We start from the raw sequence: 127,067 nt of genomic DNA, 5'->3' as shown, positions 1-127,067 counted from the left end.
TGACCATCCGGCACACTACTCTCACTCGTGGTCAGAGTGTGACAAACATCAAGGTCACATTCCACTCCACTCCTTATCCAACTCCACTTCCTCTTCCTTCAACATGTCGGCATTTCCACCATGGCTCCCTCTTCTCCTCATGCTCGACCTCCTCCTTCTCCTCTTTCTCCACTTGGGTACATCTCCACTGCTGCAGCTACTCCCCTTCTAACACCTGTTCCTCCACCCTTGTCTGTCACAGAGACAGGGGTGAGGTTGGAGCTCGGGAGACTTTGCTATGGGAAGGCAGCTGGTCCAGATGGTGTGTGTCCTGTGTTGTATGGATTAACGCAGAGCATATGGAACTATAGTGGTTGTTCAAGACCGGACCTTTTGAAGAGTAACACACTAGTGAGTCCAGCCCGCGAAAGACATGTAATGCATTACAATAATAGTAGTGGAACGTATGTAACAGATGTGACTAATATTAGCGACAGTAGTGGTGGGTGTCAGGCAGGGTCATGGCAGTAGGCGCATCCACGATCAGGCAGGGCCATAGCAGTAGGCGCATCCACGATCAGGCAGGGCCATAGCAGTGGGCGCATCCACGATCCACGACCCGGGCGCGGCCAGGATCCATGGGAGCCTGTAGGACTAGAAAGCACAAGGACTCCGGGGAAGAAGTAAGTCAGTGACATGCAGAGATGGGGCATGTATACAGGCATAATGTATACAGATGGAGAGGAGAGGAGAGGGGAGGAGAGAGAAGCTCAGTGTGTCATTGTCCCCCGGACTAGGCCTATAGCAGCATAACTAAACTAACTATAATCTAACTATAAGCTCTATCGAAAAGGAAGGTCTTAAGTCTACTCTTAAAGGTAGAGAGGGTGTCCGCCTCCCGGACCAAAACAGGAAGACGGTTCCACAGAAGAGGAGCTTGATAGCTGAAGGCTCTGGCTCCCATTCTACTTTTGGAGACTTTAGGAACTACAAGTAATCCTGCGTTCTGGGAGCGTAATGCTCTAGTTGGGTGATAGGGTAGTATGAGCTCCTGGAGATATGATGGTGCCTGACCATTAACAGCTTTGTAAGTTAGGAGAAGGATTTTAAACTCTATTCTTGATTTTACAGGGAGCCAGTGCAGAGAGGCCAATACAGGAGTAATATGATCTCTTTTCTTAGTTCCTGTCAGTACACATGCTGCAGCATTCTGGACCAGCTGGAGACTCTTTAGAGACTTGTTAGGGCAGCCTGATAATAGAGAATTACAATAGTCCAGCCTGGAAGTAACAAATGCATGGACTAGCTTTTCTGCGTCTTTTTGAGACAGGATGGGCCTGATTTTTGCAATGTTACGTAGATGAAAAAATGCAGACCTTGAAATTTGTTTTATGTGGGAGTTGAAGGACATATCTTGATCAAAGATAACTCCCAGATTCCTGACGGTGGTGCTGGAGGCCAAGTTAATGCCATCCAAACTCGCTATATCATTAGATAATGCATCTCTAAGGTGTTTAGGACCAAGTACTATAACTTCGGTTTTATCTGAGTTTAACAGCAGAAAATTGCAGGTCATCCAGGTCTTAATGTCCTTGAGACATGCATGGAGTTTAGTAAGCTGATTAGTTTCATTTGGCTTCATTGATAGGTATAACTGTGTATCATCTGCATAACAATGAAAGTTTATGGAGTGTTTCCGAATTATATTTCCTAGAGGGAGCATATATAAGGTGAATAGTATGGGTCCAAGCACGGAGCCTTGAGGAACACCATGACTAACCTTGGTATACAGGGATGACTCATCATTAACATGTACAAACTGAAATCGATCCGATAAATAGGACTTAAACCAGTTTAATGCGGGTCCTTTAATGCCAATTAAGTGTTCCAGTCTCTGTAGTAGAATGTGATGATCAATGGTATCAAATGCAGCACTAAGATCTAGTAAGACCAGGACAGAGACAAGTCCTTTGTCAGAAGCGATTAGGAGGTCATTTGTAACTTTCACCAGTGCCGTCTCTGTGCTATGATGTGCTCTAAAACCTGATTGAAAATCCTCATATAAACTATTTTTTTGAAGAAAGTCACATAGCTGGTTGGCGACTGCTTTCTCAAGGATCTTGGAGAGGAAAGGGAGGTTGGATATAGGGCTATAGTTGGCTAAAGCTTCTGGATCAAGATTAGGCTTTTTAAGAAGCGGTCTAATTACAGCTAGTTTAAAGGATTGTGGTACGTATCCTGTTAATAGAGACAGGTTGATCATTTCTAGTAGAGATGTGCTAATTAAAGGTAAAGTTTCTTTCAGCAACCTAGTTGGGATGGGGTCTAGGAGACAAGTTGTTGGTCTAGATGAAGAAACCATCGAAGTTAGTTGGTGGAGGTCGATGGGAGAGAAGCAGTCTAAATATAAGTCAGAATTTACAACTGTTTCTGAGGTTCCTGTGTTTAAAGATACAATAGTGCCAGTTGAGGGCAAGCGATGATGGATTTTGTCTCTAATAGTTAAAATTTTATCATTAAAGAAGCTCATGAAGTCATTACTACTGAGCGTTGTAGGAATACATGGTTCAGTAGAGCTGTGACTTTCTGTCAGCCTGGCTACAGTGCTGAAAAGAAACCTGGTGTTGTTTTTGTTTTCCTCTATTAATGACGAGTAATAGCTTGCTCTGGCATTGCGGAGGGCCTTCCTATATATTTTAAGGCTATCTTTCCAGGCTAAGCGGGATTCTTCCAAGTTGGTGGAACGTCATTTCCTTTCAAATTTCCGTGATGTTTGCTTCAATTTGCGGGTATCCGAGTTATACCAGGGTGCTAACCTCCTGTGTTTTATAGGTTTCCTTTTCAGGGGGGCAATAGAGTCCAGTGTTGTTCGCAATGAGCCTGCAGTGCTATCAACAAGATGATCGATTTGTGAGGAACTGAGGTTAGCGGAGGAGTCCTCTATTATATTAAGACATGGCATTGAATTTAGTGCCAGCGGTATAATTTCCTTAAATTTAGCTACAGCACTATCAGATAGACATCTAGTGAAGGAGTTTTTGCCTAATGGTGTGTAGTCCAGTAATAGAACTTCAAAAGTTATTAAGTGATGGTCTGATAAAAGAGGATTCTGTGGAGAAACTGTTAGATTTTCAATCTCGATACCATAAGCTAGAACAAGGTCAAGGGTGTGGTCAAAACAGTGAGTGAAGCCAATAGAGTCTAATAATGAGATAAATGCAGTACTAAGGCTATCATTAATGACATCCACATGAATATTAAAATCACCTACAATAATTACTTTATCTGATTTGAGGACTAGACTTGATAAAAACTCAGAGAATTCAGATAAAAATTCTGAGTAAGGACCAGGTGCTCGATACACTACAACAAATAGAACTGGCTGTAAAGTTTTCCACGTTGGATGTGAAAGACTCAGAACAAGGCTTTCAAATGAGTTATAATTTAATTTAGGTTTAGGAATGATTGACAGACTTAAGTCATAAATAGCTGCAACACCACCTCCTCGGCCGGAGCCTCGAGGAATGTGAGTATTAATGTGACTGGGTGGAGTGGATTCATTCAGGCTGACATATTCTTCAGGATGCAGCCAAGTTTCAGTAAGACAGAATAAATCAATATTACAGTCTGAAATTAAGTCATTTACTAGTACAGCTTTCGATGACAGGGATCTGATATTTAGGAGTCCGCATTTAATTCTCTTGTCTTGTTTTGAGATTGCAGAGTTGCTGTTAATTTTTATTAGATTTTCATGCACAACTCCTCTTCTGTGGACTTTTGATTTGATTAATTTAATTAATTTAGGTGGTCGGTGGGCAGACACAGTCTCAATGAAGTTTTGGGTGTGCAACTGATCTAATGGAAGCTCAGAGAAGCGTGTAAGACTGCAGCTCTGCCTCCTGGTCTCAACTCTGGGTTGTCAGGCTGGTTGTTGGCTAATGAAATGGGTTAAATTTCTAGAGATGAGAGCCGCTCCGTCCAAAGTGGGATGGATGCCGTCTCTCCTAATGAGACCAGGTTTTCCCCAGAAAGTCCGCCAATTATCAACAAAGCCCACATCGTTTGCTGGACACCACCTCGACAGCCAGCGGTTGAATGATGACATGCGGCTGAACATGTCATCACTGGTTAGGTTTGGCAGGGGCCCAGAGAAAACTACAGAGTCCGACATATGTCCTTATAATTACGGTTTTGAACGGGCTCCACATGATTGCAAGGTTCCTGGACTGGGATACCTGGCTCAAGTCCGGATTCTGTAGGAAATATATATACACATTTCCTTACAATAACGGCTTTGAAACTTGTATTTAGGGCCTCTGACTTCTGTACCACAGCCCCCCAAGCAGCCTCCAGCAAGCCTCCACAGTCCTAGGCTGTGCTCTGGGTCCACTGACTCTCCCTCTAAGCCTAACCCTCCAGGGACCTTACTCTCCATCAGAACCTGTTAACCCACTCTTAAGCACCCCTCCCTGGGCTACACACCAATAGCTGCACCCGCCAAAGATTCGTGCCCCTGGTAGTCCATAGTCCAAAGTTTTCCAGGTACCAGGGGTACGAAACTTTAAATGGAGTACCAGGGGCACGAAGCTTAAAATGGAGTACCAGGGGCACAAAACTTTTGCCGGTGCGACTAATGGTGTGTAGCCACGGGGGAGTGCTCAAGTGTGGGTGCACAGGTTTGGCTGGTGGGCAAGGTACCTGGAGGGGGCTGGTTAGGATGAAGGGTGCCAAGAACCCAGCCTAGTCCTCTGGGCCTTACCGGAGGCTTCGTAGGGGTTGTTGGTGGGGAGCCAGAGTCCATGAATATAAGTTTGGAAGCTGGAATTATAAGCAGAGAACCAGAGGAAGGGAACAGAGTCCATGACTACAAGTTTGGAAGCCGGATGAGGAGCAGAGAACCAGAGGGAGGGGGTGGATGTGGAGCCATTTGGCAGCCAGAGAGTGCTCCAGTCTAGGGCTAAACCTCCAGGGACTGAGGGGGTGGATGTGGAGCCACTTGGCCCCAAGAGAGAGCTCCAGTCCCGGGCTAAACCTCCAGGGACTGAGGGGGTGGATGTGGAGCCACTTGGTCCCGAGAGAGAGCTCCAGTCCTGGGCTAAACCTCCAGGGACTGAGGTGGTGGATGTGGAGCCACTTGGCCCCCAGAGAGGGCTCCAGTCCCGGGCTAAACTACCAGGGACTGAGGGGGTGGATTTGGAGCCACTTGCCCCCCAGAAAGGGGAGGCTTCGAAACTTGTATTTATGGACTCCCTGCTGGCTCTTTGGCACCACCTGGTGGCCACTCAGTGAACTTCACCCATTCCTGGCGTCTAACTTGGGCCATATTTGCAAGATCTCGATATATGGGACTCACCCGTTCAAGTAAAGGGGGAAAGTCCCTAAATCCAAAGATTGCGATGGACTCGCAAAATGTCGCACTCGCAAACGTGTATGGGAGACCAGAAAATACATTTTTGGGGCCGGATTTGCAAGCTTAAGATTACAGCCTTACGCGGCCAAACTCCTAACCTTCTTTAGTATGTGCGCCATTGCCACTCAGTAAGCAGCGCCTCACAAACAAACTTATTGTGAGTGGCTCACTTTGAATATGGTCCCAATTCAGGACCCACTTCAAACATAGACAGGCTATGCCCTCTCTCCCAATCTCTGCCAACGCACTCTTTCCACCCTCACTCATGGATACAGCATTTAAGTTATGGTTTAGGAATGGTTTGAAATGGATGAAGGATCTTTTTAAGGATGGTGTGTTCATATCATTCGAGCAGCTGGTAAATGAGTATAATATACCCAGTTCGCATTATTTCAGGTATCAGCAGGTGCGTGTCTTTGTTCAGAAACATTTTCCTTCCTTTCCGTTACTCTCACCAAATGACTGGATAGATGCATGGTTGGAGGGGGATCTAAATCAAAGAGGAGGAGTGAGCAGATTATATGAGGATATCCAGATGATCGCCTCGCCGTCACTTAGTCATGTTAGGGCAGGGTGGGAGGAGGAACTGGGATTTGAAGTGTCGGACGTCTCCTGGCAAAGCGCAATTAAGAGAATACATTCAACTTCGATTTGTATCAGACATGGTTTGCTTCAGTTTAAGGTGCTCCACAGGCTTCATCTATCTAGGAGTAGGCTTGCCAGGATATATCCAGAGGTCGATCCGACTTGCTCCCGATGCTGTCAGGCTCCGGCTACCCTCTATCATATGTTCTGGGCTTGCCCAAGTTGATACAGTTTTGGTCTTTAATTTTTGATACTTTTTCTTACATCTGTGACAGAGAGATAAGCCCTGCTCCTGAAATCGCAATATTTGGTGTGACCCCTGCTGGGATGGTGATATCTGGTGCACAATCAGACGCCATTGCGTTTTCATCTCTATTGGCCAGACGTCTTATTTTGTGTAATTGGAAGTCAGATATGCCTCCCACACACAGGCGCTGGGTTGAGGATGTAATGGCACACACGATCAGGGGTTCAACCCAGAGATTTTATAAGGTCTGGCAGACATTTCTGAATTATTTTAACTTAGAATTACCTGCTGGAAACACTGGGACATAATTGATCAGTTTGTCAGTTTTTGTTTTTTTGTGTGTGTTATTATTGTCACTTTATCATTGTATATGTTGGGGTTGCTGTTTGGGGACTTGTTCATTGTTTTATAAGTGTTTACAATTCAAAACCCAATAAAAATATTTGAATAATAATAACTTTTGAGGTTCTTTCTTCTTCACTGTCACAGAATTACATCCAGTATTTACCTAAAAAAAGGTTCAGTTAAACCTCTCTTTTAAAACATTGTTTAATCTATTGAAGCTCACAGGTACTCAAGCTCTTATTTAGGCAGAGGTGTTAATGTTGCCTACAAAAAAGCATGTACACGTAGATGCTGCACTGACTGCTTCGGCTCATTACTGCAATGGATATAAGTAAATGGCAGAGCTGAGTTTTTATGATTAAAAAGCACTATAACATTTGAATTTCTCAACTAATTTCAATGAGCCATTTTTATATTCAACGGTTTATTACTACTCTTTTTTTACGACTCTCAAAACCAGTTGAGAAATTACAATGCTATTTCGCTTTTCACCAAGAAAAAACACAGTTCCCTTGTTTATTTGTATTCGTGTACAGGCGAGTCTTGCAAGGTCAAATATGGCGGCGACGTTGAGGTACAATCCAGCAGCCAATGCAGTGTCTATGTTTCTTTATCTATGGTTGAGGAGGTGGGCGTAGTAATCTTTTACTTTACCTATACTTAAAGTAAATTAAATATCACACTAAAAATAATCTGATAGAAGGAAATATCTTTCACTGCAAATGTTACTGATGAATTTAAGCATAATCGGGATAATGTAATTAAAATATTTTCAGTGAAAGTTACAGTTGCAGTAAACTATACCAGGTTGTGACTGTCTTATTATTCTACCTGATCATCAACAGTGCTACAGCACCACCAAACTCAGGGTTGAAAAGATGGTAGGAATCTTTTGTTTATTTGCAACGCTTTTCATCTACTGATGTTGTGTAAAAATTCTCCTTTGCAGGAAGGTCTCACATCACCATTTCCAGAATATGCGCCGTCCTCTGCTGATGGCTGTTTGCATCTCTTGCGTGTTGGTGGGATGTTATCCCCTTCATTAGTTGCAACATTTCCTTCTGCTGAAATACATAATTTAGTCTGACATGTTCTTCAGTTGTGCTGTAACAATGCTGACAATAAAAAGTGCCAAAACATTTCAGTGCCATAAAAGATTAAAGTTTTAAAATTCTATATTTGTGTTAATTTGCAAATGCATTTAAAAATTGTAAGGAAATGTACTATAAAAAAAGACATGAAGACTTGAACACTTGAATACGAATAAGACAAAAACAAATTGTACAACGACCTACTTTAAAACTAAATACACATACCATCAACAGAAGGTGAATGGTTCCCTTCCTCTCTGCACCCATCTTCATCATCACTACCCAGAACTTTGTCTGCAGGAGACATACTAGGGCTGGGCGATATGGCCTTTTACTAATATCCCGATATTCTTAGGCCATGTATACACGATATATATATATATATATATATATATATATCTTGATATTTTGCCTTAGCCTTGAATTAACACCTTGATACATACAATCATGCCAGTATGATGATTCTACGTGTCTACATTAAAACATTCTTGTTCATACTGCATTAATATATGCTGATTTTAAACATTCATGCCAAAAGGGTGAAATCACAACTAAACAAATTTATCAAAACTGTATTTATTAAATAGTTATTAAGCAGTGGCACAAACATCATGTCATTTCAAAACAAATTAAAACTGCCTGTGAGCCCAGATGTGTACTCACCCTTTGCCTTTGGAAATTTCCTACCTAAATGGGGTACATGTCACACAAAACACAACAGTGGAATATTCAGTGACTTCCTGTGTCCAGTGGGTGGCGCTATAGATATGACACAGTATGGATGCAGAGACGTATTCAGGGTGAGCTCCTCTACATGTGTGAGCAGTTTGATGCAGATGGGCAAGTGTATGTTGAAGTTATAAGGACTTCCTGCTTATTGGTGAAGGATCACAACTGACCGCACCGCCATGCCCATCAGGTGTAACACAGGCTGTTGCAGGTATGAGGATGCTACTGAGTGAATGTGAAGTCTGTGGTGTTAAATCTGTAGGACGAGTTACTTAAAGTACGAGGCATAGAAATTGGGTTCACACAGAATGGGAAAAGCCATAAGGGGGTCATCGAAATTGAACGCACCGCCACCACGCCCACCAGGAATAACTTAGGCAAAGGCTTTTGACAAACCATCATCTTCAAGGTACGAGGATGCTACTGAGTGAATATGAAGTCTGTGGTGTGAAATCTGTAGGATCAGTTAGTTAAGCTACGACGCATAAAAATGGGTTTTAAATGGGAGAAAATGGCGACGTTCTGAACTTTGGACCAAAATAGCAGACTTCCCGTTGGACTGAGGGTATGTGTCCAAGAGGGCTTTTTGCGCGTCTGGTAATGATACATATGTATACCGAATTTTGTTCATGTACATGCAGGTAGGAGGCGGGGCTTCAAGTTAGAAATATTCCAGGGGGCGCTATAGAGCCATCTTTTCACTTAAAACAGTATTGATGCATAGACATAATCATGGCCAGCCCCTCTATATGTGTGACCAATTTGGTGAAGATGGGAAATTGTATGTGGAAGTTATAAGGACTTCCTTCGCGATGGCGAAGGATCGAAATTGACCGCACTGCCACGCCCACCAAGCACAACGCAGGCTGTTGAAGGTCCAAGGATGCTACTGAGTGAATGTGAAGTCTGTGGTGTTAAATCTGTAGGACGAGTTAGTGACAGTACGAGGCATAGACATATTGGGTCTGTACATAATGGGAAAAGCCATAAGGGGGCTCATCAAAATTAACCGCACCGCCACGCCCACCAGGGATATCGGAGGCGAAAGCTTTTGACAGGGTGTCATCATCAAGGTCTGAAGATAATATGTAGTGAGTGTGAAGTCTGTGGCGTGAAATCTGTTGGGCAAGTTAAATAAAGTATGAGGCATAGAAATGAAACAAAATGAATGGGAAAAGCCATAAGTTGCTTCGGCACTTTCTTCGATATGGCACCGGCCGGAGATGCGCTCGTGCAGAGTTTCAAGCACTCTTTGATTTCTAGCGGGTGGGTTCTCAAATGGTAATATAAGTTCGTTGTACTACCACCTTTTGTGGCGACGCTTTTGCGGCATACTTTACATATTACGGTTATTTGTTCAATGTCCTCCCTCTTGTACCCAAACCACCACCATTTGTTATAGCACCTGCTGCTGCCGCCACCTGAGATCTCTGCTGCTATATGCTGCCGGGCGTATGACGTTGCACGCACGACAGAATGTGATGTACGTAACTAGGTGTGTTGTTTTATCTCCCTGTGCGGATAGATGAGAAAGAGTGAGAGAAACCTGTAGTTCAATGCCCGCGACTAAAAGCAACTGCGTGACAATTGAATGTATACTCGAATATTCACGATATAGTCATTTTCTACATCCCACAGAGAACCAGCCGCGATACATCGAGTATATTCGAGATATCGCCCAGCCCTAAGACATACCAAGCTTATGAATCTGGTCAAACAAAAAGAATGGTAGACAAAGGAAAATGGAAATCAAACATACCATTTGGATCTATTGCGATTTCATCCAAATTCTTGCCATGGAGCTCGACCAATCTTCCTTGCTCAAGTGCCATCAAAACTTTGCTGATCTTCGCGAGTTGCAGCATCTTCTCAGGGAGTCGATAGAACGCACGATGTATTCTGATGTCGTGGCCAAGAAAGTTGGCCAGTTGGTCCATCTCCGTGTCTGTCATGTTCAGGACTGTTGAAAGGGTCGCAGCATGCTTTCGTAGTTTGGTCGATGTCAATGCCTTGGGACACTTTGCACCACATGCATTTGCAAAGCCACAGATGCAGCCCGAACCACGGAAATGTGACATAGCTGCAGGTCTCGCAAACATGTAACAATTGTCTTTAAGAACCCCACAAGCCTCTTTCTGCTGAACAAGGATGTCCAATGCATAGTTGCCTCTGTGATGAATATATTCTAACTGTTTTCTCTCTTTGGATCCCTTTGGAAAGCTAAGAGCTCTTGACACATCCATTTTATCTTGGTGTGCACTTTCAAGATGCCTTGCAATTTTGGCATATGGCTTACTGCAATAGACACAGAAGTGTCTCTTATTGTAGACTCTTTTGCCATTTTTTTGGAAAGCACCAACAACAACACTGACATTGGGGGGTCCTGACTTGAGCAGGGTTCTTCTTCAATAGTGATGACAGATGCAACGTAGTTAATGTCCAAGTCAGGTGTTGTGCTGTCACATATGGTGGGACTCTCCATACTGCAGTCATCGGTTACATCATAAAGAAAGTATTTTCTTTGTTTGGGATCATGGCTTTCATCACTGTCTTCAGAATCCGAGTTGGGATCTGGCACATATTCTTCCTCACTGTCTGACATAGTATCATATTGGGCCAGTTATTCAAAGGTAATCTGATCAGATTTTGGTTATCGGATTGGATCAAATCTCGAAAATGGGTTGTTCAAAAGGGAAAGAAGGATTCTGAAATCAGATTAGATCACAGAATCCAATCCTAGTCGTAATCTGGATCAAACCTTCAGTTTGTGTTGTTCAAAACATTTCAGTAGGATTTGGATAACTTTGATCCCAAAAAACAAGATCATCCTGATCCCAACAGGGGGTAGGATTTCAAGGTGGATTTCAGGAAGAAAATGTAGTAAAACTTCAAAATTGGTCAAATAATACATTTGTATCATTTAAAGTATATACACTTTTATTTATATTTTGCACTTGACTTGTTTAACCGTAACAGTGATAAAGTAGATAAAGTAGACATAGGCTACCAATTAAGCCTCAGTATAGTAAAGTAAAAATAAAATAAAAATGATCTTGTCCCCATGAAACAATCCCCCAACAGATTTCAATAACAAACAAAAATAATATATTACATGTATCTGTCATTCATCACTGTATATTAATTTCAAAGAAACAATCATCAGAGATGATAAAAAATAATTTCTAACAATTGCATCCCTTACTACACGTCCAGTCAGTCCCTCATTCTGGCAGAACGTCAGAGGTTGGTCTGGTTCTTCAACAGGCTCAGGTGCATCATAAACATCATCACAGAGAGGGACATTGCGCCTAGTAGCGATGTTCATGTTTTTCATGTTGGCTCTTCTACCTGTTGTTCTATAGCTGGTAGCCCACATTGTGATATGTTGTCCCATTCAGAGCACTAGTAATCCGGATTTGTTAATCTTGAAAACTGTGTATCTGGATCAGGGTGATCCAGTCCAATGTTGCTCTGAAAAACCGGTATAAGAGTAAAACGGATTACCTGATCCTGAATAGCAAAAAATGGGATTTCCAAATCTGGATCTGGATTTTTATCCAGATTAAATGTTTTGAACAACTGGCCCCCAATTCTACTGTATTGTTTCCTACAATTACTTCAGCTATTGTGTGCTGTCACACATCTTGAAAACAAGAAGCTTAGTGGGGACATTTCACACACCACGTTGTCATCATTTATGGGGACCAGTTGTCTCCAGGTCATCAGAAACCTCACACAAAGTTTGTACTCGTACACCAGAGTAAAAGTGCACTGTGGGGACGTCGTGAATGTCCCTGATTAGAGCAATATTTCTGCCCAAGGAAAATGTCTATTAAAGTTCAGATCCGTCTGACATGTCCCTTAATCATCTGCCTTCTGGGTGCAGTAGATTAAACTGTTTGGCTGGCCTGATTTACAATAGATTTCCCTCATAATGACCTTACTTGTTGCATTTACTTGCTTAAAGATAACAACAGCATTAAAAGAAGACTCACAGAGACTCCAGAAGTTAACAGAAGTTAACATCAACTACAGAGGTTCAGACCTCCATGGGGCCCAAGGCAAAATTCTGCTAAGGGGCCCTCCTAACTGAACTCCAAAAATTTTCAACAGTTGCACCTGACACCTAGTGCTTCCACTCATCCCCCCTTTAAACATATTGCACTGTCGCCACCTGTTGGTCTAACTAAGAATAAATTAGACCAAATCAGAACAAATCAAATCAAACTAAATGTGTGAACAAACAATCATACAGTCTTAAATGTTGGGCATGTAAAAACTGCTTAATGTTAATGTGCTGGTGAGAAACTTAAGCATAGCACCTGTAAGGCTACTATTAATTCAGCGCCATCAAATTGGCTGCACTTGTTTTACTTTCATATACTTAAAATGTAGGTAATTATTTATATTATTATTTATTATATAATTATTATTTATTTAGCACCGTTGTCATAATATTTCACAAGTTTTATTTATTCACCAAGATATCTGCATCTATATTTAGCCTGTGGGCTATCCAAGCAAACACAATTCAATCTTAGTCAATATTTATCCATTACTTTCCATTTTGTATAAGTGCAGTTGTAACTACACTACAACTAAAATTATAGAAGCCAGCAAGACGCACACAGAGACCGGGGTTCACCCAGGGCTCACCGCCCTGTTAATGTAGGTCAAACACGGACTAGTCCCTCCCACTCTCCCACCTGGAGAGGAGAGTTACCTGACAGCTGTTCCTGCAGTTCATTGTCATGCTGTTTCTTCCTCCTTTTTTCATTCTCCGAGGGATAACTCCGCTTCATCGTGGCGTGCTAAACGCTGTCTTGCTGGGCTGATGCGCTGGGAATCTGGGACACGTGCGCGACGGACGGTCACGTCGTCACGTTTTTTCTTCACGGGGCCTCTATCAGTTTGCGGGGCCCTACACAACGTGCGTAGTGTGCATATTGGGTGAACTGGTACTGATCAACTATGAACGTTCCTGTTGATAAGTGTCCTGTGGACAGGAAGCGTCAGTTATCTCCGTCTCTGTCACGACCGCATGGTGGGAGCCCGTGACAGGAGGAACATCCCTTGTGTTTGTGGTCATCTGCAATGATTTGATGGAAGAAATAATCACAAATGTGTTAAGCAATTGGTCAATTTGATGTAAACACTCAATAATATTCAATTAGAGTAATACATTTCCTTAAGGACATAGCTCTAAAGATAAATACATGCCTACACACCAGACTTCAGAGGAAAAAACAATCACCCAATTCTACTGTATTTTTTTCCTACAATTACTTCAGCTATTGTGTGCTGTCACACATCTTGAAAACAAGAAGCTTAGTGGGGAAAATATTACAGAAATGAAAATAGTCTCCTACAGGTCCTATACAAATATTTGTTTTGATTTTGATACATTTCAAAATGTATTTCATTTACATTGCAGGATCACATTAGCAGATGGCTAAATGGCAATCACTGATTGTGCAAGCCTGTATGTCAAATTTAACAATGTATATAACTATAAAGCATTATAGTTTGGTTGAACTAAAAATCTTACCACCATGTTTTCTTCTATGATATATAGATATATATTCTCTGAATTTTATTTCCACTTACATGATTTAGGTTAAACGTCCACTACGTTCTTATTTAATATTCCAAGCAAAACCTGGCTTGCTACACTGTTTAATAACTATAACCAACCAACATTAAAATCATTTGAAATGAACTGCGCCTTGTCTGGAGAGCATAGCTCTAAAAACTTCGCCTGCTTCAATCTGGTTGGATTATCGTCGCCCACATAAGCATGACTTCAGGTCAAATTGTGATCGAGTCAAGTGCATTGTGCGCGAAACCAATCACCCAAATCTCCCGCACCAGGCATGATGGATTCGGCAAATATAGCCGCTATATTCCTACCCTGGTACAGATGAAAAATAAAAATAAATAAAAAAACTGACACCCGAACATACAAACGACCTTAATCTTAACGAGTCAGTCCACCCTGGTACCCGAAAACTTTGATAACTAGCTGAATGTTAACTCTAGCAAGTACTTATTTATGATAAATAAATACATGGCTACACAACGCATCAAACTGTCATGGCATTACGCTTCTGCATATTTCAACAAAATACTTAATAGCCTACTTACTGAACACGCCGCTTGTTATACCCTGTTTCATCGACTTCAGCGGTGGCACGGAGTTGTTGCGGTGGCACAGAGCTGTTACGCTGGCAGTTGTATGATAGTCCATTTCCTGTTAGATTTCACATTAAAAGCCTACCAGCGGAAGCAGGACAGGTGTCGTGCCAAAAAGTGATCGTCTGCCAGAATCTGATTTCCAGCCGCCGGAGCACGCACAGCAGCCCGTTGAGCGGTAGCGTTTAAACATCTGATTTTCTCTGGATTAAACAGTCATAATATGCAGATACACACAACTGTACGTCCGCAATTATAGCAAAGGTATGTGAGTTTAACGTTTGTCGTTACGTAATTATCACAACTGTGGCCAAAAGAAGTGTAGTTTGTAGCGAAATCAGGCCTGACAATTACGTGATAGACATGTCTCTATGTGCTTGGTATGTCTGATGCCTTTGTTTAGCCCTGTCTTATAAATTAGACTGTAATGAATGTGATTTATAGGTGTGGATTATCAATAAAGAAATGATCACTTTTGCAATTATCCTCGTGACTCTGCATTATCTTTTATCTGATCCGGGCCCTACATTTGCTTCCAATGTTTGGATGTGTCTTATGTGTCGTATATCTAATATTCTTGTTTATGCCTACTATTTGGAGACAAGATTATAAAAGACATGTTTTTGGCAAGTGAAAAGGCCCATTTTCTGTTGTAATGGTCCTTTAAAAGAATTCCAAACTGTCTCTTGAGCTCAGATCTTTATATTACGAAGCTCAAGAATGAGATCAAGTCATATTGAGGCAGAAATGACCTTTCAGTAACTGTATTTGGCCTTCAATCAGTTTTTGGCAGGTGAACAAGCACATTTTCTGTTGTAATGGTCCTTTAAAAGAATTTCAAGCTGTCGCTTGAGCTCAGATCTTTATATTATAAAGCTCAAGAATGAGATCAAGTCATATTGAGGCAGAAATAACCTCTCGGTAACTCTACTATGCCTTCAATCAGTTTTTGGCAGCTGAAAACTGTTCGTTATTTTATAGGCTTATTTAACCCCCACGAATCATGTCTTTTATAGTCTTGTCTCCAAATAGTAGGCATAAACAAGAATATTAGATATACAAGACACATCCAAACATGGGAAGCAAATGTAGGGCCCACATCAGATAAAAGATAATGCAGAGTCACGAGGATAATTGCAAAAGTGATCATTTCTTTATTGAAAATCCACACCTATAAATCACATTCGTTACAATCTTATTTCTAAGATAGGGCTAAACAAAGGCATCAGACATACCAAGCACATAGAGACATGTCTATCACGTAATTGTCAGGCCTGAACTACACTTCTTTTGGCCACAGTTGTAACTAGAAAAATGGTATTTCCTGCGAAAATACAGTGTGAATGCTGATTGCTGAAGTCATTTTGCAAAATCGGCTGAATGTGCTGGAAAACACTTGCCTAATGCATAAAACATGCATAAAACTATGAGAATGAATAGTCAAGAATTTGCAGGAAAAGCTGATTTTTTCAAAAGCTGAAAAGGCAGAAAAGCTGAAAAGTAATAAACTGAAAGAGGTTTAAAAGCTGAACATTTTGATAGCTGAACAGTTTCTCTAGCTGAACATCAAGCTTAATATTTTGATAGCTGAACAGTTTTCTAGCTGAACATGAAGCTGAATACTTGAAAAAGCTGAAAAGGCAGAAAGCTGAATATTTGAAAAGGATGAAAAGGTTGAAAAGCTGAAAAGTACAAGGTTGAAAGAGCTTAAAAGGCTGAAGATTTTGATAGTTGAATGGTTTCTATAGCTGAACATAAAGCTGAATATTTCAAAAAGCTGAAAAGGTTGAAAAGCTGAAAGTAATAGGCTGAAAGAGCTTAAAAAGCTGAACAGTTTGACAGCCAAACAGTTTCTGTAGCTACACATATGCTGGAGCAGTAGCAGAACCAAAGTTGAAAATGTCCCCATATGAATGAATGGGAAAACACCTCCCAAACCCCTGCAGGTTTAGAAAAAAGTGTAATGGTTATGGCCAAAATATGTATACAGTGAGTAACAGGAGACATTGCTGAACCCTGTGATGTATTTTTTATTTCTGTAGAGTGAAAAATGAGGGCACAAGAGCGAGAGACAAAACCGGTACCATCTGCTCCACTCCAGAGATTTAGGCTCAAAGTTAACACTGCGGCTTATGGGGGAGTTGCTGGAGTGCTTGTCACTCTAGGGCTTCCACAGCCAAAAGTTTAAGTTGCACATCTGAAATAAGATGATCATATGAAAGCCAACAAGATTTCCTACATTTCTATGTATATATTGTCTATGTGAAGTAAAAGCTGTGGGACCCAAACCAAGCTGAAGAGAGTTTTTTCTAAAGTTTTTGCAGCTGCTCTCCACTCTAGTGATGATGTCACCCACTCTAGCTCACGCAATACAAACACAAGTGAAACACAAGTTCAATAGTTCAAGGTCTTGTGAATATTTTAAAGTTGGAATGGTGTCTCTAGCTTAAAGTATGAGAGAGCAGAAGAGGTTGAAAGTGGATGAGTTTTGAAGAGGTTTCGAAGATTTTCCCATTTGCTTCCATATACATTTTTTTTTTGAAAAAGCTGAATATTTGAAAAAGTTGAAAATAGTTGAAAAATAGGATAGTTGAAAAATATATGTAACGGAGTAGATGTGTCCATATTAAATTATGGCAAAACAGTCGCAACACCGCCACCTACTGGCATAGCGGGGGCGTGGGAACAACACAGAGGAGAGAGGACCTTGCTATGGTAAGACGTGCTCTCGCACGGTCCGAGACAATTATTGATTTTCTGGAGTGTTTCATACTTTATACTTCACTGTGTATGACTTTCGTTATGTTTTATGCCAACTGGGTTGAGCATTGCTGTGATTTGTAGCCCAAAACACGTTGTTTGGGGACTTTGTTAGTGAAGCTAACCTAGCTTGAATGTTGTTTTCATTTCACGTGTTCAGATTCCGATTGTCCCGACCGAGACTGACTCTAACCCATGCCGATGCTATGTTGTCTGCTGTGTTGCAGGTAATGTACTGTATATTTTTATGTTATTTTCAAGAGGGTTTTATTGAAAACTATGCCTGTGTGAACTGTTTTTCTTTACACGTTCAGTTAAATGGCTCATTCATTGGATTTAGTGTGTATGCCACATCTGAACTGTGTATTTATCTCATGATGAATGTTGAATGTGTTCTTCAGTTTAAAGCCATATAATGCATTATGTGGGGGGTTTAATGTATGTTTTATAGACCAAAATACACTATACGATCACTGTAATATATATATTTTTTGTTTCTGTTTTATATAACCAAAATTGGTTATTTTTTTTGTTTGCTGAGCTGAGCACAGAGGAGAGAGGACCTTGCTATGATTCTGATTGTCCCGACCGAGACTGACTCTAACCCATGCCGATGCTATGTTGTCTGCTGTGTTGCAGGAGAATAAACCCCTTGTAATCCACTTGACTGTCGTCTGTCATGTATGAAGCCACGGTAGTGTGGAGCTGCATTAACAGAGAAAAGGGACCTGTCACATATATATATATAAATTTCACTGCACTTTACTGCTTTTTGCACTGTGGTTAGACTGAACTGAATTGCAATGATGATAAAGTTGAATGAGTCTCATCGTATTTTCATTATTAGTCTATATTAGTCTTATGTATAGCACACACCAAACATCTGTTTTTTATAAAAATGTAACATCCAGTGGTCACATATACTTCTCTTCTCTCTTCAGATGCACTTTTAAAATATTTCACAACCACCCCAGTGACACAGCATCAGGTGCTCCTGTCCTCTACCTCAGCACACTAGAGTGACACAGCATCAGGACTAAAGGCTGCACCAATATACCCTGCTGACTGGCCATCTCCTCTACCTGACGAAGTAAGAAAGGAGTTAGTTTACAGAGGACCATTTCAAATAAAAAACAGTTACACATTTCCCAAAAACAAAGATGGGAGAAAGTGTCCACATGACCTTTTTACCAGAGTCTTAGTCAGTGGGGAAAAAATCCGAAGAAACTGGCTGATGTACTCAAAAAAGAATGATAGCTTGCACTGCTTCTGCTGCAAAAGGTTTCCTCCCAAAGAATACAGACTGTTTTTATTTTGTATGTAAATAGAATATTCTGTAATATGTTTGTGCAATACCTTATTTATATTGTATTTTTTAATTTATCACTTGTTTCTTAAGTTTTTATTTGGTGTGATATTTTTGACTTAAAAGAAATAAAATCTTGAATACATACATGTAGTTTCTGTGTGAGTGTATGAAAATTAATTGTAAAATTAACTGCGAAGCAAGGGGGCGCCAGCCAAAATCTTGCCTAGGGCACCAAATTGGTCAGGGCCGGCACTGAAATGGTCAATATGTTTGCAAATTCACATTTGAGTTATTCCAGAAAGTGTTGATGAACATGGATGGCAAGAAACTGTCCCCAAAGGTCCAAACACTTAAAATTAAGATGCGTCAGTGAGCTCACCAGTACAGTGCCGGACAGTTGAGCACATTTTGGCTTGGTGTCCTTTACTATTCACTATTCATGTGGTTTGAGAAGAAAACCCACCAAACAAACACTGGAAATTGATTTTGTATTTTTTGGCATTGTCTATTGCCACTTTTATTATGTATGAACTTGCTGATTCTTCTTAAGATCTGCTGTTGGAGGGATGGAGCATTTGGTGGAGGAAACTGCTCTTGGACCTTGTGGCCATTTTTTTGCATTAAATTGCATACCATTATTTTTGTTACATATGTCAATGGAGAGGAATGAGCAAAACCATTCATATAACAGCTTTCATGAACTGAGTGGTAACAGATAAATCACTGTATTTTGTTCCGCAGTGACAGAAAGTAGCGACGGGGACTTTCATTTCCATGAAAATGTTGTTGCATTTAACACTACTGACTATTCTGATACCTCAGTGAAAGTCTGTTTTGAAACTGAAGGATGATTACAATGGACACATCTCTCCTCCACCTTCGTCTCTTTTCTACAGCCCCTGGAGCTGTGAGCTGCCTCCCAGATTGACTCAGGCTGATGGTCATTTAGGATGTGCACATTTTTTTTTTTTTTTTTTTTTTACATGCTAAACCCTACAGCCCAACAGTTGCATATTTTACCCTGTCTAGCCTTTATTATGCAACTTCCAACACTGGTGCTATTAAGAGTGCCTCCTTGGAATTACGACTAATTTACCCGAGAATAATTTCTAGGTTTACTACTGGCAAAAGGGCGAGTTTTCTTATTTGGTTTGACCTTTTTCAAATAAGTTTTGTGGAGGATAGAGCAACCCCTATAACTGATGGTGGGATATATTTTTTGGTTGAGTCCTTCATGTAATTATGCAGGTTTTCATCCTCATCTGTGGTAATAATACCCTGGGAAGCCTTGTCTTTATGTATGATGTTTGTGCTAGAGTACATAACTGAGCCTTGTGCCTTTTTAGGTATTGTCAGGTATGTTGTACTGGAAAACCTTTTAAATATTTCACAATTGTAAATAATGTTCCTAAAAGTTGTAAGGTGTTTTTATTTTATAGATTTGCATTTTTCACTGTTAAAATATGTCTCAGATAAAGATACAAATCCATTTTTGTTACTGTATTGTGGAAAGCCTTACTACTTTTATTCTACCTAAGTACTGTTAGTTTTACCGTATAATGGAAAATCTTGTGCACTTTGCAATCTGGATATTGTTTTTTAATTTTACCATTGAAGGAAAGAATCGGCAAAGGATCCACAAACTCTTAATAGCTCCCAGCAATATAAATTGAGCAACGTTTCAATCTAACAGATCTTCATCAGGCGCTGTGAAATTTGACTTTGGGTTTGACAATGCCTGACGAAGATCTGTTAGATCGAAACGTTACTCAGTTAAAATTGCTGGGAGCTATTAATGGTGTGTGGATCTTCGGCCTTTTATTACTTTTTTCGTTAATTTTTGATCCAACAAGTTTTTTTGGGATGTGTGCACCCTGTTGGAATTGTTAATGGAACAATTGCATTTAAAGTTTTCATAATTTTGGACTTACTATTGGCATTTCATTGTTTGTGATGCATTTGAATGGAATCTGGCAATAAAGTTTTCAGAACTGTGTTTGTATGTGTAGAATAACTAATTTGGAATACATTACTTTTATGTAGAAGTTCCCCTAAACTTTAACTGAATAAACACATAAGGTTTATGTGTAAGTTTGCATTAATTTAATTTAATCAAATCTCACTAAGTTATTTAATTTATTCACATTAACTCAATGTGATATAAAAACACTGACCTTCACTGATCCGGACTATGCTCAGGATGTTTTATGAGTCTGTGGTGGCCAGTACTATCCTCTATGTCTGTTGTGTGCTGGGGCAGCAGGCTGAGGGTAGCGGACGCCAAAAGACTGAACAGACTGATCCGCAAGGCCAGTGACGTCGTGGGAGTGGAGCTGGACTCTCTGACGGTAGTGTCAGAGAGGAGGATGCTGTCCAAGTTACATGTCATCTTGGACAGTGGCTCCCATCCACTCCATGACGTGGTGGTCAGCCAGAGGAGTACATTCAGCACTAGACTGACCGCCACAGGAAATCATTCCTGCCTGGTGCCATCAAAATGTTCAACTCCTTGCTCTGAGTGTCAGACACTCTGAGAATATAGGAGAACTCTGGACGCTTTGTTTCTCTCTAATGTGCAATAATTAAGACAAACAACGTGCAATAACCCATATATTTTCAACTTTAGCATTATTTATTACACTGTATTTATGGATATATTCTAGTAGAATGTAAATTTCTTGTATTTTTCTTCTGTTTTTCTTGTTCTTGCTTGTATATAGTTTTTATTTTTCTGCATATTTCTGGACTTTGAATGGGAGCAGCTGTAATGCAAGCAGTTTCCCCTCGGGGATCAATAAAGTATTTCTGATTCTGATTCTGATCCAATCATGTTTTTTATCCTTGAGACTCTGATGACTTAGACCATTATCAAATTGTCACAATTACCCTTGTCTCATTGTTCCTAGTATTTCATGTACTTTCCAATCACTCCTGAGTCTTGTGTGAGGGAGTGCGTGTATGCTCGTGCATGTGTGTGTGTGTGTGTGTTTATCCTGGTTGACTTGGCCCTACGTGTTGATTTGAAATGTCCATGGGGTTGTGTGTGTGTTCTTATCAAGTGTGATGTCAGTCGTCCTGTTTCTCACTGTTCTGGAAGGTTTTGGCTTCCCCATGCGGCTATGTGTGTGTTCTTATCAAGTGTGAAGGTCATCTTAGTTAGGCCAAAATTCTCAATATTGTTTGTCTTCTCCAGATGTCCTTTATTATCATACTTAGAATGACATTTAATTTATCTAATCATGTCTACATTCCGAAGTGGAGAGGTGCATTCAGTGGGAGAGACAGGGGGGGAGGTGGGGATACAGCAGCCACAGCAGTAATAACAGTTTTACTAATTGAGATATTAATATGAATAATACTAAGTATAGTAATAATAACAATAACAACAACTACAGCAACAATAATAATAATGATAACGATCGTAGAAGTCAAGCAGGACCACAGCAGCAGGGCCAACCACCGTCCATGGGAACCTGCAAGACGAGAGAGCACAGAGACTCTAGGGAAGCAGACAAGTCAGTAACATGCATTAACATTAGAGTGAGCTAACAGGATATTATGAGGTCTTAAGGATATGGTGGTGCATGGCCATTAAGAGTTTTGTATATGAGGAGGAGGATTTTAAATTCAATTCTAGATTTTACAGGAAGAGAGGCTAATATGGGAGAAATATGTTCTCTAATATGACTTTTTGTCAGAACACTTGCAGCAGAATTCTGGATCAGCTGGAGAGTCTTGACAGACTTATTTGGGCAGCCTGATAAAAGGGAATGACAATAATCCAGCCTGAAGGGAACTGTTAATTCATGTTGCTTTTTGTGTATTTACAGTATACTGCAGTGCTAGCTTTGCTGTTGTACAAAGCCAGTTTCGCTCCAGGATCCTCGCTGGTATTTGTGTGTGTGTTGCTGCTTTTGTAAATTTATTTGATAAACATTCCCTGAATAATATATAACAATATTACAGTATTTACATATGTGAAAATAAATGTTTAACTGCAGATATTCATATATTTAATATTCATATTTTGCTTAGAAATTGTGTGTAACTTAGTATTAGTTACCTTTTACTGTTGATGTTTAATACATTATTACTAGCAGGCATTCAATCAAAGGGGCTCTGGGCTAAGGTTTGTCCATGTGTCCTGGTTTTCATTGGCCTCTTTGTGATCCGATGCAGATGAAAAGTTTAGATATGAATGCAAATTTACTCAGTACTCAATGATGATTTCAAAAGTAATTAAGCACTTTACAATAAAAATACAATAAACACTATACATACTTAAAGTAAGCTTTTAAACATTCCACAAACTGAAAGATATTCCAACATAAACAACCTATCAAAAGATAATATTTAAAAGTCATGAGTTAATTTTCAAAAAATGATAACAAAGCTGAACAAAAGAGATTACTCATGAAACTGAATTTAAATCCCCACTTTCCTTGTTGGCATCTTCTTCTTCCAGTGTACTGTCCTTAAAAAGGTCATCTTTCCCAGGCTTCAGGCCTTTTACCAGAGAAAAGGCTAAGTTAGCAGGAATGTTGTGAAAAAACACTGCTTAATCACAAGCAAGGTTCGTATATCTGCAGTCTAGAGTCTTTCGGTTACCCCTTTTTGAATGCAAAAAACAGATTACAGACCTTGTGGTATGGACAGTTATTTCCAGTTATGTCACACAGAAACAGAAGGTACGTGGTAGTTAGCAGTAGGCTGTAGTTTTTGTGGTGATTTCAAGAGCAGCTTTTTGAGACACAGGCAACAAGAGGTGACGTAACAGTCAGCCTTCGCCACCAGCATTCTTTGATGTCAGCTTGGTGTGAGTAGTGGGCAGAATTTAAACGTGTTAGTGAAAACCAAAGTTTTGGACTAACTGGAATTTTGACCTGATGGTTGCGCTAGATGAAAAGTCAGAGGATAGCCAAACTTATTGGAATTCATCCTATGATGGGCTTGAATCTGTGTAGAAAATTTCATGGTAACCCATCCAATAGTTGTTGAGATATTTCAGTCTGAACCAAAATGATTGACCAACCGACAGTCTGTCATGCCATTGACATTCTTCACATTATTTTTTTCATATTATAGATGGTTGTGAAGTTGTTCCTTCTCTGACTCACAGTCAATCCAGCTGGTCCTGTTTTAGTATGACTCATGTTTAGTTCAGGATAATATTGATTTTAAACTGCACCTAAAGACACGATTAAACGGTTGATCTAGAGACCTGCTACAAAAGTGCCTCCAGGACTCGCTGCGCTTGCCAACAGTCAGTTTTGTTGATAGATTAGATTAGATTAGATAGAAAAGATTTAGTCTCTATTAAGACACGTCACAATAATGAGTATTATTTAATCTAATGGACATCTCTGTTGAACAAATTGTAAGCCATGCTAGCCTAAAAAATTCTAGTAAGGAGTCCTTGTTTAGGAGTGATTTAGGAAACTTCTCATAGCAACTTTGAGCAAGAAAGAGACAGAAACTTTTGTCTTAGTGAGGAGGCATGTTTGACCCTGTTGTTCGTGTGACACATTATTTTAAATGCTGTGATTGGTTCATTAAAAACAAAAAAATAATTCACTCTAAGTGATAATGGGCAGGAAATGGACAGCATCAGAAACAAATCACAAGATTTAGTCTCTATTAAGACACGTTCCAATAATGAATATTATTTAATCTAATGGACATCTCTGTTGAACAAATTGTAAGCCATGCTTTAAAGAAGCCTACAAAATGTTTGAAAACACAGGCCTGCTTGCAGAGTAGCCTCCTCACGTGTTGAAGTTCTTATACTTATTCACTGACATTTATTTACCATGCTGGTAATTTTAGTACGCCTCCTTAATCTATTTGATACTAACAAGCATAAAACTATATTTAAAAGAGGTAACCAGTGAGGAGAGTTATACGAGAAGAGGAGGAGGCTCAAGCACTGTTGTTTAAGCGATTGAATGTTGTTTCAGGAACAGAATCTAAAATAAAAATTGTGAACTACTTTTTGTCATGACTAAGAAGAGATGTTAAGAACTAAAATTAGTCCCATCTTGTCAATGAGAAAAAACATACTTTTTGTGGTAGTTTTTGTTCTCAAAGATCTAAAATGTTAGTGCTGGGCTATCAGACATTCAAACAACTAATAATTTTTTTCCACAGTTGTCTAGTCTACTCTATCGGTCAGAATCAGTACATCCCTGTCATTGATTGACAGGTGCAGTATCCCAGGTGACACTCACAGTTAGTGTTAACAACATGAAAAAATACAATCCAGTAAAGAGAGACTGAGAGACGGCCTGTGGCTACAGCTGAAGTGGAAAGAATACAAACAACCTGAAACAAATAAAGGTGTCCCACCCTGCTGTAAATGCCTCTGGGGTACTTATGACAAATATCCCAGCAAACCATGTTATCTCAGCCTGGCTGGAAGCCAGTTCTTCTCGTGATAGAAAGTTTCCAGTTTGCAGCATCACAAATTATGATGAATTGTTGAAGGTAAACTATGTTGTTTTGGGGAAGATATTTGAAAGATCTTCATTATCTGATTTTTTCTGCCTAAACAAACTAAATAATCAAACTCTCTGTTTTCATGACTGAATAAACTGAATAAACAAACTGAGCTTAAAGGACTACACAATTTATACTGTTTTACTTTGTTTATATGTGGCGGACCCTGCCAACTTTCCAGCTTCAGTGTTCTGGGACCTTATTTTCCTCTAAGAGCAGCTTGTTTATTCACTTATGGGGGACAATAATCTATTATTACCTCATTAATATTGTGAAGATTTAAATTGGCTCATGTTTAGTTCAGGATACTACTGATTTGAAACTGCAACTAAAGACATGATGAAACGGTTAATCTAGAGACCTGCTACAAAAGTGCCTCAAGGACTCGCTGCACTTGCCCTCAGCCAAACAGTCAGTTTTGTTGATAGATTATAACACCAGGCTAACTGGGATGTTCACTGCTAGTAGTGCTCAGGGACTGAGGACGTAACACAGACATGGAGAAGAAAGAGGAAAACAGGGAACAGTGGAGGAATAAAAGGGAATATATTCTGGCAGCAGCAGGCAATGTGGTGGGCCTGGGCAATGTGTGGAGATTCCCCTACCTGTGCTATAAGAATGGAGGAGGTGAGCTGGAACAATATTTTACATGCTTGTACCATTGATGAAAATCATTTATGAGGTCTTTACATGTTAAGGTAATCCATTATCTGTTTATTTATCAAATCCACAGAATATTTAGAAGCATTACAGTTTTTAAAATACGTTTATTGCAATGAATTTATATTTCATGTAGGATTATCAACCGTAATTTGGATAGGATAGGACTCACAGAGCTCCTAACTTAGCCTAAAAAATTCCAGTAAGGAGTCCTTGTTTAGGAGTGATTTAGGAAACTTCTCATAGCAACTTTAAGCAAGAAAGGGACAGGAACTTTTGTCTTAGTGAGGAGGCATGTTTGACCCTGTTGTTCGTGTGACACATTATTTTAAATGCTGTGATTGGTTCATTAAAAACAAAAAAATAATTCACTCTAAGTGTTAATGGGCAGGAAATGGACAGCATCAGAAACAAATCACAAGATTTAGTCTCTATTAAGACACGTTCCAATAATGAATATTATTTAATCTAATGGACATCTCTGTTGAACAAATTGTAAGCCATGCTTTAAAGAAGCCTACAAAATGTTTGAAAACACAGGCCTGCTTGCAGAGTAGCCTCCTCACGTGTTGAAGTTCTTATACTTATTCACTGACATTTATTTACCATGCTGGTAATTTTAGTACGCCTCCTTAATCTATTTGATACTAACAAGCATAAAACTATATTTAAAAGAGGTAACCAGTGAGGAGAGTTATACGAGAAGAGGAGGAGGCTCAAGCACTGTTGTTTAAGCGATTGAATGTTGTTTCAGGAACAGAATCTAAAATAAAAATTGTGAACTACTTTTTGTCATGACTAAGAAGAGATGTTAAGAACTAAAATTAGTCCCATCTTGTCAATGAGAAAAAACATACTTCTTGTGGTAGTTTTTGTTCTCAAAGATCTAAAATGTTAGTGCTGGGCTATCAGACATTCAAACAACTAATAATTTTTTTCCACAGTTGTCTAGTCTACTCTATCGGTCAGAATCAGTACATCCCTGTCATTGATTGACAGGTGCAGTATCCCAGGTGACACTCACAGTTAGTGTTAACAACATGAAAAAATACAATCCAGTAAAGAGAGACTGAGAGACGGCCTGTGGCTACAGCTGAAGTGGAAAGAATACAAACAACCTGAAACAAATAAAGGTGTCCCACCCTGCTGTAAATGCCTCTGGGGTACTTATGACAAATATCCCAGCAAACCATGTTATCTCAGCCTGGCTGGAAGCCAGTTCTTCTCGTGATAGAAAGTTTCCAGTTTGCAGCATCAAAAATTATGATGAATTGTTGAAAGTAAACTATGTTGTTTTGGGGAAGATATTTGAAAGATCTTCATTATCTGATTTTTTCTGCCTAAACAAACTAAATAATCAAACTCTCTGTTTTCATGACTGAATAAACTGAATAAACAAACTGAGCTTAAAGGACTACACAATTTATACTGTTTTACTTTGTTTATATGTGGCGGACCCTGCCAACTTTCTAGCTTCAAACAGTGTTCTGGGACCTTATTTTCCTCTAAGAGCAGCTTGTTTATTAACTTATGGGGGACAATAATCAATTATTACCTCATTAATATTGTAAATATTAAAATTCTCTGTTTGGAGGGGCGCTGTGGAGCATGAGTAGGGAGTAGACGCCGCGCGTCCTGACCAGCTCCTGCATATTTTGTTAAAATACGTTTGCAAACTACTCTTTTGCTCTCGATACAGCCCAAGTTTTGTCAGGAACGTCCGCAAGATGACAGGGAATGGCAGTACGCGCCAGGAACGATCAAAGTAGAGCATGACACGGGAGTGGATTTTCACTCCCGTCCCATCCCACTCCCAGAGAAAAAATCCCATCCCATCCCAATCCCGGGCCGGAGTAAAAAAAAAAATCCCATCCCGTCCCACTCCTGTAGAATGACTCCCGCTCCCATCCCGCTCCCACTCAAAATTACTCCCACTCCCATCCCAATCCGTTTTTTTTTTTTGGTTTGTTTGTTTTTTTATAATTAATAAGTTAGTCATTAGGAAAGTCAATGGATTTTGTGTTTTTGTTAGAGTAATGTTTTTGTTTTTGTCCATTTATGTCCATCTTAGTTGAATGATGAACCCAAACATGTTGCAAAAATGTTGCATTTTTATTTGGTTTTCTTTAAAGCAACATTTAAGTACAGTATGTTTACCCTGACTGCACTATGCAAGTCAAGGTCCTCAATCAGCTTTCATATAAAAAAGGCAAAATATGTAAAAGGCATGTCTTCAAAAATGTACATACCTCAAAGTTCTTAAGATTACACAAATAATGAATAAAAAAATTACTGACATATCAGTCTCTCCAGAAACTTAGGCTTAGTGCATATAAAAAGGCATTACCTTTAAATTTCAAATTCCACACACACTCACAATACCTTACAATTTGGTGTAAACAAATAAAAAGTGCATGTAGGTTTAAAGTAACCTTTCTTGTTGAGGGAATATAGGATGACAACAGCAGAACTGGCAGATGTTGTTGTGTGTCTCCCAACCATGGATGTATTATTAGTGGATACAGGACCGGAAAATGGCCGCCGTTGATTTCAACGGAGTTGCTCGCCTGGCGTATAACGCATGGATGTATCCATGGTATAACGCCGAAGAAGTTTTCTGACTTCCGGGTTTACTTCCGCGTTATGGGGCCCATAGAGCATGCGCAGTTGAGTCACCCCCATGATGCTCTGGGGCCTCCCATCATGCCCTGGGGCAATGAGAACGAGCAAATTGCGTTCTGGACAAGCGCTGCGCGTGCATGAGTGCTTGTGAATGAGTTTGAGCGGTAACGACAGATCTACACAATCAAATGATGGATTTATAGGCACATCAACCGATGATGTTCTCAAAGTCATGGTTATAGACTACACGTGGTTAATTTGTGTTGTTTTATTTTTTCTAAGTAAGGATAAAACGTTGTTCTCCGCTGTTTTCCTAACCCTCCTCCCGGTCGTATGCATTTATTTTCAGCGAAGTCAATTGGTGGATCGATGGATTATCATATACATGTTGTGTTGTGTGTATTTGTGTAGTCTGATCTGTCATAAACAACAGATTACATGTTACGGGGCGCGTTGTCGCGGACTCACGGTGCCACAGAAATGGGGGCTTTTTCTTTTTTTTTTCACCGAGACGAGAGAGCTGAGCCTGTGGCCAGAGCGACTGTCTGTTTAGTGTTTCATACTGTACACAGTGACTCAACTAAATGCACACACTTATGGTACTATAGTCTACACATGTGAGACACAGTAATGATGGCACATGTCCCACCAAATACTAACAAAGTGATACAGCATGTCCAGTCTCCCTCTATTCAGGATCCTGACTATCTCCCTTTCAGGTGGAGCTGGTGTGATGTGTAAACAATGTTGTGTGTGAATCCAATAAAGTGCAGATATCTCTACCGAAGTGCAAGTGCCATTATTCATATTAAGTTGATTGTGCATATATGTATAAACAATAATTGTAAAATATTTTCAAGGCTCAAACAAATCTGTCCCAAGTAAAAATTGTTTAATTTGTGATCACAGTCTGCAAAACTGAGAAAAATAGTTTGTAAGAGCCACTGAGAGTATAACATGTGTAACTGCATGTTGACTGTTGTTTCTTACTTTCTTTAAATAGAGAATGCTTTGACATTACGTAAGTAAAAAGTGCATTTCTTAATTAATTTTATCTTATATTTTTCTATTTTATTCAGCTTCATTATTTATTGCGTTGTAGTTTATACTTGCATCATCATCAGTATGCTCTGCTGCAGACTGCATGACTCCAGGCCGTCAGACTGAGACGGTTCAAACCGTAATAAAAGGTCGTTATGACAGGATGAAAAGGATACTGAACATCAGTCATCTGACCCTGGTGACACACATCACCGACACTATCACATGCATGGTAAATAACTTTTCGACTTTTCCACAGCAGTGGCACTGGCAGTAAGTGAAAATGCGGTCATTAAACGGGTAATTTAACGTCAAAATACCTTTAGAACTGCATTTAAAATACATGACATTAAAATATCAAACTTGTATCACAACTCTGTCTCGAAAAAGACTCACCCTGGAGTCATTTAATTCACTTTTCCGACCACGTTTAGCCTGTTCAGAGCTGTCATTCAGCCAACAGGCATCCTCACTCCCGGAGACACAGCACGGCCGCGCTTGGGAGTGCACGCACACAGCTGTGACGTCACCATGGAAAATGAGACTTTGGGGGGGCTTTTCTGGCCTTTAGAAAACTTTTTGACGGTTTAAAAGTCCATGACTTAAAAATATGGAATACAAAGATTAGCAGTTAACAGTGGTGACAGCTGGAGGTGTCCTGAGGACAGTTTTACAGGCTTCCAGGGACGGACTGGCCATTGGGCAATGTGGGCAAATGGAAAAAAGCAAACAAACTAACAAAACGGCCTGTTAACTCTGACAAATAATAGGCATACTAAACTAAATAAAAATAATGACGTTTTTTATTTTTCCTGTAAAGGACAACTCGGCGAACCGAGCCGGCGGCGCGGAGCGAGGGTGTGTCGGTCTGATGGTGTTGGTGTCTGATAACTGTACAGATCCTTCACTCAACAAAATAAAGATAAATGTCCCACAAAGCAACGTTACATTACCATACAACAGTAACGTAGTAACTGGTCGTGTCTTTGGCAACTTATATGAGGAAAATAATACCGCAGTTATTCGTGGAGAAATGTCTGTCAGCCTGTCGGTCCGGCCGACTCTTCATCACATCTCTGCCCGAAAAACGGCGTCTGTCCCCGGCAGAAAACTTTAACTCACCAAGTGTTTGTTGTTGGCTGACGGTCAGCCCTCCCGACTGAGACTTAATTAACTTCGTCAACTCCCCGAGTGAAATGGTCAGACAGCGTCCTGTTTACAGATGGCGATTATGTAATTATGTAAATTATAGAAAAACGTAACTTTGTCACTTTCCAGGATGTTTGGTGGGTCAGGATCTCAATCACAACACATTATAACAGCATCATAAGATTATAAACAGACAGCTGGTACATGTTTAGATTAACAGGAGGACACGGGGAAACACCTTGGAAAAAACACATACGTCATCATCATCACGTGTACCGTCACGCCTCCGCATCACTACAGACAATGGTGCTAACATTGTTGCTGCAAATTATGAATCTTGGCTGGCCACAAGCTCCATCTTTATTTACTTTGGATATTTAAAATGTCTTCTTCACGTTCCAATGTTAAATATTCTTTAGAAATTAAGGTTTATTGATCTTTGAAAGGGTGTACTTGCATTATTATGCCATTATCATTATATTAGTTGAAAAATGGTCTCAAAGCGACAATATTATCGTTTATCGCAATAATTTCTAGGACAATTTATCGTCCAGCAAAATTTGTTATCGTGACAGGCCTAGTTGCTACTTCCTCCTCCAGCAGCTGAAGTTTTTTTCACATGCGTACCACAAAATACAGTTGGCCTACAAATTTTTGTTGACCTTGTCCTGCACACAAGTGGCATGTGAAGGACTTCTCGACACAGTTCATTAAGAGCCGTCTCAGGAGCAGAATGCAAGAGGAAAATTTGGAAGCCTTCATGTTGATGGCAACAGAGAAGGAGATCCTCATTAGACTGGACTCAGATGATGTGATTGATAGAGTGGCAGAGAGAAGCAAATTATTGCGCAACCTGCTAATGTAACTACATAAAGGTAAAACATTTATTTTTCATGTTCTGGTTAAGCTATACTATTATGTTCTGTGGCAGTGTAATGTTTATGTTTCTGTTGGTTGCAGATGACCTGAGAAGACAAACGTGGCCTCTCTCTGTCAAAATTGCCAGGGCCTCTTTTTGGTGCCAGTCCGCCACTGCAGGCTTCTCTTTTACTATATCGGCTTATGGGAAAAATGCTTTCTGGGCCCCATGGGATTTTTTGTTGCAATACCGCGAGTGGCCACTGGAAAAAATCGGCGTGCCTGCTGAGAGGCTTCGTCATATCCAGGTTATATTATAGATCCATGCTCCCAACCCCGAGTCCCGCGCATTTAACTTCCGGTAGTGGCCGGCCCGGTCGGAAGTCAAAGCACTATTGGATGTGTAGTTCTTTTGACTTCCTAACGCAAGTCAAAATAGTTTTGGCTCACTTAAAGATGACTACAAAAATGGACATGTCTGTCCTTTTGGTTGTTTAACACGGCTGAAAATCATCATATATTAATGGCGTTCCCGCTCCTGCTTGCTCCCGTTGATTTTTATTCCCATCCCGCCCCAATCACGGGATTAATAAAACTTTGACTCCCATCCCGCGGGAATCCCACGGGAATCACGTGACCCGCGGGAATTCCCGAAAAATGTCATGTTCTAACACACACCTAACCCCTACCTTGGACTCTTTGGTATGAATTGTATAAAAAACATGAACAGAAAGTCAACTTAACCATTCAACTGCACTGCAACAGTTGCCATATTTTTTAACCGTTTAAAAATGGCAACTATGATACTACAAACACATACTGTACAATTACGTTTAAAATGTTCATCTGCAATTTAACCAACATTAAGCTAGCTAACGTTAGTAACAACTTTACATACCGCGACATGCTTTTTCAGGTTGGAAGACGAGTTTTTGTCGGCCGTGATATAATTTGTTCGCGATAAGCACAACAAACATTTAAACTGAAACGAATCAAACATGGGTTTGAGATAAGGCCACGGGTGCTCGGTGGGAGTTTCCCCCGTGTTTCTCCAGTTTCTTCCTCCATTTCTTCGTATGGCATGACGTAGTACAGGTACGGCAATACGACTAAGACAAACCATACGCAAATCAGCAGAAACAGTTTATTTTCTCTGAATTTTGCACACAAAAAAAAAAAATCATCAGCTGACGTAAGCTCAAAAGTAGCGAGTAACGAGAGCATCAATAGAAATGTAGTGGAGTAAAAAGTACAATATTTGTCCTTCAAATGTAGTGGAGTGAAAGTAAAAGTATCCCCAAAAAATAATACTTAAGTAAAGTACAGATACTCAAAAACTGTACTTAAGTACAGTACTCAAGTAAATTTACTTCGTTACTGTCCACCACTGGCTAGATATAGCCCACCGCTCGCTGGCTCCCAAGCCCAAACCAGGAGCCCCTTCGCGCCGGTGATTGTCAAGGTCCATCACTTTCAGGTTAAACAGAGGATCCTCTGGCTTGCAAGGGAGAGAGCTCCGCTGATCTTCCGCGGACATCAGGTGCGCATCTTCCCGGATTTCACCATGGACGTCGCTAAACAGAGGTCTGCATTCACCAGCGTCAAGCAGAAACTCCGAGCTGCTGAGGTCAGATATGGCCTCGTTTCCCACACGGCTGCAGCTCACATTCAACAACGAGAAGCACATATTCAACTACCCGGAGTCCGCCGAAAAATACTACGAGGAAAAGATTGCCCCAGCCCGGCCACCGGAGACGAGTCCTGTCCCAAATGGTTAAGTTTTTTCCGGGTCTCCTTATCTCTCCACTCAGGGTCTATGTACCCGGTCGGCCAGGCAGAAATCCGTGGACTTAACGTTTGGGACTGAGTCCTCTGCGCGCATTACACCGCAGCCTTCTGCTTCAGGGTGAGTCACATCCTTAAACGTTGCAGGCTTTGCAAATTGAACTGTTTGACAAACTGGCTCCACAAACTGTTTGCTATGCCGTATAATGTTCGGGACTGTGGCGGCTGTATATGTTAAACAGCGGCCTAAATTTGTGCTTTAAGTGTTATGTAGTGGGCCACAGTTTGTTTGTTGTTTTCTTTCTTTCTTTTTTTTTTTTAATAAGCCTGACTCGACAATTTAAACTGCTTGAAACCTGTCATCCCAAACTGTTTGAGGTGCCACCAAGGTGACCTGTCGGGGATATTTTTTCACTAACAAGTCAGACACTTTTAGGCTGCTGTAGAGATTTAAATCTCAGAGGGCACTGGTCATCTTAAATTGCTCTGGGAGGCTGACCTGGGGGTAACAATCTCAGATGGTGAATGGGGTGATGTGTGGCTGAGCTCATCTGGCTGTTTGTCCCCCAACAAAGTTAAGGAATTTTAATTCAAAATTACCCATAGGCTCCAGATTACACCAGTGCTACGGAATAGCCTACATTTAATCCTACACGTTCCAAATACTGTAATAAATGCAAAATCTCAGAGGGATCATACTACCATTGCACCTTTTATTAAAAATTTCTGGAGAAAGGTTTGCAAAGAAATTTCTGACATATTTGGTAAAGACCTGGGGCCTCATGTATCAATGTTGCGTACGCACAAAAACGTGGCGTACGTCATTTTCCACGCCAACGTTCAGATGTATCAAAAGTGAAATGACCGTGGAAATGTGCGGTGCCCCACGCCAGCTTCATGGCTGGCGTACGCACGTTTCTACAGCTATTGTTCCTTTGGCGACACTTTGAGGTGATGCTGGGAAACTGTTAATTATGTGAAAACAATTTGTCCTCAGAGTAATGTGCACATCAGAGACACGGACAGTTAACACACACATGTTTGCAATCATATGGATCATAAATCATAAATCATAAAAGCATGCGCAAAGTGGTGAAAAATGGCATTAACAATGGCAGCCTTGGCCTTGTTAGAAGATATCGCAAATGGTAATATCAGACTTGAGAGGGTGTTTAGAGAACGGGAAGATCTGTTGGCAAATCACGACAACTGGCTCATGAGTCACACATGTTGCTATAAAAGCGCCATCACGGTGAATTTGTTTTCGTCAACAGGAAACATTTTCATTCAATTCATGTTCAAATAATATGTGATGCGCAAATGCAGCTCACCAACATCGTGGCAAGGTGGCCTGTTCAACGCATGACTCGTTCATTCTTACCAATAGCATGGTTGGTAACAGGCTGGAGGCTGGCACGGTGCGCGATGGGTGGCTTCTCGTTGAGTAAATCCGTTTAATAGCCCCCGAATGTAAACCAGCACAATGCCCATTTGGGCACGTGCATTCAAATATGTGCATTTGTTTTTCCCTGGGGAAAATAGAGCGGCAGAGCTATCTAACAAGCCCTTTATTGTCTCGTTGTGTTCAGTATTTGTGTCATTAAACGCGTGCGTAAAGTTGGAAATGTCACACTGCAGTAGCCACGGCGCACTTCTGCAGTCATTAATATAAATGTGATCAGTCTCGTCAATCCTTGTAATGAAGTTGTTTTGTCCTTCTGTTTGTTTCCCACTAACAGTAGCACAAACATTATCCCAGCCAGTGGTGGACAGTAACGAAGTAAATTTACTTGAGTACTGTACTTAAGTACAGTTTTTGAGTATCTGTACTTTACTTGAGTATTATTTTGGGGGGATACTTTTACTTTCACTCCACTACATTTGAAGGACAAATATTGTACTTTTACTCCACTACATTTCTATTGATGCTCTCGTTACTCGCTACTTTTGATCTTACGTCAGCTGATGATTTTTTTTTTGCAAAATTCTGAGAAAATAAACTGTTTCTACTGATTCGCGTATGGTTTGTCTTAGTCGTATTGCCGTACCTGTACTACGTCATGAGCACCCGTGGCCTTATCTCAAACCCATGTTTGAGATTTTTGTCACAAAAACTGATTCGTTTCAGTTTAAATGTTGGTTGTGCTTACCGCGGACCAATTATATCACGGACTACAAAGACTCGTCTTCCAACCTGAAAAAGCACGTCGCAAGTAGCTACTAACGTTAGCTAGCTTAATGTTTGTGAAAGAGAGAGAGTGTGTGTGTGTGTGTGTGTGTGTGTGCGCCCACGCGCGTGTGTGTGTGTGTGTGTGTGTGTGTGTGTGTGAGAGAGAGAGAGAGAGAGAGAGAGAGTGGATGTGCGCGCGTTAGTGAGGTGCGGCTGTCTTTGATGTGGGTTATCCGGCTCATTTTTGGCTATGATGTATGATATAAGTAAAGTAAACTAGCCAATAAGTTGTTTATCTGTAAATGTCAATATAAGTTCTTGTAGTGGCTGCATCTACATCTTTTTTATGTAGAGAAAGCATGGATGTCAGATGCAAAAATATACTGAACTGACCGCAGCTGTCTGCAATATATTTCATGTGTTGATGAATGCAGCTGAGTCTGTGTTCTGAGGCTTCTTGCCTTTATTTGTTGATTTTTGAGCTATAAACATTTCTGTAGCAGAATCACATCAGTGTATTGTATAATGACATTAAGCTACTTTCCTTTCCTGTATTTCCTGAGATATTTTTAAAATACTTTTACTTAAGTAATTTTTTTAACAAATACTTTAGTACTTTTACTTAAGTAATATTTTGACTAAGCTACTTTTACTTGTATTGGAGTAATATTTGACAAGGAGTATCTGTACTTTTACTCAAGTAGTGAAGTTGTTTACTCTGTCCACCTCTGATCCCAGCACTATCTAAACTGTAGTGTTTCATTAACTCACTGTCATTCTGTGTTTGGAGAATATTTCTCCTCACCCTTTGTCTTTCCACCATTTTCTCCTCAGCTTAAAAAACACTCAAGTCTCTAAAACAGGGGTCTTCAACTCAAATTAGTTTGGGGCCACTGCTGGTATTTTCATCTTATAGGAGGGCAATTTTCAGAGAGCTCAAGTAATACAAGAATAAATATTTCTAAGTTTAATTTTTATTTACATTAACATAATAATACAAAAATTCAAACAGCAGTTTAAAAAACAAATCATATAGAAATGTATTCAAAAGTTAGTGGTACTCTTGCATGAGGTAATACTAAAAACATTTTCCATCAGTGGGCGGAGGCTAGGGTATATCCCTGGATGGTCGCCAGCTCATCGCAGGGCCCTTCTGACGGCAGAGGCTGCCCCACAGGGTGCTAACTGCACGCCAGGAGCAATGTCGGGGTCAGTATCTTGCTCAAGGATGCTTCGGCCTGTGGCTCAGTTCCGCCCAGGGGAGCCTGGGTTTGAGCCAGCTACCTTCTGGTTGCCAGCCTGCTGCTCTACCCACTGAGCTACAGCCGCCCATATACCCTAGCCTCCGCCCATTAGAAGACTGGGATTGGCTCCAGCAACCCCGCAACCCCCCGAACAGGGGGATATAGCGGGAACATCTCTGCGACCCTCACGGATAAGCGGCAAAAAAAAAGATAATGAGATGAGATGAGATGAGATTTTCCATCAGTGAATAAACAAGCTGTTCTCAGAGGAAAATAAGGTCCCATAACACTGTTTGAAGCTAGAAAGGTGGCAGGGTCCACCATGATTCTGGTTTTTGTGTTTTCGTTTATCCTGTTTTATTTTGAAATTGTGCCCTCATGTGTCGCATGTTGCTTTTCAGTTCCTCCCTCTGTGTTATTTTCCCTCCTTCCAGTGTTTTTCCGTTCCTTCCCTCACCTGTCCCTTTCCCGTCTCATTCCACCTGTACCCCAACCCCTTGTTAGTGTGTCTATATAGTCTTTGTTCTCCCTCATGTCTTTGTCAGTTCGTTCCATGTTCTACCATGATGCCTCCTTGTGTTTCCCACCCGTGTCATTTCCAATGTCTCCCCGTGGTATGTTTTTATGTCTTTTGTTCCTGGCTTTGTGATTCTGCTTTGTTTTGTCTTGTTTTTCCTGAGTCGTAATTTGCCCCTCTCGGTTGATGCTTTGTTTTGGCGTTTGTGTTGCTACTTTGTCTTTTGGGTATTTTTGCTTGTCCTGGTTTTTGGGATTGTACGATTTTTGTATCACTCAGCTTTTGTTAAATAAAGCTGGCCCTTTGTTCCCCCATCCTGCCGCCTGTGTGTTGTCTGCACTTGGGTCCTCACGTTGTTTGCCAAATTGTAACACACCACATACACACTAAAAACAGTTGGGTTAAAAAATAACCCAATTGTAACCCAATTGTTGGTTCGAATAAGGACCAACCCCTTTTTTGGGTTATTTTAACTCAACAAGTTGAGTTATTTTTTTCAACCCAACTTTTGGGTTGAAATATTTAACCCAAAAGTTGGGTTATGCTAACTACAATGTTGGGTTACTCCTAACCCAATAGTTGGGTTACGCAATTTGGCACCTCCACGACCCAATAGTTGGGTTATTCCTAACCCAACATTGTAGTTAGCATAACCCAATTTTTGGGTTAAATATTCAACCCAAAAGTTGGGTTGAAAAAAATAACCCAACCCATTGAGTTAAAATAACCCAAAAAGGGGTTGGTCCTTATTCGAACCAACAATTGGGTTAAATTAAATAGTGTTGGGTTATTTCTTTTAAACAGATCCTAACTTTCCCAAAATAAGTCTGTGTATTCAGTATGCCATATTTAAGAAATTTGTTCCATTTGGTGTTCTGTGGTTCCACGGGGAGCTTAAAACTGGTCTACCAATGACATCACTGATAAAGTGAATGACAGTCATGTCACTGGCAAAGAAGTTTGGAATGATGCACCCACAGAACCCCAAATAAAAGAAAGGCATACAGAATCCACAGACAAAGATAAAAAAAATGGTGAAGCGGTCCTTTAGCTACAACTACTTATCAGAATTGTTTTCATTCCATCAAAAATATACTTGAAATCAAAAAATGAGAATGAGAATTTTAACAAGAATATATATTTATTTTATATAAACAACTGTCAAACATTTTACATAATTTAACTACTGGAAGTAAAAACACAATCAATCTCTAACATTAGAGAAAATTCCTTAACTCTGACTTCATTAACTCTGAATTCCTTAACTCTGACTCTGACTCTTGCACACACATTTGTTAGAACAATGGTGGTAACTCAGTTACTCAAGTCTGCAATTTAGCAGTGCCGTTTTGAAGAATTTGACTGTCTTTGACTCTGATCCCTCTATTTCATATACCACTTGTTGGAGAAACTCCCAGGCAGGAGAACACTCCTTGGTGTAGTTGATGTCGAAGATGTAAAACGCCTTGAAACATACATCAACTGCCCCAAGGAGTGTTGGCTGCAGGAGTGCCTGGCCTGCCAAGACTACAAAAACCTGAGAGGCACATTCTTGAGGTTCTCCCAGGGCCAGGACTGATGGGTAGGGCTTGGCCTGCTGGAGATACTCAACCATATTTGTTCCAACCTAAGACAAACACAAAGAAAGACAGATAAAAGGAAGTGAATGTTGTATTGAAACTGAATTCTCAGCAAGATAACAGATGTTCAGTTTGTGGTATAATATTGGTAAACTATATTGGTAAACTATACAACAAAGTAGTGTTGTTTTTGGCGGCCTGTTTTAATTTTAGTCTAGTCTTTGTTCCAAACTGTCATTTCATTTTATTAGTTTTAGTCAGGTTCATGCTCTTTTTTGTTTAGTCAAGTTTTAGTAGACTAAAACTCTGAGCATTTTAGTCTTATTTTAGTCAGAAAAACGCATGACTATTTTCGTCTAGTTTTAGTTGATGAAAACTGATGACATTTTAGTCTAGTTTTAGTCAATGATTTTAATCTATATATTTATTTTTATATTATTGTTACCTTATAGACTCAAGAATACATCCATTAGACTAAAGACAGATGCTCTGCTTATTTATTTTCGGTTCCCACACACTATATATATTTATTTGTTTATTTCGGGCATGTCAATTAAATCATCATCATCACACTCCATCTTAGTTCAAATAATACAATACACATACACAGAAACTTTGATGAACCAACAAATGGGCACATTACTTTTGTCATGGTCAAAAGGGGTAAAATGCTCACCTGTAAAATTCTCAATGAGATCAGGTAACTGCCACTCTGTTAATTTTTCAGCGACGAAGCTGTCCATTAAAACGACCTGGGGGAACAAACAGAGCAATGTAGAGCTTGGCAATAAAAGTTAACAATCAAAGCCACTGCTTTACCTCTCCCCACAACACACACACAACTTGACTAGCAGGGTAGTTAAGCACACTGGGAACGGCCGCGCCGGCACAGACACGACAATTTTTATGTTGTTTTTACCTGTAAGAGGGCCGCGTAGCTGCGTGTACAAGAAATAAATTAGACAAGCCGTCTCTCTTGTGCTTGTGGAGCAGCTTCAATTGACTTTAATAAGCGCCATTTGCTGCGGGCACCGCGCCCGTTTCCAGTGTACTTTGCGCGCAACTTTACTGTGTTGACTAAGCCGCGACCAGCTAACTGCTAGTGGCCGCGATAACTTCGCTACTAGTCTAACTGTGGTACGGTTGGTCATTTTCAACAAGCCAAAACCAATGCGTGCTATAATAGAAGTTGAGACCAAAAGATGACAGAGAAGTGCGAAACAACACGGAAGCCCAAATGTTGTTTAACGAATTGTGATTAACTAGCAACGGGGACACATGGACACAAAAAAAGTTTACGTGATATCAATACTGTGCAACCGTGTAATGTTATAGCTATAATCTTCGCTAACAACATATCCATACCTTGAATACACGAGGCGAATCGTTTCCGATGGAGTTCGAGTTCACAGGCACGGGAGAGTCAGGAGAAGCACAGGGAGCGCGAGGCGGTGATCCAAATCAGGCGAGGGAGGGAGAAGTTGAGATCGCTGCACCCCAAGTTCCAAACTCCGCCCACTGCACTTCTTCTTCTTCTCATATGATTCCAGGCCAAAGTCACCGATATAAAGCTCCAGCATTGCCCATCGTTTCCAGAGAATTTATTTCAAACGGCAGACAGCCATTGAGCCAATTTCACCATATTGAATCATAATTTATTATTATTATTATTATTATTATTATTATTATTATTACCACCACCACCAACGACTGTGTATGGTCATAGTCACAGCATGCTTAAGTATTTACCTCAAAAAGGTAAAGGACGCATTTTATGTAGGAAGATGTGTGATTATAAAGTATGTTAATGAGATTACTCCATAAAATACTCCCTGTCAAGAAAAAAAATAAAGTTTGACTAAAAAAAAACCACACAAGTCTCAAACCCAAAAATTGGGTTACTCTCTGAAAAACAACCCAAAAATGGTGCATAACCTTGAAAACCCAGAAATTGGGTTAAAATAGTAGCCCTATAACCCAATAAATGGGTTACTCTCTATAAAAATAACCCCAAAATTTAACTCAACACTAATAACCCATAAATTGGGTTACCAAAATAACCCAACATTTTTTAGTGTGTAAGCGAAGTAAAACGGTATACATATTGTTGTCCTTTTAATGTCAATTTGTTCATTCAGTCATGAAAACAAAAAGTTTGTTTAGGCAGAAAAAAAAAAATCAGCCAATGAAGATCTTTCTCCTTGTTAACATTTCTTCACAAACACACTTCACATTTATCTTCATTTTTATTCCGATAAATTAAGATTAATTTCTCAACTCTATCTCATTATCATTTGTCAAGCTGCTGATCAGACTGTTAAAAAATGGCATTTGGAAGAGGGAGTCTTGCTCTGCTTGCCGCTATCCATGTTTCAGAGGTCTGCAAGCTACAACAAAGGCTGAAAACATTTGACGTGCCTTCAGGGAACAGTGATGCAGGTTTTCAGCCATCCTGTTGTAGTTTCATTTGTCCACTGAAACATCTCAAAATTTTCTTTCAGCACTCATGATCCCCTCAGGATGAAATCTTAAGACTACCATTGATTTAACTTGTTTACTACTTTGGTCTGAATACCTTCAAAAATTAATGAAATTCAACTTTAGATACAATTTGTGTTAATTAGCAAATATTAGCATGTGAACATGCTATTGTTATATGGTGAACATGTTAAATACTTAAAAAAAGATACTCAATGTATTGATTTTTGATATCAACTTTTGATTACAAAAGTATTGCACAACAAAAGTCTGACTGATTGGGGATTTTATCTTCAATTATTACATAATTAAAGTTGGGGTTGGTAACTCTAATTTATATTTTTTGCAGAGATGATGGAACTCCTTTCTCTTAGGCCAAGTATTACAACAAAAAGTCCAGCAAGTAGAGCTTGTACACACTACTGTCAAAACACATAGTAAAAATAATGAGAATGTGAAACTATGTAAATTACTCAGAAAGTGACATTTTGCTAACCCCCTAAAAAAGTATAAATGTTAAATATAAAATGACTCTGAACAGAGCAATTCTGATGTAACAGAGGCTATTTCTGGTTCAGGAATATTTGTCACTGTATAAAATGCAACCAAAGTTGTGGTATCATAATAAATTGAAAGTAATTCCAAGGTCCTTGAAATGCTGTATTTACTGCCAGATAAGTAATTCTGCTATTCTTTCTACAGGACAGTCACTGCCAAAACAGTAGAGGATTGAGACAGCACCGACATCAACAGCCTAACCTGTTAGCCAACACTGATCTGTGTTTATAATCAGTCAAGAAACCTCTGGATGTCCTTCCTGTTTAAAGTTGTTTATGCTAATTGTACTGTATATTGTCTCAACGATAAAAGGTATACTATTTTTGTAGTGTTCTTTATTTACATGTGTTCCAAAAAATTCAGTTAAACAAGAGTCTTACCTAATTCAGTTAGTTTTAGTGCATCAGGTAAAATGAAAGAACTGTAATGGGATGGTTGTTTGTGCTGGAAGTGTAAAGAAAAGGTATTTATCATTTTTAAGACTTTATTCAAACAAGTTAGAGATGATGCAAAATAAGGAGTAAATACAGAACGACAAATAAAAAGGTGTCAGGCAGAGTTCCAGCACTTGATGTGATTGCTCCAAACTAGGGATGCAAATTATCGAGTAATTCATTAATCGATAGTTGTTTCATCTTATCGATCGATGATCGATTAATTGATAAGCGGCAATTTTTTCTGAGAAGCTGAATTTCCCTCTGAATAGGTTCTATCTACTGTATACGTAATATATAAAATGCTATCTTCCTTATGATATAAAGAAAAAATGCAAATCATATTCCTTAATCAAAGATTTATTCTTGGCTCACTTGAGGGCAGGGAATAACATTTTGGTAGCATATCAAACATATTCTGAATAGAAAATGAAACTAAATTGGGCATTCTCTCATCTGCGACATTGGAAACATTAATAGCTTCCACGCGGGTGGTTATGGTTGTTCTAGAAGGGATATTGTACCCTGGCTCGATGTACTTTATTACCTCTTGAAATCCCTGTCCGTTAACGACATTTACTGGCAGCATGTCTGTAGTAACCATGTTACATATCCGCTGGGTAATGCCCTCTGCTTTCGTGGAGTCACATACCCTTCGTTCCAACGCTGTGGTGATTGTAGGCTGAGAACCACTCGCTGCATGTAGCACGGCTAACTGTGACATATTTAGGTGGTAATTCAACGAAGTTGTGGAGTTGTTGTACTTTAAAATACTTCCACATATTGTGCATTTGGCGTCTTTGTCGTCATTAACCAACTTAAAGCGGTTCCATACTGCACACCGTTATGCCCTCTTCATCCTGTCAGTGTACCACTTCTCGTTTGTCTTGTTGTTGTCGTCAGAGCCCTGCTTTGCTTGTGTTCCCGCGTATGCGTCAAGTACGTCTGGTGTCAAGCGCGCCCTCACGTGGACTGGCGGGGAATTACGGGTTCAAAACGTAATTAATTGCAATTAATTTATTTTAATCGAGTAATTTCTTATCGACAATTAATCGGTAATCGATTAATTGTTTGCATCCCTACTCCAAACATAGTCCTTGAATTCTGGCCTGTAAAGCAACAGATGAGCAACATAATTAGATATTTTTATGGAACAGAGCTCGACTGTCCTCGGCATACTGTGAACATTTCATACAATCTCAATGGTGAATACTTTAGACATTCCTGGACAAAACTGTACAGCTATCCCAGCTTATATGACTTGATATTTAATTTAAGCTATTCATGCTTTTGACTTGAAGTACCAACCCTTTATCACTTTCCATATTTCTACTTACTGTGTTTGTTGTTATGCACCGAAACATAAATTCAAATTGTAGAAAGCTACTTGGCAAAAAATGTGATTCTGATTAGGGCACTTGTGTGTCCAAGTTACATGCCAGGTAAATATACTGTACAAACACAAATAGTTAAGTTGTAGTTTGATGTTTATTAGAAGAAAGCACCAGTAATATTCTACTTTAGAAACCTGCTCATGTGCAATCCTTTGAGCTTGAAGATCTTCTACTCGACGTATGTCATAATTTCTGAGAACATCTGCTCCCTGACCTGTCGTCCTCCCACGTCCACGGCCTCTGCCTCCACTTCCTCGGACACTGCTGGTTGCCCTCCTGTTGTCCTCTGATGGGATGATGTGCTTTACTCTGGCGTGTCTTCATCATTAGAGTCAACTATGCTCTCATCTTGGAACTCTAACATTAGCTGCTGCTAGCTAACCAGCAATAACTTACAACATCAAAATACACTTTCAAAACCATTTCTGAATGCTAACAAGCTAGCTTGACAGCTATCAGTACTAGCAATGGATGTGTTTGTTGTTTACATTCAATATGATAATATTAGCTGTTTACTTACAGGAGAATGAGGCATGACGTAGCTACTTGTAGTTAGATGTTGTGATGTAAACGATGCACTGATACACTCTGCTCCTCACTGCTCATGAGGACTTGGACTCTGTCGGTGGTATTCGGCAGTTGTCAGGCGGCGTGCGTTCATGGTTTGGGGAGAGTGGCTTTGGAGAGAGGCCTGAGTGCAGGGGGCGGGGTTTACTGGCTGAATACTTTTAAAATCTAGCCTAGGCTTGACGGTTTTCCATCTTACCAACCCCAGCTTCAAATTGATGAATGTATTCCATTTTTCTTTTTTCTTTCTTTTTTTTTAGTCTAGATTGAAATTAATATCTTTGGATTTTGGACCATAGCCTTACTGTGTATTTGTTGTGCTGCTGTGACAATAAGAAAAAAAAAAAAAATTATAGCTGGTGCGCAGTGATGGGTCGGGTCCGGGCTATTTTTGGCAAATTTAGGCAATTCTGAGCAAGAAACAGGAGAATAGGAAGACAAGACAGTTGACAACAATGTTCATTTTGGACCACTTGAGGCTTGAAGCCACAACTTCTTGAACTAAAGACTGTCATTTATCGCTCTGAGCTAAGTGGCAAGTGGCAAGACAACAGTGTCTTCACAAATTGAGTAAGCCATTCACTGTTGTGCAGGCAGATTTGAAACCACTGTAAAAAATTCAGTTATCAAGACAAAAATCTGAAAATACACATATTGCAGCATGGAGATGATTGATTTGCTCCATAAGTGAATAGCTGGTGTTTAGCTATGTCATTATTGCATTGACTCCAATTGTTCACATGAAAGAAAAATTTAAAATGCTGTGAAAAATTCAGTTTTTGAGGCTCAATTTTTGATAAATCAAAGGAGGAGAAAGGAAATAGGTTTAAGAAGTTTTACAGTTTTTGAAAAAAAAACTGAGTGATGTACTTCATAATTTTTTATAGGTTTAAATGTACAAAAGTTTCTTCAATATTGAGGCTATACTTTGATGAAAGTTCTGAAGCTGTAGCAAGTATGGTTGATTTGTTACGAATTTTCAAAGCTTTGATCTTTAGACGCTTTCTGTAGCACCACCATCAGGACTATTGGCTTGGGTTTACAGTTGAGGTAATCTGGCATGAGACTGGACCTTTGTGCAAAATTTGGTTAGCTTTCGTCCATGGTCCAGTCGAAGCTATTTGATTTATTTAATTTAGAGGCTTGCTGCAATGCCACCATCAGGACAATTGTCTTGTGTTTCATGTTGAGGACATCTGACATTTTGATCTGTCGTCATCATCATCATCATCATCATCATCATCATCATCATCATCCTTGCTGGGTAGTGAAACCCACAACCCCTGACACCAAGCACCAGCTCCTAACTCACTGAGCTAATTGGCTGGAAGTGAGACCTGCTGTGTAGCTTCCTTTGTCGACTCAGGGAGTCACTGTCCGGGCAACTGTTGTCAAGGCAGATTTCAAAAATGGTCAAAATGTCAGAAATTCCTTTACCTGAACAAAAATCTGATAATACATAAATTGCATCTTGACAGCATGGAAATGTTGGTGATTTGTTTTTAACTTAAAGTGTTTTGCTTCATAAGAGAAAATTTGATGTTTAAAAATGCCACTCTTACATTGACTTCAGTTGTTCCCATGAGAGCAGAATTCAAAATGTTCTCAAAAATTCAGTTTTTGAGATAAAATTCAGATATTTGCCAAACTCCATCAACCATGACTCCAAAATATTCTCAATTTTTTTCAGGAAGATGGAAAATGTATTTAGCAAGAATTTGATAGTATATGTTTACAGTACTCTTTACAGTCAAACATTTTGATGCACTGTAGGCTTAATTTTTGATAAATCAAAAATCCGAGAAACAAGTTTTGTGGAGGACGGTCTGAAGATGCTCTCTAGCAAGTTTGGTGACAATTGAGCAAAAATTGTGGGAGGAGATAGGTTTTATAAGTTTTACAGGTTTTGAAAAAAACTGAGTGATGGACTTCATAATTTGTAATGAGTGGACTAAAGTTTCAGCAGTATTGGGGCTACAGTTTGGTGAAAGTTTCAAAACTGTAGCATGTACTGTTGATTTTGTAGGTATTTTTAAAGTTTTTAAATTTAAACGCTTATTGTGCCCCCCCCCCCCCCCCAGGAGGAATATTGACATGTCCTTGGAATTAAGTAAATCTGGCATGGGGCCGGACATTTCTGTAAAGTTTGGTGAGTTTTCGCCCTTGGGAAGTATGACTTCCTCGGAAGAAAGAAAGAAAGAAAGAATTCCTAGGAATACAATAGTGTCCTGGCAGCTTAGCTGCCCGGACCCTAAAGAAAGAATTCCTAGGAATACAATAGGTTCCTGGCAGCTTAGCTGCCCGGACCCTTAATATCACTAGATATATGCTGTCCCCCCGCAAGTGGTGGTAAGAATAGTTAATTGATAAAATTCATAAAAAATATTTCACATATTGCCCTGTTTATTTCTGTCTGTGCAGGTGCCTTCCTATTGCCCTACTGCATCTTCGCCTTGCTATGTGGCGTGCCACTCTTCTTGCTGGAGAATGCGATTGGTCAGTGCACGCAGGAAGGCTCCGCTACCTGTTGGACAAAGCTCTGCCCACTGGCACAGGGTAATTACATTATTTCTTCTAAAGTCACTTTTAATGAAAAAATTTCCAAACTCTGTGAGTCTGTGAATTTCAAATACTGTATGTATTCTATATTTGTTGAATTTATTGAGCATTTAAAAGGAACAATTTGTAAGATGTGGCTAGAATTTAATGTGTGAAGACAACAGCCTTAATGATGCAGAGATGTCTACTGGAATTAACATGCTAAACAGCGAGTGCTGACCGTGAGCTGGGAGATACAGTATAGTGCAGCTGTTAGAGTAATAATGAAGAAAATAAACTGTTAAGTTGTGAAATACTCTTACTTCTATTTTCCTTATTGAACAGAAAAATACAACCATACACCTTCTAAATTCAGTTTGTCTTTTACCAAACAACTTAGAAGAACTTACCTTACCGTTATCGCATCCGAAAGCACATTTCATTCATACTTGACATAAACAAAATAAAACTCACCAGCACAGTCTTGATTTCCCCTCTGTATTGTATACCCTGTCTTCCAACTGAACACCGTCAGTCTTGGTGGCTGTGTTCAGTCCCAGTTTGGTGTCCAGCTGTGTTCACTCTCAGAATGCCAAGCTGGGTCCTGTCACTTGTGGTGACATCTCCTGTGCCATGAGCTAATTAGGTAACGGTAGCCAGCTACAGCCAAGGACAGCTAGCAAAGTGCAGCAGTTGTCGGTTAGTCTCTTCTCAAATCCCTGACATATTTTACAAATGACACTTTTAAACTGAAGACATCATGTCATCTAAAAGAGACCAGAACTGAATTAATTTCTGTGGGTTAAGGTAAGCAAGATAAAACTATTATTGTTTTTAACTGAACAGAACTAAACACCCACTAAGTCTTTTTAAAGGATAATTTCCAGGTTTATTGATGTCCTGCAATGTTGTGGCTTATTTACAGTATTTATTGTTTTTATGTTTTTTTAGAATAGACAGATAGATCTTGCAATACAAACAATTCTTGTGAGTTGGATAATGTATAATGTCACCAGCCTTTATTCTTTAAAGTTGAGTTTTCATGTAGAACCCTACTAAACTTGTCCTTAATCTTGTTTTGGTGATAAAATTCTCATGATGTTGGCGGTGTCACATAAGATAAGTTAAGTAAAGATAAGAAAGAGAGACATTATTCTCATTCAGCTATATACAGTGCAGTACACGAAGAACAACAGTGTGTTGCTGCTGGTGCAAAACAAAAAGTCAACTTTAATTTCTGTATATCGCACATTTCATCGAACAGGCGTAGACTCAATGTACTTAAGGGTGAATGATGCAATATTCACAGGGGGCTGAAGCCAACAGGTGACTGTGACCAGTGCAGGTGTGTGTCTTGCTGTCTACACTTGTTTGAACAACTTCTTTTTGGGCTTTTCAACCATCTAGTGCTGTTTTTCCACTAGCACTTTTGGCCACGACGAGTCAAACCGAGGAGAGCCAGGCTGGCAGGTGTAATGGAAAAATGGCACCGGTGTTCAACGATCCTTAAATCTTTTAAGATCTCCAACAAAAAGTATAAACCAGTTCTGTTTTGCTACTGCTATGTTTTTGTCCCTCCTGTGGAGCAATGTCACCTAATGTTAGCCCCACACGAGGTGTACATATGAAGAAAGAATATGTTTATTCCAACCAGAGAGAAATGTTAAGATTAACCATTTACTTGGTAATTTGGTGCTAATATTTTCCTATTTAATGGATTTTCAAGGTCTACATCCACCCCTCTTTAAATCAAAATGGACCATACATTAAAAACAGTTCATATAATTAGGACACCTGTCACAAAGTGTATTAAAGATATTGCAGCAATTTGAATTAAATCACAATAAAGTTCCATGTGATCCACTTTATCACAGGCTCAGAAACACATATCATAGCCAAAAAGAGGGTCCACGTGAAAATTTTCAAGTGCAGCACAGATTGCCTGATAGCAGGAGCGAGAGAAAGACAGATATGTGAGCCGGCCCAGTTACCCATGGCAATAATAACAATACCAATGGCCAACTGATACGTACCCATGTTATTGCAAAGGACGACCCTGTACCTGTCCTCAAAGCTCTCCAGTGGTTGATGTGAGTTAAGACAGTTTAGGCTTTTCTCAACAGCAACCACTCTTTGTTGATATTTAGTCTTCACTGCCAGAAGAGCAGAGAAACCAGCCTTGCAGGTTGTGGCAAAGGCCATCAAAACCTTCAAGGCCAGGACAGGGTATGCTGGCTATGGCTTTGCCTCAGTCCAAAAATCTTTGGCTTTCGTTTGAACCACAACTGCAGTGCTCACTCAGATTACCAGTCAATCAGCTGCTCCTGAAATGACAGCTTTGGGACAGGTAGGGAAACTTCAAATGGGTTTTGAATCCACATCTGAGATGTGTCCATGTTTTATCTGGGGTGACATAAGAATCAGAATCAGAAACAGATTTATTGCCAAGAAGGATTTTACACCAACAAGGAATTTGTCTAGGTGAATAAGGTGCATACATTGAAGACAATAAACAATAAACAAACAGTGACTATAATAAAACATTTTTTTTAAATATTAGAAAAATATGAAAAATAAAAGATGTACAAATTCTGCATTAATGTAATGCAAAGATTTCAAGGGCAATGATGGGTTTGAGTGCCAGAGTGCAAGAGTCAGTGTCAGCGGGGTGGGGGTCCCGGGACGTTAAGGATCCCAACTGCAAAGGGGAATGAACTGTTCATGTGGCGGGAGGTTTTGGTACTGATGGACCGCAGCCTCCTGCCAGAGTGCAATCCTACCTGCACGCCTCAGAGCCCTGGAGCTGTGCAGGTCCTGAAGGGATGGAAGGTTGCAGCCAATTACCTTCTCAGCAGAGCATATGATGCGCTGCAGTCTGCTCTTGCCTTAGCAGTGGCAGCAGCTTACCAGACGGTGATGGAGGAGGTGAAGATGGACTCGATGATGGCAGTGTAGAAGTGCACCATCATCGTCTTTGGCAGGTTGAACTTCTTCAGCTGCCGCAGGAAGATCATCCTCTGTTGAGCTTTTTTGGTGAGGGATCTGATGTTCAGCTCCCATTTTAGGTCCTGGGAGATGATGGTGCCCAGGAAGCGGCAGGACTCCACAGAGTTGACTGGGGAGCCACACAGGATGACAGTGGCGGGTGGGGTTGGGTTCTTCCTGAAGTCCACGATTATCTCCTCTGTCTTTAGAGCATCAAGCTCCAGGTTGTTCTGGCTGCACCAGGTCACCAGATGCTCAATCTTCCACCTGTAGGCAGACTCATCCCCGCCAGAGATGAGCCCAATGAGCATGGTGTCGTGTGCGAACTTGACGGACTGGTGACTGGAGGTGCAACCATTGGTGTATAGCGAGAAGAGCAGGGGAGAAAGAACGCAGCCATGGGGGGATCCGGTGCTGATGGTCTGGGATTCAGAGACATGTTTCCCCAGCTTCACACACTGCTTCCTGTCAGACAGGAAGTCTGTGATCCACCTGCAGGTGGAGTCAGGCACGTGGAGCTGGGAGAGCTTGCCCTGTAGCAGAGCCGGGAGGATAGTGTTGAAGGCAGAGCTGAAGTCCACAAACAGGATCCTGGCATATGTTCCTGGGGAGTCCAGATGCTGGAGGGCGTAGTGCAGGGCCATATTTACTGCATCGTCTACAGACCTGTTGGCTCTGTAGGCAAACTGCAGTGGGTCCAGGAGTGGGTTGGTTAGGGATTTGAGGTGGGACAGCACAAGGCACTCAAACGACTTCATGACCACAGAGGTCAGGACGACAGGTCTGTAGTCATTAAGTCCTGTGGTCCTTGGTTTTTTGGGGACGGGGATGATGGTGGAGACTTTGAAGCTGGGGTTAGGCTGGCACATGACATATCTCCAGTGAGGTGTTGAAGATGTCCGTGAACACTGGAGACAGCTGGTCAGCACAGTGCTTCAGAGTGGATGGAGAGACAGAGTCTGGTCCGGCGGCTTTGGGGGGGTTCTGTCTCTTGAAGTGCTTGTTGATGTCCTTCTCCTGCAGGCAGAGAGTTGTCACTGTGGTTGAGGAGGGGAGGGACCGAGTCCTTAAACCTGTCCCTGTCCCCACTCCTGAACGCGTCCTCCTTTTTTTTTTAGATTTATATTAATTGGGATGAGCAACATATGTACAGAGTAAACAAAGAAAAAAAGAGTACTTTCTACAGAAAGAGAAATAGTTGTTCCTCCATTATTATTATTTTTTTATATATATATATTTCACCCCCCACCGTCACCGATTGCCAAAAAAAAAAGACAAAATATATAATAAAATAAAAAAAATAAAATGAAATAAATAAATAATAATAAAATAAAGCAAAATACACAATAGTACTGCCACGTACATATATATTCATATATATACATACATACTTACAAACGTACACATATACCTACCATAACATAAATTAAGGAGCTTCACATAAAACATTCAGTAATATGTCACACATTTTCCCGACTGGAGATCACACAGATACACAAAATTAGAGTAATTCATAAAGTATAGGGTATAAGTGGTCTTAATCCTGGGGAGGCACTGTAAGTCGGTCAAAATAAGATAAGAGGGGTTGCCAGGTGGAATAGAATTTCTGGGCTGATCCACGAAGAGCAAATTTGATTTTTTCTAAATTAAGGAACATCATCATATCCTCTATCAGGGAAAATGACAAAGGGGGTGCAGAGGACTTCCAAAGAAGTAGTATTCTTCTACGAGCAAGAAGGGAACTGAAAGCAATAATGTTTAACTGCCAAGATTTAAAGTTTTTAGCTGAATCTGGCGTTCCAAAAATGGCTATCCCTGCACCAGGCAGGACCTCCACTCCCGTGATTTCAGAAATTGTTTCAAAATAAAAGGACCTGGGGCCTCATGTATCAATGTTGCGTATGCACAAAAACGTGGCGTACGTCATTTTCCACGCCAACGTTCAGATGTATCAAAAGTGAAATGACCGTGGAAATGTGCGGTGCCCCACGCCAGCTTCATGGCTGGCATACGCACGTTTCTACAGCTATTGTTCCTTTGGCGACACTTTGAGGTGATGCTGGGAAACTGTTAATTATGTGAAAACAATTTGTCCTCAGAGTAATGTGCACATCAGAGACACGGACAGTTAACACACACGTGTTTGCAATCATATGGATCATAAATCATAAAAGCATGCACAAAGTGATGAAAAATGGCATTAACAATGGCAGCCTTGGCCTTGTTAGAAGATATCGCAAATGATAATATCAGACGTGAAAGGGTGTTTAGAGAACTGGAAGATCTGTTGGCAAATGACGACAACTGGCTCATGAGTCACACATGTTGCTATAAAAGCGCCATCACGGTGAATTTGTTTTCGTCAACAGGAAACATTTTCATTCAATTAATGTTCAAATAATATGTGATGCGCAAATGCAGCTCACCAACATCGTGGCAAGGTGGCCTGGTTCAACGCATGACTCGTTCATTCTTACCAATAGCATGGTTGGTAACAGGCTGGAGGCTGGCACGGTGCGCGATGGGTGGCTTCTCGTTGAGTAAATCCGTTTAATAGCCCCCGAATGTAAACCAGCACAATGCCCATTTGGGCACATCCATTCAAATATGTGCATCTGTTTTTCCCTGGTGAAAATAGAGCAGCAGAGCTATCTAACAAGCACTTTATTGTCTCGTTGTGTTCAGTATTTGTGTCATTAAACGCGTGCGTAAAGTTGGAAATGTCACACTGCAGTAACCACGGCGCACTTCTGCAGTCATTAATATAAATGTGATCAGTCTCGTCAATCCTTGTAATGAAGTTGTTTTGTCCTTCTGTTTATTTCCCACTAACGGTAGCACTTATATATAGTATTTCTTTTGAAAAAAGTAATAGTGATTCAATCAAGTGGTGCATGAACAAAGGAAACCAAATCTATTTCACGTTATTGGGCAGAAATCCTCCGCTTCACCTCCACCTTCACGTCCGACCATTTTTAATTTTTAATTTCAGTGAGTGTGCGCTGCTCTGACCCCACAACGTTCACTGCCTCACACACACGCTCCCATTCACGTTTCTTTTTTTCTTTTTTTTTTGGTGTTTATCCCTGGCGAGAGGCTACCAAATAATACAGATCTTCGCGTCTCGACTTTATTTAATAGCGTTTCGAGCTCAGACTCGGTGAAGTTGCGCTTCTTCCCTTTACTCATGGTGTAAATCTGATGGTGCAGAGAGGGGAATCCCCAGTGCAGGCCCTATTTAAATTAATTTGCATATTTAAATGAGGGCGTGGACAGGGAGGAGTTTAGCACTTCTACATGTGCGCTCAATTCCACGTTGATTGGGATGTACAAAGGAAAAGTGCTTGGATCAATGCGTACGCACACTTTGATACATCTGATTTCTTTTGTGCGTGCGACAGTTTCTGGATTTTAGCGTACGCCATGTTTCAGTAGGAAATCCACGCAAGTCTTAGTACATGAGGCCCCAGAAGTTTATCAATTTGAAACATGACCAAAACATGTCAGCTGGGGGTTGTGCACAGCTGTCACATTTATTATCCACTTCAGAATACATTTTTGACAGTTTAGATTTAGAGAGATGGAGTCAGTGCAAAACCTTGAATTGGATTAGACTCAGTCGGGCACAGGAGGAAGAGGAGTTGACACATGCAGTAGCCCTCTCCCACCAGTCCCAATCAAACTCCATACCTAACTCTTTCTCCCAGGCGCATTTAATATTGTTAAGATCCTGTTCTTTAAAGGATAGGATTTGATTATATAAACTTGAGATAAGCCCTTTAAGCCTAGGAGGAGTCTCGAGAAGAGTATCCATACCGGATTTGGGTGGAAACAGTGGAAATTGTGGATTTTGTTTTTTTTTAAATTGGTGTATTTGAAAATATCGAAAAAGGTTTGAGTTAGGCAGGGCAAATTTAGTCGATAGAGTCTCAAAACTAGCAAAGGTGTCTTCGATATAAAGATCACTAAAATATTTGAATCCCCCTCTCTCCCACTGCCCAAAGGTAGCATCTAACTTAGCTGGCAAAAATAGATGATTATTACAAATAGGAACCAACAGGGAGAGGTCTCTGAAATTAAAATGTCGACGGCATTGTGTCCAAATTTTAAGTGTAGAAGCAACAATGGGACTAGAAGTGTGACGAGAAGGAGGTGACGGTAAAGCAGCACAGGCAAGAGCCCGAAGAGAAAATGAACAGGAATCGGCCTCCATCTGACACCAATTTATGTCTGGGTGATGTAGCCAAGAAATAATCTTTTGGATGTTTGCTGCCCAGTAATAAAACATAAAGTTTGGAAGCGCTAAGCCCCCTTTCGGCCTACTTCTCTGGAGAAGGGATTTGCTTATACGTGGAGGGCGGCCTCTCCATATAATGGATGAGATCAAACTGTCAACTGTGCGAAAAAAAGATTTAGGAAGAAAAAGAGGCAAACATATAAAAAGATGAAGGATTTGGGGCAAAACATTCATTTTTATTTTTACACATTGGACTCGTCCGGCTAAAGATAACGGAATGACCCTCCATCTTTGGAGGTCTAAAATAGTAAAATTTTCTTTTTATAACGCCTTAAAAGAGCAATTGATTTTTATACCCAAATACTTGAAACCAGTTTTAGACAAATGAAAAGGAAGTTCTCCTTGGATGATCCTTGATGCCGAGCTAATGAGGGGAAAGCATTCACTCTTTGTGAAATGTAATTTATACCCAGAAAAGTCGCCAAACTTTTGCAGTATATCTAGTATTTCTGGTACACAGGAAACTGGATCAGTAACATATATTAATAGGTCATCCGCATACAAGGATACACAATGTTCATTACCCCAACGATGAATACCCTTAATCAATGGGGATGCTTTTAAAGCTATAGAGAGGGGTTCAATAGCTATTGCAAATAACAGAGGCGACAGGGGACAGCCCTGACAAGTTCCTCGGGAGAGGGGAAAATATAAAGAACGCATAGTATTAGTACAGATACAAGCCTGTGGGGAGGAATAAAGAAGGCGGACCATTGAACTGAATTTTTCCCCAAAACCAAATGTTTTCAAGACGGCAAATAAATAGCTCCATTCCACCCGGTCGAATGCTTTTTCCGCGTCTAATGAGATAACTACCTCCGCGGCATCTGATGGAGACACAGAGTGGATGATATTAAGTAGCCGGCGTATATTGGAAAAAGAATGACGACCCTTCATAAAACCCGTCTGGTCATCCAAAATAATATCCTCCAAAACATTTTTGCCAGTATTTTTACATCTGTATTTAAAAGCAAAATAGGACGGTAAGAGGCACAGTTTGTAGGGTCCTTGCCAGGTTTTAGCAAAAGTGAAATTGATGCTTGGGTCAGCGTTGGAGGCAAAGAGCCTGTAGAAACAGCGTCATCAAACATTTCCAAAAGAAGGGGGGCTAGTTTGCTTGAATTTGTTAAAAAAATTCATTGGAGTATCCATCAGGACCTGAGGATTTGCCATTTTGCATACTTTGGATAGAAATAGTCACTTCCTTCAATGTAAAAGGTTTGTCTAACTCCAGATTTGACTTTGTACTAATAATAGGAGTTTCTAAGTTATTATGAAAATTATTCATGGGTAATATATCACTAGGAGCTTCTGAAGTATATAATATGTTGATATGGCTTTGGACATTTTGGAAGAGAATGGATTCTTAGGACTGGAGTGGTCCAGTTTGGGGTCAATCACACAGTTCCGATCCCCCCCTAGGATTAAATAGTGGGTGTTAATATTGGGAATAACTGAACAGAGCTTAGTTATAAATTCAGCATTATCCCAGTTGGGGGTAAAACATTAACTAATATAACTGGCAAATGGGACAGGGACCCAGTTACTATGACATAACGGCCTTGTGGGTCAGAAATAGTGTTAGTGGGAAAGAAGGGGACTTTTTTATGAATTAAAATGGCAGTACCTCTAGACTTAGTATTAAATTTAGAGTGAAAGATCTGACCCACCCACAATTTACGCAGCCGAATTTGGTCTAAGTCACGTAGGTGCGTTTCTTGCAAAAATGCCATATCTGTCTTTAATCCCTTTAAGTGTGAAAAAACCCTTGTCCGTTTTAGTGGACCATTTAAACCCCTCACATTCCAAGATAACAGCCTGATATTACCGGAGTCAGCCATTTGGGTTAATGTTAATAAAAATGCAAATGCAAGTTAAGAATAAGCCTATCATATGTAAGTGTTTTTCAATATAGAAAGACACGTAAATGTAAAATAAGAAAGACCACTTAGTGTGACTAGTGACTAGTATGCAGGGCATTAGATACAAAGAAGATAAAAAAAACAAGAGAAGTCTCCACCAAAATTAGTTTCAATGTTAAGTTTCCATTCTGTGTATTTAATTTATAGGCAATCGGCAACCCCCCACAACCCTTGAAACCCCTCCTCGCGTCCTCCTTTTGCAACCTTAGCTGTCTGAGTTTGGCTGTGAACCAGGGTTTGTCATTGTTATAACTCACCCTGGTGCGTGATGGGATACAGCAGTCTTCACAGAAGCTGATGTATGACGTCACAGCCTCTGTATACTCATCCAGACTGTTGGTGGCAGTCCAGACATAAGTAGGGCACTGACTTACAGTATACGGGGGTGGCATCAAGTACATGCACCTACATCGGAATAGCAATGATTACCTTTTTCTATAAACACAATGTCTACTTTCCTTACGGACATTACAACTGTTTCTTGCTTCCCTGTATTTCAAATTTGGATTTAAAAGCTAGACTTACCAATCACATAATAACGTGATATGAAGCTTTCATACTTTATTCTTTAAGTCCTCAAAGAGAAATTGTACCTGTAAAATTAGCTACATACAAAAAAGATTTTCAATCTACATTATAAGTCTTGGGCAGAAAATGTGCTACGATGAAATCCCACAGGAGCACATTTGTTAATTACAAACTTAACTTCTTGTGTTCACTTGTTGATTTACACAAGTTTTGAATTATTTTATAAAGGATGTCCTGATACAAGTATTACCTATGACAGAAATACATTCATCAGCATTGAAAAAGGAAGCAAAGCCTTTTGATTAAGAGTTATGTGTATGTATATAGGCTAAATAACTGTATATACAGTATGTTTTATGTTTGTTTGATGAAGGAGTTCAAAAACTTTCATTTCATTCATGCAACCCGGTGCTGTATAAAGACAAATAAATCGTCTTGAACACTGAAGCATTGCTTTGTGTCCACTGCCCATCTCTTTGCACAACAGTGTGTGAACAGCTTTTAATTTAGCAGATTAGCTTGAACGAAGCTCACCATTTCTACCGGTGACTTAAACACACACACACACACACACACACACACACACACACACACACACATACAATATAATTGACAAATGAACTAATAACAAATCTGGTACTTTATTTCCCTCAGCAGAAGTCATGTCAGCTAACAAGGTAGATGGTCCTGTGGCAGCAGGGATTGCTCCAAAGTATTTATATAATGCCCATGAAAAGAAGTATTATCATATTTTTTCTTTTTTAATGCAGGTTGGAAGACATTACATTAAAATGTTAAATGTTGACTAGCAATTAGAAGGTTGCTGGTTCGAATCCCAGCTCCCCAGCTGCATGTCCAAGTGTCATTGAGATACTTAACCCCAAATTGCTCCAGATGAGCAGTTGGCACCTCGCATGGCAGCCTCCACTATCAGTGTATGAATGTGTGTGAATGGGTGAATCTGACAAGTGTTGTAAAGCGCTTTAGCGGTCAGTAGACTGGAAAAGCGCTATAGAAATGCAGGTCCAATTACAATTGAACATAGCCAAAGCAAATGATTTACCTGAAACTATTTGGGACAACTATTATCAAAGTAGAGCTGAAACTGTGTTTTTTTGTGTGTGTTGTCCCACTGCAGGGACAGGCTATTCTGTCATAATGATCCAGCTGTATTCCAGACTGTACAGCATAGTTCTGGCCTGGGCGCTCCTCTACCTCATCTACTGTTTCAGAGGCCCTCTGCCCTGGGCCACCTGCAGCAATCCATGGAACACAGGTCAGTATCAAATCAGGGTGGGGATCAGATTAGTGAAATAAAAGGGCATAGCTACCTTGCTAAAAGGTTTCACAATATGAAACAGACATGCACCCCTTTACATTAATGTCATATCAACATGTTGGTCTCATCTCTGAATACACACCCTGATCACTTTTGTGCTGTGTTGAAAGTGATACAGTAATGTTACAGGTCCAATCTAGAGAGATTGCCATCATGACTTCTGCATAAGTCTTAATGAAATGCTGTCAAATACATGTAAAGGCTGCAGTAGCACAAGGTGACGCATGCAGAGAGAAATGCAATAAATGTAATATTTCAATCTTCATCTCTTTTGCACAAAGACAGTAAAATTAATTCAATGCATGTGTAAGTGTGTGTGGTGTGGTGTGTGTGTGTGTTTGTATGTAAAAAGGATGTAGACAAAGTAACAATAATGTTGAGTTAGTTTGAAAACAGAGAGATTTAAAAACAGCCATTTATTTACATTGAAAATCCAATAACTAGAAAAAGACGTCTCAAGTCTGCAAAATGTCAATGCTGTACCGAGAAAAAGAACAGATTTTCCTTTTTCTTCCTGAATCTATATTGTACGAGTCAAGATTATGTGTGTATGAAAAATTATGTGAAAACATTATTAAGATGTGAAATCCCTAACCTATTGTGGTATGTGGGAATCAAAATCAATCTCCTCTGGTGGGTTATGGGAACAAAGACAGTGTGCAGCAGATCCAACTATTTTTACGTAACCATCTGTTCTTTCCTGTCCTTGCCGTCTTCCTTTTTAAATTAATTGAACTACCAAAAAATTATGTGCTGAGACAGAAAATAAGAACCACCTTATCATCATTCTGATGAGCATTTCAGTGACATGATATGAAGATCGATAAACAATGTGATCATTTGTCTTCCTATCAACAGACAGATGTGTGGAGCTCACCTCTGCAAACAGGACTGCAGTAGACAGTGGCAAACTGACAGCAAACTGGACATCAGACAAGTCTTCAGTCTCTGAGTTCTGGGAGTGAGTCAAAGTTATAATAAGAGGGTGTTACGATCCCAGTTTGTGTTCTCTCCTTCCGCTCCTTCCCTCACCTGTCAGTTTCCCTCGTCTCTCCATCTGTTCCTCGTCCCCTCATTAGTTTTGTCGGTATTTAGTCTTTGTTCCCCCTTCTGTCTTCATCAGTTTGTTTCATTTCCCTCCGTGATGTTCCGTCTTTCTTCATTTCCTGTCCTTGATGTCCCGTTCCTGTTGCCGTGCCCTTCCGATTTCACCTGACCTAGCCTGTGTCCATCTTCGTCCGTCATCCTCTGTCTTGGTCTGTCTTCCCCCGTGTTGCCTCCCAGCATTCTTCCCCAGTGTTTCCTCCAGTGTTCTCCCGTTTGGTATGCTTCTGGTTTTAGTTCCTTGTGGCTTTCATTGATTTGTACTTTGCTTTTCTGTTGCACTTTGTTTAAGCTTTTTAGTTGCTACTTTGTTTTTCGTCCTTGTATCTGGATTACTTGGTTTTTGTATGTTCAGCTTTGGGTAATAAAGCTCGCTTTTTGTTTCCCCCAATCCTGCCTCCTGTGTGTGTCTGCACTTGGGTCCTCACCTCACTAAAAACATTAATACATAACAGAGGGTTATTAGGGCAACAGGAATGGATCAAGTATAGAGTGCATTCTTTTATCTTATTTTGTTGTTGAATTTTCACATGTCTGCATATTTCATGGTAAGTAGGTGGTAATTACCCAGCAGCATACAGGATATGAGATGTGTTTGAAATAACCCCCAAATTACCACAATAATTTCTTCAAAATGTGTTGAACATTACCCCAATATTATTTAGCAATAATATTATGAATCGCTTGTAATTCTTTAATGCATTTCCATGAAACTTCTGCTTAACTTCTGCTGATCTTGCCATTTTTAATTTCAACTACTCTCTGTCTAACGTCCCCTCAGCAGGCAACTAAATGAAGAGAGTTGTTGCCACCTATTTTTCAACTAGTGTTGAGAATTACATCGTTTTTGAAGGAGCCAGCTCATTTGGCTCAGCTCAATGACAGCCGGCACTTTGGATTCCCAAATGGCTCTTCTAGTACCACTTGGCTTCTAAAATTATGCCATTATTTTGCCAATTTTGCACTTAAGCATTTAAGAAATTAAGAAATTAGTTACACAAAGATTCTTTTTTCTCCCATTGTTCATAGAGTCAACTAGTTCATGACCGACACATCACTGTTTCTGATGATCAGTCATTTTTTTAACCATTTAAACTTTCAACAATTCATCAATCAACAATCAGGCTTGCTCTTGCTTTCTCTATTTCTTTGTCTGTCATTCACACATATTTATTTTACACAGGTACTTGTGATTGTGAATAGTATTTTTTTTTTAACTTTTATTAATCTATTTGCTAATGTATTGTTGTCTCAAAATATAAACAGAGTGACACTTAACTTAAGTGGTGTGCAGACATTATTAGTCCTCAATAGGCAATTAAAGAATGAACCTCCACAAATGTGAAATAAGTCACTTGATTCTTGATCACTAAGTTGTATTTGTTGATAATTATCAATTCGTGGAGGCTAAAAAACTGACATTGAGGAGAATTGTTCCAAAGTCGGACTGATCTGCAAAAACTAGTCGGAAATTAAGCTGCAACAACTTACAGTACTTCAATTAACTGGTGCTGCTGAGGGGAAGTCAGACAGAAAATAGTTTGAAATGAAATGTCATTGTCAGCAGAAGTTAAACAAAAAAAAGTTGGAAGTTACCTGGACATGTATAAAAGAAATTAGCAGCTATTTATTAACTTCTTACTGGAAAATAGCAGAATATTATTTTAAATCATTTTCTATACATTTTGAGGTTATTATTGTTGTAATTTGAGGGAAATTACAAGTAAATTTCAACTCCAATTCAATTCACCTAATTTGTGGTCTTGTAAAATGAAATATTACCAGTAACTCTTCATGCATGTAACATCACTGACTGTCTGGTGTGTCAACACAGGAGAGGAGTGCTGTCCATGTCGAGGGGAATAGAGGAGGTTGGTACAGTACAGTGGGAGCTGCTGCTGTGTCTCCTAGCCAGCTGGGTGGCCTGCTACTTCTGCATCTGGAAAGGGGTCCGCTCCACAGGAAAGGTCTGTAAAGCTTGGTGTGAGAATTTAGGGGCCAAACCATAAATTGTAGTTTAAATTTTGCACTTTATTAATCTAACTTGGGGAAATGCAGTTTTTATATTTTATTTTAACTACACATACATGGGCCCAAAATACACACAGATGCATTTAGATGTCAGAGATACACAGCTGCCACATATAATTTAGGAGTGTGGTACCTTGCTCATGGGCACCTCAGCAGTGCTGTGTAGAGGTGACTGGCACCTCTACAGTTTACACTATGTAACATGGAGTTGTACCATCTATATTGCTCATTTTCTTTGATGAATGCGTTTTGGAGGATGTGTAATAAATGGTAAGGTGTTGACCACCTGATTGTGTACAAAATACAGCAAACTCTTCCTGACATCTTTAAAATCCAGTTCACAAGGACGGGAATAATAAATTATAGCTGCAACAATATTTCAATGAATCTATTAGGTGTTATCTACTAAACAAATTTTAGTAATTGATTAAATGGTTTAAGTTTTTTATTTAAGTCAAAATTCTCTGATTCCAGCTTCATCCTCAGTTTCAGTTTATTTAATGTGCACATCATTCAAAGAGTCTCTGTACACTTTACAAGTCAGGAAAAACAGCATAACGCTTTATTACATGTAAAAGAAACATACACATTCATAAGCACTCTCTCACACACAGAGATATACAGGTAATAGTGTCAATGACATGACGTGGTTGAGGGGAGTAATTTAAAAAAAAATCATACGTGTATCCTTAGAGGATAGTCAATGAGGAGAATAGTAGGGGATTTGAGATTCCAGCCGGTGAAGTCAGGAGAGACCATAATGAACAGAAAATAGTTGAGTGTTGAGCCTGGATTAGAAAATGTCGGCAGTTCCACCAAAAATATTTTTTTTATCAAATCAGGGAACAGTTGGATTGCAAAATCCTGCTATTAATGAATTATATGCCTTCAAGGTCATCGACAAATGTCGTTGATATCTTCACTGAGCTGCTTTCTGTTAACTCAACAGGTGTTTTGTTATCACTGGTAATTGTAACATTCACATTGAAAATCCCAAAGACACAGCTACCAGACTTTCCATTTGTTGCAGTAGGACTGGATTTGGAAATTGGATTTGCTTATTAATGGTTGTCAATATTTCTAGAACTGTTGTCAGAGATGTATGCCTTTCTGACTATTTCTGTGTCTTCTTGGAAATGTCGTTTTCTCTTGATGGCCTTACCAGATCATTTTTTTGTAAAAATAATAATAATAATAATAATAATAATAATAATAATAATAATTTTAATGATTAACTCTGCTGTTGGTTGGCCGGCAGGATTTCCACATTTTTTCAAGACACATGAGTCTTGATGAACGGCAGTATCTATGAGTGAGTACAATTTCATGTGGATCCAAATCAAAATCTGGGTCTAGCGGATTTAAATATGTTTTATTTACTTTACTGAGTGCATAGTTCTGGTTGCAACTGTAAGCAAGCTAAAAGCAACATGGAGAAACACCCCAACTGTCAAGAGAATGCAGGAAAGATGCCCATATGCTAAAAACATCATTAACGAGAGGCTTCATATTTGCAAAGCAGTATCTGTTATGATTTATGGTTTTTAGTTAGGTGAGGACCCAAGTGCAGACACACACACACACACACACACACAGGAGGCAGGATTGGGGGAAACAAAAGGCGAGTTTTTCATAAACAAAGTTGAATTGAAAAACCCAAGAGAACAAAAAGCCCAAAACGAGTCACAAGGACAAAAACAAAGTAGCAACTAAAGGCTAAAACAAGGTGCGAACAAAAGCAAAGTACAAACCAAAAGAGAAACCAGAAACCAAAACTAGAAACATACCAAACGGAAGACACGAGGAGACACTGGAGGAAACACTGAGGAAGAAGCTGGTGGAGAACACAGGGTGACATCACGGGGAAACACGGAGGAAGACAGACCAAGATGGACAGGCTAACAAGCTAACACAGAGAAAGTCAGAAACGGGAACGGGACATCACAGAACATCACGGAGTAATACAGAATACAAAACACGGACCAAGATGGAGGGAACCGAAATGAACTGACGAAGACAAAAGGGGGAACAAAGACTAAATACCGACAACACTAATGAGGGTATGAGGAACAGGTGGAGAGAGGAGGGAAACTGACAGGTGAGGGAAGGAGCAGAAAAACACAGAGAGGGAAAAACACAGGAACTGAAAAGCAAGACAAGACACATGAGGGCAACATTTCCAAAATAAAACAGGAGACCAGAGAACACAAACTCGGATCGTAACAGTATCAGCTTTTCTTTCTTTGACTGACAGCATTGCAGGCCTACTCGAATTGTGTGTCAACCGTGGACTTGAAACTTTCTTTAAACATGTATGTTTCTCAAAGAAGTAACCAGCACTAACAGAAGAAAAGAATGACTGCTTCTAGAACCTGATGCAGTGATTGTATATGGCTAGCAATATGCTAAATAACCACTTAAATTTCAGGTGGTGTATTTCACGGCTGTATTTCCCTATGTGATGCTGGTCATCCTGCTGGTTAGAGGATTGACCCTGCCAGGAGCCCTGCAGGGTGTCATCTACTACATGTATCCAGATCCTTCTCGTCTGGCAGACCTTCAGGTCAGACACCTTGGATAAATTGTTTGTGAAGTATGGCCACTTTCAAGTGGTACAGTTCATCATAAAAAAATTGAAAAAAACCCTTCACCTTATATACCACTATAAGTGTCACACCTGCCTTGGGCCAGTTACTACTGGAATTTACCTGGCTAAAACAAAACCCTGTGTGACACACTATGATTTTTCCTCTTTGTTAATTAGGTGTGGCTGGATGCTTGTGCTCAGATATTATTCTCATATGGTGTTGCATCAGGAACCTTAATCACACTGGGCAGCTACAACAAAGTCAAAAACAACTGTTACAGGTAAGCCATGTGATCAGTAGTTCCACTAACATGAGCTAAATCCAAGCTTTTTTTAATAATGCTGTGTCACTGATGGGTGTACCATGCTATTTTAGGTTGGAAAGTCTGTTCGCCTGTGAAGCAAAACTTGCAGGTTGAAAACACCTACTAAATAGCATGTCAGTACATTCTCCCACCCAGTCCTGATCTGTATGCCAAGCTCTCTCTCTCTCTCTCTCTGTGTGTGTGTGTGTGTGTGTGTGTTTGTTTGTGTGCAGGGACAGTCTGTGGTTGTGTGTGCTCAACAGTTGCACCAGCCTTGTTGCAGGCTTCGCAGTCTTCTCATCTCTGGGCTTCATGGCCCATGAACAGGGAATTCCCATCAACACGGTGGTCAAATCAGGTATGATTTGAAGCCCAAAGCTGCTGTCTCTGTTAGACATGAGAATCAAATGTACACTCACATGTTTGGAAAAATCTACGTCACTGAATGAAAACCATTTTTTTTAAAAGACGCCATGACAGGAAAAGTTCATATATCAATCAATGCGCATATGTACACAATACAAATAGGATAACAGTATAAATGTAATACAAAGGTAGGTGAGAGCTTAATGTGTCTTCAAGAACCTAGATGAGATTACTTCTGGGGGAAAAAAAAATGTATCAAAGAAATGCACTGTGGGAAGTAAATCTCATCAAAGATTACAGAACGGGCCACCTCATGACGTTACATTAAGAAGTAAGTCATCCAGACCACTAGGAAGCATGGTCTAATATTTCAAAGGGTACATCTTCACAATAAAATTCACAAAACAGCAGGAATTTCCTAGTGTAGAATTTACAGAACTTAATCTATCTTCTAGAGCTATTCCCTAGACATGTCTACAACAAAATAAACCAAAATCTTTGGCAAGTGGAGAGGACAACAATTGAAATGCCCCCTCACTCCCACAGGTCCTGGGCTGGCGTTCATCGCCTTTCCTCAAGCTGTAGCCATGATGCCCCTTCCTCAACTGTGGGCTGCCTGCTTCTTCATTATGCTCTTTCTGTTGGGACTTGACTCAGTGGTAAGACGAAGAAGACACACAACACAGACCTACTGTTGGTGACTTGCACAGTATTCATTTAATGTATGAAGATATGCTAGTTCGGTGAACACCTATGTAAGACTGCAGATTAAAAAAGCCCATATGTGGAGTATTTAATATAACTAGTGTGGTGCCCGTTTAAAACATGCTCTTCAAAAATAGAACATACAGTATGATGTTATATTACTGATTGAACTATTCAGCATTAAATTAAAAATAAAGCTCCACCTTGAACAGACATTTGCCTGGGCAACACACCCAATAAAGTTACAGAGCACACAAAGCAGCTGTCTGGTCATAAACATTCTGTTTTAACAGCTAAAATATGAACAGTACACTAAAATATGATTCAAAAACATTTGAAGCAACAAATGCAGTATTGTGAGTTGTGTTATTTGTAGACCATAGAAGATAGCTTCTACTGACTTTTCCTCCACTGCCACCATGAAGTTAACGTTTTTGTTTTTTATTGAAATGTCTTACTCAATGTCCGTCAGCTATATGTGGATTCAATTCAGTGAATATAGCCAAGCTGGCCGGAGCATGTTTTGATTTTAGTGATCCTCTGACTTTTCATTTCATGTCATCATTAGGTCAAATGTTCAATACTTTGGTTGTTAGCAGCAAATGAAGTAGCTGTATTCCAAACCATGCCTCCTCAATAGCAGGGGCACTTATACACATCACTGCTGAGGAAGACAGTAGACCATAGCACAGGGGTTACCAACTATATTTGTCGGAGGGCCAGATTTTTAAAACATTATTGTTTCATGTTTATTGTTTAGATATTTTAATTTTATTACAAAACTAAAGGCATTTTTAGCCTTTACCAGTCAGGCTCCCACCACCTATACCACAGTCAACCACCAGTAGTAGTCTAGCCTACTCAATGTTTTATTTGATGTGCCAAGCATTATTAGGGTCCGGGCAGCTAAGCTGCATTACTATTGTATTACTAGGAATTTTTTCATTCTTTCTTCTTCTTCTTCCGAGGAAGTCATACTTCCCATGGGCGAAAACTCACCAAACTTTACAGGAATGTCCGGCCCCATGCCAGATTTACTTAATTCCAAGGACATGTCAATATTCCTCCTGGGGGGGGCACAATAAGCGTTTAAATTTAAAAACTTTAAAAATACCTACAAAATCAACAGTACATGCTACAGTTTTGAAACTTTCACCAAACTGTAGCCCCAATACTGCTGAAACTTTAGTCCACTTAAACTCATTACAAATTATGAAGTCCATCACTCAGTTTTTTTCAAAACCTGTAAAACTTATCTCCTCCCACAATTTTTGCCCAATTGTCACCAAACTTGCTAGAGAGCATCTTCAGACCGTCCTCCACAAAACTTGTTTCTCGGATTTTTGATTTATCAAAAATTAAGCCTACAGTGCATGGAGTTTGGCAAATATCAGAATTTTATCTCAAAAACTGATTTTTTGAGAACATTTTGAATTCTGCTCTCATGGGAACAACTGGAGTCAATGGAAGAGTGGCATTTTTAAACACCAAATTTTCTCTTATGAAGCAAAACACTTTAAGTTAAAAACAAATCACCAACATTTCCATGCTGTCAAGATGCAATTTATGTATTATCAGATTTTTGTTCAGGTAACAGAAATTCTGACATTTTGACCATTTTTGAAATCTGCCATGACAACAGCTGCCCAGACAGTGACTCCCTGAGTCGACAAATGAAGCCACACAGCAGGTCTCACTTCCAGCCAATTAGCTCAGTGAGTTAGGAGCTGGTGCTTGGTGTCAGGGGTTGTGGGTTAAAGACCCAGCAAGGATGATGATGATGACAGATCAAAATATCAGATGTCCTCAACATGAAACACAAGACAATTGTCCTGACGGTGGCATCACAGCAAGCCTCTAAATTAAATAAAAACAAATAGCTTGGACTGGACCATGGATGAAAGCTAACCAAATTTTGCACAAAGGTCCAGTCTCATGCCAGATTACCTCAGCTGTAAACCCAAGCCAATAGTCCTGATGGTGGTGCTACAGCAAGCGTCTAAAGTTCAAAACTTTGAAAAATCATAACAAATCAACCATACTTGCTGCAGCTTCAGAACTCAATATTGAAGAAACTTTTGTACATTTAAACCTATTAAAAATCATGAAGTACATCACTCAGTTTTTTTTCAAAAACTGTAAAACTTCTTAAACCTATTTCCTCTCTCCTCCTTTGATTTATGAAAAATTGAGCCTCAAAAACTGAATTTTTCACAGCATTTTAAATTTCTCTTTCATGTGAACAATTGGAGTCAATGCAGTAATGACATAGCTAAACATCAGTTATTCACTTATGGAGCAAATCAATCATTTTTAAAAACAAATTACCAACATCTCCATGCTGTCTAGATGCAATATGTGTATTTTCAGATTTTTTTCCTAATAACTGAATTTTTTATTACTTTGTTTGTTTTGTGGTGATGTAATTCCAGTCCAAACATAGGTGGCGGTAATGTGCTTTAATGCTGATTGACACCCTCCATTTAAACTGAAGAAGGAGAATCACTTAAAGTTGATCCAGCTGAGAGTAGGAGACAGGATCAGTGATCTAGTTCAGTGAGTGGGAAACATATATATAAAAAAATCACAGCAAAACAAAGATTAAATCAAGAGAGCAGTATTTCAAACCAATCTTTTTGGGGGGCATTTTGCCTATATGGATAATACAGTGAGAGACAGGAAATGTGGAGGCAGAGATTTTTTTTATTTTTACAGTGGTTACAAATATGCCTGCATGACAGTGTATAGCTTACTCACTTTGTGAAGCCTCACATGATCTGTCACTAGCCAGTTAACTAAGTGAGATAGAAGATGGACTTAGGTGTCAAAGGTTGTAAGTTCAAGCCTCAACTAATGCAAAATGAACATTATGATGTCAACTGTCTGTCTTCCTGTTCTACACTTTGTTGCTCAGCCTCAGAGTTGCCTAAATTTGCCAAAAATTTCTCTTTGATCCTCACAATTTTGGAATCCAGTCACAGGCCTGATTGGAAGGTTTGGCTTTATAGGTTTATATATAAATGTAGATATTGTAAGCTTTCTTATTGAGTGGCCAGTAAAATGGTCTGTTTGGAAGACAAAATGGTAGAAAAATGGATTGAGTCTGTACACATTGCAGATGACATGCGAGCAGAATTAAAGTTTGGTGTCTAGGCTCATAATAATGAACCCTCTTTTATATGATTAGGGCTGCAGCTATCCATAATTTTGGTCATTGAGTATTCTACAAATTATTCCAGAAATATTTACTGACTTAACCCTTGACTTTTGCTTCATTTAAAAGCAACAGTAATATACAGTAGAGAAAATAATTATATTAATTAAACAATACTTTATTTGTCCCTGGGGGGCAATTTAAGGCACATGGAGTAGTTGTAGCAGTCCAATTGTTTGAGACTTGCTATCTTTCTTTGTTTTGGGCTGATTTTCAAAAATCCCTCAAGACTAATTGCAGGGGATTGAGATCACCTGTGCGCAGGGCGGGGCGACTGACTCCTGATTGAGGAGTGGAAGCAGCTTGGGGCATTTCCCTCTCAGCCAATCATGGTGTGACGACGCCCGTTTTGTGAAGGCTTAAAAGAGGTGGTGAATGGCACCAGATGGCTCTCACCCTCATTCTGAATCTGTCTGAGAACATCATTCCCCCTTAGAGTGCCAGCCAGAAACTCTGGTCTGTTACATTTACATTTAGGGCATTTAGCAGACGCTTTTGTCCAGAGCGACTTACAATAAGTACATTTGTCACAAGAAAGAAACCACAACATATCACCGTTGATAAAGTAGAAAAGAAAAAATACAAACAATTGTCAAGCCCTCATCTGAGCAAAGTAGCTGCTATTTATCAAGGATAACTCAAGTACCTAAGTGCAATGATTTAAGTGCTAAGGGTAAGAACATAAGAAGTGCATTTTTTTATTTTTTTTTTGTGGGGGAGGGGGTCATGCTTTGCAAGGAGCCATTCCACGTGACCTGAAAGTAGGGCTGGACGATTATGGAAAAAATAATAATCACGATTATTTTGATTGATATTGAAATCACGATTAATAAACACGATTATTCATTCATTTAAAAAAAAGTGTTTATTGGGCCACCAAAACTCAACTTTAAATATAACTTAATACTTATAACAAAATACTCGGCAGTGGACACATTTTTTTGCAACATTTATCATACAAAGCAGGCAGTGCAACTCTGCTGAAGTGCTTGCGGGATGGCAACATGTACCGCTTGTTCAAAGTCTTGACCAGTGTCTTGAACCCTGGGTTGCTAACTGTACTGATGGGGCACACGTCCTTAGCTAGCATGAACGTCACAGCCTCCGTTATCTCTCGCTGTCGCCGGGAGCCGGTGGGATATGGAGCGGCATTGTAAAGAGTGTCCTCAATGGAGGACTGTGTTGCGGTGGCGGTGGCTGAAGTTGACGCTCTTGCACTTTTTGGGTCTTTTGCTCCGTCAATACTTTGGGTCTTTTGCTCCGTCATAGACCACTTTATGGCTGAACTTTAAATGGATAAATACATTTGTCGTGTTGCCCTGGGGTGCGGACACGACGGCGTGACAAACTTTGCAAACAATCTCTTACTGCTCCACGTCCAATGATTTGAAGCCAAAATGTCTCCAAATGACCAAACTTGTCCTACCTTTCTTTTCAACTAAAGGCTCAGGCTGCTTTTCTGCCATGTTGTCAATCGCTCGCTCCACAATTGATCCACAAACTCACTGCTGCAGCTGCAGGCGACACAGGTGCATTCACTGTGCTTTTACAGCGCAGTAATTTGGATACACGCCGCGCGGCGGCACATTAATAGTTTTTCTTCGATTACAGTGTTTTCATGATCGTGAGAAGTCGAAATCGTGATCAAAATTCGATTAATCGTCCAGCCCTACCTGAAAGGTGCCATATGTCAGGTATGATGTGAACCAGGTTAGAGCGGAATCAGCAATGCCAAGTTCGACCAGAGTGGAGAGGAGGATTTGGTGGTTGACTGTGTCAAACGCAGAGGATAAGTTGAGGAGAATGAGGACTGACGAGTGGAATGAGGCTCTGCCGACACAGAGGGACTCAGTCAATGTGAGGAGGGCCGTCTCAGTGGAGTGAGCAGTCCTGGGGGGGTGGCTTCTTGACTGCAGACTGGCAGTTCCATAGCCCCCCTAGTACTAGTTCAGTACTGGTGGAGAATGTTGGGTAACAGAGATTGGCTGGGTTACAGCCTCGAGCAATGGGTCTCCGGTGAAATCTTCTCCATATAGATGTCCTGACTGGGACTGGCTGGGACTCATGGCTGCGATCTGTGGTGGACAGTGAGTTACTTGGACTTCCTCGACAGACTTACGCAGAGAGACTCCCTAAGTCTTCGTTCGGCTGTCCTGAGGTTGCAGCTGACGCTGTAGTGACTAGCCCATACAGTGGAGGAAATAATTATTTGATCCCTCACTGATTTTGTAAGTTTGCCCACTGACAAAGAAATGAACGGTCTATAATTTTAATGGTAGGTTTATTTTTTTATCGACAGTCAGGATGTGCATTTATAGCCAATTTCAGCATCAGACCTACAGAATAGCGCATCCCCTTTTATCAATTTTTGTGAAAATATCTGACAATGGAAACATATGTTTTACTTGCTTCACCTCAATTGAAGTTTCCACTTTCAACCAAGCCCACCTCCAACTGCTCTTACAACCTGAGTCCAGTTTACGGACTGTCAGTGCATCCTTCTCCTCAAACTCCCTCATTCTGAAATCAATGCAGAGTTGATCAAGTTAGCTAAAATAATGTTTAAAGGGGACATATTATGCAAAACTGACTTTTTCCTTGCTTTAGTATGTATATTTGCGTATCCGGAGTGCCTCCCCACCCCCTAAGCATGAGTTTTGACAACTAAGTCAATATTTTGTACCTGGCAGAGTCAGGAATTGAGTCTCTAAACGAGCCGTTTGGATTTCACCCGGATTGTGACGTAACAGTCCGGGTGATTTGCATACTCTTTGCGTATCTCCTCCCACATTACGCCAGCTACCTGAACGAGGATCCGCCATTTTTTTCCCCTCGCTAACTTGTACGCGACAGCCTGACCGCTACCATGTACAACCCGAAAGCCAAGCACTGCTGCTCTGTCATCGGATACACGGATCCTCCTGTTTCGCTACATCGCCTCCCTACCAAAGAGGATATCAGAGCGAAGAGGCTACTTTTTATTTATCAGGGTCCCAGCTTCAGTGAGCAGAAGCGTTATGGTCTGTGCCAGTCACTTCACCCCGGACTGTTTCAGCAACCAGGGTCAGTACAACGCTGGACTGGCAACGAGATTGTCCCTTAAAACATGGATCCATACCCACTGTCAATGATGGAACTGTAAGTATTTAAAAAACAGTGTAGTTTGTGTTACTTTGGCCGTTTAGCACATGAGCTAACGCTAACCGTGGGTGTAAATATGAGGCTGAGCTAACATTACATGTGAAGTTATCAACGCTGGGCTTACTGGCCGTAGGATTCACGATAATGTTAATGATACGAAACGTTTATTTGTCATATCAGCACTCTTTTAAAACATGACGGTGAATTGAGAAAATGAATTAGGATATTGAGATTTTATCGCTTCTAACCGGCCGGGGAACCACTGCTCGGCCATGAACATGGGGAGGAGACGGGGTGAAATGTCTCAGTTGTTCGCGGACAGTGAGCTGCTGCTCTGCGGTGAACAAACGGAGGAGAGGGTGTGACATCGTCTCAGTTGTGTGTGTCAGTTGTTCGCGGACGTTTAGCTGCTGTTCCGCGGTGAACACGCAGAGGAAACGGTATGAACTGGTCTGTTATTCACAGCCAGTGAGCTACGTTCATTCATTAGCATGTTGTGCTAAGGGACAGTGTGTAAGCAAACTTCTAGAAGCGTGTCTTGTCTGAATGCACTGCTGAATGTGTGACAGCCCGAGGAGCTGCTGTAGTTTGGCAGATGTCATGGCTCTGGGAGACTGTACTCTGACTGTTTTTCTGTGTGTTGGTATATATGTAATACGTGTGTAGCGTTAAGCTTGATTTATGCTTCTGCGTCGCGGCGACGGCGTAGCTACGTCGTCGACGCAGACCCCTACGCAGACCCTGCGCCGTAGCCTGACGTGCGCCTCCAAAAAATCCTGACTACGCGTCACGTCGACGCGTCAAGACGCGAACGGCAAGGACTGGGATTGGTCCGCTCAGACCGTCATTCCAGCAGTTGCTTTTCCGGTCAACAGTATAACAACACCGCCAGTTACTTCTGCTGCTTGCATGCTTGTCTCCTATTGCTTGTGAACTCCATGCTTTGTGAGATCCCAGCAGGGCAGGAGGAGTATTGGTGTTGTGCAGCATGTAGCTTGTAAGCCCCACACTGTGACCAGAATGCTACACAGCATATCCGCTCTGACCGCAACTGCAGTGCAAGAGAGCAAGAACCCCCCGAAACCAATCCCCCCCCACCCCCCCTCGCGGCTTGGCGGTGAATTGCAGACCAACGCGTTCCCTCGACGCAGAACTTCGAATGCTCAATGACGGCGTAGGGTCGACGACGTAGCTCCGCCGTCGCCGCGACGCAGAAGCATAAACTAAGCTTAAGCCGTAGCGTTAGCCGTAGCGTTAGCTGTAGGCTACAGCTAACGGTACAGCTAATGCTACAGCCTGTAGCGTTAGCTGCTGGCATGAGAGACCTGGGAGCACCAAAACGTTATCTGCAGTAAAGCAATCACTACTTTGTTTTGGAGCTGGAGACAGGGGCTACCTGCTACATGTCTGCTGTGCTACTATCAGTTATATGCAGGCACGGACACTGAAAAGCTGCGCCGCGCTGTGTATTGCTCGTTGTTGTTGTTTTTTGTTTTTTTTCTCAACTTTATTGAAAGTTGCTGTGTGTCGCTCGTTGCCATGGTCCCGCGGTGCCGTCCTCATGTCTTCCGGTCGGCAGGAAGAAGTGGGCGGCGCACGCAGTAGCTCATTAACATAATGAAAAAAAAGTCAGAATCCGGCCGCTGAGAGCAGGGCTGTGAAACTGGTGTGTAAACAACCCTGCTGTGCTCAATCCTTCGGTTTTTTCGACCAAAGCATGTTACTATCAGTCCATTTAGACATCAAGGACCCATGTCAACAAGCAGAAATTAGCATAATATGTCTCCTTTAAAGGCAGCATGATGAAATTTATAGCTAGGTAAAGAGGAACTAAGCAGGATTTCTCCCGTGGCTATGCTACATTTTTACCTTAATTAAAAAGCTCCAGACTAATTGTGATAATTGTGATAGTTAACTACATGACTTGAGAGTTGTTACAAGTGAGAATGGAGGCTCTCTGCCTTCCACCTAGCGTCTCATGGCTGAAAACCAACCTTGAAACATCAGTGTAGTGTTTCCCCACAGGTTTGTAAGGACACTGTGGCGAGTGGTCGGATCGTCTGACGCGGGGGTGGGGGGCGGCGGCGCCATTGGACCGTATGAGTTTCACTCTTACCGTGCACTGCTCGCGTGTGTGTGTGTGTGTGTGTGTGTGTGTGTGCGCGTGCGAACGCCAATAACAGAGAGAGCGCTATGCGGACGGAGATGAATGTTACTCGGTCGCCGCCCCGGTGTCACAGCTCTCCTCTCCGCGCACCGCGACACTAACGCGCACCGTAACCGGCAAACTTTTGTTTATGACGGTTAAGACTACACAAATACACACGTGTAACATCGTATATGTTATATAACGTTATCAACCGCTCCATGTATTGCTTTTTAGCCAGCTTTGTTGTAAACAAATGCACATGGAGGAGAGGAGCATTACCAAAACAGCAGAAAAGCGACCAGACTTGCATATTGGTTCCTCTTTACTATAGCTAGCTAACAACATGTAATGTTAGCTCAAAATACATCATGACAGGAGGGCTATGCCTTTACAGGCTTATAAGGCTAATGTTCATTGACTAAAAAGACAGTTCATAACCAAGCTAAATATGCCCAAAGCATAGCCAGCCAACAAAAAAAGCAAATGTTTTTTAGCTAATATTAACGTTACCCTAGATGTTTCGACACTCGTACTTCATTCCAACTTTCAGCTGCATCTTCGCATGACTCGATTGATGCGGTGAATCAACAATCATAGATCAGCAGCACACTGGTGTGCCCTCGGGACTGGCTGACAGTTTTTTTTGTTTCCCCCCCAGTTGTACTTCATTGGTTTTGCTCAACGCAGTTCAGTTCACTCATACACCCCCCCCCCCCCCCCAAAAAAAGAAGAATAACTCTTCAGATCTGAACGATTCACACAAGTGACCTATTTGGCCATGAATAAAGCGAGTTCAGAGGTCAGACGTTTCTTGTGGTTGATTACCAGGTTTCCACACTGTAAATTGGTTTAAAAACAAGTTCACTTTACTTAAAAAAAAGTCAGGAAACCGATTGCCTCAAAATCTCCAAGTAAAGTAGCTAATTCATTTTAAGGTGTTAATAGCTGAAAATAACTGTGTTTAGACAACTCAGATAATGGCAGTAAACTTGAGTGAAGTTAACTCAAAATCATTAGTTAGGTTGACTATAAAATGTCAATTTTGACTACTTAAACTTGTGAGTTATGTTAATTAAGCAGTACTCGTAAAAATAAGTTATCCTTACAAGTTTAAGCGTTCATATTACTAGCAAAATATCAGGAAACCAGGTGCCTTGATATGTTCAAGTAAGCTGAACCAAAAGTGATAAGTTATTGAAACAAAGAGACAACAGACAACAGTTTGAATGGAAAACAAAGTTTAATAATTAAACTTTTTTTGTTCAGAACACAAATACATGAAGAAATAGGGTCCAGGCTGAAAACTACTTTACTAAGTTTACCTTAAATACAGGGGTTCTCAAGTGTGGTTACATACTTTGTATGTAATATAAACACTAACCTTTTTTTTGTATTACAAACTTTGTATGTAATATAAAGACTAACTTTTCCATATACTTTTTCAGAAAAAAGTGACACGTGACTTTTTTCTAGGGCGGCCTTCAATCTAATATTGAGTCCCTCAAACGGCCCTCAGTCATGAAAACTTAGAGAATTTCTGCTTAAATATCTCTGCGTATGGTGTGAAACAAACTATAGATACACTTAATTGTCAATTACAGGGCCTAACATTTATCCTAACATCAATAAAGTGAACAGCAAATATAGCTCAACTGTTTCCAATCCACCTATTGCATGACTGCAAAATAAGATCACTATTTCAACTGAATGTGCAACTGTTATCCTGATGTTTAAGACAGCTCCCGCTGAAACCTGCTCAGAGCTTTCTGATTAAAATTTTTAGTGGATGAGTTTAGCACTGCACTAGAGATTGACTTTCAACAGATACTAAGTCAACAGATATATCTTTCAACAGATATCAAGTCTGAGATAACTGGCTAAAGCCCTGATGCTGGTAATCAATGTCACCACAATCATGTCAGCATTAACACAAAAGGAAAAAAGCTAAAAGGAAAGTAAGTGTTCATGTTTCTCCTCATGAACATAAAACCATTTAGTAGTCCGAAAGTGCGATGAGGCTCCCTCCCACAAAAAAGGATCAAACAAAAAAGAAAATCACTTTTCCAATAGGGTAAAGGTATCAACGTGACCCATGTCACGTCACATTCACATCATGAACACGTTCACTCATTGCATCAGAAGATCTTTGAGTGATTGTATTTTTGGTTTTAGGGATTTATGTCCAATTGAGAAAAGCACCCTTTGGATGAAGTCAAAGGTGTACTTCAGTTGTTGAGGGTACTCCAAATTCAGAGCGTAAGTAAGTCCAAAGAGCAAGCACAGGGCATGTGGAAGATTTCCAAGGTCATCCATGACAATTATTCCTTCCAAAATGATTGCAGTACCTGAAGACTCAAGGTGGAGTGAGTCAGGGGAGGCCTGTCTGTCCTCAGGAATGATGGTCAGGATCCCGATGGGGGTGTGAGACATGTCTGGGTCTTCGCAGTCCTAACAACAATAGCAGCAATAACGCCAAAATTACATATCAGATGTCACCTTGAATTTATATGGCAGAAAACACAAAACAGCCACTAAAAGTACAACGTAACACTTCTTCATCACTGTGGCTTCTGGGCAATGTACTCGCTACTACCACAGGAGGCTGATGAGTAAACGTCCAGTGTAGTACGGGAATGTGAAACTCCTACAGTTTGCAGCTGTCACACCTATGGCAGTCCACTGACAGTATAGTGCATGCACTTCCCAAGAGCATCAGCAATAAATAAGTGTTGATGTTGTTGCAAGGGAAAGTTCATAACATTTTTGTGTTTAACTACGTGTTGCACTTCATACGGTCATAAGAGATATCAGTAGAACCCCTCTACTTAAAATCAGCAAAGTGAAAGTACTTAAAATCAGCTAAGTGAAATTCATTGTACTTTTTTTGTTCTTGAAGACATTTGGGTTTCACATGGTGACGCTAGGGAACTGCGACTGAATCCTTTTGAAAGACAGCAGATACCACTAAAAGTGTTCTGATTGGGGATAGGTCATCAGTGCATCACGTAAGAAGTACAGTAGCACTGATTCAGGCTGAGTGGAAGAAAAGTAACTAAAACTAAAGCTATCAAAGTGACATAAGGAGCAGGATTAAATAGAGTGGACATCCTGTGGTGTGGAATTAAAAAATAGTAATAAAGACGACTTACAAAGCATGTCTTGAAGAAGTCTGTGTTCTCATCTCCAAGGATCACAGGAAGGCCACGGAGGACTGCCGTTTGCTTTGCAGTAATATCTGTACTCTGAAAAATCATGTCAAACACACATCACTCCTGTGTTAAAGGACAATCAATTAATAGCTCTGCACACACAACGGGGTTGTGTATTTTGTTCCCCACATAATGAAAAATTAATTTACCTCTGGTCTGACTTGTTGCAGATACTTCTGAAGTTTCTGGCCAACACTTCCCCCCTTGCTCTTGAAAATCTCAAAGAAGCGAGGAGTGTATTTGTCAAGTTCTTTGAAGAAATCTGTATTCATGTTTTTGCTTGACAAGCGACAGAACTCTGCCAGAATCTAAAGGAAAAGTATGACAAATTAATATTTAAGATATAGTGATATTGGACCTACATTAAAGAATAACAAAACATTAGAAATCTGTATCCAATCTTTGGAGGCCAGTGCAATGCTGTTTCTGCCAAGTGTGATTAAGTGTTTTGTTAATATTTGATGAGACACTTTGGAACTAGGATTTACAATGATCATGAAGTCCCCCTCCACTCAAAAATGTTTTTCTTATTGTTCCTAAAGTTGAATGTTTGAGCTTCACTGTGCAGAGTTTGGCAATGAAAGGCGGTTTTCACATTCATCTGCAGAAAATATTGGGATTTCAATGAGGAGTAGATATAATTTTAAGGATTTTATCAAAATAATATAATAATAATAAAAAATTAAAAAATAATAACATTTGAGGAAAAAACTGACAAATTATTATTCAAAATAGGGATTTTATATACACCTTAAAACCTGTTTGGCGGGGATCTTTAAAATCTTAGGACTACTTTTCACTAGCAGGATGCTGAAGCTAATTCTGTAAGTTAATAAAAGATGTGACAAATAATGAATTACATGAGAACTAAAAAACTTAATGCATAAAAGACAGGAAGAGTTTTAAACTACCTGACCCTCTGTAAAGAGTCCACCTTTCCATTGTGCCTTTCACTGGAGGCTCCAAGTTCACCAACTCTCGTCTACTCAAGGCCAAGAGTCCATGTTTTTGGTTATCAGAGCAGCAGTTGGATGCCGTTTCCTCATCTCCTTTACAAGTTCCTTTCGTTTGGACTCTATACTGGTCTCATCTTCACCATCAGGGAAATTGGGTTGAACATTGATTTCAAACAGTTTGGGTCTCTTGATGCTTGTGTGAGGAGCTTGGCCTTTTCTTTTCCTTTCATTTACGGGCACATCTGTACATCCAGCTCAACGCAGTTTGGTCCGGTAGTTGCCCATTTTGAACTTAATACTATTTTTCCATCCGTTACATCCATTGGCAGAGCCTGGTTCAATGAGGCATGGATGTTTTTGAATCAGTGCAGTTGCAACGTCATCGAATTCTTGATCGCTGGGATATGCCTTGATCGAGCAAGTTTTTCAAGTATCTCGTGCTTCATGTCCCTGGATACTTGTAGATATGTCTTGTCTCTCATATACAGAAGATTTCCCTGGCGTAATCTGTACTCAATGTCCACAGGAAAATAAGGAATTTCAAAAGTGTCTGGCCATGAAGGTCGAGTAAGAGATGACCGACTTTCAGGGGAGGAAAAAGAGAGGATCTCTGTGTCATCCGTGCTGGCTGTGCTTGGTGAGGGGGTTGGAACCAGAGCGATTATCTTTAGGGTGGGTTTGTCGGGCAGGTCAGTAATGTCAGTGAGGTTGACGAGGGCATTATTGAAATCAGGATCTTCATACTGGAGGGAGAAATTATACTGAAGCCCCAGCTTCTCCTCAAGCTGTTCAACAAGTGAGTCAAGTGTGTGTGGTTTCCCAGAGAGTGTAATTTTCCTGATGTCATTGTCATGGACTATTATCTTTAGTGTAGTCCTCATCTCCATTGTTGGTTGTGATTCTACAGAGGATAAAAAAATCAGTTCTTTATGACACTTGACAAGTGTCATAAAGTGTCAAAATCTTCAGCATCCAATCAACACAAAATATAGTGTTTAAGGGTAACAAACAGCCCCTGATTCTGGGTCATTCAGATCAGAGAGCATGTTGACTGACATTGATGACGCATGACTGCATAGCTCATAAGAACGCAGATGCTCATTATACCATGATGTCATATGTTTGCACAGAAACAAAACATCACTGTTAATGACAAGGATGTTGTGAATTTGCCTAAAGGTAGGCATGAACAAGCACCAACAGACACACTCATATCTGAACTGTATTTGATGCCATCAACGCTCACAGACGATGCTACAAGGACAGTGTTCTGAGATGCATACCTCTTTTTCAACAAGTTCTGAATATTCTCAGGTAAAGATGAAACCAAAGAAAGTGACACCTTGTCCATTTTGATGGATGGCTTGAAAAATGAGGAGGAGTTCACATGGTATGCCATCATTCTATGATGCCGGACAGGCAGAGTTTGTGGGACGTTTTTTTATGTTGTGAATGACTTGTTTGAAGAATTTATGCTTTCCTACAAAGCGCATTGTCCACATATCTCTGAGCGGCCCATACATCCTCATCAACTGTCGATAATGTTCCACAAAGTGGTGCTTTGGGCGCAATGTGAAGTGAGGAAATACTGTTAAAAGTAAACCTCTGTGCTCTGAGATCTTTGCATCAAGGAAATCAAGAGAATCTTCTGTTAGTCTAAATGATGCTGACAGTTCTAAGATGTCCTTCAAAAGCATTAAAATTTCCCATGTTGGATCATTCTCTGGGACATCAAAACCAATCATGAGTGGGAGAAGTCTTGTGAGTGCCCAGTTTTTGTGGCCGTTACCGCCAATCGTACCTCTAGAGGCAAATGTGGCAGGGATAATCTGAGGCTGACCAGTTCTGTCTGTGAATTTGTAAGGAAAATGTTTGATGACTTTGTTCAAGGACTCAAGGGTGATGTACTTCTTGGAGTTCAATTCATTGATGCACAGAGACATCTCAACAGGGATGATACCTTCCAAGAGGTCATGCATTATGTCAGGTGGAAACCCACTGACAGTGTGGAAATGTCAGATTTGGATTCTCTAAAACATCAGAAACTTGCCTGTCATGATCCTGGCTGGTTCTGCACTCAAATGCTCCTGATCGGACCTCTCTTTGCTGGATGTCACTCCTCTTTACCATGCAAAATCAACAGGGGTGCTGCACCGTGAAACTCTCCTGGAAACCAGCAAAAGAATGAGCACCTAGGTTATCAGCTGACACATAGAGCACAGTTCCTTTCACACACTCGCCTAACTGCTCAACATAGACACCGTGTTTTTCAAGAGTGACCAGGTCTTGAAGAAATGGGTGAAGGACAGCTGCATAGCCATGTTGTTTGATTGCACTTGCTTTGCATAATATTGCTAGCTGGATAGAGTGAAGACGAGAGCGATGTTTTGAGGGAAGATTGGCAAGAACCCAATAAATACCACACAGTTTGTGTTTCTTTTTGGAAGTGCCCAGAGGATTGGCTATCTCAAACTCATCAATGTAAAGGCCAAGCACAATCCTTAAGGTCTCAGTCTTAAAAAAATCATTCCCGCGATAGTGAGTGCCATCTCTGTGTTGTATCCATCAACGGTGCACTCATGTGTAATAATTTTATCTAGAACATCAGCTCTGTTTAATAGTATTTATAACATTTTCAGAATTGGCACATAAAAGAGTGATTGTAAGTATTTTTTGAGCTTGTATTCAACTGGCATGACTGTAGGAAATTCCCTCTGAAAATATGATGGTCTTTTACTGGCTGTGGAGAGTGACTGGCCAGCATCAGTCATTTTCAAGAACAAGTTATTCTCTTTGACAGCATTCACAATCTTTCTCACAACTGAATCGTTACTGACACCATGTTCATTGAGAATTTGCTGAATGGCATTACGCAAAAGGGGCTCTGAGAGAAGAACAAGTTAATTTAGTTGTTGAATTACCTCCTGTACTGCCATGTCAGATGAATGCAAGACTGCCTGCAGTTTAAGAAAGAGTGAGGCTAAATTATGCTCAAGTTGATGCTGTAAATTATCCAAATTTTCGATTTGAGCTTCTGCCTCAATTTTGTCTTGGTCTGTAGGATCACTAGAAAAATCCTCAACTTCTTGCACATCTTGTGACACGCCTGGATCTGAATCATGAGGTGTGCATGGCAATGTCAGGTTTCAACCGCTTCTGACTGGGAAGCGGATGGTCTTTGCATTTATGAGCATTAAATGTTGAGTAGACATTGCTCTCAAAAACGTAGTTTTCATATGGACACTTCACAGTTTCCTTATTTTTTAGATGTTGGTGCAAATGGGGGGAAAAAAACGAGTTCTGTGCAGGGTTCTTCAAAAGTGCAAAGAGGACAATTGAATATCACAGGGATTTCATCAGCCCCACTCGTCTGCCCATCATGTACTTCATGGAAGTGATTTCTTGTTAAATGCACTTTGAGGGCATTAAATTACTTAAATGAACACAGACAATCTGTGTGGAGGCATGGAATTGGAGTAGTTCTTGCGTAGCTTCCATGTTTTAAGCGGTAGTGCTTGAATAGTTGAGCCCTCTTTTCAGAAGAAAACAAGCAGTACTTACACTTCCAATGCATAGCTAGGTGTCTGTCTTCAGAAACCTACAAAAGAAACAATCAATCAGTTAAACTGTAATTAACTCATAGCACAAGCATAAATTAGGGCTGTACAGAATATAATTTTCTGGGCTCAATTTCCCATGATGCTTTTGCTTCCTATTTTGGATGACGATAGGTCACGTGGGCCACAGCTGATAACAGTAGCCAATCCCATCAGCTGTGTGCTATCAGCTGTGCGCAGGTAAACAGAGTTGGCTGAAGCATGACACTCGCCTGGATTACTATTTTTTGAATGAAAAAGTTTCCAAACAGACGAATAAGAGAGGATTGATGACTGATGAGATCTTGAATTTCTAAAGAGTGACACTTTCATCCTGTCCCAGATGGATTTATGGATATTCTCACGTGCATCATGCCTGGTAAGTGTGTCTGCGACTAACTTAGTAGTTATTACTTTACTGTCGCTGACAGGTTGATAAGCGTGAAACATACGTGCTACATATGCGACCAGTATAAAAAGGGACAACAGTAAACTTAAAACATCTCCGCCATGTTAAAGAAAGGGGCCATGGACAACGAGAAACTCATTATTTTTGTTTAAGAGCTGAGGAATGAATTACATGCTTGCCGAGTTGAAGAGTGTTCCTAAAAGATCAGCACAGTTGCTTTTTCAACCGTTAATAAGCACGCTGTGTTTGCTGAAACTCCAGTTATCCCCAAATGTTACAACATCCTTACAGAGTTTTAAATCGAGTAACGTTACGTGAAGGCCTGGTCAGCTTTAGCCTTCACATGACTGCAAAGGACCGACTCGCAGCGACAACGAAAATACGCCACTAAATAAACATTATAATTTCGACTAGAGAGTCCCAGGCATGGCTAAATCATTAAACATAAAGTTAACCTTCAAACCTGGACTTACGGATAAATTATATGGCAAAGATAACGACTATAAGTTTGCTACACAGAAAACCAGTGAAACTTACTGTGACACTACTTAGCTGCAGCAACTGCCTTGTTGTTGACGGTTTACCGCTTCATTCAAAGCACGTCGTCAGTGGGCAACTGCGCATGTGTGTTCGACGAGAGCTGCCGAATGATGCCAAGTTACTGCTGGTTATGCAGATGCTTCTTGCTCACTCATACCTCTAAGTACAGGTTACTTGCAGCTGATGAGTTTGATTACTTGCCTCAGTAGAAAGTTGTCTTTACTAGGTTTAAGGTTACTTATTGTCTGTTTCGGTATTGTCCAGCGTGGGGGGGCGGGGGTGGATGGGGGTTTAGGAGCTGAACAGCCTTGGGAACAAAGGTTGCTCTCCTCCTCTATTCTGCAGCCCGGGCAGCGGAGCCGGCGTCCCGGGGGTATGACACAGTTCTCCTGTCCCTGCTCTCAGGCCCCTCACATCACCACAGCTCAGTGCTGCATGAGCTTGTGGAGTGAGAGACAAGACAAGTCTCTTAAGTGAACAACTATGTAACGATTTGGTTAATGGTGGACACAGAAGCACGCCCATGAACACACACACACACACGCACTGGGAAGGAGCAGGTGAGGGAGAAAGGAGGGGGGAAACGGGTCAGGAAAACACAACAGGGAAACGAAAACGATACAACAAAAGTGACACAGCACACACTGTGACACAACTAATTGGTTTCCTTTTTAGGAAAATCATTTGTATTGTTTAAACTGTAACAGCAGTTCCTGTAGTGTGCACTGAGACAAATCAAATGATGCACCTGAAGTTGCATGCATCTATATTGTTTCAAGAGCAGCATCAGTAATATTTACAACAGCAAAATCACTTTAAACACATCAATATCTCTGAGGAAACAGACCTCAAATGTAAATAATTATATCCCCGATAACAAAATGCTGAGTGAAGTTTAGAATGAATAAAGAGCAGACATCAGTCAGCATCAGGCCTCCACCCTCAGCTCAGGTTATTAACAGCCTACAGGTACTGCTGGTAGAGGGAGGAGGCTGGTTTGTCTCAGCCAGAAGCAATTAAAGGGAAATTAAATGTAATTATGTAGTGATGATTAAGACCCAGCCAGACTCTCCACTCTACATTTTTGAACTTGCTGAAGTTGTTCTGTTTTCTGTCTGCTTGTGTGTGCTAGTTTGCAGGTTTGGAAACTTTAACATCGTCAGTGATTGACATGTTCCCAGTACAGATGCGTAGACCCTGGCGCAGAGAAATCTTCCTCATCTTCTTCTGCTCTTTCTGCTTCCTCATACAGATCTCACTCACCACTCAGGTACTACACACCTGTGAAATCAAAGTCATCAGCTAACATTCAACATATTCTCATACTGAAGGAGCATTTTGTTCTGTGATGTGCAGGGAGGAGTGTACATGTTCCAGCTGTTCGACTACTATGGTAGTAATGGAGCATGTATCTTATTTGTGTCCCTGGTCGAGTGTGTTGCTGTTGGCTGGGCCTTCGGTAAGTGGTGTGAAAATCATGTTGCAATTATTCTGTAATTTACCAGACGTAATTGTACTATCCACTTATCTTTGCCCAGTCCCCAGGGTGTAGATTTCAACACATAATCCTCACAATTCTGTTTAAATTCGATTGTTCTGCACCTAACAATTTATGTCCAGCATTAAAGGCCAGTGGCAATGCAGAAGGTCGTATGCCCATTATGTAAAAGGGTTGAAAAGGCCTACACATCCTCATACCAAAACCGCTGAATAGGTTGTTTGCCAGTGACTCCTAAACGACATAGATCACCATTCCCAAACATGAGAGTTGCAGTGTACCAGCGACAGGTGTACCAGACCTTTGCCGTACAGTCACAGTTAGGTCAGATTTTATCAAGAAGTTGGTTATGTTTAGGACAACATTGTAGTTAAGGTTAAAATAACTACGCTACTTTTGAAGCTTCAGTTACAAACATCCAAACATTACCTAAGTAACTTGTGTTGTGTTATGTTATGTTTGTGACGTAACTTCACTAGGTTAGAGTCAATAAGTGACTACAGGCCAACCCATGAGTCTGAACTATACCATGCTTCACCACCAAGGGTTAGGGTCCAGTCATTTAAATTGTTGCTAACAAACTGTATTTATCATGCAGGGGTTGACCGGATGTGTGATTTGGTTGAAGATATGACAGGACAGAGACCGTGGCTTTTTTTCAAACTGTGCTGGCGTTACATCACCCCTCTGATCTGTATGGTGAGTTACACACTGTTAACTGCTGCAGGAGTCACGCACACAGCAGAAATTGAATTAAAACAATTGGGGTGGAGATTAGGGTTAGTCCACTACCAATAATAAGAAGGTGAAGAGTGTCTCTGCCAGGCCAATCTGTCAGTTGTCTTAAAGGAACTTGGGGCAGGATTTGTGAAAAAATAAACATGCATTTTAAGTTTTTTAATGCTAATGGGTGATGAAGTGTTCAAAACCAAAAAGAATGAGCCCACCCACGTATCTCTCCATTGCCTTGAACAGGCTGTGTGCTGCATAATGTACTGCAAATAGGTGTCCGAATTTCCCGCGCAGTCTTGCGGACGTGACGTCAGATGACGCTGAATGCGCATGCTCGACGGCTTTCGACTTGGATACGCGAAAAAGACAAGCGCAGTGGACCCAAACTAGTGTTTGGGTAGTAATGGATTCTGCTATGGCCAGCAAACGACCCACCACCACAAAGTCCACTAAAAAGCCATACTAAGAAGAAAACAAAGGTTTTATCAGCAGCATGTCGAGTTGAAACGAAATTACGACCAAAGCTGGGCTGGCACCCGGATACACATTGGATACGCGTTCGGCTCATGGAGGCAGCTTCAACTTGAATTGGGACTGAAAACAGATGCTGACATGGCTCATTTCCTAGTAACCAGGTAATAAAACATTCGTGTCATGTTTAGAGCTTGATTTGAAAATCATATGAGATCACCGAAGACTCGCAGTGACCTAACGTGCAAAGTAGCGTTAGCTGTAACTTAGTCCACCGCTGTGTAACACTGAGTAGTTACAGACTGCGCATTTTCCATGGTCCATTAATCTGAAACCGAATAGTTAGAAATATGTCCCTTTATATATGGGACCTATAGCCCAACCTGTTATCCAGGAGGTGACGTTAGCAGCTGGCTGTAGCCACAGGCTAACGGTGTGTTTGTCTGTGTAGTAACATTAGCCGCTTACACACAGCAATCCCATATCAGAGACGATATTTCTGTCCCCCAATATGCCGTCTTTGCTTTTGCCTGTCCCTGTCAGACTGCATCAACCGTAATGGTAAATCGCCACGCTTGTGTGTCGCTACACACAGTGAGCCGGCTGCTTCATGTGTGTAGGGAAGCTTCACTGCTGTGAAGAGTTCATGCGCGCTCCGGCACCAGCTCAGCTGATGGCTGCAGTTACCCTAACGGCCGCAACGGCCGTCGTGTCACTTTTGGGTCTTATTTCTTGATACTGCCCAAAGTCCCTTTAAAGGTGAAAATGACAACGTTTTTATGTAGACACAAATCAAAATAAAAAAGTTTAATATTACATCTACATAGCTTGTAGGAAGGTGCATAATCTCTACATTCCTCCCGTAGATTGTGCTGACGGCAACTGCAGCCAGCTCCCTCTGCTTATTGGAAAAGGTCACCACCATCTCTTTGGTCTTCTCCATGTTTAACTCCAGGGCCGATTTATCACACCACTCCACAAACTCATGCAGTACTGAGCTGTGAGCAGGCACAGGAGAATTGTGTCATCCATGTACTTTACTAGTTACGATTTGGTTAATGGTGGACATAGAAGCAGAGACACGAGGTGTCACGAGACACGAGCCAGGGTTGAATGGTCTCACTGGGTTTCCAGGGTGTGAATGCAATGGAAGGGGGAGACAGAATGCCACATTTTGTGGCTGAATGGTAGGGGTGCAACGGATCAAAAAACTCACGGTTCGGATCGTTTCTCGGATCAGAGTCACGGATCGGATCATTTTTCGGATCAGCAAAAAAAAAAAGACAAGACAAATAAACATAACTTTGTCTTTCGTTTATTATGTAATTCTCTCTCCTCTCCTGTCTCTGTCCCTTCAACCTCTTCATCTCTCTCTCCTGTCTCATCCTCTGTTGAATTTTTAAAATGAAAAGTATACTAAGTATACTACTGAGTCATGATTACTATAATTTGACCTAATACTTTAATGCCATGTTTAGTTACATTATTACTTATCCATCCAAACATCCAAATAATATTATTGATGGATAATTCATACTGTGACTGAACATGGCCTTAAAATATTCTGATTCATTGCATGTCCTTTCATTTTTCAGCCTAGGCTACATTTACAGTAGGTTACAGTTTAGCATCTCTATTGGCTATCTGCTGCATCTGTAGGCTCGTTCACTATTTTTCTCATTCTCTTAGCTTATTACAATTCTCACCTTTCCTCCTCTTTGCCTGATCATCCTCTGCCTTTCTTGCTGCAACAAATGATAACTTGGATTGATGCAGCCTCTTACCACCACGCCGCATCTTTGCTCCGATTCATTTAATTGCCGTTCTAAAAATAGACCTGCAGTCACGTAGCGACCGTGTTTACTTTCGGTGTTAATGAAACGAAACTTAAGGAAAAAAGTACAGAGGACATGACCTCGGTGTCCTCAATGGTGGTTACGACCCTGACCTCTTTCCTTCATCATTATATTTGACAGGGAAGCCAAAATGCTCCCATACAGGGGATTTAAATGACGCGGGGCGTTCAAGCTCCTCCGTTCCTCCGCTCGCCATGACCACGCTGCACTTAACAAGTGTGTGGATTGAACATGCGCACAACTTTTTTTTTTCATAAATCAATCCGCGGATCACGTGTGTGCCGAACCGAAGATATTGATCTGAACGGATCACGGATCAATGATGATCCGTTGCACCACTACTGAATGGTATCAATAATGCTCTGTTCCCAGCGTTTGAGTAGCTCCCCTCAGGATGCCTGCTCTGCTGCCCGGGCTGCAGAGCAGAGGAGGAGAGCAACCTTTCTTCCCACTGCTGTTTAGCTCCTAAACTCCCATCCACCGCTGCCCCCCTGCCCCCCCACACTGGACAATACCGAAACAGACAATAAGTAACCTGTTGATGGTCATTGCATCCAACCCAACCTACCTCAATGCTACCTTGCACCTCATGTAAATAATCATTTTAGCTAACTGCTTGTCTGTTTTGCAGTTAGCAATCCCCTCCCTCCTCTCTATGTCACCATTTACGTGACACAACACATTACAACAACATCCATATGATTATTAACAGTCGACGGACACATGTTTAGATTTACAGGTGGAAACCGTGGGAAACACACACAGATGTCAACATTACGATGTGTACCGTCATGCCTCTTTTGGTTCCGCACTGCTTGGTTCAGTGTGAACAAACAAAGGTGGCGTAAAGGTGAGCCTTCGCTGTGGTGACAAACCGGAATCTCTGTGTGAAAAGGGCTACTGACTCAGCTTTTTAGTGGCACACATGAATTTAAAGTCACATGTGTATAAGTAACAGTAAACATTATGAAAATATTTCACAACATCTTGAATATATTCATAAATTGGCTTGCATGGGGAATTTCTGACTTGGCACCAGAAGGGCAAAAATGTTTCAGCTCACTTAGTTTCACAAGCAAAACTTGAGGCAACAAAAGATGTTATACCACCTCAGAAGCAACACAATGTCAAGCTACAATGAAAGTTGTACTTCCATGAAGCTGGGGGGCTTCACAGTAGCCCCTTTTAGAGAGAAAATGTGCCACATTTGCAGCCAGGTAAAGGCTGCAATCTGCCGCCTTGTCTATGTGAAACGGAGGTGTAATATTCCTCCTTTGCAAAAAAGCCGCCACTGGGGTAGGCGTAAACATATGACATGATGTGAAGCACGAAGTTGGGCGTGAATAGTGACGTAAAACAACTGCTTTTTCTCCTGGCGAAAGCCACGTCGGCTAAGCTCCTTGGCGACCTTTTCGTACAAAATACCATCTTTCACAGTCCCCTTGATCTGGTTGTTAATGATTCTCTAAGCTGTGATGGTTAGCATCTCCCGGATCTCAGCGGTTTTCCAGTTGCTCATCTTGACGTCCACGGATGAAGTGATGAACTGACAGCTGTTTCCTGCTTTTAAAACTCCTGGCTGTGGATCGCACAACAGTCCACACGTCATCGACACCTCCGCCCATGTCACGCAATTGCCGGCACATCAACGCCTTGGATTTACATAGCAATGGAGGTGGCAAAAAGTGTACCCTCTGAGGCGTCATATTGGCGGACCAAAACAGACCCCCAATATGCTGCGCTCTGTCTAAATTCGCGGACCTAGCCACAAAAAGGACAGCCAAATTGGCGGCTTGCTGTCCAGTATAAAAACAGCTAGTATTACAGCCTGTTTGTTCACACAAGTACCAGTTTGTTCCTCTGCATTTTCTTCAAGGCTTGCTTCATCTGCTCATTTCTGGACTACCCGCCTCTAACATCCAGTGGGGGCTACGTGTACCCAGACTGGGCCTACAGACTGGGCTGGGCCATCGCCCTCTCCTCTGTGGTTCCAGTACCCATCTGGATTGTCGTCAAGATCTGTCTCACAGAGGGCACCCTCAGGCAGGTAAGCACACCAAAACATCCTGCTTAATATTTTTACTCTGCTTTACTTTTTTAATACTTCATATTGCCACCAGTAAAAAACAGCATGAATTTGTTTATCATTCATTCATCTAATTATCCTTTTGTCCATCAGCGACTGAAGGTCCTGTGGCATCCTGTTAAACATCCTGTCATTCCCAAGAGTATCGAAGAACAGTCCCTAAATGAAACAGAGATGAATCCATTGTCAATATGAAATGTACGTATGTCAGCCCAAAGACCGTGTTACTGAAGGCACACTGTGGAGTTCTTTGTCATGTTTCCATTCAGTGATGTATATGTAGATTAAGCCTCAGTGTGTTTTACATTTCCTTCCTCCTACTGCTGGCATCTTGCAGTGGGATCCTGGCCTCTTCAAATAGTAGAATATACCAGACTGTTGTGCTGCTAAGCAACAATAAATCGTCTATATATGTATATATGTATTCTACATTCTATATATTCTACAACGCTCATTTTTCTGTGATGAATGAGTGGCACATACTAGCCACACATACTATTTTGTCACAAAAACATTCATGACATTTGGTACTGAACCATGACCCCAAACCGAGATACATACTGAATGGAACAGATGCAAGCCTGGGGTGATATTAGCACTGTAACTTTCTGCTGAATTAACATAAACACAATCATTAGCAATGATGAAAAAGACAGACAGCAGGTATGTTAAATTATTGCCACCTTCCTCCTGTATGCTGAGCAGGGGTGGAAGTAACACATTACATCTATGGAAATTACTGTAATTAAGCCATGTTGAGTTTTGTTTGTTCTTACATTGATTGATTTTGCCTGATTGCTGAAATGGGAGGAGTTGCACACAGGTGCCGCAAATTATAAATAAAGGGACTGCAGCTGATGCATGCCAGTCGAGAAACTCAAGACTTTGTGTCTGATTATTTATTGTTCCTCCGTTATGTAAAACCATCGGTGTTTCAAGTCCTTTTATAATGGCAGTGTCAACAAGCCATTTTTGGTGTACAAGTCTGTAATTGTACTTATGGTAAGTATGCATTACACCACGTAATCTACTCATTTACTTTTAAAATCATGGAGTACTAAGTACAATTAGAAAGAATATCCAAAACTTTCATCTACAGTTGTGTAGCCAATAAGGCTTTCCCATCACAAAGGGGCCAATGAAAAACCTGACATACCGACAAAAAAACAAAACAAGATGACCTGCAGCTGGACCAGGTTTGGGGGGGGGGGTGACCATGACCATTGAGCAGGACAGCACAGGAGTAATTTAGACTGATTACTGTAGACTGAAACAGAAAACCCTTTGATTGACTGCCTGCTATTGATAAAGTGTTAAACATCAATATTTAAATAGTAACTAAAACTCTCTCTTGTAACTGAGTAATACTTAACGACTGAACAAGCCTCTTGGATGAGAGGTGAAATACCTTCAAGAAACTGAAACAAGTCCAGCTGCCTATGATACAGCACCTAGATTTACCATGACCTGGATGACTGAGAACCATCATCCACAATACTGTAATAGGGTGACTGTACTCATACTTGAGTACAGATCTTTTAGTACTCTTTCCAGCACTGAGTCATTTACACTTAGTCTGACAAGCATAATATGATCGGCAATTTTAAATAAGTGATCACCATAATTAGTGGTGAAGTCATCTACAGACAAAAATTACAGCAGTTTAGACAAACGCAGCAACCCTGGAATGAGAATTTGTTATCAACTTTAGTCACGTGTGTTTTTGACCTAATTTTTCAATCAACTCAGTGGCAGTGTGTGGGTAGCTATATGATGATCCATTAGCTAATGTACATACTGTAATGTGCCTGTAAGAAGGTGATGGAAGGGGTGTGCTAGTGGATATCTGTCAGTTTAGCTGTGCATTTTGTTCATTAGTGTTCCCCTCAGCATGTATTGTACTAAGCTTCTCAAAGCGAGGAGACAAATATGATCAATGACAGACAAAGGTATAACAAAATATTCAGACATTAACACAAGACATAACAAACAGGTTATCATATGAATATGGTACACATCTTTTGTTGCTTTTTTGGATGTATAAAAATGTGGTGTTAACGGATATGTGTATTCATGTAGACCTAACTGTTACCTGTGTATTGTACAGGTATGTGCGAGAAGGAGAGAGACATTACGTAAAATGAACCGTACCTCTAGTATCCTCATCAGGATGTAATATTATTATTGTCCAGAATATTATTTTGTCCAATGTAGGGGTGTCGTGGATAACCAGTACCAATAATAACCATGATCGGGCCCAAATGATCACATTTTTCACTGCCTGAACATACCCCAAGACTCACCAAACTTGGAGTATATGTCACATCTGCCGGAAAATTTTATAATCTGTTGTCGTTGTGAATTTCCACCACCAGGTGGCGCTATAATAAAGGAAAGTGCGTTTTGCCTAATAACTCCCATATACTTTGTCGCACTCTGGTGCCAGTTTCATTAGGGCCCCAGCAGATAACCTGCGATGTTCCTATTGTTCAAAAACCATATATCCACGCGTTCCCTGAATTCTGTTGAATCTCCTGATATAGGCCACGCAAATTTGCGGCCTAGGTTTTTTTTCCGCAAATTCGCAAAATTTCCAAAACCTACTTTTTCCAACTCCTCCCAGGCAATTTCAACCGCTTTGCACCAAACTTTGCAAACAGCATCTGTGGACCCTCCTCAGAAAAAGTTATTAAAAGAATTTTGATATTCCAAAGAATACTCAACTTATTAAATAACAACTTCCTGCACATTTCGTTACAAACAGGAAGTCTTGCATATCTCCACATTGCTTTGACCGAATGACATGAAACTCAGGATACTACTTCCCCATGAGCCCCTCAGGCCCTGTGCAAAATCTTTGCAGATGACCACTAGGTGGCGCTCTTTAAATTCAAGTATTTTGTATCTCACATCGGTTGCTCAGATTAACACGAAACTTGGTACAATTATTGTCAATGCCCTCCTGAGGATGTCTGTTGAAGCTTTGACCGATACGTCACTAGGTGGCGCTCTGGTGGCAGTCTAATTTCATTTGGCACTGTGCTAGGGCTGGGCGATATGGCCTCAAATCAATATCACGATATATTGAGCAACTCACCTCGATAACGATAAATGAACGATAAGTACAAAATCCCCCCCCCCCCCCCCGACGCCTAAAAAAAAAAGGTAGTGTCACTTGTAAACAAATAATAAATAATGTAATGAACAAAAATGTTAATAAAACACTGAAAAAAACTATTGCAAATAACACTGCCATGTGACAGGTGACAACTTTAAACTCTTTTAAACAAATAAGAGCACTGATGATTAAGAATAAGAGGGGCTTGAACAGGGCACTTCAGAAAGGAGCAGCAGACTTGATATCCTGACCTGTTTGGTCAGACTAGTGTTGTAGATGTGAATCTGACTCATGGTTGCATGTGATCACTCTACTCTGCACACCAGTGTTTACTCCAGGTTCTTGCTAAGAAACACTAGCATGTTTACCATTTCAGGCTTCAGGCAGGATCTGAGGCATGTAACAATGTTTCCTCCAGAACTGAAAAAGCCACTTTTAAGATTCACCGTAGTTTCGTTTCCAGGTCAAACTCATTTACAATGGAGGTGCACGGGTCAACTTTTCTGTAGCATCAAAATCGCTATTTTTAAAACACTAAGAAGACTCCACACAACATGAAACTCTGCTCGTAGTATCACCAGGGTCCCTACACCTGAACACGAGCATTGAGAACATCGTTTGTGTACACAAAGTTCGCTAAAAAGAAGGTTTTTGAACAACTCACGTTAGCATTAGCAGTAGCAGTCCTGCCAGTCGCGATGCGTCGATCCCCGAGTGCGGCGTAACATGAAGGAGAAAGCTCCATGTTACATCGGGGATCGGGGATCGACGCATCTCGACTGGCAGGACGGCTAAGCTAACGTGAGTTGTTCAAAAACCTTCTTTTTAGCAAACTTTGTGTACACAAACGATGTTCTCAATGCTCGTGTTCATGTGTAGAGACCCTGGTGATGCTACGAGCAGAGTTTCATGTTGTGTCGAGTCTTCTTAGTGTTTTAAAAATAGCGATTTTGATGCTACAGAAACGTTGACCCGTGCACCTCCATTGTAAACGAGTTTGACCTGGAAACGAAACTACGGTGAATCTTAAAAGTGGCTTTTTCGTCGTAATTACACTTTTACACAAAGGTTTGACTCGTGTTCGTTCACAAAATAAGCCGAGGTTGCATTTTGGCAACAGTTACACATGAATATACCGGTAGCCTACCTACACACACACAGCCAAACAAGACAAAAACGACTTTTTTTTTTTTTTTTTTTACACACCGAATATACCGACATGGGCAAAATGACGTCGGTTATCGTCGTAAATTTCGGTATCGGTAAATTTTCGGTTTATCGCCCAGGCCTACACTGTGCCCACACCACAACACTTATGGATATGAACTCCTCCCACCCAATTTCTCTGATTTGCCCCAAACTTTGCACACAGCATCTGTGAACCCTGCTGACAAACGGTTATTAAAACAAATGTGGTAGTCCAAAGGACGCCCAAAATATAAAACAATTTCCTGCAAATTGTGGTCAAACAGACACTCTTGTGTAACCCAGTGAAAAGAAACAGGTTAAAAGGTAATAAAAGGTAATGATATGCTGATCTAGATGTACTATTTTTATGCTGAGAAAGTGAGAGATGACAGGCCAGTCCGAACACAGAGTTCGTCAAGTCCCGCCTCTGTCTGGGCGTGATTGACAGATCATGACGCACCTGTATGATCGGATGTGTGTGGAAGAGAGGAGACATACTCATAGCGAACTGAGCATTATGAGAAGCGAATTATCAAGTTCAGTTGCTAAAACTTATAGTTTATGCACGCCAGTGAATCAATAAAGAAGATAAGTGAACTATCCTGGGACGGTCTGGAGTGGAAAAGTCCGTGTTTTTCCTCGGTAAGATGGCAGTGTTATGCTAATGTTGCTAACCGTGTATGCTAGGTCAAGTAGCCTGCCTGTTATTGAGATGGTCGATGCTAGCGGCCTAGCAGCTAATAGGAAGCAAAATGGTCATGCTAATGCTGCTAATTAGTCAACTAAACCGTGTTATATGAGAAAGGGGTATTGAAATACCATAAAATGTTCATTTGTGTTATACTTTTGAAGAAGTGAATGGTTAAACATTTTACTGTGAGAGATGTAAGTTATGTAAATGTATTTGTATTTTCACTTGAGAGTGGGCATTGCAAATGTCAGCAGAGCCATATGTGGCAGGTATACGGCTTATAATATTTACGGTAGAATACAATAACGTATGCAGGTTGTATAATATTGCTGTGCAATGATTCAGATATTGATTGAGATTTAAAGTTATTGAACTGAAGTGTAATGAAAGGCCTTAAAATGTAATAATTAAGTATTATACAGTATGTTCTGCTTAGTGTTACATTGTTGTTATGCTTTGGAGTAATAGTTGTACAACAATAGATTAGATAAAATGTTAAATTCCTGTTAGTAAAACAAAACAGGTCAGGTCTTATGGACGGAGTGAGAGCTTCTTCAGGAGATCCATTCCAATTGATGGCGAGCTTCCCAGCGTGATTCTGCTTGAAATCCAGAACCGATTCATCGAATACTCCACCTGGTGGTAGGGTGGTGCCAGCCGCCAGGACTGTCACACATTCACATACATTCACTCATAAACCAGGAACATTCATGAGAACACTGGACACTTGAATATTAAGGAATCTTCAGACGGTGGATTTGAAAGACGTTTTACTGTGACAGTGATCACAGGACACACAGACTTTGACTTTTTGACAGACCAGATTTATTATTTAAAAGGGCCCATTTTGTTTCATTGTCATTAATCTGTTCTTCATGGTGTGTGAATTATCACCTGCAAGTTCGTTTTACTAAACATTCTGTTGCAACCTACCTTGTCGTCTGTACTTTCCTGTATGGTTATTGCAGTTCTTTCCCTTAGCTCCTTACGAACCTAGATTATCAGTGTGTTAACCAGGAGTGGGTTACACTTGCATATCTTCATCAAATGCAGTCCCATTAACACTTAAGTTTTTTTAATTGTGTTCCATGCCCCGATGACGGTTTGTGAAAAATGTTGTGCAAATCCGCCAATAGGGAGCGCTTTTATTGCTATATGACGAAAGAACAGCTTTCTTGCCTTCACTTTTGATTCCTCAGCGGAAGTTGTTGCATGAACAAGCCCCGACAGCCACATGGCCCAAACAGCAACGTGAAGCGACAGCAGCACGCTGCGACAGCAGCATGCCCCGATGCACGTGGACTGCGAGGGCCCGTTCATCGTTCTCACACCCAACATTATTCATGAATCTGTCTACAGACGTCCCACCAAGGCTTAGCCAACCAGTCCACTGGTGAGACATGTTGGACTCTCATCTAATTGGCTGGCAGCTTCTCTGGTGAGGGCCATGCAGTCAGAGATCAGTGGACAGAAGTTTACATCCACTTGTAAAGAACAAGTTCATCATGTCAGTCTTCACTTTTAATGATTTCTACAGCTCTCATGTTTCTGTGATGAACGAGTGGAACACAAACTACTTTGTCACAGAAACATTCATGAAATGTGCTTCAAACATGAATTTATCATGGGTCTTCTTAAAATGTGTCCAAATCCGCTAGATCAAAAATATACATACAGTAATTCTAAAGTTTGGTTAATGTCCCTCGGCCATTTTCACCTCAATTAGGTGCTTTTGATATCAATCTACATACCCACTGCTCTTTACAGAATCAGTTAAACTAAATTTGTTGGTTTCTTGGCACAGACTTGTTTCGTCAGCAGTCCACATATTCTAGATGGGGTTCAAGTCAGGAAGGCCGTTCCGAAACTGCATTTCTAGCCTGATTGATCTGTTCATTTACCACTTCTGACGTGTGTGTCGATCATTGTCCTGCTGGAACACCAAGACCAGTTCTTCTGCTGATGGTTTTAGGTTTTCCTGATGAATTTGGAGATAATCTTCCTGCTTCATTATTCCATTTACTTTCTTTAGAGCAGCAGATCCACTGGCAGCAGAACCACCCCACAGCAGAACACTACCAGCACCATGCTGGACAGAAGGTCTGGTGTTCTTGGGGTTAAAGGCCTCATCTTCTCTCTTTCAAACATATTGCGGCTCATTGTGACCAAACAGCTCAGTTTTAGTTTCATGTGACCAGAGTTTTCAAAAGGTTTTTTCTTTGTCCATGTGATCAGCAGCAAACTTCAGTCGAGCTTTAAGGTGCTGCATCTGGATCAAGAGCTTTCTAACACGGCAGCCTCTCAGCTCATGTTGATGTAAAACACACCTGACTGTGGACACTGACACCTGTCTTCCAGCAGCCTCTAATTCATTGCAGACTTGCTTTTCATCACTTGTTTCACTTGACTTGTTTTTGGTTGACTCTAATTTTTTTGTCAGCAGCAGGAGATAGTTTGTGTTTTCTGATCGTGGCAGTGACACAACTGCGCGATGAGCTCTCTACTTACAAACAGTTGTTTGTACAGTTGATCTTGGGACCTGTGACTGCTTTGAAATGGCTCCAAGTGACTTTCCCCGACTTGTTCAAATCAATAATGTGCTCTTTCAGATCAATGCTGAGCTCCTTAGACTTTCCCATTGTAGTGTTTGTGGCTGAGTCTAATGGCTGTGTAAAACAAGTCCTATTAAAATGGGCCCAGAAAAGTCACCAGCTGTTAGCAATCAGAATCACTCAGAAGAAGTTAAGATGATACAAAGAACATATGATTCACACAACTTTTTACATCACCAAAATTGATATTTTGCTTTATGTACATTTTTGATCCAGCAGATTTGGTCACATTTCAAAAGACTCATAATAAAATCATATTTGAGCCAAACTTCCTAAATGTTTCTGTGACGAAGTAGTTTGTGTTCCACTCCATTCATCACTTAAACATGAGAGCTGTAGAAATCGTAGGAAGTGAAGACTGCCATGATATGAAGTGTATTTAAACTTTTGACCACGACTATGTATGAAACACAGTCTTCCCATTTTTCAAAGTTAATGATGGTGTTAACATTTTTCAGAATATGTTTCACTTTTTCACTTTAAAACAGCTTCAGGTTTTCATGAGTTTCAGGTCTTCAAGCAATATTCCGTAACTTTCTAACTAAAATAACGGCTTCAAATTTATTTTGATGTTACAGTAACTTGTAATAGGGTGAATGGTGTCTGTCTAAGCCATTCCGGCCCCTTTAGCTTGTTTCTGTGCTATGTAACTTTAGCTGGTAGCATTACAGTGTGCAACGCTTAAGAGCGGTACATCACACACAGCACCAACTAGCCCAGATTTTGGTGAAACAGGTTCATATTTCATGGACAAAATGTTTTGTTTTTTTCCTTCTGATGTCCTCCGACTGCTCTGCCTCAACTCTCTGTGATTTATGGAGTTTCCTGAAATCTCCTAAGCTTGTGTTAACCAAAGACCTTATTTCAGGCATTTAACCAGAGACCCATTCTGAAAAAATGTGAAAACTTATTTCTGTGTTTTTGGACTCATTCTTGCAGCACTCTAAAACACCTGAAAACAAAGACACATTGTGTTTTCGTTACTTTAGAACAAGCCTAATCTACAGAGGCAGCGGCCATCCATGTTCCACCGCCATGTTTCCACAGCAGTAAACGGGGCTCTAGAGAGAGCCTTGTGCTTTTTTTTTTTTCATGTTTTTAGTGGCCACTGTAGGTGAGGTTGAGACGAGCAGTATTTCATTTGCAATCTGCAACCTCACTGGTGCTTTTCTCTGTGGGCAACTGCACACTAATGTTTAAGTTTCTAAATGCAATCAGTGGTAATATATAATCTTAGAACCCTGAAATAAAACTGTCACATGAAGCTTCTGCATGGAATTTCCACAAACTACACAGAACACATGGGAGCTTCAAAGATTAGATACAAACTCAACTGTTGACTGACCCTGAAACATAGCTCTTCAGTGTCAAGGCCAATGGTGCATTTACTGTTATGCTATTGTAAATTCCACATTTAAGATAATTTGCAATTCATGACAGTAGCAGCTGTAATCAAAATAGGACAATCTATCATTATAAAGTCCTTTTGTATTTATTACAAAATATATTCAAAATATTTGCCATCTGCCAGAACATCAGGGAGACTCACTATTCATTTTAACTACACGACATCTGCAGTACATCATATTACATTACATCTTTAAGCATCAACGTCACATGCTAATGCAGTTTAAAATGCAGATTGGTTTGAAAAGTGTGTGTCTGCATCACCACACAGTGATAACACAACTTTGTCTTGATTAAAAGCAGTCATAATGTGATGGATTACAATACCTGACACATGCAAATGTCTAGTCTTTGCAAGTTTGTTTCCCCACATTCATATCTGTCGTGAATGGCACTGGAATACACTGTGCTTTAAAGTACTTTATTTATGGTAAGTACTGTGAAGTGCAGACGTCAGCTGAGCCGTTAGCGTTGTTTCTTTTGATCAATTAGACAATGTGATCTGAACATGAATGGGTGAATGAATTGTTGCATAGTTCCATTAGCAGGACAGGCACTTTTAGCCTTTTTTAATCACCAGGATTTTGTCCACACCTGTCCTGTTCTGTACTTATAGGAGGTCAACTGAGCCTTTGAGAGAGACTAATTCTAAGTTCTAAACTGTTATTGGATTCACATAATCTTTTTTCTGTATTTTTTTTTTATTAATTCCTTAAGTCTGTCATGGATAATCTTCTGTCTCTGTTCGCAGTCCTGCTGAACTGTGTGAGCTATTTGTAACTATGACACTAAGTGTTCTTGTTAGCTTCACAAACCACCCTGATGAAGAAATCAAATAATTCAGAATCTGTATTAAGCAATTACAAACATGTTTCTGTGCTCACAGTGCTCCGTTTGGCAACAGGGGATCAGAAATGTTTCTCTTGAACCCAACCTGTCCGTTTCCCAAAGACCAACATTTTAAATGTGGACATAAAAGAAGAACAAACACAAAGAAAATGAATTACTCGGACATAATACTCTGATTAGCTTGTATGGATCCTTTTTATATCCAGCATAGAGATTGGTCAAAAGACACTCCTATGTCTTTTCCAAAGCACCTGTAAGATATCTGAGATCTGTTTTCATTGAACAGAATGATTCGTCCCTTTCATTTTGTCCATCTTTTCGGTTTACAGCTCCATCCAGGGACTGAGGGAGGCCGCACTGCTCTCAGGCTCTCAGGAGGCTTTCTTGGTGCAGGCTCCTGGAGTCTCTTGTAAGTTCACCTTGGATCTGCACACAGAACAGTTAGATCAGTTGATAAAAGTGTATCTTTGGCGAATTACCAAAGTCTTTAAATAGTATGTTTTTACAGGAATTTATCAGTTTTTCACGATCAAACATTAAACTTGCAAGACTGGGGTTCAAAGAGTCAGTGCCAACCAGTCCTCACTGCTCTGGCTCACTGACCCGGGGCATTCAGCAAGCCAAGAGCATAGCTGAATAAGTTGATGAAAGTTCTCAGGCATCCAGGTCACAGTCACTTAGTACTGTATCGTAGGCAACTGGACGTGTTGGAGTTAGTTAGAAGTGAAGAAGCCTCTTGAATGAGAGGTGAGACGTTTTCAAGAAACTGATACACGTCCAGGTGCCTCTGATACAGCACTCAGAATAGCTGAATAAGGCTTTAACAGGTTGTTTAACCGTTGTTTGTTTGTATGCTTGGACAGGTTGCACACTACCAGGATGTTCTCCAGCCTTGTACCGTGAGAACAGTAAGTCTTTGTTTGAACCATAAATAAATGCACCTGGATTACAATCGCTGAAGTGACTCTTTAAGTTAAGTTTAAGCACTGGTGCCTAATAATGCCTTCTTACAAGCTAGCTGTTGGGGTTAGGCAAATATGTTAGAGGTATGATGCTAGCTATGCTAGCTTATAAGCACTGAAACAGCAAAAAACAAAAAGTGGTGGAAGTGCTGATGGGATTTGTTGACGATGGTCTCATGATCTGAGTAGCTCATGCATGAGTGTGTCTGCCCTCTTGGAAAGTTGGATACAGAAACACCACTTGGACAATTTATATGATCATGAAAGAATATACTACATAATAAATTAGATGTAATCATAATCGTGATCAAACCCATAAACGTACTTAACACATTTCCGTTATCTGCAGTGGTGCATGTGGTTTGCCCAAGTGGTGTTGCCTTACTGAAGGGAGCCAGGCTTTGAAGCCAATTTTACATAATGGCAAAAACTGTGTAATTACAACGTCACATGATGCACTGGGGCCCAAAAACACTTTTCCACATCAGCTTACATTGTGAAAGAAGCGGCTGTAAAATGATGGATGGGACAGGGTCCCCCCTGATGCTGTATTTCCCTTGTTAGATCCATGGTGCTACTCAGATCAGGGCGCGAAGATCAGTAAATAGCTAACAGACAAAATGAGTCATGTAAATCTGTGCATAACCTGTTGTGTGTCATGTGACTCTTGACCAGGTGGCCAGCAGCCAGAGCAGCCATCAGTGAGAGCTCTCCAGCCAGCACGGTGGCACACACAACCCTGGCTAGCTGCCGGGCATTCTCCCCTGGACAGTCCTGACAGGCTCCCTGCACGCCCAGCATCTGCGCGCGCACACACACACACACACACACACACACGCACACAAAATGACATTGAAAACAAAAACTACGGAAACAATGTTCATGTTGGCATGGCTAGTCTATGTGTGTGTTTACCTGGAGGCAGGCTTGCTGGGGGGGCAGGTTGGTACCTCCTCCTACTGTGCCGAGCTCTATAGAGGGCATGGTGCAGCTGATGTACAGGTCCTCCCCTGTTGGTCCTGATGCCTCCATCAGGGTGATGCAGTTACTGCTACCCACTGACTGGGCTGGATCCTGGAGGACAAACATACACACACAGCCGTAAAATCAACACAGAAATACATTGGAATACCCAGATGTGCAACAGCTCCTGAGAACTACTTTACCTGTCCACAGGCTATGTAGATGGCAGTCACCAAGTTGGCTGCGTGTGCGTTATATCCACCGATGCTACCAGCCATGGCTGAGCCCACCAGGTTCTTGCTGATGTTCACCTCCACCAGAGCTTGTGTCGTCGTCTTCAACACCTACAGCACAGGGACAAGGAGTAAATATAGAGTTAGTATGAGAGTGGTTGATTCTAATGAACAGAGTACAATTTATTAAGGGAACTTATGTGAAACTAAAAAAAAAATGCAATTTAGCAGATTGTGAAATATAATCTAGATTTCCTATTCATCATTTCCTTTTGTGTGATTTTGTAATGTCTTTAAGACAAAGTACTGAACAAGAGTACATTTCTTTTTTATGACTATTTCTCAAATAAAACAAATGGAGTGAAAACATCAAGTGTGAACGGCTCAAGAAAAAGTTTCACACAAGATGAGTTCACAATTTTTGTCTCTCTCTGTGCCTGTTCCTACTGACCTCCCTACATGCCTACAGTGTAAGTCATGAGGCCACATGATCGCAATATGTGCAAAAATATTCCACAGTTTAAAGTTAATGAGGCTTCAGCATTGTGAATTGGTCAAATCAAGTGAGTGAGTTCCAAAGTCAGCTGCAGCGTAGGTGAGAGTAACACAACCAAGATATTTTGTGCTAGAAAGAGTGCAAATTTGGAAGATGCCGTACACTTGAAGGGATCTTTTAAAGCTCAGTATGAACAGCAGAATGATTACAGCAAGCAGAAATCATTCCAATGTTCATTTGTGCATCTGAGTATAGTTTTGAGACAGACATAAAAATGTATCATTTAGGAATTTCATCGATCAATATTACAAATATTTTATCGATATTATATTTTCTGTATATTGCCTCCTGATTGTGCAGAATGTTTCTTTAATATGCATATTAGAAGGTGGGTATAACCATATATATATTTATTTACCTTTTCATCGTCGTTCAAATGTATTTGTACAACTTGTGTGAAGCACTTTCAAATCTGAAAGGTGCTACACAAATATAAGCTACAGTTTGGACCCACCCAGCTGAGTCTTGGTATCTATTTCCTATTGACTACTGCAGGCAACCAACACCCACTGTCATACTCATTGAAAACTGTACTTTGAACTGTATTCAAGGATTTTGAAAGTCTTACAGCTTTCTTAATACTTGGTACCTTGTTCTTAAAACTGCAGTAATACATGCTAGAACCAACACCTGCATTGGCTTATCCAAAGGTGTCCATTTATAAGATTAAAATGTTCTACACTATGGACTGAATTTCTGTTGATGAACACAAAGTCACTGGTTTTAAGGATGGAACAACTGAATAATGAGGCGGTTCTGGCTCAGGACGTAGAGCAGCCGCCCACCAATCAGACGATCGGTGGTTTGATGCAGTCTACATGTCGAAGTGTCCTTGGGCAAGATACTGAACCCCAAATTGCTCCCGGTGGCTATTCCATCAGTGTATGCGTGCCTATGAATGGTTATCGCTTCTGATGAGCAGGTGGAACCTTGCACGGTAACCTCTGTCACCAGTGTGTGAATGTGTGTGTGAACGGGTGAATAATGACTTGTGTTGTAAAGCACTTTGAGTAGACACTAGAAAGGCACTATACAAGTACAGTCCATTTACCATTACCATTTAAGGCCAGTAAAGGCTGTACAAAGTGCCAGCAACAGTAAGCTGCACTCTCACTCTGGCTCCTCCTACCTCTCTGACCACTTTAGCGGGGATGGTGGCCTCACAGACAGCAGACTTGCCCCTGCCTTCGATCCAGTTGATGGCGGCTGGTTTCTTGTCGGTGCAGTAGTTCCCGCTAACAGCCACAACCTGCAGCTCTGGAAAGTGCTGCTGGAGTCTGCTCAGAGCCTGCTCTGTACCCTGCAGGAACAACGTGTTAATTACAAGCGGCTGAAAAATTAAGACAATGAATGAACCCACAGTCAGCGTCATGTGAGTAACATTAGGCAAAATTTGCTTCTCTTTATGTGTGAAAATAGATAGCTTGTTAACCATAGCCAGCTTGGTAGCTTTCAGCTTGGTGGACTTGTTTAACTGACTAGGCTTGTTTCAGTTCCAGCCACGATCTACCTCTCTACCCATTTTTGATTAGCTGGGAGTTAGGCCTTTGTCAGGCACTGCCATGATGGCGACAGCTGGTATTTTTACAGTCGGTGGTTAATCATCATACTTACACTAGGGTTACAGCTGTCATGACACGGTTTACATATTGGGTTACTTTCATATGCATATGAAATGCTTAAACAGTTACCTTAGAGATCATATTCATCCCCATGGCATCACCAGTCTTGGAATGAAAGCGGATGTAGAGATTTCTCCCAGCCAGAGCAACCAGCAGCTTCTGGAGCCGTGCAAACCTGCCAACAGCAACCACACACTCTTTCACACAAAGCCAACATGTGGACACACAACGGACACTGAGTGAATTCTATGTCCTCTGTCTACGTCCAAATCAGGTTCATATTTTACCTGCTGGTGTTGTCAAATGCATCTTTGATGGCCTGAAAACCGTCTGTGCTCTCCAGCCAGGCCTTGACCTCAGAAGCCTGGCAGGCAGAGGGCAGCCTCACTACGGGTCCTCGAGTCATGCTGTCAGCCAGGATACGACTGCTGGCTCCACCTCCAAGCTTCAGCATGCAGGGGGCAGGACCACAAGTCAGGTACCGTGTATATTATCACATTATGTTGTTATCACAGTGTCAAAGTAATACTGAAGATTTTGAATACATAAAAACAGGCCATGATAAAAAAACACCACTTAATAAAAGATAAATGATAAGTCATTTGTCAGAGTCTCTCATGTCCAAGTCTGAGGCTGTGTTGACCCAACTCTCCATGTGGACCACCCTCCTATGACGTTTATCAGCACTATCACAGGGACCACTAGTTTTTGCATTCTGAGAATGAACACTCATAATTCACAATTAGTCCTTGTCAGGGAAACGTCATTTTAGTCACTTGACCAATCAATCTGACAACCGATGCTGTCATTTTTCTTGTGAGCTCAGTTTAAAAATTCCATGTTATCATATTAGCAACATACCCAAAGAGCAAATTATGTCTTTTTAACTGAACATTCAATTCATATATACATTTACAAATTGTAATATTAAAGTAAAACTCGTCGGGCACCCCGGTGTCTGAGTTGTTGGAGAGTGTGCCTCATGTACAGAGGCTGTGTCCTCGCAGCAGTTGCCCCAGAGTTCAAATCCGACCTGTGGCCCTTTGCTGCATGTCATCCTCCCTCTCTCTTCCCCCGTTCCTGTCAACTCTTCAGCTACACTATTGAATAAACTAACTCGCATACCAGTTTCATTCTAATTTAATACTGAAAAAATATACTATATACTAGGGGTGGAACAGATCACAAAACTTACGTTATGGACACCAAGAAAGGTTAGTTTTCACTGTCATATAGTTTTCATATCCATTTTTTGTGGTTGGTTGGTTTGTCAACAGGATAACACAAAAACCGCTGCAGTGATTTCCACAAAATTTGGATGGAGGATGGGTCTCTGCCCAGAATAGACCCTAATAACACCTGGTGCGGAACAGGATAAAGGGACGCATTTTTCCCAACTTTCTTTAACATGCTCGGGAGCCCCACTCCAGCCGGAGTTTCTACCCATTAACATCATTTCTCAAATTAAGAATGGGAAGTGGTTTTTAATTCTCTAATTACCCACCGTACCCACAGCGTAGCCTGACATGCCACCTCCCCAGAAATGTAACTGCACGTCGCAGCGACGTGGGTCGCAAGGAATGTGATTGGTCCACTTACGGTGAGCTCTTTGGCTGTTGCAGTCCCTCCTGACCAGCCGGCTGCTGCTCCTCTTGGATTATACTACTCCTACAGAGCCTGTCTCTCTCTGTCTTAATCGTGATTAATTAATCACAAAGCTTATAATTAATTTTTTTTTTTAATCGTTTGACAGCCCTAGTATACAGATTTATATTCCTGTTTGCATTTCTTTTGTTAAATATGAAGAAAATATGAACAAAAGTGCTGCAAGGTGTTTGACAAGAAATAAAGTACAAATGTATTTCATTTGTTAGTTCAGTGCAAGGTTTCAATAAGCCTAACTAAGGCTTACTAATACTATACTTACTTACTATAAGACTGTTAAAAAATTATACAAACTGCTACAATTTTTGCATTATGTTAAAGGGGACATATTATGCAAAACTGACTTTTTCCTTGCTTTAGTATGTATAGTTGCGTATCCGGAGTGCCTCCCCACCCCCTAAGCATGAGTTTTGACAACTAAGTCAATATTTTGTACCTGGCAGAGTCAGGAATTGAGTCTCTAAACGAGCCGTTTGGATTTCGACCGGATTGTGACGTCACAATCCGGTCTTTTGCATTCTTCCAGCCCTGGCGCTGGCTATCTCCTCCCACATTACGCCAGCTACCTGAACGAGGATCCGCCATTTTTTTCCCCTCGCTAACTTGTACGCGACAGCCTGACCGCTACCATGTACGACCCGAAAGCCAAGCACTGCTGCTCTGTCGTTGGATGCACGGATCCTCATGTTTCGCTACATCCCCTCCCTACCAAAGAGGATATCAGAGCGAAGAGGCTACTTTTTATTTATCAGGGTCTCAGCTTCAGTGAGCAGAAGCGTTATGGTCTGTGCCAGTCACTTCACCCCGGACTGTTTCAGCAACCAGGGTCAGTACAACGCTGGACTGGCAACAAGATTGTCCCTTAAAAGATGGATCCATACCCACTGTCAGTGATGGAACTGTAAGTATTTAAAAAACAGTATAGTTTGTGTTACTTTGGCCGTTTAGCACATGAGCTAACGCTAACCGTGGATGTAAATATGAGGCTGAGCTAACATTACATGTGAAGTTATCAACGTTGGGCTTACTGACCGTAGGATTCACGATAATGTTAATGATACGAAACGTTTATTTGTCATATCAGCACTCTTTTAAAACATGACGGTGAATTGAGAAAATGAATTAGGATATTGAGATTGTATCGCTTCTAACCGGCCGGGGAACCACTGCTCGGCCGTGAACATGGGGAGGAGACGGGGTGAAATGTCTCAGTTGTTCGCGGACAGTGAGCTGCTGCTCCGCGGTGAACAAACAGAGGAGACAGTGTGACATCGTCTCAGTTGTGTGTGTCAGTTGTTCGCGGACGTTTCGCTGCTGTTTCGCGGTGAACATGCAGAGGAAACGGTATGAACTGGTCTCTGTTATTCACGGCCAGTGAGCTACGTTAATTCATTAGCATGTTGTGTTAAAGGACAGTGTGTAAGCAAACTTCTAGAAGCGTGTCTTGTCTGAATGCACTGCTGACTGTGTGACAGCCCGGGGAGCTGCTGTAGATTGGCAGATGTCATGGCTCTGGGAGACTGTCCTCTGACCGTTTTTCTGTGTGTTGGTATACATGTAATACGTGTGTAGCGTTAGCCGTAGCGTTAGCTGTAGCGTTAGCTGTAGGCTACAGCTAACGGTACAGCTAATGCTACAGCCTGTAGCGTTAGCTGCTGGGATGAGAGACCAGACCTGAGAGTATCAAAACATTATCTGCAGTAAAGCAGTCACTACTTTGTTTTGGAGCTGGAGACAAGAGCTACCTGCTACATGTCTGCTGTGCTACTATCAGTTTTATGCAGGCACGGACACAGAAAAGTATAGAAAAAATCACAAAATATTTTTTGTGTGGCATTGTCTGACTTGAGCAGTGCAGTGGACCGGTTTGCGACACCGCAACCGGTTTACATCAAATTAAGTGTGACCTTGCTGCCGTAACTGTGGGAATGTGACTGTGCAAAGCGGTGTAAAGTGTGGATATATGGTGCGAACAAGCACGGAAACAAGTCATAAATGGATCAGTGGCTTAGGACCAGGTCATGTAAAAGAAAAGCAGATGAAAATTCTGACACGACAGGAAAAGTTGTTGAGTCCCAGGAAGCTGGTCCAACGCCAGCGTCGTCGTCAAAGCAGACCCCGCCACCAACTCGTCATTAACGTGAAAAATCCACCGTCAAGGTGAAACGGAGATACCACAGCGACTACATACAGTTCCGGTTTTTTTGGACTGCCGACGAGGAGGATCCTAAACCACACTGCGTGTTGTGCTATGAAACGTTAGCTTACGAGGCTATGAAACCTGCAAAGTTAAAGCGACATCTGGAAACTAAACACAAGGAGTACATGGGGAAACCGACTGGATTTTTTGAAAGGAAACGCGACGAACCTCTTTCATCACGCATATGGTGAAAGAGGCTTCACGGTTTTTTGCACCTGGAGAAAATGCTAAGGCTACTGAGGCTTCATACAAGGTATCCCTCTTGATCGCTAACGCTGGAAAACCTCATTCAATAGGTGAAAATTTAGTTAAACCAGCTGCAAAGCTGATGACTAACATAATGTTTGGGGGGAAAGCCAGCGACAAAATTTACAGGATTCCTCTTTCCAATGACACCGTCCAGCGGCGCATCAAATCTATGGCTGAAAGCGTGGAAGATCAGCTGGTGACACGCTTGCGCCAAAGCCAGTTCTTCTCACTACAGTTGGATGAATCTACCGACATTGTGAATGAGGCAAATCTGCTGTGTTTTGTGAGATACCTTTATGCCGGTGGAGTGCATGATGACTTTCTCTTCTGCCGTTCCCTGCCAACCAACACCACAGGAGAAGCAGTTTTTCACTCACTCAATGATTTCATTATGACGAATAACCTGGACTGGTCAAGATGTGTCGGCATTTGCACCGACGGCGCAACTGCAATGACTGGAAAGCTGAAAGGACTGGTAGCGCGCGTTCGCGCAGTAGCACCGTCTGCCGCAGCAACACACTGTTGCATCCACAGAGAACAACTGGCTGTGGAAAAAAATGCCACAGTGCCTAAAATCAGTACTGGACGAATCTGTGAAAATAGTCAACAAGATCAAAGGTAAAGCACTGAACACACGTCTTTTTAAAGCGCTGTGTGAAGAAATGGGGAGCGAACACACAAAACTTAATGCACCACAGCGATGAACTGTATGACAGAATGCATGATTTCCAGTGACTCGCAAAGTTGGCATACTTGGCTGATGTTTTCAGCGCTCTCAATACTTTGAATGTGGCGCTGCAAGGGAAGACCGTCATCATCTTCAATGTCCAAGACAAAATTAAAGCCACACGCATGAAAATGGAATTATGGCGTGGCCGTCTCGATCGCGGAGAATTCGACAGTTTTCCCACACTTGCTGATTTTCTCCTCACTGCTGGAGAGGACATGGATAGGAGCACAGTTGCATCCTTCAAGCAACATCTGCAAGATCTCCACTCGCAGCTGGGAATATATTTCCCAGAATTAGAGACAAGCTTGAGTGGATCAGAAATCCATTTGGGGACAAAACGCACATTGAGCAAGTCAGTTCCAAACTTTCACCAAGAGAGGTTGACAGCCTTGTGGACATTGCATCAGATGGGACACTGAGGACAACTTTCAGGGAGAAAGGATTGACTGACTTTTGACTCCACATCCAGCCTGAGCACCCTGAGCTGGCTGACTCTGCTCTGAAATTGTTGATGCCGTTTCCAATCACCTACAACTGTAAAGTTGGATTTTCCTCCCTTGTTGGTCTGAAAACAAAGCAGCGCAACCGGATAAATGTGGACTATGAAATGAGACTGAAACTGTCTAGTTTGGAGCCAGACATTGCTTCACTCATGGCCCAGAAAAAAAGCAGCACCATTCTTCTCATTAAGATGACAAAAAAAAACTGAGTGAGTACAGAGACTATGATATTGCTTCCTTGAGGGATGGGTTAAATACAAAGAATCTCACTGTACAAGCTGTGTGACAAAAATAAAGTACCTGTATCTTTGGTAAAACTGTCATTTTATGTTGTAATTTGTGAACTGAAGTTGGCATATTGTTTTGGGGCTATTTTGAGTTAGGTGGTCCGTGAGTGTTTTTTTATGGGTTAAGTGGTCCTTGGTCTGAAAAAGTTTGAGAAACACTGACTTAGACCAAACTGGATTTATCCAGAATCGCTTCCCATTTTATAATGTCAGAAAGTTTTTCAACATCATACATGCCTCTGAAACAGATAACTCTCGAACAAGTGTTGTGTCTTTAGACGCGGAGAAAGCTTTTGACCGTCTAGAATGGCCCTCTCTTTTTGATGTAATGAACAGAATAAATTTTGGCCCCACTTTTATTAAATTGGTTAAGATGTTATACAGATGCCCAATGGCGCAAATTCAAACAAATAATGATATTTTATCTAAAATTACCCTCTCACGCTCCACAAGACAAGGCTGCGGTCTCTCACCCTTGCTATTCTTGTTGGCGATAGAACCGTTAGCGATAGCAATAAGATCCCACCCATTAATCAAAGGGAAACAGATGGGGGGTACCACTCACAAAATTTGGTTATATGCGGGCGATGTCCTAGTTTATTTGACAGAACCGGAATCGTCAATACCCACATTATTAGAAACATTAACCGAATACGGTGTTATCTCTGGATACAAGATACATTTTAATAAGAGTGTTGTCATGCCACTTAACACAGCTGGGACTAAAATATCGAGACATAATATACCCTTTCAATGGTGCTCTGAGAAATTAACATATCTGGGCCTTCATATCCCCAATGTATGTTCAAAGGCTTTCTCTCTGAACTATTTACTTTATTAAAAAAAACTGAAGCGGCGCTAAACAGGTGGATGAACCTTCCTCTGTCTTTGGTGGGTCGAATCAGGTGTATCAAAATGAATGTCCTGCAGAAATTTCTCTTTCTGTTTCAGATGCTACCCACTGCAATACCTTAATACTTCTTTAAACAGCTGCACTCAATTGTATCTAGGTTTATATGGAAAGGCAAAATTCCCAGAATAAGGTTAAAAGTCCTTCAGGGAACGCCTCGGGAAGGTGGACTGAAACTCCCTAACTTTAAAACCTATTACTGGGCAGCACAGTGTCGGGCGGTCTGGGTATGGAAAGCAAATTTACAGCAACCCCTCTCTTGGGTACAGATGGAACAGCATGATATTAATTCTATGCGTCTTGCGTCAGTCCCATATGTTCCTTCATTCAAACAACTTTGCATGCCGACAACAAATCCATTCATAAAACACACTTATAAATTGTGGTCTGATTTACGGAAAAAGACCCAAAGTAATCAACCCTTATATAACCTTACCCCCTTCCATGCGAACCCTTTTCTACCAAAGGTCCTAAGAGATGGCATCACCCAAGTATGGTTCACAGAGGACATTAGGACACTCGAGGACTTATACAAAAATGGGGTCTTACGAGTCATTTGAAGATCTTACAGCTAAATACAGCCTTGATAAGGGGCACTTCTTCAAATTCCTGCAACTCAAGCACTATATTCGAACAGAACAGGGGGGCAGACTTCTACCAGTTATAAAACAACCCTTAGATGATATACTGAGTAACAAAAAAGAACTCAAGGGGTTTATATCTCACATGTATACTGGCATTAACAGTCTGTTAGAAAAAGAGGGGCTTAAGGTTAGGGAAAAATGGGAGCCTGACTTGTTTCATAATTTTGAAGATGCTGATTGGACTGAGCTATGTGAAAAGGCCCAACGCTTTTCCTATAATAGTAAACATATATTAACCCAGTACAATGAAAAATATGTTCATAATGAGTTACTCAAACACTTGTCTTGAATATGGAAAAAGCCAATAAACAGAATGTTCAAAAAAAAAGATAGTAAAACAAGATAGTTACTAAGATAGTAAACAAAGCACACAATTGAAAGTGAATAGGATGAAAGTAATATGGAATGAGCCTGCATATTTTGCCATTGAAAAAATCTTAATTGGTTCAGTCAAAATGTGTTTTCAATGTCAAATATGCTAAAGCCTTATATTATTATTATATTATTATTATTATTATATATATTACACATTATTGGTTTTTATGTGATACAGGTGCAGGCAAATCTAGGGAAACTGGAGGAAGTGTGAAAGGGAGAGCAGAGTCTACTCAGGGACTGATTACAGAGGCAGCAGCTCAGCAGCAGAACCCTGAACCACAACTTAGGATGAGACAGATGAAGATGAGTCTGTTGATAGTTTTGACTACTTTGCTTGCCCTCAGTCACAGGATATACATATATTTTTTTCTTATCATCCTAATTACAAGGCTTTAGAGATCAGTGCGCTATTGTAGGCTGAACATGTAAAGTTATAATTAACATTATTTTGATATAATAGGTCGTGATCTAAAGTGGGCCGGTCTGAGGCATGAAACTCCAGGGCTGAAAATGAGTCCCACTCCGGCCCTGGTGTGACCTATATATAATATGAAAGAAATGGCTGATCTGAGGGCAGTGGCTGAATATTTGCTGTTCATATGTCATATGTAACAATTCCTTTTTTCCACTTCAGTACATGTCCTGTAAGGCCCTATCAGCATCTTTGGAAAACAACATTGCCGACACTTACAGCAATTGCTCGACAACCGCGGTTGGTGCTGGCAACCAAACAGCCCTCTGTGGTTGCCATGGGGACCTGGAACTGCTTCCCATCAAGGTGCAGCGGTCCAGCCACACCCACGGGTACAGGCATGTAGCCAATGACATTTTCACAGCAGGCGCCCATTACCTGGAAAACAAAAATGTTGAGGAGCTTGTAAAACAGGAAGCAGAGTGAAACAGAGAAGACAGCACTTTGCTGTGTGTGTGTGTGTGTGTGTGTGTGTGTGGCTGTGCGTCCTCACCTTGGAGTAGTCATAGTCGGTGTATGGCAGTGAGGAGAGTGCAGAAGGGGAGGGAAGTTTAGCAGATATCATCTGTCTTCGAATGGCCACTCCTCTCTCTGGTCTCTCCATCATGGCCTCCAGTTTGTATGCTGGGATGTGTTTGGAGTTGACCAGTAGCATCACCTCAGCATCACTCAGCAAACGAGGCCCCAGCTGCAAGAGGTACAATCATGCAGTGACTAAGGCCAGATCCTGGTCTGCACAAGAATGCGAACGCAAATGGCAACACTGGCCCAGTTACTCAGAAAAATGAATGAGGTGATCATCTCTTTCCTCAGTCCAAATGTGCATTTTGACCAGCTGATATTTTGTAACGGACATGACCAGCTGATGTTGCTACAAGGCCCTGATTGCATATCATTCTAATCGCTTATCAGTCTCAGACTCGGCCCAAACAAACAGAATAGACTAAATGTTCTGCACTATTTGTAAGAGGGCAGGGAGGACAATCATCAGTGCATCGTAGCCTTTGCATGCTTTGTGTTTTATTGCTATTTAAATGTAGACTATATATATATATATATATATGTATATATATATAGATAGATAACTTTATATATGGCTATTTAAAACATGTCCAGTAGTTCTAGTTGGTCGAAATTCCATAATATTAATGGCAACATTGTCTTTTTTGTAAGATCTTGGCATAATTTAAGTTTAAAACATTAAAAAAATGAACTAACTCTATCAACAGTGTTATTATCGAACATCATACAGCCCCACTTTAAATATTCATCTATGTCCAGTCGTTATTATAGATCTAGCACAATGGACTCAATAGGGGTGGGTGATATGACGATATTAGATCGTGAAGGATTAGAATGTGTAGACGATCTGCCAAAGTGCAGAGATCGTAGGATCGTCTAGGGCACATTCTATAAATTGCAGTTCTATGCTGATGCACCGACGCACCAGGCGTATTACGGCGTCAACCTGACCGACCAATCATAGCGAATTACGGGCAGTGACTCGCTTTCTAACCCGCCTCCTTGTTTATGTGTGTAGCGGTAGCCGCTTGGAGATCCATGGCAGAAAGGCAAACGGGGGAGTTGGCTGCTTTTTTAAAAAACAAAACAAAAAAAACAGCGTTTCACCATCTCTCATCTCTGCCAGTTAGCCCCTCCACCTACCGCCTCTCTCGGTGCGGGCGGGCGGGCGGGCACGCACACACGGGCGCATGGATAGGTTGCGGTAAATGCGCTATATCGCGCTAATTGTACAGTGTTCAAATAACCGCGACCCCCCCAACCCCCCGTTGGATAGTCCGACCACTGACGGACTTATTTGACCCTTTTCAATAAACTATTTAGCAGAGGTGGGAATTGTGGAGTCATCTCCATGCCATGTATTTGTTCTGCTCAGTCACTGAACCAGGTGCATTCACTAATTAGCTCACCTTCCTGGCTGAAGAGCTGTGCTGATCGGACTCAGCTGGTTTAGTGCATGAACAGAACAAATACATGGCATAGAGATGACTTGATGACCCACCTCTGCTATTTAGTGTTTTGATATACTTAAATCCTGTTAAAATGACTGTTGAATAAAACAAACAGTAATGTCTTCATTGATATTTTACTTTCATGTTTATTGAAAGCTACCTTTTATGTTGCAAGAGTGCACTTTATCAGAGTGTTGTTGTTTACCTTTTAGTATGTTTACGTTGTTTGCACATGTTGGCAAAACTGCAATTATTTAAATTAAAATCTGTTCAGAAAGGTTCTTTGGCCTAAATTGTCTGTTTTTCTTTTTTTCATTTAAGATCGTGATAAAATCGAAATCGTGATTTAATTTTAAAAAAATCGTGATATGATATTTTTGCCATATCGCCCACCCCTAGGACTCAAACATAGTTTCGTTTTTAAACTCTTGTGTTTTAAAAAATGATAATAAATTTACCTTGTGACCTTGTAAGCTTGTATTATCATCATTTGAAATATTCTTATCTCACGAGTCTTACTGGATGGAGCATTCCTTGCATTGTGGGAGAAGTCTATTTAACTGCCATGAAACCCCAAGTCAAGTCTGAGAAAGCTCAAAGGTGAGCTGATTCGATTTGAGGACGCACAGAGGCAGCCAAATCAGTGCAAGTGTCTTTTCTATTGGCGTCATGCTCTAATTGGTTCAGCCTCAGAGAGATAGTCGAGTGACAAAGCTCATTACAGTGCAGTTAAATCACATAACTGCAGTCTTATTGGTGGGATATGGCTCCACAACTGAAAGAGACATCTTAGGGAGCTGGAAAGTAGGCTGACGTGATGTAAGCACTCAGCCACCTGAGAGGAGGTAAGCTGTGAAAAGGAGATTGTATGGTTTCAGTTGTAATGTCTCACCTCAGGGTTGTTAAGGATGGCCACACATTCCTCCAGGCCTCTGGGCTTTGGGAGGAGGCTCGGCTTATCGATCTTGGACTTGAACTCTTCCTCCCCCCCCCCAACAACAAAGATGCTCTTTGGCTGGGGATCAGTGGCTGGGGCAGACAACGGCCGAATAACCTCATCTAATAAAACAAGATAGAGTTGGATACCACAGTGCTATACAAGTCCACCTGCTACAGCATCATCACTGAGCACAGACAAACCTCTGTCTTCCTTTTTGGCGATCGCCGGGGCAGCCATACTCTGGAGAGGGGCCAGGGCCCGGGGAGTGTAGGGCTCCATCCTGCAGCAGGTCTCAATAGGCCGTCGCGGGGTCAGGGCAGGGGCAGACATAGTAATAGGGTTCTTCAGTGACAGTGTAGACTCCATCTCAACCTGCTCGAAGAAGATGTACTTGATAGCCAGCAGCAGGGCCAAGGCGAGACAGATCACCTGCTCTATGTCCATGGATATCATCCTGTGGAGGAGGAGGGGGGACAAGAGGGACAAACACATATACAAGAAGTTTTATTACTGAGTTCAGAAGTTGCCCATGGCTTTTTTTTTGCACCATAGCTTCAATACAAATTTTGATGTTCTATTTATACTGAGGTATCGACAGTAATTGTTGAGATAGCTGCTCTTTGTGTTAAAGGGGCTCTTTGGAACTTCTGAAAGCTAGTTGTAAGTTTATGTTAGCGGACTCCATTTCTAAACTAGTTAGCTACGGCTGCTCTCTGTTAACAGACACTGAGAAGAGGCACTTGTGTAGAATGTGTAGAAAGTCACATCCTTTTGACAGTTGCAGAATATAAGACCCAAGTCCTTCACAAAGAAATCTACAGTGCAGCAGCATTAAACAACTTACACAAATCGTTCATAGGCTTGCAACCATAAAAATGGGGAAGGTCTCACTGGTCAGTTCATATTACAATCCGCTCACATATGGTCAATAAAAAACTGATCAATACATGTAAATTGCTACAAATTGTTAAATAGAGCCCCTTTAAATGATCTTCATGCTTCACAGTGTCTGAGTTGGATACAAAGTCAGGCCCACCTTTAACTCTATGAACATCATTTCCTACCTGGAAATACTTAAGAATCTTTAGAATGAACTTAAGATAATTAAGTTGCATCAAGAGGTCATGAAATAGAGAAGTCAATTTAGTCACTACCATGGTATAGAGGTAAATTGGTTTTTGCTTTCTCAAACATTTTGAATTGTATATAATAAATGGCTCTAGGAATGGGAAAGCCAACTTCACCTACTTCCAAGGTGCCTGGAGAAGAAAAAAAGAAAAAAAAGTGTTGCTGAAGTTCCAGCAACACTTGTAGTATAAAGAACTAATTTGTTTTCATCATCAGATGATGTTAGTGAATTTGCTGATTTGTCAATAAAGGGTGTACTATACACTACAAATGTTGGTGGAGTTTTGACATCTTTTTACTTTCCATCCTGACATATTGAGGCTGTTCTGTTCTGGTATTATCATATGTCCAGAGTGATCCGATCAGAAGTGAACAGATCGTAATTCTGAACACTCCCAGGACGCTTTTATGTGATTCACTGTAATGCATTACTGTTACTTATTACGGGCCGCAGCTCAGCAGGCAGAGTAAGTCTTCCAGTAAATCGGAAGGTCGCTGGTTCAATTCCCTGGCTCCCCTGGCTGCATGTCCAAGTATCCTTAAGCAAGATACTGAATCCTAAACTGCTACTGATGAGCAGGTCGACGCCTCTGCCATCAGTGTATGAATGTATGTGTGAATGGGTGAATGTGACAAGTGCTCTGAACGGTCAGTAGACTGGAAAAGTGCCAATGTTGATGCAGTCTGTTTCCACTAACCATTGAAATAGTAACTGGATATCCCCAGACTCCCTTACAAGTGGCCTGTTTTTAAGAGTTGTTGAGTGAGGAGAACCTTGCGAAACTTTGCTATGACTATTCATGCTTCTTGTAAATTTGACATTAAATGCAAAACATGAAGTTGTTTCTTTCCTTGTAAAAAGTGTTATTGTTTCTCAGCATTGCCAGACCAGCCTGTCTACTTCTGTCTGAAGCTCATCTTACCTCCCAACATTTCGCATCTGCTTTAACACAGTTTAGAGTTGAAACGATTACTCGAGTAACTCGAATAATTTGATTACAAAAAATGATCGAAGCAAATTCTCTGCCTCAAGGCTTCGTTTAATTCCTATCACCCGCGTTATGTGGCCTGCTTAGCTCAGGGATCATTTTTCCACACGGACTGTTATTGCGGACACACACCACTACGTTCAGAATTTAGTGGGCGCAATGGCGGAGAGCCAAGAAACCATCCGTAAAAGACAGAGAAGGTCCAAAGTTCGGGATTATTTCACACTTAAAAAAGAAGATAAAGTGCAATGTGTCTACTGCAATGCAGAACTGGCGTACCACAACAGCACATCAACAATGATTCAACATCTGAATCAAAAGCATCCAGTTGTTAACACCAGCTCACCAAGCGTCGCCGACACAAGCTTACGTAAACATTGATGTTAGCTAATTCAATGTAGCCTACCATCGCTAGTTAGAGCGTATGGTATTTGTAGAGGCTGTAGCCTGATGTCGCTATGACTAGATATCATGTTAAGATGTGGAAACTAATTCATGTTAAATTGCATGAGAGTAATAGCCTACACCAAACAACTCCTTTCTCCACACACACACACACACACACACACACACACACACACACACGGCTCGTCTCTCTCACTCTCCCTCAAGCACGCGTGCACACACAAGCAAACACACACCCTTACTCCCGGTGTTAGGAATAGTTGGAATAAAAACCTGTATGCTTTTTCAGGAATAAAAGCCAATTGCTTGGTCTATTTAACAGGCCTGTCATTTTCGTTATGCATTATTTGGTATTGTTGTTTAATAATGCAAAATTATTTTTTATTAGATTACTCGATTAATCTATGGGATAATCGGTAGAATACTCTATTCTAAAAATATTCGATAGCTGCAGCCCTAGTACGCATCCTGCATCTCTGACCTAACAAACTCACTATCCATGTGTCCAGGGGACGCACCATATTTTATCCTTGATAATGCTATATTGTGAACAACATATCTGTATTGAAATAGTTATAAAGGGGAACTTTTTCAACAATGTGAATAAACTAACTGGGCCACCTTCAAGAATGATCAGCTCTGACTGATTCTGTATTCTCGCATGATGATGATGACGGATAATGCTTTGCCATTCGGTGATGATGTCATGTCGGGCTGTACCCGACTCAGGATTTTATCAGTCCTATTGGATTTTGCTGTTCAATTAAAAGATTCAACTATTCATCTTTTTTTTCAGTTCAGCACCACACTTAACTTCTTTATCAGCCTCCATCAGTATGTTTTACCTGCAGCCTCAGACCTCCGTTTTAATCTGTGATATGAAAACATCAGATTTCCACACAGTCAGAGAAAGTCAAAGTGTATGTCTGCACATAGTTCAGTTATACAATCCCAGTGCATCACAGAGTCTCTCCTGTTGGGCTCCTGACAGCACGGTTCTCCTCACTGAAATGTTATCCCTGTGCATTTTTGTAAGCACTATGTTTTATGCCGTTTTGTAATGTACTCTGACCGACAAAACCAGTCTCAGACTGACTGGCTGATCAGCCCTTGATATCCCAGTGTATTGTTTTCAGATTTGGGATTTTATTTGTTATTTATTTGTTTAATTTTCAGATGCATTTTCAACTTACATGAATATAACCATGATCAGATCCCTACAACAAAACAAATACGAGTTCAACTGTACTCGGAACTCGGAAGAAAAATACAACTGCCGACACAGATAAGTGCAACAGAATGGTCCCCCACGTTGGAATTACAATTAGGAAACTCAGGCAAGATCTGCGTAGCCTAAGTTCGCTTACATAAATACAGATGAGATCACAGCAGTATGGCGGTGCACATAGTGAACAATTTCTTTTAACCTCTTCATCAATTTTTACTTCATATAGGGGTTGTTTGTGAAACGTGCAGTAAATACAATTTGTAGTTGTCATTTTCACTTCATTCAGTTTATCTGTGCTCAATAGGAGTCTTTGAGAGTATTTGTTAGAAACCTACTCATGCTGTCTTTTTTAAAGTGCCCTCAACTGTTAAATCAGCTGCTGAAGTTGCTTGTGAAGTTCGCAGACTTGCCATTCAAACACCCGTTTGCATCAAGCGTCCATGTTTTTCCAAGCAAATGCACTGCACTGCAACGCTTTTAGATTGGAAGTTGGAAATACAGACTCAGAAATTCCGAATTCCAATTTACAATCAAACACACCATAAAACTACAGTTTGTCAGAAATCACAATTTTTATTGAGGGCCCACTGAATTTCCCTAAGACCCACTGAAATGATCACCTGTGGGGACTGATGGTGAACATGTCAAATCTTACAAATACAGAAAACAGGAACCAATATAGGCAACTTCCTTGACACGAGAGTAAAAAAAATCATTCAGGTTTGAAAGTTGGGGAGCTAGGTAACACTTGATAAAGCCTGTGAAACACTGTCTACAACAAAGTCTTTCTGTTTGGGCCTTGTTCATTCAGTAAATGTTATAAATGAAGATATTTCCTGATTTGTAAAAAACTCATTGTATCCGTTTATTCATGATGTACGCGTTAATTTGCATGTAGAGCTGGGAAGTGAGATCCCATTACAAGTCATCATTCAAAACATATGCTAATGCCAGGTGTAAAGGTGATACCAAATGTGAACAGCCTCACAGTCTCCACTGTACCTCTCTACCAGTGTAATTGCATTTTATAGATAGATTCTGAGGACAGGCAAAGCTAATGCTCCGAAGAGCTCCAGCAAATGCAGGTTAGTCGCCACACTTACGTGAACACGAAGTTAAAAGTAAGCATATCAGTAGTCTCACCTGGTAAGATAGAAGTGCCAAAGTGGTTTCTCTGGCTCGATCCTCCTGGGTGAGAGGTGGTCCAGTTCCATGCTGACCCCTGGCATGCCCACTGTGGTGTTGATGGACAAGGGCTCAGCGATCCAGCGGCTGTGGGCGTGAACCATCACCAGGCCCAGTGACTGCACAAAGAGCAGAGAGGAGAGATCTCACTTGTGTTCAAATGAAAACAAAGAAACAAATGAAAGAGGGAGAGAGGCATTACCATGATCATTTTGACTCTCTGTGTTACAGGGTTGGGTTTGTTGTCCTCCTCCTCCTCCATCACCCTGGAAAAGTGGCTCAGCTGCCAGATAGGATGGCCCTCCTGACTCTCACGGGACAACTACAAAGGCAAACACAACACAGTCAAACAATCTGACATTAACACATATATATAGGCACATAAAATGAAACGCTGCACCCATACCTCCAGCACCAGTGAGACACACGCTGGGAAGAAAGTCATGAACACAAAGTAGTTGGCCAAGACAGACATGCAGCCGAAGCAGCACATGATTTCCAACTGCCGCACACCTGAAACATACGGGACAGATACTCAGCCATTCACAAGAACAACACACATGACAAGTGTCCACTATATTACCGAACGTATTAAAAGGTGCAATATGTAAAAACTAACCACCTCTTGAATTCATATTCCACCAAATATGGTAACCATTAAAGGATAACTACCGTTTTTTACGACCTGGACCTTATTTCTAGCAAAATATATGATCATTTACTCACCCAGATAACTTTGGTGTCATTTGGCGTCGTTCGGACGAAATTAGATCCAGTGGAGCGCCGCGTATATCCATATAATGCGAGTGATCCGGGCACCGAAGCGCAGCCTCTATGAGCATTATCTGCCAAGAAACTAGTTCATTTCCCCAATATTTTGTTATGATACACTAGTGCTATTCCCCTCTGAGTCCGGGCTCGTCTGTTATCAACATCCGGGGTCTGTAGGTTGACCTACTACCTCTGACCTGGAAGATGTCATCTCTGAGCTGCACACGCACCCGCGACAGCCGGCTTGTTTACCTGTAGCTGCTACTGCTAGTTAGACCCCGGATGTTGATAACAGACGAGCCCGGACTCAGAGGGGAATAGCACTAGCGTATCATGACAAAATATTGGTGAAATGAACTAGTTTCGTGGCAGATAATGCGTTATATAGGGGCTGTGTTTTGGTGCCCCGTCACTCGCATTATATGGATATACCGGCGCTACACTGGATCTAATTTGGTCCGAACGACTTCAAATGACACCAAAGTTATCTGGGTGAGTAAACGATCATATATTTTGCTAGAAATAAGGTCCAGGTTGTAAAAAGCGGTAGTTATCCTTTAATTGCTGCTAAGTGTAGCTGCCAATAGCTAGTTGTCATTACACTTTACACAGCAAAATAGGCCATCATCTGCTCAGAAGATGAATGATTGAATTTGACAGATACGCTTCACAGTGTCCACATTCACATATCTAAGCATTTAATTTGGTTCACAAGTTTTTGTTTTTGTTCTTATGACAGTTATTTCTTTTTACATTACTTTTTTCACTTCCTTGAGCTTTTTCAATTTATGTTCAATGTGCTATCTTCAACTATTGGTTATCTTCACCAATATCTGAACTCTGTAAATAAAGTGAAAACGGTGTGATCTCAGCTCAGAGAACTAACTGCAGTGAAATGCATAAAGCTGAAAAAACAACAAACCAGACATGGTTCCCACTCCGATCACTAAGCACTCCACCAGGGCATCCAGAGTGAAGGTAGGTCCCAATACTGCCATGCCACGAGCAATGTTGTCCCTCACTTCATCCTGAACAATTGTAGCACCAAGATATCCCAGTCAGGGCTACTGTTGAATTTCATGTGGAATGCTGAAATATGATGAGTGAATATTTCTCCCTACCTGAGAACTGGAGCTTAAGGCAAACTTGGCGAGAGCGCATGCTTTGGAGAGGTCGATGAGAAGCAGGAAGAAGGGTAAGGCCTCACTGGAGAGCAGAACAGAACAAGTTGTAACTTGACTTGTAACTTGTAAGATATTGACGAGAAAGGGATATATGCGAAAAGTGTGTCCTTACTTGAGGCCCGTGAGCTCTTTGTCAAGGAAGTGAATGACAACTGTGCTGAAGACGAAGCTGGAGAATATGGTGAAAAGGCCAGCAATACCTGCAAGAGAGTAAATGAGGTGCATTTTAGCTCTATCTAGCTAGTTAGATCAAAAGATCTCCTTCCTCTACAGCCACAAGATCCATAGCATCTTAGCCACCTTAGATATCTAGTAGACATCAAAACTTTACCTAAGATATATTTGGATCCAAGTTGTCTCAAGTTCTGGAACTGGAAGTAAATATAGACGATGGCAATGCAACGTGTGATGGTCAGAATGATGATGTCACTGCTCAGAATTTGCTGTAAAAAGAAAAGAAAATCAGATCAGTGGCAAGGCAACAGGAATTAATTAGAAATGTATGGAAAGTAAGTAACTACAGGATAATCCTCAGTGATATCCTCTTAGCTGATAAATATAGAGATACAGAGCAGGGACCCCTACTACAAATAGAGTATAACATTTTGTTGCATATTAAACTGGGTCTACAATAATGTGTAGCTAACTGTAGCTAACCAGATGTTTCAATAATATGCAGTCAGCCACACATTCTCACCCCAGATCATTGAATACTGATCTATAATGCAGACGCTTAGCTTCTGTGTGCAGCTCTCATGCCAGAACGTCTTACATGACAAAACCTTGCTAGCCTATATGACACCCTGGAAGGAGGCCAGCTTGAATTAAGGAACTAGGTAGCTGTTAAGCATAGGTGCTGCACAGTGATTAAGCATAATGTTAGGTTAGCTTGCTCACATGATTGCACAAGGAATCATGGGTAGACTATCAGCACAGCAATAACAGCATTTACATGCACCTTAATATCCCACCTATGATAACAATAAAAATGCTTCATGTAAGCATGTCAATCAGAAGAGACTGAGAATAGCCGTCCTGATGTGATTGAATATTCAATCAGATTAAGAGAGTTGGTCTACCCCTTGGATAATCCGTTCAAATGGAAGATATTAGTACCTAATAACAATGTACATGAATGCTTAATCTCATTGTTTCTCTCTGGTTGGAGTCAATATTTTCTTTATGCACATGGTAGCCTCACATTGGTGTAACATGACAGGAACATGGTGGCAGCAAAACAGAATTGGTCTGTGGCCAATACAACTCTTTTGTTGGAAATCTTAAAAGAGTTTAAGAAATGAGTTGAATGAAGTCAGATTCCACTGGACTACAAACTGAAATACTGTTCCAATTTTAAAGAATTCTATTTACAGGCGGAGCAAATGAATGAGTTTTCTCAATAAAGTTGGAAAAGATCTTCTATATTTCCAGCAGATTAGACACAGACATTTAAAGATGTATCAACATGTCTTTATCAGATTTCATGGTGATCCATCCTTTAGTGGTTTCTGTGGTGGACTAATAGCCTGACACTCTTCCCTAGAGCTACAGCTGTACTCAAATTAACTACAAATTAATGATGTCTACAAGGATTTATAGCTATTGGTCATTACAATACATATTAACTTTAAATGGGGATAAGGGTATTGCATCAGAGCTGTGTGATAGTATTCATATACTGTCCGTGCCTAAGTGCGACAGAGGGAGGACAGTCCTGCAGGCTGGTGGCTTTACATTGTGTGGTCAATACACTACTACAAATAACTGACATGTTCTCCATCATCTCGTTCACTCACCTCTTCTGTTTTAGGGCAGTCAAAGTTCCAGCCACAGATCTGATCATTGCCAGTGAACATGTTCATGGACATCATGCAGATGGTGAGGGTGACTGTGCCGACAATCACCTCCCACTGGTGAGAGGCCACCAGGAGGCCGTGCATACGGAACAGATGGGTCAGCATGGTGCAACAGACCTACCAAAGAAAACAAATGGGGTGACGGGAGAAGCTGACTGCAGACCTTTACATGAACAAAGATGTCATTGGAGTAAAGATGTGGGTTAGGGGTTAGGGTTAATTTACTGTTTAAACTAACAAATGAATGCGCATAATAATCTTCCAGTTATTCCCCTACCTGGAACTATAGTCATTCATATATGTCCTAGGCTTTCATCTCATAGTACATAAAGTCTGTTTGATGCTGGCTTTATGTTTAACTTGCTTTTCATGGATTTGTTCACATGTAATTTGGTTATTCTGCAATTAAATCCAGTTTTTTACTCTCTTTTCAGATATGAGCCCACCTTTTGTATTGTTTGTCACCTATCTTCATTTTATTCCCCCCCCCCCCCCCCACAAATGGTTTCAAGAGTTGTTTCCATTTTGTCTAGTGCCAGAAACAGAATGGTGATTCAGTCCCATGTTCTTTTTACAACTATAATGTCAAACAGATGAATTATTGTGGTATGGTAGGTAAAGACCCCTGAAACACTGTGGTGACTTACTACAGCTTCATACTCTGGTCATTTACTGCTCAATTTACAAAAATGAATATGATTCAAGGAATAACAAGCTAAATCTAAAGCCCTTTGAAAATGATTGTAGAAACTATTCTTTTAAAAATAAACAAAGTCAGAGGAATTAGACCTAATAAAATGTTCTGTATCATTAATATCAAATTAAAGCATCATTTTCAAATGTGTCAGCTTTTAACAAATTACATTTCAACGGAAGACAATCATCATTGCACGCGGCTATGTGTTCATGCTGGTAACTGAAATAATGTATTTCAGTTAATATCCTATGGTCTGTGTCAATCGCAGCCTTCCCGTGTATGGGCGGAAGCTGGCCGGTCCAGCGGAGCGGCTTTTGTCCCGCTATGCTCGGGTCTATTTTTGACGATGGTTATACCGACGCGTCTATCAGATCGCTTGAGTCGTCCTGTCGCCTGTGCGGGTTTTCATTCAATACGAACAGAAAGTTAATTTAAGAGATATAATTCACTTACCTTGACCGGTTATCGGTTAGACGATAAGTGTGTCCGGTGTTTGATGGCGGCCAGCCTCCTGACGTGTGTCAGCCTCAGGTAGTGCAACACTTCAGGCCTGCTCACCAGCACAGTTAACACCCTGTCTGAAGCTCACTGAAGACCGATGGAACGATGGCACGCTACTACATCTTCCGACACTTCAGCCAATCACATCGCTCACTTGCTGCACGAGCGCTTTATCCACGCCCCGTTTCCTAGGCGACAGCATTAACGGGGCATGGCCAGAGCGAGGACGACTAATCTCGCCATTTCACAGACACACAGCCAGGTTTGTGGTGTCTGTGTGAGGTCTGGAGCTCAGCTGTGGCTCATAATGTTCTGTTCATATTCTACAGCAGCTTTGTGACAGTTCAGCAAAGCTGTTAGGACTAAATATTATATTGCTCTTTTGTTTGAAGCCTGAGGAGGAACATGAGCTCTGACAGTGTCTAATACAGTAGACTGTGTGCTGTCTTCTCTTTGATGAAGGGAGACCTGTTTTATAAATCATAGACCTATCAGTTAATTATAAATCATAGACCTATCAGTTAATTATAAATCACAGACCTATCAGTAAAAATCATAGACGTATCAATTAAGGAACCCCTGGTACTTTATTTGATCCTATTTGGCATTTAATCTTGCTCCATTTCATGTTGCATGTGATGATATTATCACTGTAATTTTCGGAGCAGACTACATATATTGGTTATATATGCAAGCTGGCATTACAAATAATTCCTACAGGAATTAGCTTTACATTCTCACATGGGAATGGGGTCCTCCCAGGACTTCTGGGACAGTGCCTGGTCCTGGCATTTCAGTTTTGTTTGTCCTTTATATAACAAGGTGATGGTTTAAGGTTAAGTTCAAGGCTGAACTTATGTAAGGTGGTGGGTCATAACTAACTGACCCACCACCTCTGATATGTCTTTCCACTGCCCGTTTCATAACTTCACCTTCACGGCCACATATGAGTTGGACCCAAAAAGGAACATAATAACGAATTTATTCAATAAACATGTAAAACCCCTGTACAAATAGGAAATAAGGCTATACAGTACACAGAAGTTGTACCAGGTGGCAGCATAAAAAAAATATGTTTTCCAACTGCATGTGTTATGCTAACTTTTCAGATGGATTTTCCTATTCAATTCAATTCAATTCAATTCAAAAAACTTTATTTGTCCCCAGGGGGCAATCACACCACAAGTAGTCTCTGGCACTTACAGACAGAAATAGATAGGGTGCAAATTACTATTGTGTTACCTACCTATAAATCACCTATTTGAGCTATAAATAACACTTTTATTGAGGGTTATTTTAAAAGTTTCTGTCCAACCATTACCATTGTTTCCACTTTTGTAAGTCAAATACTGTAGAATTAGGTCAAGACTAAATGTTGGACATTGTAATTAATCTGAAGGCCCACAGTGTAGGTTTTAGTGGCATCTAGTGGTCAGCTTGCAGATCGCAACTAAGGAGCAGAGCTAGTGTGGAGTTCTGACCTGTAGAATGCCAACTGGCCAAACTCCTGCTTCCAGATGATCTTGGACTCCCAAAAGCCGAGCTCGTCACCAAATAAATGATCCCACATAACTCCAAGTCAAAAGATGGTCAAGCAATGGATTATTAGATCGACAGCTGGTTTGATGATTGATTAATCAAAGTTATTAAATGAAAGTTGATGAAGGTTCTCAGTCATCCAGGTCATGGTAAATCTAAGTGCTGTATTGTAGGCAACTGGACTTGTTTCAGTTAGAAACTGAAACAAGTCCAGTCGCCTACAATACAGCATTTAGATTTATTAAATGAAAGTATTTTATATTAGTTGGATTTTTCAACCATGAAGATTTGCCAGGTGGCATGATGTGACTTCACCCCCACAACCCTTGACATTAAATTGAATATCTTTGGGTTTGGACTGTTTGTTGGACAAAACAATATCACCTTGGGCTTTAGGAAATTGTTATGGGCATATTTTATCATTTTATAGACCAAACAATGAATCGTTAGAAATAAAAAAATAATTGACTGATCAGCCATCAAAATAATTGTTTATTGCAGCCCCATTTAAAAAATTCATTATCTTATGGCGGTGTGTAGGGAATTACATTGTGACTTAGCCACTAAAGGTTAATATTGTTAAAATTAAATAAATAAAATGCAATAAAAAATATTTCCTGGGTGTATACTTGTTTGTTTTTATGAAGGAACTACAAACTCTGATTTCATTATGGAACCCTGTGTTGAATAGTTACCTTGTAACAGCAACACTGTAAGCAAGAAAAGTACCATCATGAGACGTCGTGTGTTTGCTCCAGGACGCCTGTGAACAGATACTGTTATGAGCACAGATAGCAAAATCTTTGTGTGGCAGTTACCAGTAGTTACCAGTTAGAAACAGTTAATTGGGTCATATTACGTTTAAATGTTAAGTTGTTGTGTGACATATTTTTCACTCATTATGAAAAGGAGTAGGGTAGTTTCTCCAGAGGTGTTCTACACCAGAGAAGTGACATCTTTACAATTATTTCCTTTTTTGATAACTCTATATTGCTTTATGATGTTTTTTTTTACCTGATTACCTGATAGAATGTTCCACATACATGTTTAAGTCTGGAGCTGGTTATCTCATTGTTGCCCCAAACAAGAGCCTGAAAGTAGTTTCTCCACATAATATGATGGTGGTTTTTTAGCAAACATATTTCAGTTTTGCTGCCATCTAGTGAATGGTTTTATAACAGACAACTTGGCTCAAGTCTTTAAATGTAGGATATTGCATTGATAAAACGAGTTGTTTTAGGTAATCCAGTATTTACAGATTTAAATCCTATGACCACTGAAGGTCCATCTCACCATGATGCTGGGAAGGAAAAGTCTGAGCTGGAGGTGTACAGGAGCTAAACAACCTTATTTCCAGGCAAGTGCTCAGCATTTACAGCTCAGCTGCAGCTCTGGGCCCACAAACACCATCATCAACCGACCGAGGTCCAGTGTTTGTCCCTAGTCACAGCACATTATTCATATGCTGAATATTGGAGATGGGGCTAAACTGAGGTACATGCTTGTAAATAGCTGTCCCAGCCACGCACAAGGCACAGAGAGGTGTGCTGTCAGGATAGTGATATTCAGTAGGAGCACAATTTTATACTCAGTGAATAAGGAGGGAGAACAGAACTGTGGTAGAAAGGCCATCCTCAAAACCACGCATTTTTATAGTTGTGAGATTATTTTA

At 40.8% G+C, this 127,067-nt stretch overlaps 2 protein-coding genes across 2 annotated transcripts; one reads left to right on the top strand and one right to left on the bottom strand.

Moving 5' to 3' along the window:
* Nucleotides 1-25,623: 25,623 nt before the first annotated feature.
* LOC311261350 (sodium- and chloride-dependent betaine transporter-like) lies at nt 25,624-89,644 on the top strand. The gene is made up of 14 exons (XM_084359890.1): nt 25,624-25,769; nt 46,621-46,755; nt 57,608-57,745; nt 58,667-58,769; nt 60,747-60,879; nt 63,372-63,506; nt 63,708-63,811; nt 64,069-64,193; nt 64,748-64,860; nt 83,253-83,390; nt 83,477-83,579; nt 84,217-84,317; nt 88,554-88,724; nt 88,857-89,644. Exons 1-14 carry the CDS (start codon nt 25,640-25,642, stop codon nt 88,956-88,958), a joined length of 1,731 nt encoding a protein of 576 aa, XP_084216016.1. The 5' UTR covers nt 25,624-25,639; the 3' UTR covers nt 88,959-89,644.
* Nucleotides 89,645-98,804: 9,160 nt separating this feature from the next.
* On the bottom strand, nt 98,805-125,574 carry LOC311261539 (3-hydroxy-3-methylglutaryl-coenzyme A reductase-like). Its single transcript, XM_084360247.1, has 20 exons — nt 123,809-125,574; nt 122,599-122,775; nt 121,134-121,245; nt 120,915-121,002; nt 120,740-120,824; nt 120,541-120,646; nt 119,254-119,360; nt 119,050-119,169; nt 118,806-118,966; nt 114,113-114,366; nt 113,865-114,031; nt 111,493-111,687; nt 111,219-111,377; nt 103,252-103,409; nt 103,034-103,139; nt 102,472-102,642; nt 100,757-100,897; nt 100,506-100,664; nt 100,237-100,391; nt 98,805-99,054 (listed from the first exon to the last, which is right to left on the bottom strand). The coding sequence occupies exons 2-20, from the start codon at nt 122,761-122,763 to the stop codon at nt 99,000-99,002; spliced, it is 2,664 nt and encodes an 887-aa protein (XP_084216373.1). The 5' UTR covers nt 122,764-122,775; nt 123,809-125,574; the 3' UTR covers nt 98,805-98,999.
* Nucleotides 125,575-127,067: the final 1,493 nt, after the last annotated feature.

Source organism: Pagrus pagrus (assembly GCF_965226575.1).
Source record: "Pagrus pagrus genome assembly, chromosome: 8".
In the NCBI taxonomy this organism is placed as follows: domain Eukaryota; kingdom Metazoa; phylum Chordata; class Actinopteri; order Spariformes; family Sparidae; genus Pagrus; species Pagrus pagrus.
This window is presented reverse-complemented; position numbering and strand designations above follow the sequence as displayed.

What these genes read in the sequence shown, in the direction of transcription:
- LOC311261539 (XM_084360247.1), bottom strand. Translation starts at nt 122,763, where the DNA reads ATGCTGACCCATCTGTTCCGTATGCACGGCCTCCTGGTGGCCTCTCAC. An exon ending in AAAGAGCTCACGGGCCTCAA is followed by an intron (nt 120,825 to 120,914) that starts GTAAGGACACAC and finishes TCTGCTCTCCAG; the next exon opens with TGAGGCCTTACCCTTCTTCC. An exon ending in AGTCACATGACACACAACAG is followed by an intron (nt 99,055 to 100,236) that starts GTTATGCACAGA and finishes TTCTGTGTGCAG; the next exon opens with ATCCAAGGTGAACTTACAAG.
- LOC311261350 (XM_084359890.1), top strand. Translation starts at nt 25,640, where the DNA reads ATGGAGAAGAAAGAGGAAAACAGGGAACAGTGGAGGAATAAAAGGGAA. An exon ending in CAGCAATCCATGGAACACAG is followed by an intron (nt 57,746 to 58,666) that starts GTCAGTATCAAA and finishes TCCTATCAACAG; the next exon opens with ACAGATGTGTGGAGCTCACC. An exon ending in TGTTGGGACTTGACTCAGTG is followed by an intron (nt 64,861 to 83,252) that starts GTAAGACGAAGA and finishes TGTGTGTGCTAG; the next exon opens with TTTGCAGGTTTGGAAACTTT.